Source organism: Balearica regulorum, chromosome 1 (genome assembly GCF_011004875.1).
Source record: "Balearica regulorum gibbericeps isolate bBalReg1 chromosome 1, bBalReg1.pri, whole genome shotgun sequence".
Lineage (NCBI taxonomy): Eukaryota > Metazoa > Chordata > Aves > Gruiformes > Gruidae > Balearica > Balearica regulorum.
In genome coordinates, this window is record NC_046184.1 from 199,912,751 (window position 1) to 200,034,646 (window position 121,896).

Sequence of the window (121,896 nt, forward strand, 5' to 3'; positions counted from 1 at the left end):
AAGCCCCCAAGCAGCTGCTGCACGATGCCCTGCTCACCTGCAATGCACGGGGAAAACCAGCAGACCTGCACTTCATTAGCACCCTTCTCAGAGAAAAACTGCTCTCCATTCACCCGGCAAGGTTTAATGGGCAAAGCAATGACACCCGTGTGAAAAATAGCTGCTGGGATTACAGCGAGGTAAGCATGGCTGGCTGCAGTGAGTCACTTCTCACACCTGTGTGATGTCACTGACTTTAATGGAGAGCCTTTGGATTTATAGCCATGATGGTAGAACAAGAATCAGAGTTAATACGTCTTCATATCTTCCCTTTGGTCTGCTCTGGGTGCAATCAGTGCTAGCCGCTGCAGTTGGTGCAGCTGAACCTCAGGCTGATGAACCACAGCTCGGTGCTGGTGATGACCAGCAGTATCAGTTGATGTAATTCTTTCTATGGAAACTGATTTTGCCCCCTCAACTCCCTACCCTGTTCCAAAAATACTCAAGAAAATATAAAACCTAAGGCGCTGGAATGGCAGAAAAATCTACAAGCCAAAAAAATTAATAAATACCAGCTCTTCCAAAAGCTTTGGCTCACCCACAGCTGCTACCACTGAAAGAGAGGGCTTTACACCAAACACCTTCAGCAAAACCCTCACGCAGAACTGACATAAGCAAGTGGCATAAACCCTTAAGAAATCCGTCTAAAAGAAACAAAGCTCCAGCTCTAATAACCACATAAACTTTTCATAAGCAATTTAAAAAATGTTCCCTTTCCTTGTTTTGCAAAGATGATGAGCTATAAAGCTGGCTGGTGCAGTAATTACTGAAAGATGGCCTATTATATTTTTGTCTGATATAAAATGACACATAGAAACAGGGTGGAGGTGATGAAGTCACCCACAGTTGACCACAAACACATCCCCCGTGTTGAACGAAGGAAGACTTGGGGATCCAGCAGCATCCTTTGCCTGGAGTCCACAGGGACGGGTGGCTGCCAAAACCCTAAACAGTAAAAGAGCTAATTTCTCCCATGCCATAACATAAACAGGAGTGCATGGAGCTCTAGGAGCTGAGAAATTGTCCCAGACCACACATTTTCCATGTGCTGGATGACCCATAAGCCACTTTGAGTGAAAACAAACATCAAGGTAGATGTGTTCTCACCAGAAAACAGCCAAGGAAGGAAGCACGGAATGCCAGGGAATGGCCCCATTTTGGTTATGATTTTTAGGTTTATTAAATCAAACAGGCTCCTACTACAGGCTTGCTTCATTCCCGCAGCACCTTCAGCATGTGCATGTCATTAAAACTTACCAAGCAAAGATAAAGCCTGATGCCAAGGAGCCCTTTTAGCATGTGTTTCATGTAACCACATCCCTGAGAATGCCTTTCCCTTTAGATCAAAGTCCTGCCTTGACCTGCTGAGGTGAACAATGAGGGGCAGGGAAGTATTTTTAACTCTTGTGTCAGGAGCCGTAGGCGCATCCCAGAAGGGAGATGTGGGGTAGCAGTGGCACTGGTCTATAAAAGGGATGGCTGAAACAGCTCATGGGGCTGGGGGCAGTGACCTGGCTCTGCAGGACTCAGCCCGCTCCCCAGACAGGGACACCGCTGTGGGGAATGGGAAGGGAATGTTAGTTTTTAGATGAGGGGTTGATGCAAGGTCAAAGTTGGAGGGCACTGGGGAAGTGATGTACATTGCCTGCGGTGCGTACATGCTCCCCTCTGCAGGGGTGGTGGAGCGGGGTCCCAGCTCCACCGCCGGCTGGTGATCAGCCACCCATGCAGCTGGTAGCTAGCAGTGACCCACTCCTGGCACAGCAAAAACGGGGACCTAACGTCAAACTTCCAATTTCGTATTTAAATGTCTGAATATGTGACCCAGAAAAGCTCCTTTAGAGCTGCCTGTTACTCAGCATGCCAGAAAACCAGATTTAAGTGCTGTTAGTATGAATTATGAAATTAGTGTAAATTTAGGGGTCTAATTCTTGGCACCCAAGTTATGAAAATCTAAGTTTTCTTATCTAATCCATCGTGGAGAATTCTCCTTTTCAGCCTTTGCCAGGTTTCTTTCCCAGTGTTGCTACATCTGAGCAACGTCATATATGTCATTTTAATTTGTGAGACACTTGGAGGGGTAGGGGCCTAAATGCTACTTGCTGTTAATGTGGAACTGAAATGCTAGGAGCATTTTTAAAACAAATATTATGAATGGGAAAAGAGAACACGGGGAGTGGGGGAGAGAGTGGAGACATGGCATCTTTAACAAAGCAAAAAATGGAAACAGTGGAGTATATATAGTTTGTACTGTACTTCTTATTAATTGGACAAACCAAATGAAACGCAGACCAGCTTTCCAAGGAGCCCACTGTGTGAGTCTAAGAGTGCTTACAAGTACATGCGTTTCTTATCCCCGACATCCTGGAGATTTGGGGATCGGTTGATTTATGGCCACTGACTCAAGTTAATTCTCTTTCATGGGCTTTATTTCAGTAATATGGGTAGCACTAAATTCAGTCTAGTCATAAATCCTGGGCTGGTAATTCAGTTATAAGTGACGATACTTTGTCAGCACTGTCTGCACACCCTCCTGGCAGGGCTGGCGTGGTCCCCACGCACGCCTGCACCTCCAGCCCTGGCTGCCCTCTCCACCATCGCTCCTACGCAAAAGTGAAGGTCCTGGGGAAGGACCCTGGCCCACTGGAGCAGGGAGGACACTGCTGCACTCATGACTTAGCTATGTTTTCATGGAGAAATATTTAATTATGATATCATTCTCACTTAGCATGATTAATGAAGTTCCTCAGGTGGGAACGATGTTCTTCAGGTGGGAGCGGGACACAGCAATTTTATTCCAAGGGATCTGGCTGTGGTACACATTGTAGAAGGAGATTAAGTAAATTAAAAACTGTTCTGCCTTTAGGAAAAGCTGCAACACCTTCCTTACCACACAAACACCACTCATCCACCCCCGGGTGCAATTCTTCCGGTGCCCTGTCAGAACAATCACTGTCTAAAATAATGACAAAGGAAATGACTATGGCCAAAAGAGAGATCCCAGGCAGAGAGCGTATCCTGAAGATATGTCAAGGACTCTATGAGGTCTGTTCACCTTTCATGCTTAATTTCACATGAAAGACGCTCAGCTGTGACCGTGGTGGAGGGCAGCAGGAGGCGGTGATGTATTCAAGGAACTTTGCAGGAAATGGCGATGAAAAATGGGACGAAGCAACAAGCGCTCCTTCAGATGCCCAGTTACATTCACTAAAGAAGCAGCTAACTTTTTGACAGTTCGTGTTAGATGAGACAAATCTCTCCGTTGCTGCATTTAGCTCAGATAAGGATACTGCAAGGCCTAAAGAGTTAATATTTAGAGTAAGCTGAGAATGAGCGGTTCCAAGACAACAATCACTGCAAAAGTTTTAAGCACAGTCACACAAAGGAACTGAGCCATAAATAGAGCGGCAGACTTTCCCATTTGTGGTTGGGGATAATCTTTCTTTTTGTCTTAAAAAAAAAAAGGAAAGACCAACACACAACAAATTTCTTCTCTTTGATGAGATGTGAGATTACATTCCTTTTAACTTCAAACTTTATGATACGCTGTCACGGCAAAGGGGTGATGAATCTTCTGCATACAAACTATTCCCAGCTGTCGATAAAACCGTGATCGCCGGCGGCTTGCCCTGGCCGAATGCTGTACGTAGTCTCTGCAGCCAGATTTAGAGGAAAGGAGCCGCTGCTTTTGTCCAACTCGGGAGGCCTGTTTTACTGATGGCCTTTGCTGGGACACATGGAGAATGAACTGAATTTAACCTAATCTACCAGTTTTCTGGAGCTGAGTAGGGGTTCACCTAATTTTTAAGTCTTAATGGTTCACACCTAATAGTTCACGTATTTGAACATTCTTCCTTCGCATTTTTCTTTGAAGTCGCATGAGTACAACCAAAGTTATGTTCTGCACCCCTTGCTCCTGAAGGCTGCTGTTTCTTGGGGTCACACAGGAGACGGGTTTTGTAGCCCCTTGTTTGATGCCACTGACGGAGAAGGAGGAGCGGGAATGACCTTTTTCATGACACTCTTCTGTTGCCAGGGCTTGGTGAAGGAGCTGTGGTGGGTGAGACAGAGCAGTGACACCATTTGGGGCAACGGGCAGTGCTGGCTGGGTGGTTTTCCATGATCTGCCATGGAGAGAAACAGAATATTGCTGACACCCTTCCAAAACTTGCACTTCTGTCTATTCTCAGACAGGGCAGTGCTGAGAAGCACCACAATTGCTTTGCATGGAGGAAGCTTCTCAGGCTGAAAGGGCATCCATGTCCATGGGAGACAGGACAAGAAGTCCTGCTGCCTTGAAAGGCCTTGGGGGCAATTTGGGCTAGACGGGCAGGATCATTTTCTAATGGAACAGGCAGTGAGCTGTGGAGAGGCTGCCTGGGGAGGCACTAGCTTCTCCATTGCTGGAAATTTTTAATTAAACAGGTCAGAGGAATGTATTTGGAGCAGTGGTTGCTCTCCTAGGCAGTGGGACAGAGACCATAAATGCCCAGAAAATATCTCTATAAAATGTATCATGTGGTCCAGAAAATGTTTTTAGGGTCACTAATGCATCTTTCTTCGCCACTGAGGCATTGCAGCTGTGCACAAAAAGTATGTCTACTTAAGTAAATGAGTATGTTTGATTTTATTAAGAATTGCAGAATTGGGAGGACAATGTGAGACATAAGGGGCTCTAGTGTCTTCAGTTTAACTCCTCCCTTAAATTGCACCAGAACACATTTATGCTGTTAACAAAACAAAACAAAACAAAGCCAAATTATTTATTGCTCTTTGAGTCTCTCTGCCAACAGTGACACCAGGTTTCTTTTCCATCCTTTTGGTGTGATGCTCTCTTCACTTTTATTTCTGAAACTCTACTGGTTGCAGCTATTTTTCCAGACTGTCCAGGCTTTTCACGGATGTCTATACGCAGGTCACATGCATTTCAAAGACTCGAGGCTTGCCTCCCAAGGAGTAACTGCTGGAGTTATAACCACTATTTTAAAGTCATAGAAGGCTGAAATTCTGCAAAACATACTAGAAGCTCAAGAAAGACTAATGCATAGTACTGCCATAAGCTGATTCCTCCTATCAGTGGGGAACCAAAACAGGCTGTATGTTGAAATTTGTACACTCATTTTTTTAATAGTTTTGAACAGCAATTGTATTTGCAAAACACCTTTTGCTTGCAGTTCATTAATAGAAACAAAGGTGCATGTGTTGTGAGTTAATTGTGTATCCTGACCACCCTATAGAGGACCTGATATCTCCATCGTTGGGTGCTGGAGATCTTTCACTCCTCTGTTTTGATAAATGCTTTCTGACAGGGGAAATCCGAAGTCGGTGTGTGAGAAATGTGTCCCCTGGGTCTCTTCTGAGGAACAGTGGCAGAATGGGGAGTCTGAAGTGCATCTAAGTGATTGCTGCCTGCTGGAATGTATTCAGAGCTCTCCAGTCTGGAAAAGAGGTAAGACGTGTTGTGAGAACAAGCTGTTCAGTTCTTACCGAGCTTTTGGCCAGGTCAGCATTAATATAAAAACGCTGTCATACTGTATATAACTTTATCTAGTCAACCTGCCAAGGCAAGTGTGCTGCGCTTATCACTCTGGTCTTAGAGTGCTTTGGCTCAGAAAATAATTGTGGTGGTGTCACCAGGAGAGCCTCTAAAGATGGTATTAGCTCTCCCTTCATTTGCCTCAGTGGGAAAGCCACTTCAGGCCAGAGAGTAAACCAGGGCACAGAGAGGAATGGGAAATTAAAATCACAATATACAGCAATATTCTATTCAGTGGCTTGACCTGGCACACTGTGATTTTGTCCCCTGCCTCAACTTGGAGAGCTGTTGACCTTGCAGACAGCAGCAGGCAGCTCTTTACAATCTGGCAGAGTCTGACCTCACCGGTGGGTAAATTTGGGGTGTACTGGAGCACTCAATGCAGCCCAAGCAGGGTCCCGCTGGGTTCATCAGCCCATGCTGCAGAAGCGGCTCCAGGGCGTGCACAGGTCTGGGGCAAACCCTGCCATGCACCCGCACGCTCCGGGGTCGGGGGCAGCCCCGCGTGGGCTTGGGGATGTGCCGGGTGACAGGTGCCTTCCCAGAGGGACAGGAAGGGAACAGACATCCCGTCCCACATGTCCCTGAAGGAGCTGGCTCCTGTCTGCAGGCAGCACTGACAGCTGAGTGTCTCCATGAGTCATCCCACCAAGCACCCGGATCTGTGGCAGCTCACACTGGGAGTAATAGATGGGTTTATTTCAGGCTGTGCAAATAATTCTTCTACAAATTTCTCTTCTTCTTGTCAGTTTTCAGAGTGTTTATTTTTTCTCTCTCAACTGTTCCTTAGACTTTATCTGCACAGTTTTTCTTACTGATTCAGATGTGGATGCTAGGATGAGCTATTAGGAGATCAGCGGGAACTTTCATTTTGCTACAGCTGTACTCGTGTAAACGTAATAACAAAGCTCAGCAGCGTAGTGTGGTGCAGTGCAGTTACACTGCTATGCGAAGCAGGTACCACCTAATCCCTCAGCCACAGCTAGTCTCTGCCAGCACAGCTATATAAGAAAGTCTTACGGAGCTGAGATAGTAATGACAATTCATATACAGCCTGTGCAGGCAGGGCGGTGCTTTCATAAGGATAGATTATTTTATCTGGGCAGAACAGGTAGCAAAGACAGGAGAGAGTACAGATCCATCTGTTGTAGGTCCAGCACGTATACTGCTAGCAGTGAACTACAGGGTGCTTTTTACACTGACCTGGCCAGAAAATTATCTCCTTTTGAATGAATTTGCTTACAGAACTACAAAATTACAGTTCTAGAAGTACCGTCCTGAGCTCACACACCCCAGGTGCAATGACGGAGTGATGCCTGTGGGACCGCGATAGCAACCATTGCCTGGGGAGCAGCATCTAGCCCAAAGTGTTTCAGAAGCTCCAGCATGGCACAGACATCTCTGCGAGCTTCAGAAGTTACTGGAAGGACTCCTTTTCCTATGTAAATGCACATGAAATTTCATACATGTGTGTATCTGATGGCAATACCTTTATTTATTGCAGTGGGTATTGCATGCCTCATTGGTTCCTGTTATTATTCCCTTAGAGGTCCAAGCTCTGTTCAGCAGTGTTTTAGGCCAGAAAAATGTTTGTTTTTCTATTTCTTTATCCAGTTTGTCTATTTCTTTAAGCATCTGTTTCCCAAATGTACCCCTCTTGTTCTGCACTGGGAACTGGCTCAAAACTAGGTAGGAGGTTTGATAGATAGATTACATCCAGGACTCTAATTTCAGAAAAAAATTTCAGAAGGCGTGGGCTGCCTCTAATCAAAACAGTGTTTAGAGGAGATACGGCCAAATTCTGACAGTGCCTGTATCTGGGAGAGGAAGGAAGGCTCTGGTGAAGCTGTGGGAGCTGGGCAAGATGGGTTCTCTTCCCTCTTGCACATGGGTTTTGTAACCTTAGCAAGATGCTTTGCCTCAGTTTCCCCATCTTTACATCAGACGTTGCTGGGTGGGTTTTAACATCAAACACTGATTGCCCATATACTGCAAGACTTTGCTCATCATTGCTGGCAAAGTACTTGGAGTAGAAAGTGCTCCAGGCATGCATAGACATATCTTGATGTCGGCCGATATTTTAGGCAGAGAATGTAAACTGTACCACCCTTGATACAACCCCTAGTGTACATTAAGTCCTCCTGCTTCCCCTTCCAGGCATGCCAAGATTCAGTGCAATTCTTTATGGACTGCCAAAGAAACAAATTATTATACACTACAAAATGAAACTGGCATTTTAAATCTAAAACACATGACATCAGCATTACATGTGGAACCAGATACCATCAAATCACATGCCACCTCATAAATACTCAGGCTGGTGGGGCAAAAGAAATGAGAGGTGGATTGCTGGCCAACAACGCTCCCCGGGGTCTACTGCTTCGTAAAAGGCTTTTAAGCAATACGAGGAGTGTACGTACAGTCCACACTGAATAACCCATGAGCTGACTCTACAGTGCTTGCAGGTTTGCTTGGGGGGCTGTAACAAGGGACCTTTTTGCATCAAAGCACTGGAGTAGGTGTGTGTGTCCAACACAAGGGTCATGGGAGGGGACAAAGGCCGAGAAGCCGGTAGCAGGAACGAGAGTAATATAAAGAGCAAAGTCATTGGACTTGAAATCCCCGAGGAGTGCGTTGCTGTTCAGCATTGTACTCCTAACCTGCCGGTATATGTGGGAGTGTTTGAAAGCACCTGTTTGCTACCTGTTCCCTACAGCATCCTTCAGAGCACGGAGGGGCTGCTCAGCTTGTCCCAAAAAGCAGCACCTGTGGTACCTGCTAGAGGAGAACGGGGCTTCACGTTTGCCTTGCCAAGAGCCCAGAAAACTCATGCACCAGTTGGAAGTTGTGGTTTCGTTTCCTAGAACCAGCCTCCCCTCCAAAGCAACTTCCAGGTATTTGAAAACTAACCTGAATAAACTTAGAATTTGATTAAAATAAAGTTCACCAATTTTTCTTTCTTTTTTTGGTGGCATTAGAAAAAATTTACTTTTCAGAGAAAGAACTCATCCAGACTCCAAAATCACATTAGAAATGTGATTCTCCCATTACGTCTCTGCACAACCTCTGTGAGAAACTCTATTTAAATCACATTTACATAATTCTAAGAGTAGGCTATTCTGCTTTTAGTATTCATCCATCCATCCTTAATTTATTATGGGTTCACCAAATATTTGCCCTTTCTTTCTGAATGTAAAAAGGATATGAATTCAGACAAGTCTTACAGCATAACTTGATGCTAAGCTTAAGGAAGATTTGGAAAGCATACTTATAATAAGGCACTTAAAAATTGCTCCTAAGGGTGGTGTAGGGGGCTTTTCCAGCATTTCTGTAATAACCTGTATGCTGGAAGCAATATGCTGTAGTAATAACTGTTTCCTGATTTTTTTTTTATTTTTTTTTTTGCTTTACTTGTAAAGGATTGTTCCCCAAACTCAGAGAAGACAGAAATAGCAGAGTGCTCGGGAGTCAGAGGACGAATTAGGGTTTTATTTACTCCCGCAAGATCTCTATCGATCCACTGCTGCAAGCTGTGGAAGGGAACGACTCCCCTCCACCCCCCCTAGCCACCAAAGAGAGGTACGGACAATGTGTGCGTGCCCACTGGAAGATGGCGAGAGAGGCAGCGTGCTGCAGCTGGGGGACCTCACCGCAGGCACCTGGCAGAGCTGTGCCATGGCACTCCCACACCGGTCTTGGCTCCAAGGGGGAAAGCAGGAAAGATTTGAGGGAGCTTTCCAATGAACGGAGCTGTGTAGCCTCTGCAGCCCCACATCCTCACAGTGGGTTACAGAATCACAGACTCACAGAATGGTAGGGGTTGGAAGGGACCTCTGGAGATCATCTAGTCCAACCCCCCTGCTAAAGCAGGACCACCTAGAGCATGTTGCACAGGATCACATCTAGGCAGGTTTTGATTATCTCCAGAGAAGGGGACTCCACAACCTCTCTGGGCAGCCTATTCCAGTGCTCTGTCACCCTCACAGAGTTTTTCCTCATATTGAGATGGAACTTCCTGTGTTCCAGTTTGTGCCCATTGCCCCTTGTCCTGTCACTGGGCACCACTGAAAAGAGTCTGGCCCCTTCCTCTTGACACATGCCCTTTAGATATTGATAAGCGTTGATCAGAGCCCCTCTCCACCTTCTCTTCTCCAGGCTAAACAGACCCAGCTTTCTCAGCCTTTCCTCATATGAGATGCTCCAGTCCCTTCACCATCCCCATAGCCCTCCTCCGCTGGACTCTCTCCAGTAGTCCCCTCTTTCTTGAACTGGGGAGCCCAGAACTGGACACAGAAAGGGCTGATGCTGTGTTTCTGACAGCTTGGACGTTGGATGGCAAGCGGAGCTGGGCAAAAGTATGGTTGGAGCTTAAATTTAATGCCAGAAAAAAGGTTTGATTTCACCTTGAATGACCTTGCTGGGATTTTGCAGACACTTCTGTTGTCTCTGTGTGTGGCTAGAGGACAAGGAATGGTGGTACCTGATTCTGTAGTGGTGAGCAGGGGACACCTGTATGAAGCCAGGTTCTGCTTGGGCAAGACATTTATGTGGGTTTGAGGGACATGCTTATCCGTAGAGTTAAATAAATCGTGTACACAGCTGTACTGTGAGGCTGCAGGGGAAGCCAAGGTGGGGACAATCCTCCTGGCATTGCCCACAAAACAAGTTCCTGGGGGCTAATTGCCAGAAAGGGTGTAGCACACAGCAGAAGATGCCTCAGCTGAAAACACAAAGGATGGCTGTGGTCACCCAGAAGAGACACTGCCGGCCCCAGAACAGACGCTGCCAGCCCCAGAAGGAACACTGCTGGCCCTGGGCTGGGACGTGCTGTGTGTTTTGCCATCTCCTACACAGCCACAGCCAGGAGAAGGGCGGTTTTCATTTCACTTCTTATAAACAGCAAATTTCCAACTGTAACAATTATCTGGAAAACGTGACCCATGAAGGGTCAAACACCAGAAAGTGGGAAACAAGAACCCGTTATTCATAACTTTTATGACAGCTAGAGCCAGCCCATGGCTGGGCGGCAGACCCGCAGTGTTTGGACAGCTGGGACTGGGAGCGGGGCGCGGGGCAGCTCGCACCCCCGGGGCACCCGGCCACCCCTGGCCCCCGGCAGACTTCTGCCCCGCCGCAATAACTGCCTCTCCCTTTCTAGAAGTGCATACTCACTCATAATTAATAAAAATAAGGTGATTAGGGTGCACAGCAGCAAACGACAGAAAAGCAAGCAATGACCTCACTACTAGAAATCATAGCAAAGCAAAAAATTAAGCTCTTTTAATTTACATTTTGTTATTCAATTTACATTCAGTTGGCTTACGAGTGTGGGAACGGTCTCTGTCTTCTTCCCGCCTCCTGATACCATTTTTTTAAATGAAAATGTTTTTTCCTCTGCTGCAACCGTACAACAAACCTCTGAAGAGGGAGAGTGATTGTAAATACAAAGAGGCGATAGATGGCTGCCAAGAGATAGAGGGCTGTGTGACTGCACAAACTGGGGCGGGGGGGGGGTGGGGGGAGCAAAAGCAAAGAATAACAGAGACTTTTACTTCTGCCTTGTTTTCATTTATGCTGAGCTACGGTTTTATTTGTAGCGAGGGACAGCAAGTAATTTCCAGGCAGAAATGCAGTAATTTTTAAATCGACAGTGCCCTTGCGAGTACTCAGTTGTATTTCTAATAAATACATTTAGTACAAATCAAGAGAATGGAGGTGAGTCTTTTATAAATATGGCTTTCTGCTGTTCCCACAGACCTCTGGCTTTTATCCTTTTCCCCACAGAGTGAAGGACAGAGTTAGTGTCATATTTTCCCCTCTCTGCTCATAGAACAGACAGAAAATGAAAATGAAATTTTATTTAAAGAAAAATACTAAATGGAATAATACATAGTAAATTGCCATCACCTTTAACAAGCACAGAGAGGATTACAGAGGTTAATAAGGACATATTTTAGAGTGCCTGCTTATCCTGAGCTCTACTCGCAGTCAGTTAGCCAGTGCAAACGTTGATTAATTCGAGTGGGAAGAGCGTGCCCTATTATGATTGCACATGATGAGAAGAAGCAACAGGAGAAATGTAAGAAACAACAAGACATATGCTGTGCCACAATGGTTCTGTTTACCCTACTTTTGTATTACTCCCTCTCACCAGCACTTTCCAGCGTTTATTTCTTAGGCCATATCTATAAACAAACTTGCTTCACCACAGTTTAGACCAAGGCACTCTCCTTTTTCCTGCCTGCGGGCACTTGGAGGCTCTTCACTTCAGGTAGGCTGGGAGCGTATGATTTACAGGGGCTTTCCAAGTTATTGCCTACTTGCTCAGGTACCAAAGCTGACGAGCCGCAGCTAGACAGCCCTGGCTGTGCCACTGTTAAATTGCTGTAAGCAAACATTGGGCTCATCTCAGCCCATCTCTGCCCAGGGGAAAGGAGGACATTTGGTGAGAGGACCCATGCCCCAGAAGTGGTGTTCCTACGGGGCAGCTTTGGGTGAAGGCTCCTGCAACATCTGTAACATAGCACACAGCTCGTTGAGGAAGGGAAACACGCGTGTGAGCTGGGTGATATCCACAGGTATCATGGTGCTGACAAGCCTGTTGGCAGCTCAGGCCAGGACCTGGCTAACCCTGCCCTTGGCCAGCCAAAGGGTGGGGTGAGGGACAGGGACGACGGCCTGAAAAATATTCCTACTTGCAACAAGGGCAGCGAAGCTTGCACGGCACTTGGGAAACATCTCCACATTACCGATGGTGCTAAGGGAGCCTACAACTGGAGGCTGGTGCCTGCACACTGTCACCGCAGAAGCCAATAATTCGTTATCCTGAGTATAAACATCCTTATAACGTAAAGGGAGATCATCAGTCTACCCTTCCATACTCATGCACACATACACATGGTCTCTGTTCAGCAAGGCTGTTTATTTTCAGTGACTTCTGAAACAGAGAGTGTCTCTGAAAACTTGGGTACAGGGCGAGGCTGTGGCTTCATGCAATGGCTGAACCAGTGCAACCTGCTGACGAGAGGGACAGCCTGGTCCCCTGTCCCCATCCCAGCCTGTTCCTTGCCATGGGAGAGGGCAATGAGGAGGAACGGAGGAGGAAGAACTGTTAGGCTAATAACAGCTGCCAGGTTTTCTATTTAAGCATAGCCACAGCTTGGTAACACAGCGTGGTGGGTGCTAGTAGAAATAAAGTCCACTTCTGTCTGTGGCAAAATTTACTGCAATACTTGTAATATTTCCATTTGGCAGTGGTGACATCACACATATACAGTATGGAAAACGTGCTTTTTTTCCCCAAAATTATTCCATTGCACATTGGTCCATGAAGTGCCTAACCAATTAATACTGGTGGGAAAAGACTGCAAGTTTTGCTCAGAACATCCTTATTTTTTAAGCTGCTGCTAGTTTCTTAATTAAAAAACACACAAGTTTCTAGAAGCACATCTGACATTGAATTGTCACTGCTCCAAGGGACCCACCTATCTTTATCGAAGACTTAAACCGTTCAGATCTCCTTCAAGATTTGTTTTTATTCAGAGAATCATAGAATGGTTTGGGTTGGAAGGGACCTTTAAAGGTCATCAAGTCCAACCCTCCTGCATTGAGCGGGGACATCATCAGAGGGTAGATTTAGATTAGATGTTAGAAAGAAATTCTTCCCTGTTAGAGTGGTGAGGCACTGGAACAGGTTGCCCAGAGAGGTTGTAGATGCCCCATCCCTGGAAGTGTTTAAGACCGTTTTGGATGAGGCTTTGGGCAACCTGGTCTAGTGGAGGGTGTCCCTGCCCGCAGCAGGGGGGTTGGAACTAGATGATCTTTGAGGTCCCTTCCAACCCAAACCATTCTATGATTCTATGATTCTATGAACTAGATCAGGTTGCTCAGAGCCCCATCCAGCTTGACCTTGAATGTGTCCAGGGATGGGGCATCTACCACCTCTCTGGTCTGTTTTTCACACAAGGTTTTCTTGCAGGGGATGACACAAGCACAGGGTGAGCCATTCCCTGGACATCCCTGCCTGAAGTACAGGGGACTTTTTGCCATTTTGTTGTTAGATAGAACAATTTAAACACATCTTGGTTCGAGGTAAGAGATCCTAATTAGAGCTTGATCTTGGGGATGAGTCATGCCTGTTAGCCAGCTCCAGGAACCTGCCTCTCCTGTTCCTGGAGATTAGTATACTAACAACAGGCACAATTCTTCTAAATTAAAGAATGTTTATTAGCTGCTTTTGCCTGTTTTCTTTTAATAAAAAGTGTTTTAAAAGTATAAGATATTGGTCTAGTGGTGCTTTGCTGCTGACTCCATTGGGGAAAATGGAGTACCTGGGGTTTGGCAGCTTCAACAGGTGTTTTCCAGGTGTAAAGGCTTCTCAGAAGTGATGATGGCAATCGCCTGACTTACAATTTTTTTTTTCTCTTTCTTCATCAAGTGATGAGGCTGCTTGTCACCTCCATGTCTCAGTGTACCAGACACTGTCTGGATGGAAGTTTCACATTGGGATGGGTACAAGACAAACCTCAAAATGAACTCTAGCAATGCGTGATTCATCCCAAAACATCTCATCAGTGAAATGAATGATGAGGAACTTCTAGTACAAAAGAGCTCTCTGAGTGGTGGCACATTGCCTAGAAAGAGCACAATTTCCAAAACAGTCATGGATCTTAAAACTCCGGAGTGCTGATGTTCCTCAGAGATGCTAAACTAATTACAAATATGATAGTCCTCGCTTCTTCTCTTGATTTAGCTTCAACACTGACCTCCCCTTAAGAATGGGAGACTATGTGTACTAAGGGTGAACATTTTAATTCAGAGTGCACTAGTCAGGCAAGAGCCGTGATTTTGAAATCCTGTCATTTGGTTAACATTGCAGTAAATTATGAGCTAATATCCTTTGTTAAAGAGCAATTAATCACCAAGAAAAATTCATCAAAAGGAATTTAAACTTTTATGCTAATTTTCAAATCCCAGTTGGGCTGTGCTATTAAAAAATCACCATGTTGCTTAGCTCCAGAGCTGGACAAAGACACTTGGGAAATGGCATGAGCTTTTTGGAGTTGGCTGCTGTGAGTGTTTTAAAACTTTCAGATTCAATTCTCTGTAATTTTGGTAGCCAAGAACCAGTCACGCTTCAAAGTGTGATCATTTGCTGAAAGCACAACAAGCATCCTAGATATAACCAATTCCCCAAAATTGTCACATTTTTTCTCAGAAAAGCCTTATCAGTAAGCATACCTCTTACTGAGCCACAATTCTCAGCTCCAGAAATGAGTTCAAAGCACCATTATTTAGCCCTGTTTTGATAATAATTATTCAAATTTTGGCAGTGGAACATTGTACCTTGTCAGCCCAGTCATCCAGAGATCCATGGTGGCTGAACAAGTGGCAGTCCCTGACAGATGGTTTTCCCTCCTTGCAGCTGCCAAACTTGTGTCTAATAGTTGTTTCTGCAAATTGCATCCCCTCAAATTTCCATCCTTCCCACGTTTCATCCCAGCCTACCAGAGGATTCCTCAGTTTCTGTGGCTTTTGTTTTCTTCAATAGCTTCCCAACACCTACATCAAAGTTCATGATGTAACTCTTCAAGGTTGCAGAAGAGACCTCAACAATATTCTGTGGCTGCAATATTCTTAATTATCTATGCAAAACAGGTCTTGGGCCTGAGGTCCTATGGGGACAAGTTAGACTGTTTGTTTCTAGGATTATTTCAATAAATCAATCCACAATGTTTAAATTAGGACTACCAAAGTGTCAAAGTATCTACTTCATACATTTGCTGATATGCGAAACCATCATTTCCTTAGTGAACCAGACCACATCCACAACCTCTTTGGACCTAAAATATTTTGAGGGAGACTGGTATACTTGGTCAACTGCCAGAGATATGGTGGAGCAAAAAGATCCAAGGGACTAGCCAAAATCAGTTAGCTATTTAGTAAATGCATAGACCTTTTCCCCATGATTGCATTCAGTGATTGCTTTTGGGTAAGTAAAAAGCCTCCATGCCTGGCTGCCCAGTGTGTTGGGTGGACTGGGAAGGAGGGAGGGCCCACGAGGTCAGGATGGGGCCATTGGAAGAGAGACCAATGTCTATCTCATGCCCAATTTTGGCTATCTGAAGAAGGAGTCCAGAGGCTGCCTTCGCCTTGGGCCAGCACAGTTCTGTAGGGGCTGCACAGCTACAGCTATACCAATGAAGATATAGATTTGTTATCTTGTTCTTCTTATACTGGTTTTGGCTGCTGGGTGTTTGGGACTGCTGTGGAAGATAAGTGTAATGATTCATTTTTATCCAAAATGGCTCGCAATCTCTTTGCTTAGCTTGTCAGCTGGCATGCTGCAAATCAGTTGAATATTCAGAGTTGAGTGGTCTCTGCTTGGGCCAATGGTTCCTTTACCCATCCGTGGTCAGAGGTTAACTAGGTAGGATCATTTTTCTCATGTCCTGTGACATTTATGAAATTCCTATGACATTCTTATGTCCTATGGCATTTATGACATTTTCTTATGCCCTGTGACTCTTATTCCTTTTGCTTCTGCATGAGGCTGCTTAGCCCTCTTGGTCTGTGCTTCCCTCTGAATTACCGGCATACATGCAAGTAGCCTGGCTATCAGAAAAGACAGATCACTGCAAAGTTGATGAATACGAGATGTGAGTCAGACCAGTTGATTTGATTTAGCCTGCTTATCACAGTGGCTGTTACTTTGGGGCTGACTTTAGATGTGACTCATGTTGTACGAGTACTTGCGAAAAACCTGCCTTGAAAATATTTGATAGCGTATCATCTCAAGTAACTGGTAGCATTTCTGTTAATGCTATATCCTATAAGTGCCAGCTAACCTTTGCAAACACAGTTCAGAGCAGGTAGAGAGGAAAAAGATAATTGAGACTAACTTTGCCAAAGCTGAATTACATGACACCAGCTAACACAAAACTACTGTTCTGCCGACCAGGTCCATATTGTGCTTCTCCTTGTGAGGACACCTTGCGCTACAGAAACATGGTCTTTCATGAGGTGGGCATTTTGGCAGTTAACAAATCACTGACTAACATGAGCTACGTACATAATTAATCATAAGTCTCAAATTAAATGACTTGGGAACTGATTCAGGTCAGAAGCTGTGAAGCTAAAAGAAGGTTATTGGGGTTACAGGTGCTGATGTACAGTGGAAACTGTTCAGCACAGGAGCCTGGAAATCAGCTTGGTGTGTGAGATCCGAACATAGCACTTCTCAAATCAAAATAATTTCCAGATGAACATAACTGAAATTTCAAAATGTGACGATGATGATCTGCAAGCGGTTATCACTGGTGTCCCATGAGCTGAGCTGCTGCACTGATTTCCCTGGAGCAATGCTGATTGGTGTTGCATCAAGATCTGTCGCCCTGACCTTCAGTAATCATCACCCTATTTTACAATCTGGGTTGGCATTTCACAGCTCCTTCAGCCTAATGAAACAATTGTAATCTGTGAATGGCTGATTGCGGGCAGCACACCCGAGGGGCACCGTGCCACGGGAAGGTGCAGGGCACAGCTGGCCGGCCATCCACTTGTACTCTTTCTGGGCAGGTTCCTCCTTTGCAACTGTCCAAATTTAATAAAAATAAAGAATTTAATAAAATAAAGCATGATAATAGAGTATCTGGTCTGATACTTGGTAAACCATTGGCCATTCAGAAAACGATGAGGAGTTGAAAGCAGTTCAACAAGCAGATCTTACAAGATGTTGTGTCTGCATGGCTAGAAAATGATTTTTATTTTCCATAACCATTTCCCTCAAGTGCTCCCAGCCTTCCAACATCTCAGTTGTTTAGGAATCAACATGCGAGTTGCTTGGGTAACCAAAATCTGCCTGACCCCCCTATATCCAGCTGCCGGGGAGATTCCATGTTCCAGGACATGGATCAATCCTTGAAAGGAACCTTGGCCAGATGTGGCATGGCTTCCCTGTCACAGCCTCCGGCAAGGTGCTCACAGGGAGCTGAGAGCCGTGCACACTACTCGTGCCACTATATGAGGAGGAGACTCACATTGTGGTTTCTGGCCAGGGTGAGTCTATGGGACAGCAGCATTTAACATTTGCACTCTTGCACACCACAAAAGAGCGTGCTGGCTGTTTCCAAACAGGTCACGAGCCCACACATGAAGGTCTCACTCTCCTGGGTAGCACTGTCATCTTGTCTTTTGTTTAGGCTGATGGCTGGGGAGCACCTCCCCTACAAAGAAGAATAAGCAGAACCTGCCCAGCTCTCTGAAAAGCCTCCTGGGGAGCAGCCGTATGTGTATCCCATCAGCTCAATCCGCTGTAATTTCTGCAGGGTGCTGGCTTTGGTAACAGTTTCTATTTACTCATGTTTTTTAATTCATTCAAGTTTTTGAACACGCAAACATGATTTTCAGTCTGGACTCTGGATGCTGTGCTAAGGATGCGTGCTCAGGGTTGAGCTGAACTATTGCAGCACTTGCAAATAGATTGAAGGGATTGATACTCTTGACAATGTTTGGTATCATTTCAGTGTTTAAAATTACGTAAGTCTCTGCTACAGGCATTAGGAGATGTGTCCTTGGAGACACTGAAGACTAAACCAGGTACACCAACAAGCTGTGTACAAAAGCTGTCATACTCTGGAAGGGGACAGGAGACAACCTAGCAGATTTCCTCCCACGAGGTCACTGCGCCCTCCCTCTGGAAGTTCCATTACAGCTCAGACGAACCTGCAGGAAAGGACCCTCGCTGCGCTGCTGCCTGGCCCCTCTGCTTGCGGTGGTTTCCATGGATGTGGGGTTTTACCTGTCCTCTTTGAGAGCTCTTCTGGACTCAGCCTGGACCTCCAGTTCTTTGCCCTGCCTCCATCATGGGTCCTGACCTCCATGCTGTCCTCCACATGCTTTCCTGTTTCGGTGAGGAAGCATTAGTCTCATTTGAGAGATAGGACCACAGATCCTGTATCATTTGCACAAGACACTGAAAAATCTCTCATGGGGTTGGGAACTGAGTGCAGGGAAATCCTCAAGTACGACTTAAACCATTGGACCCTTCTTCTTCTCTTAGCTTCTGGTCAGTGCTCAGAAATGAGACTTCTGCAAACTCAGTAGGAAAGACAACAACCATTGGCTTCCCTGAAGTCTCTAGAAGCTTTAAGATTTCATTGGAATCATGGGCTTATCCAGCGAGATCAGTAATAACCAGTACTTCTGCATATAATGGATCCTAAAGCATAGTTAGATGTATCATCTACAGTCATTGCATAATTTTCTTCATTTATGTTGGATTTCTAAAGCACAGCTGGATTTGTGAAAAGAAAACCCTACGCAGTCCCTACCTAGGACGGTACACACAGGTGGCACTGCTGACCCTGCAGCACATCCATGTAACCTGGTTAACCTTATATCCCCTGACACACCACACACCGTGTCAGACCCCTGTCTTATTATTCCCCCTCAAAACCATTGCTGTTTCATTACTGGTAGGTTGAATGCTCAAATAAATCTGGCAGATAGCAGATAGCTTCTCTTCCTGACAGATGCAAAACTAGTTGCACATGTCCTCTCCCCACAAAGCGTGGGCCGTCTTACAAATACCAAAGCAAGTAGATGAATTTTATCCCAGGAATATATATTTTTTTAGCCTCTGTAATCCTTCCTACCATGAACTGCTAAACTATAAGGTACAATGAATAGAAAGTTTAATTTTGGGAGCAGAAGGCATGAACTGCTCCCCTGGTGCTGGACTGGACCCCAGTGGTTTTCAGAACCCCTTTCCCGGTTGTTCTTTCATGTGTTTCCAGCTGTAAGTTCTGATTTGGTGACTGTATGCTGGAAAGTTTCAGCCTGTCCCCTGAAGATACTGCACCATAAATCTTCTCCTCTCTCTGATTTTCGGAATTGATGTCATCCTGGTACCTCTTAATTAATCTGATCGCTTGTGCTGTGCTACTGCTCTTGCAGTTATGCCTATAACTGCTATTAGAAGTGCAATGAATCATTTGTCTTTTCCTGGAAATGTACTTGAATCTTCTGCAGAATTGTCTCCAGTCCATCTTCTCCCTTCCTGTCCAAAAACCTGCATATGTCTCTGCTGTGCTCCGTGGCTGGAAAGTGTTACTGAGTTCAGGACTGAACTGTTCTGAGCATAAATTCTCAGAGTTGTTATAACAAGATGTTCTTTTGAAAAACAATCATTTCCCCCACTTCCTCCAAAAAAGACACGCAGTGATAACAGGAAAAATGTGAGCTCCTTGCTCTGGGTGTTCGTCCTGCAGGAGTATTTTGGCAGGGCATGTTAAGGTCCCCTTGCAGCAGGTATTTTATGAGCATGGCACAGATGGTCCTAATCCAAAGCACTTGCAAAGCTAATTGCCGTGTCTCTGTACTCACTAGCGTGTGGGCACTTTTCCCAGTCCGTGGTGCAGGGCTGTACGTACATCTGGCCAGCTGATCCATCTAACCAGTAGCGATGCTGGCCTCGAGCTGCCAACCTCCAGAGCTGTGTGCACACCTTCTCCATCGCCCCAGTGTCGTCTCCCGCGAAGCCGTCGCACAGATCCTCGCCATCCCTGACTTCTGCCGTGACGCTCTTCAAACGAGTCCTCCTGGGACCGGGGAGGCAGGCGGCCACGGGGATGGTCCCTGCTGCGCTTGTTCGACCCTGTTATCAACAGCGAGAGACATCTGAAAACTTACCTAACGGTGCGTAGACTCACCAGGGAAATGCTCTCTTCTGTTACTGCCCCAAAAACCACGCACATTACTGTAAGTGGTGGTAGCAGCAGACAATAAATGAGCGTGTTTTTACCTAAAAGATCAGTTCTACGCCCATTTGAGATGGAGAATAGGCTCCCAAATTCACTTTCCCTCCTTTTGTGGCTTCCTCCTGCTACAAGGGCTGCCCTGTTTATCTCTTGGTTTTTCATACTTCTAATTTACTTTCTCAGAAAAATATCTGCAAGTAGTTAAACAGTGCTAATATATATCCACCAAGGGATGCTGTAAAGTTTTTAAATGGTGATTGGGTGTTTGGCAGGCAGAAGGCAAATTGCTCTGTCTTTCCATGATCTCACACATCACATAAGGGTGAACAAGGGATTTTCTAAACTGCAAAGTCCCAGTGCTGCTGTCATTCGGCAAATGGAGCCATACATTGAACAGCTCCTATTTTTATTGGAAATATTTCACTACAGTAAAAGGGGGTTGAAAACCAGAATACCATCCAGTTTCTCAGCCCCAGAGGTGGTATTCTCCAGGTCAAGGTTGAGCGGCTCTAGAGGATGCTACGGTTGGGGAAGTTTGCACTGCTGTGCTGGGTGGATGCAATTCACCCCTAAATGCAGGATTTAGTTAGGATATGATTAGCACCAAGGTCTTATATTTTCCCTTTTTACTGAGCTGTGTTCCACCCTGCAGGGACAGAAGCTATCATTCTTCACTTCCTTCATTCTGATACTTTAAGAAAAAAAATCACATTAATAATATATAGAAATAAATAACCTCTCTGGGTTGCATAGACCAGAAAGATACTGCCACACAGATTGTCGTGCCCTTGCTGTCATCTGTGCTACTGAGTATCACACACACTCAAGCATCCCCAGGGCCAATAAACAGGAAAATGTGATACATGGTGATCTTTCACATGCTTTCTGGTTTTAGCTGCTTCCATGCAGAGTGAACTCTCTTCCGTTTCAACCTGCAGTGAAATACACTAGCAAGAAGTCAGGGCAGAGCGGCTGTATTTCAGTGGTTGTGGCTGGAACAGCTTTATGTTGATGCTGACTGTATGTTTACATTAATAATAATGACACGTAAGACTCATTCCTACAAAGAGTCACATCCAAATTAGTCCCGTGCATACAAAGCCAAGGGAATTACTCATCGTGCACAGTGTTAAACATGCACATGTCTGTGCAGAAGCAGGACCGTGGCTGGTAGACTGCAGGACGCGTTGCGGTGGCAGGCCGCACGCTGATGCTGAACCAGCGCATCCCGTCCCTCTGTGGGCCCTGCCGGAGCTCTTCCAAAGTGGTTGTGCTGCACAGAGAGCAAACGGCTCCACGAGCCTTGGGGTGGGTTTCGCATCCAGCATCATGTGAGTGACAGCCCAGCCCGGCTGATGTCCCACTGGAGAGGTCTGCATCCCAGGGAATGCAGCTCCCCCACTGCCAACACCAAAGGAGAGCTTTCTACTGCGTCTAAAAAACCTGGTCTCGGGAGCACACCCAGTAGTCAATTTGCTACAGCTTTACTATCCACACGGAGCTACACCTGCTTCATGAATTTCTGAGCTGGAGCTGTACAGACTAGCAGCTCGGGCTGGGGAAGCTTGCTGAGAAACCTTTGCTTGCTGCAGTGGGGAGAGGATGAGAAGGTGAAACATCAGATCAGACGTTAATTCCTGAGGTTTGCCTAAAAGTGATTTCTCAGAAGAAGAGGAAAAAAAGAACTTGTTTTGTCTCTTTATTTTTTTTTTTAGTGTAATCTGGTACATAACGTTCCCAGTTACCAGTGTCTCATATTGTGTGTTGCTTCATCCACTCTAAATATCATCTCTTTCTGCAGTCTGGCTTGACATATTCCTCTTAGATTATTTCATTTTTCTGTGTACAAATGCATCTGTGGCTTTACCCAAAATTGTGAAGGAAATATCATGAAAATGGGTTATTCAAGCCAGAGCAATAAGAAACTAAAGTTTTTCTTTAGTGTCTAAAGACAAATTTTCCCATAAGTACCTTTGGTACTAGAAAGCCAGTTTATTCAAGGTAAATATTAAATGTGGGTCACGATTCATCAAACGACATTCTCAGCTTTTGATGCACAGCTGTTCTATAAATGTCTAGTAAAATACATCAGGATGTGCCGAAAACCTATTGAAAACATCCAGAATTTGGGGCTTAGTGCATTTCGTGCCCTTGCTACTTAGTCTAAAATTAAGGAAACACAGATCACAGCTTTTAGCTGTGAAAATCGGTCGCTGTGTAGGTACCTTTAGCGGGCCTTGAAGGACTGGATGCACAGTTGCAGTGGACAGCAGCTATAGTAGTCCCACACTATACAATCTGTAGTGTCACCGACACATACTGCCAAACCCCACTCTGCAGTGTTTCCAAGGAGATACTACATCACGTTAGTGTCTCGTAGGAGTTTGAAACCTGCTCCATCTGACACGTTATTTAATATTTCCATTAATAGAGCTTTGTGAAACTGCTGATTTCTGGTCAAACTTCTCTCAGGTCAGAGACCTTGACTACCCTTGCACATGGATGGGAGTTTTGGTGTTTACATATTAAAGGATGCAAAAAAAAAATAGGAGAAATTGGAGAAAAGAGCTTCAAAATGCTCGGAGGTTAGAAAGGCAACTTCTAGTGAGAGTCCTGAGCCAACTCCTTGGTTTGCGAAGGGCAGGAATGAGAGCAGAGACGGTCAGAAAAATCAGGGAAACAAATTTGTTCTCCAAGAACTTGTGTCCATCAAAAACTGGTTTTTTTTGTGAAGGCAGCACTTTGCTCATTATCTGTTTTGGAGGGAAAATGGATAAAACGTTGACTTTTGCTGTATGAAATTCAGTTTTTCCTTTCTCAACAGTGACATCACATTGAATAGTGATGAGCACAGAATACACAAGGGGCCTGTCCAGGCCAGGTTGGAGAAGCACACTCCCCTCCTGAGCCCAGGGGAGAGAGACAAGTGGAGCAGCTGTGCTCACCTTCACACTCTGAGATGCTCATTTGTTCTCCTGCCTGTTCTCATCCTCCGAAAAATGTGACTGCTTCAATAACAGTTTCACTAGTAAGGCAGTAACGAAATCCTTACTTTGGCCTGGATTTTGACCCCGAACCCTGATAAAATACCAATGAACACTCAGAGCTCCTCTTACCCATCGTTACATTACCCCTCCGGGGACCAGTCTGGCACACAAGAGATAATCAGTTAAATTTGCAACCAGGGACATTTAATATTAAAACTTTCTAATTATAAGGATAATTAAAGATTTTTTTTAAGACAAGGTCAGAGAAACATGCATCAGGGACGGTCTGGATGCCTTACAGCCTGCTTTCACGCCTTCTGGTTCGGTCAGACTGCAGCTGGCTCAGCTCTGGACGCAGCGCCTGCCCCGCCAGCTGTGCTGTGGGAGGCTGTTTCTGACGAGGAAGATGGGAGACCCTCCAGGTGTGAGAACTTTAAAACCAAATATAATCTCGCATTGTAAATGACAGAGCCGGATCTCTTCTCATCCGTGCCAGCACCACTCGCCTGTCACCCCACTGACTTTAATTTTACTCTCACTTCACGCTGGAGAGCAGGGGACTGGGACTGGGTTGCGGATGATGACTGCAGAATTTGGCTGCCTTTAGTAAAGCCTTTGGGCTACCTGCTTGTGTCTTCAGCCTTGCGAGAGGCTCTCATGTGAATTACTGTCCCTTTTCAACGAGCAATGTAGGTCATACCTGATAAATTTGCTTCCTGGATTAACGGATGAGGGGGAAACAGTAGGCATGGTTCATCTGGCTGTCAGGGGTGCATTTAATACCACACTGCACGACAGATTGATTTGCAAGGTCAGAAAGCATGGCACAGAATAGGCAGAAAAATGCTGAAAGGGATTTAAAAAGGGCTTAAGGGCAGAGAAAAGGCAATATGTCATTAACAGGGAAAATTTTAAGTGAGTTATCTTTATTATTGGACCCCTTATTTTTTTTTGCTGCTAGTCCCTTTGAGGAAGGTACTGGGAAGATAGTGAAGGAGGAGAATAGTCTAGCCTGGGAGGATGACAAAGGACGCAAACGCAGAGCTGAGGTGCCTTCCGCCATGCTCCTCTCTGTCCTAAGGAAGTGGGCACCAGTTCACATCAGAGGCTGATGTGGCCCAGAAAGCAGAAGTTGACGAGCAGAGGAGTCAGTCTGCTTCTGTGGGACCCGGGGCTGAACATACCAGGGCTGTAGCCTGTGAGACCTTCTTGGCTTGAGAAAAAACACAGGCAAAAGTGTGAAAATGTAGGTTTCCCCGCAGTGCCATCTTGCCTCGTTGTTCCCTTTCCTGACACCACTTGAAGATCAACTTCTGCATGAAAGGATTAGGAGGCCTAACGTGGCTGAGGCAGCATTGCTTTTGGAAACTTAGGGCTTTTTTTTTTTTCCCTGCTTCTTCCCGGTTTTTAGATGTAACACATTTTCTTTTTTTCAGCTATATGCTAAGTAACATCACACTGTAATGAGAGAGAATAATTTAAAAAATAACTTAAGCCAGCCAAGAGTTATAAAAATAACAAATCCTGTGGGTAGCATCCAAAAGACTTTCTATCATGCTGACTGATGAGAAGGCTCATTTAATTGTCTGTATGTAAATTTTGTGTCACCAATTCCTGATGTTCAGAAATCTTGAGATTTTAAAATTAACAGGCTCACATTACTTTTATTTGCCTTTCGGCTGATTTCGGGACTTCTATTCCGCAGGCTCCATTGTTTCAATGTAAAGATTTTTTTTCTGAAAAGTTGAGGAAAAGCTTTTTTAACGCTTAAAAGCAAGCTGGGATTCACCCATGTTCACTGGGTTTCAAGAACTGTGGTCTTAAAAAATTGCAAGTGTTGGGCATGCCACAAAGGCTATAAGGAACTGCAGGAGTGATTTGTTTTCAAAATAAAGAAAATACACACATTTCAGTTTCAAAAACTCCCTTTTTCAGTATTAACACATTTCCACCAGGAACTGGACTGACTGGCTGCTGTTGGGCTCTCACTTGGCTGGTGGTGCAAAGTGGGCAGAGCGTGGTAGGAAAACCAGGCCACACAATGTGAGTTTTTAAGGGCTGCATCCTGCAGGATTTAAAATCTTGATTTCACAGTCTCCTGAAATGACTGGAAAGGGTCTCTTTGCCCTTCCCTGATTCAGGCATGCCTGTCACTGCTTGTGCTACACACCAAGAAGGTTCCCCTTTTCTTTACAATAGACTTTTAGATACTCCAAGGGCATTGCCACCTCCATCCCTGTCCATGTCTCCTGTGAGCATTTCCTGCAAGCCAGGGCTGGACTCTCAAGGCTGCCACCCAAATGGGGCCAGGAGATGGGCCCCAGGGAGAGCTGGGCTCCCTGGGGAGGATGACCCGAGATGCACGGTGCTGGCAGAGCTACAGCACGGGACCTGGACCCATCACATCCTTCCCTGATAGAGACGTGCTGGTTCCTGGGGCAGAGGACTGAAGTTTTGTGTGGCCGTTGCCTTCGGGGCAAGGGATTTCAGGAGCGCTGGTGCTGCAGCATATATTTCTGGAGAGCAGGGCTGCCCAGGGTCCTGCTAACTGCAACCAGTATCTCAAGTATTAAGCAAAACTGGGACCTGACCAGTTTACCTCCCATTTTTTCCCCCTGTAGCTGGAGACACGTGTGTTAGCCCGTGGTGAAGAGTGGTTTACAGAAGCAGTCCCGGTAGCAGCTAAATTGTCCGTAGCCAAACTTTCTTTAAAAGTTTATCATCATCCCCATTTCAGAGGGTTTACTTAAGGCAGGGTCCCACTTGACTGAACAGGCAGTGTCTGAAAGTTCGAGAGCCATGTAAAAGTGACGCAAGAGGGACAGATCTGGGTTATGAGCCCTGGTATCAAACATGGCCATAACTGAGTTTTACATATAGCGGCATTGTTTAAAAACTACGCTCAGGCCAGGCTCCCCTTGACTAAGAGCAGCCAGATGGACGCTATAAATCAGTTGGAAAACCCTGGGCCAAACTCCATGCTCGGACTGATTCAAACAGCTCCATTTAATGTCACAAATGGGACTCGTGCAAACAGAGCCCAGAGCAGAATTTGGCCTTTCATGTTTGTTTAGATTAAGAAATATGGACAGTAAAAGACCGCTTATATTCTGGCTAGCAGGCTGGGTATTACAGCACTTGAGTAGTGGGAAGCCCAGACAGATGGTTACATGAATCACAGCGAGGCAGGTCCGATTATCTTGATATTTTCCACATGATAAAGTGGAGGGACGTGGTGCCATATGGTGGAATATGGTTGAGGGACCCTCGGCAGCGAGGCAGGATGCGAGCGCTTTCCAAGGCAAGTGGCAAAATGCAACACCCACTCTGGCAATGAGGGGGACGGACGAGGAAGGGGTGGCTTTTTGGGACAGCCAGAGATGCTGAGCCACTGGAGCAGCAGCATCCTGATGGGAGGATGGAAGAATAAAACAGGACAGGTTGGTCAGGTCCCCCAGGGCAAAAGTACCTCAGGATGCAGGGAAACAGGGAGGAGGAAGGTAAATGTGTGAGGGCGAAGAAAGAAGGAGGGAAAGGGTTTTGCATGAAGGAGAAGGGAAGTGAGAGGCTTCTATGGGGCTGAGCGTCTACAGAAAGTGCAAAGGGAACAGGAGAGGAGCATTGCCAATGGGGAACACATCTGATCTCTGTTTTGAAAAGGCTGCTGTTGTTTTGCTGGACCTCACAGTTACTTCTTACAGGCTACCCTGGAATAGAAACAGCCTACGATTTGCTGCTCTCCAGCAGACGGTGCCCAGGGCCAGTGGTGCACCAGGGCAGTGGGTGCCGATTGCGTGGAGAGCATCACAAAGATGCCATCATGCAGCACGACCCATCAGAAATAGCTCTGCCTTCACATCAGCAGTGATTCCAGAGCACAGCACTAAAAACCACATTCATCACTTCAAAAAGATTTTAGCAGCAACTCCTTGGTTAACCAAGGGAGGAAGGGGCTGGTCTCCAAGACCTGGGTGCCCAAGAGGCATGGTGGGGCAGGCGGTGCAGAGATGTGCAGTACGCATTGCAGCTTGACTAGCGTTTGCCAGAGAGGATGGTTTGGGGTTTTTTTTGCAGGGGCTGGCAGGAAAATCTCACATGTTTAAATTGGGGAAGTGTTGTAGATGTTGTTTGGGTCTAGTCAGGGAAATGAGGAATGAGTTTTCTTTTGTTTGGGTTCTGCGGTTTGCTTGCTGAAATCAATGGCTGGCTGTATATTTAGCAGACGTCAAAAATAAGGTTAAATACGTCAGTGAGCAAGTGGAAAAATACCGGGAGACAGCGTGCGAGGGCTGTCTGGGAGATACCATGCGGGCCGGCTGGACCGCAGAGCGGGCGCACTGAAGCTCATGCCCCGTGGTGCTGATCTGGCCGGGGACACGAGCCCCACGGGACGGAGTGTGCGGTCCCCGGTGACGTGTCGGTGGCCCGGCCAGCGGCTGCAGGGAGCCAGCCCAGCCTGGCAGGACAAACTGGAAAGGCAGCATTGGAAACCGCTTTAAGGGGCAAAATATCAATAACCTGAGCTGTAAGGAAATAGCAGAGTAGGTAACTCTAGCTGGAAGTAACTGGCACGAACAGTTTCAAACCAGGTGTCCAACTTTACACACTCATGTGTAATCCAGCATGCAGGTAGCTGCTTTGATTTATTATTATTAACTGATGTCCAGCAGCACAATTCCAGAGTGAAGCCATAATTTCCACCTTTTTTATAACTGTAGGCCTCTCTGTAAAGGCTGCTAGGAGTACATGTGCACACAGTGCACTGACAATTTTTAGTATTTTCAGAGTAGAGTTACACATTGGTGTTTCATTGTAAGAATAGGAGAGGACTGTACCTTATTGCTATAAAGTCATTACCCCATAAAAGAGCCGATTGCCTTCTGCGTGCTGAGGAAATAGCAAATGTCTCCTTTTTTGCCGTTAGAAGATCAGATGGACAGATTGCACAACAGAGGAACTGGGCCCTTTGCACGGAGAAGTAGCTGCGTGCAGTGATGGCTTTTTGAATCAGCAGACGGCTTCATCAAGAGATATGGGGTACATTTGCAGGGATGTAAAAGTGCCAGTGCTTGGCTAACCTCTTACCAGAGGTAGTTAATAAGAGAGGCCCAAGGGAATGTAAGTGGTGAGGAGCAACCTCGTTATGCTCCTGAGGTGCAGCTCGTGTCACGGCACATGGCGTGAAAGGTAAGAATGATTAACCGTGGTTGTCAAAAAAGCAGGATTTAGAGTGAGAAAAGGGAATTGACATCAGATTTAGTGTCTGAGGCACTTCACGGAATGACTGGCAATTTGTTAGCCAGATCAACATATGATTTCTTACTTAGAGAGGAAATTTTCATCTCTGCTCGACACAGCAATGTGGGGATGGATGTTAGTGGAGACAAGAAAAAGGACCAGTTTTGCCTCATCTGGCCTCCCTTTGCAAATGTCTTCACTTTTGGTAGTTTATAGCTTCCATCTTCTCTGCATAATTCAGAAACATCTCCAGATAAACCCCAAATTCAGATGCCAAGCCACAAAATCACGTGCCAGCAGTGACCCAGCATGTGGCAGAGCCGGGAACCGGTGGCCGGTCCTTTGCTGCTGCGATCGCCAGCAGAGACACAGCAAGAGGTGGAGTTCTTCTCCCAGATCTCCTCTGAGCTCAGGGACAGGCATTCAAGGGATTTTGACACACTCCTCAAAAACGGGGTCTTCACGGAAACCGGCTGCCTGGACGGGCTGTGCAAAGCTGAGCTCTGGGCGGCAGGACTCAAATGACTTCTTGGAAAGTGATGCGGACTGGCTGCTTCGCTGGAGTTGCTGCGACTGCAGTACACCACCATGCGTGCTGTGAGTAAATGGCAATTAGCCAGTTTCAAAGCAGAGGTCACTGTCATTGCTGTCACGGATCCTCTCTGGCCACGAATGATGCAGTAAATAACAACATCCATCCAGCCTGCAGGTCCAGCCTGCAAAGTACAGCTTCCGAGGTTTGATTTTTAAGACGCTCACCCTTACCCAGGGACTGCAGTAGCCATTTCCCAGAAGGGCTGCTCTCCTGCTGTTACCGACTCGTGTGCTGGACTCATCTCAAACCTGCGAAGAGAAAGTTGTGTGGGTTTATGCAGATGACACCACTTGGATTTTACGGCTGCAGACATCTCCCGTCTCTGCGGGCTGCAGGAGGGCTGGATGCACGCTCTCCTCCCAGCTGGAAGCGGAGACCACCTGTTTGGCTCCTCTTGCAGCTGCCTGTGGTGCAGTTGAGCAGGAGGAACATGCGAGGGCTTGCTGGGAGAGCGGGCTGGGAGCTTGCACACCAGGGCCCTGCTGCCCTTGCGGGCGGCCAGAGCCCTCGGCTGAAAACCAGGAGGAAACCGGAGCAGGCGGTGGGCAGGAAAGGAATGAAACTGTCTGGGCAGGCGTCTGTGCACACGGATGTGTGTACATGAGAGGGGCCGAGGAAGGTGTAGAGCCAGAAATGCATACAAGCAAACCCTCCAGGACATGCAGAAGAGGTTATAATGCCTTTGATTTACCCTAAAGGAGATTTTCTTGTCATGTCATGGGGAAAAAAAACCCCATGTTGTTACTGTTTTATGGCGATTGAATTAAAAAATTGTTGATCTGCCACTGTAATGATCCAGAAAGCCTGAGTTGGTACAGCGTAATACTGAGTTTTGAGAGCCGAAGAGAAGCAAGATGAGAAACGCATGAACACACCGTGCTAAGGAGCAGTCACCCCTAGAAAGGACAGAGGAAGCGATCCCGTCTTTTCTCCCAGTGGGAAGTGGGAAGCTCACTACCGGCAAGCACAGGCAGAGACGTCATTTGCAATCAGCTTGTCCGTGGATGACAACAACCATAAACAACTGGAAAATATGTATTTCCTTAGTCTTGCACACAAATATTGTCTATTTTCTTTTCTGCATTTGCATATTCATCCCATGTCATTTCATTCACGATTTCAACACACGGGAAAGAAACCCCCAAAATTAGGCCCCACTGTCAAAATTCTTCATTTTTACATAAGAAGCTAGACAGTCAATAATAATCACCTTCTCCAAAGCCAGTTTAAGCAGCAGAAAGCTTGTGGAAGGGGCTTGAATTTACTTTTTTGTTTGAGACACAGTCTTGTCTAATAAAAGCAAGTTTCTAATAAAAGCATTTTACAGAGATACATTTTGGTTGTTACCTTGTGAGATTACTTCCCCCAACAGCCGTGACTGAGATGGGAGGGGGCAGACTCGCAGCATCCCGTGCCCAGGCTGTCCCTGCAGGGCTCTGGGGGTGGTGGCTGCAGCGCCGCTGGGAAGGGTGCAAAGCAGCAATTGAGAGTCCCATCTATTGCAACGCTTGTGAGATACTTCATCAGAATACTTGATGTCTTGGTTCTTTCCAAAGATTAGCCAAGGCAAGCCATCAGAAGGTGCACGGATTTTTGCAACTTCTACCTTTGTAGCTGAATTTTATGAATTAAACTGTATTTTAGCAAGTTTCTTAACTAAAGTGATCCTCAGAACCCAAAATATTTTAAAATTTGGCCTGCTTGGGCTGCTTTTTTTTGTTTTTAATAATGGGCTTAGTGAGTTAGATTTCTCTCAGACTTGAGCCTGATTTTCCCCAATTACTTCCCCTCCCCTTCATTTTCAGCTGGGTCCCGCTGTTCCCCATTCTGCCACTTCTGACTATACCACTGTGAGCTGAACTTATTTACCTGAGTGTTGTGATTTCAGAACAGAAACCAGCTTTGAGATAATTTAGTGACTCAGCAGCATTCCCCAGGCTAACTTAATTTAGAGACAGGATCTGAATTCCCCATTCCCAAGGTACTGAAAGGTCGCAACCCTCTCACAGGCGACTCGTTTCACATCTCGGTGAAGCCCAAAGTCTGCCCAGCCACGCACGTGGGATGGCGGCTCGTGTGAAATTCAGTCTCTCTGCAAGTGCAGCAAACTCAGTTGAAAATATTTCTGGGCCAAACTTGCAAAAGTGCTGAATTGCAGACAGCTGCTGTCCTTGCCTGCAGGATGACTGACGTAAAATATTGGTTTAGCATGAACTTGCCTGTAATGAAGATCCCACAATGAGGAAAAGAAACAAACTGTTTCTGTCCCAAAGTTCGGTGTGATTATTGCTGCGGTGTGGCTCTCGCCTCTCCTTGTCAAGTGGATGCCACAAACTCTAAATCAAGTAACATTATCTCTGACATCTTGGCTATTATTGTACCAGATCAAAAGATTTATATGTTGCTCAACGTAAAGTAGTTACAGCTTGTCTCTGCTGAGGAAAATGTCACAAGTGGAATTTAATGTCATTAAAAAAATTTCTTTCTCCTTAAATCAAACCCTGTTCATTATGGTGATTTAATTCAACCTATCTCCTGTCCTTACCACCAGCTGCTCAGAGATGCCTACTCAGCTTTCAGCTAGTAAAATAAATCTCTCTGGCAAGTCCCACCAGTGTTTTCATGTTATCAAGGCAAAAATAGAGACTCTATTTGAAGAAATTCAACTTCAGACATATCAGAAATACGAGCCACCCCCTTCCAAACAACCAGTTCATTTTTACATTATATACTGAATACATCTTTCATCTCCTCAATCAAACATGTTTCTAAGATTTCCAAGAACAAAACGTGTATACATATATACACCCCTCCAGGCTCATAGATGTATGAAACTATAATGTATTTACTTGTCCCTGTCAGTTCTCTATTATATATGAGTTTATTTCCAAGTCTGCTCTCCTTGCAGTCAGTAGTAAACTATGCAGAAGTAGTTGACTACTCCCAAAATGATCAAAAACTCTGCAGAGGGAAAATTCTTCAGTGGGGATAATATATTTAACCTCAGAAATCTCCAAGCTTATGCACTTTTCATTTTCAGAAATGCATATATACCTAAAAAAGGCCCAGAGCGGTATAAAGGTTAAGGTTGAAAATATAATTGACAGATTTGGACTACTCTTTGATTTGTCAACATCCAAATGTTTCCTGACTGTCATCCTTTTTCTCCTTGGTGGGAATCTATGATAAGAATTTATAAAACTGGAAGTAAAAAGGAAAGCTGAAAGAAACCAGTGCAGCAAATCTCTCCCAAATCCTCCTCCCCCAAAGCACTATGTTTTCAAATTGGCCAAGACTTGGTTTACTGATTAAAAGCTACGTCTGTCTGCTAAATTGTGGTAAGCTGTGGCATGGTGCTAAACCACATCTCTGTGTATAGAAAGCTCTTGAAACCATTACTGCGTTGGCATTGCTCGTGCATTTTACGAGTATTAGATCTGCGATGCAAGTTATGAGAGAAATCTTTTTTGGTTTGTGAAAGTAATAAACATCTGGGGGAAAAGATGACCTTCTCACTGAGAATTAATGATAAAATAAACAAACAGCCTAAACCACATGGAAAAATAACATAGCTCTCTTGCATATGTGCTCTGTATTATAGGACATGTGTAAATGCATAAAAAATGATTGGTCAGGTATGAAACAAATGTGTGCGTGTCCCTTCCCTCCACATTAATATAACATTAAGATTGAAAATATAATCATGAAAAATCAAGAGGGCAGCGGAATTATGTGCAATAAGTCACATGTGTTTCTAAATAAAAGATTTTGCCAGACAATCTTGATTACATTTTATGATGGAGTTTTACCATTACTGGACAAAGGCAATGACGTAAAGGAAATATTCTGGGATTTTAGTAAAGCAAATGACAGAGTATCTCACACCAAAGAATAATAATCAAAACTGGCCTGGAAATGAACATTGTCATGTGGACTGAATACTGGCAGGAGAGCTACAAACAAAGAGCTATGAAGGATAACGAAACATCTAGTAGAGAAGCCCCACGAAGGACCAGAGAGACCGGCCTTTGATTCATTCCTACAGAAAAACTGAGTCTAACAGCCAAGACCGGGGGTAGCCAACCTGCAGATCGGGGCAATATATTGCCCAGAATGAAGTACCTGGCCCAGAGCCTGCTTTCTGCTGCCAGCTGTCCCCAAAGTCCCCCAGGCACAGGCAGGACGTGAGCACCACTGGGAACAAATGACTAATGCTAGCAGCTATTCAGAAAGATGAACAAACAAGAAATTGGGGTGAAACAAGGGAAAATACATTTTTTTATGCCTGGGAAAATATTTCTGGCTGTAGGTAACTGTACAAAGCAAAGAGGAAGAAGTGATTATGTGGAAAGAAAACTTTGAAATCAAGCAAAAGCAAAGTTCTCGGAGGTTTTTGGATACCACCACCCCTGTCATACCTCATGCAGGACAGCTATGACACCAGTGACTTTATATCAGCCACAATCATTCTGCTGACCTGCACTTCATTTTTTGTTTTATAGTTATCACCATCCTGTGAAATTTTCTAGAGTATTGTGAGAATATGAGCTTTTACTCCAGTAACTCTTTGGTACCACTCAAAAACGAACATTGCAACTTTACTGGTCAATATGAAAAATGTGCACTGCAACTGATATAATGTCTGGCACCTGTAAATTTACAATGCTTTATGCAGGGAGCTGAGTGGCATTTGAGCCAAGAAAGCTCCTGGTTGGGATCATTACCACTTGACAACAGCAACAACTACTAGACAAAATGATACCCACTCCGCATCGATCAATATATAGGCCAGAAAGAAAATCAGTTTTACAATGGAAATCCTTCCATGATATCATTTAGGTATTAATCTAGCAGCAGGATACTATTCCCTAACATGGTATTTATTTTACCACCATACTTCGAAGTATTCAAAGCCCTGAGTAGAAGAAGGAGCTTTCAGTAATCAGCGCGCTCTGACTGCTAGCCTTTTCGTGCAACTCTCTGGAAGAGTAAATCATTGTTATCCCCATTGCCATGCACATAATTCATTAGCTAATGCTCATATGCCAATTACACACCAATCCATATACGCCAATTAAGCAATAAAGCCATCAAAGCCACAGGTTGGCAAGTCAAGCTCACCTTTGTTCCCACAGTCTCTAAGACACAGAGGTTAAAGAAATTCTTTTTTGGCTTGGTTTAGGCAGCAGATAAAGACATAGCTGAAAATACTTGTCCCCCTCACAGAGCGCTGTTTGGTCTATAGTGAGCAGTGACTGCTTCGAAATGCAGGGTGGCCACCCCAAATTAGAGGGGATGGACACAAAGGGAGATGGGGATTGGGCGTGTTGGTATCGTGGGGTGGCCAGAGGTGGCCGGGGGTGAGACACCACCAGCAGCTCTCTGTTTTCAGAGGGTTTGAAAGGGTGGGGAGACAGGCGGGGGCTGCAGTATTCCAGCATATCTTGGTTATTCAACAGGTTAACGAGTCTGCAAGTGACCCTGATCTGCTGGACGGTGTGAGGAGCTGGGGTTTAAGAGATGGGCTTTTATGTTACAACATAAAGATCTGGCATTAATCCTTCAGATCAAGAGCTACGAGACACAGGAGCAGCTCCTATGCCCTGCAAACCACCACATCACCTAGCGAAGCACCCACCAAATTTCTCCACAAAGGCCTGCAAGGCTGCAGCACAGCTTTGCATCTGCACTCCAGCCTCTTCCCACTCACCCAGCGCTGGAAAGGGATCTTAAATGAAAGGCATCCTTCATGTGAGATGAGGAGCCTTTCATGCTGCTGGAGTGGTGTGAAGGACCTGGCAGCAGATGGGAAGCAGCACGGCTGCTGTGTTTTGGGACCCGTGCGGTGGAGCAGCCAAGGCTCTGGAATTTGCAGTGTAAACTATTCACGAGATGCGATGGGGGATTTTTATTATCCTGCCAATAGAAACTTTTGAACTAAAGCGAACGGGAAAGCTCTTGCACTGATGTAAATCAGAGGGTTTCCACTGATAACGCTGGAGGAATGCAACCATACATCAACCTCCTTTCTGGCGCCGGTTCCTTCTGAAACACGGTGTTACCCCAGAGCCTTCGTTAACATCAGATTATAAACCCCTGCTAAAGAAATACGATTTATGAGCATCTTGCATGTGAATGCAGAGGTGGAGGTTTCCTGGACCATTTTTAATGGGTTTGCATTCAGGTAGAGAAGAAGGAAAGGTAAGCTAGGAAAGGACTGGGCTGCCGATGACTTTGTGTGTGAAATAATCTTCCTCTGGCAGCTTTTTACTTCTCCTCATCGATCCAGTGAGGTAACTGTAAAATTATGGTATCTAAATAACATTGCAAAGCATTAAATAAAGCGCAAGGCCAGAATATATTGTAGAATAAATGGATAATGTGACATCAGTGTCAGCTCAACCTTTTGAAACCAGCAGAATTGTTCTGAGGACATAAAAATATGTGCCATTATGTCATACCGCAAAGCATTAAAAATTCTGCAAAACCTAGACTGTACATTTATATGCATTTTAATTTCAGTTCCTTTAAATGGATTTTTTGCTGCCTTGGTTACCGAAATTGGCCTGGTAAGCGCATGACTTGGCCAAAACCTGTAATTCACTCGTTTTTTCTTGACAAGCCTCTCAGGATCAACAGTTTCCACTGACCTGTAAGTCTCTGAGCCAACAGCAAACCTCTTTAGTGCAGAATTAAGCTATGAACCTTGAACGGCAGCAGAATCGACATGATAGTCCTATGATTACTATTTCAGGTTTCTTCTTAATCAATGCACAGTGCTCTTCCTGACACTAATTTTAGCCTGTTTTTTTTTTTATTTTTGTGACCAAGTACACATCCCCACAGCCAACTATGTTTTGACAACTGCAAATACATAAGATGTGAAGCTGGTAGGCTTGCGTGTTGTCCCGAGAAACTGATCCCAGGGCATCTAAGAGTGATTATCTATGCTACGTGTTTTATTTCTCCTCAGGCCTGCCATTAGCTTATATCCCAATCACATTAAAATAATTGTAAGGTGTTCTTGTAGGGTTGTGTGCAAAATATCGTGATGTGTGGTAATGCTATATTGCTGATGCTATGCATGCCCACCTTTACTTCATGGTGACCAGCTATCTGACCCCATGCCTGAGGGTCCTCCGGAGAGAATGCCCCCCTGAGAACTAGATCGTCTGAGTACAATATTAAAAAGCATCTGAGGAAAAGAAGTCACGTTCCTTGAAGAACAAAGCATGGCTTTTGAACATGCCTCATATTAATTAGGGTTTTTTTCCACACTCTACCCTTGTAACAGTTATAATTAATGCATACGCAATATTTATGTCACTATTTTTAGGTTGAGGGAAGATCCAGTTGTTCCTTTGCTCCCTGCTCGCCGGGGGGGGGCCAGGCAAGGCGGTCTGGAGCTATCCCGTCCTGCCCGTCCACCTCACCGACCCGCTCTGTGCCCGTAACCATCTCGTGACAGCAACCCAGCAAAGCCCGTGCTGCTGATGAGCAGACGCTCAGAGCTGTGCCTGCAGCCGCCCTGCCGCCTCCTTGTCCCCTCTTGCTGCATGTGGCGTCTCGTGAGTTGGCAGCTCCACGGCTGCCAGCTCCGCGTCTCCTCGGCCTCCCACCTCCTTCCTACCCCATCAGGTCCTCGCCTGCTGCTCCTCTGCTCAAAATGCTGAGCATTCACAGCAATGAACTTCTTCACTCTGAAAGAGTGATAAAGGGATATTTTTCTAAGATAAGTTAACCATTTTTTTTAAAATTGTTTTTTCCTACTTTGTGATCTAAAAAAGTTTAATTTTTAACAAAGTTTTAAAAACAGTTTTTGTTTGAAGGGTCTGGGAGTTATTACAATTACAAGCCCTTTTTTTCTTCTCAAGCTTGAATCCTAAAATAATTCAAGTCCGAAGTTATCCTACGGCTTAGGTTTCCATCCAAACGTATGCACTTCAGTAGCGATCACCTTTCGGTTAATTTAAAAGCGACAACCATTTAGCTTTGCTTGGTAACCAGGGCCCATATCCTGCTGATTCAGGAGAAATGCTGGGTCACAGCTTTCATATTGAGAAATAAGTGATAGGAATATCTGCTGGAATCTTATCTAAACTTATACTGTCCAAATATTTTAATAGTTTTTTATATATTTTCTTGCTTCAACAGTTATAACAACACTTAGGCAATGTGAGACTAATACATTTTTCCTTGCTAAATGGCCTTCCACATCATGGAGAATAACATATTTTTTGTAAAATATTAAGGATGGACGGCCAACCTCCCTGTACCCCTACCCATGGCTACACCTTCCTTCACTGAGTAAAAAAGCAGAGAAACATTTGTTTTGGAGATGAGGTGTTAAAGGAAGAGAAACACGTGTGCATCATCCTTACAAACAAACCATATCCCCCTTTGGAAATGATGATTTAGAAAGGAAATGTAGCAAATGGAAAGAATTCAGAGAACAAGATTGAGCAGAGGACGAGGAATCATCAACTACAAGGAAAAGCTGAAGGATTTGGAATTGTTTAGTCTAGAAAAGAGGATTGTGGGGACATACTGTCCAAATATGTAGAAGGTAGCTCTAAAGAGGAAAGAATAAACTCTCTTCATATCCCCTGGGCTTAGGCTGAGTTGTCATAGGCTTAACTGAGGAGGCGGCAGTTTCAGTCAGGCATCAGGGAAAATAGTTCCCAGTTGTGGGGACAATGCAGACAGGCTCACAAGGGAGGCTGCACATCCCCATCACCACTCCCTTCTAAGAACAATATCCAGGAGGCCTTCAGGAAAGACCTAGGTAGAGCTGCCTGATGACGAGGGTAGGTGATCTTCTTAGGTGATCTTCTGAGGTCCTTCCTAAATCTGCTTCTTATGACTACTGTGTTGGAGTCAGGAACAGCTTGGATACACTCCCAAACCATCACTTTTTCCCTTAAAACATTAGGATGCTGGAAGTAGCATCTGAGAGGTGGAGGGGCAGCGGCGGGAGCCTGGCAGGGACCGTGGGCACTGCTCTGCCCCACTCCGGCTGGCTGCCCCTTTCCAGCGATTAAACCCTCTTGCAAAAAGCCAAACTCCATTCGGAGGTCGACAGTCCACATTGTCCACATCAACTAGAAGATCCAGGAATTTCAGCCCTCGTATCACGAACCATTTAATCTGTAAAACGCTAGCGGTTGTGGATAGAGGTTGAGACACACAGGACAGCCAAGTCCTCGGTTGATGGACTGCAGTGAAGTTTGGCCTCCCACCTTGGTTTACAGAAGCTGAAGATATGTACATCAGGTTATATTGAGTAATTCAACACTGTGTACAAGAAAAATAGAGACGTTTCCTCTTGGAGCCCCAGTCAGCGGGAGGATGTCTAGCTCATTTTTTATTCATCTGAGTCAGTTTTGAAAGCATCCCACTCTTGCAGTGAAAAATTTTGCAGCGTGTTAGAAAGGACAAATAAAAATCCCGCCCATGATTTTTTTAATGTCTGTCAGTCACAGCTTGACAGTCCCGCAGGTTGTAAGGAAAAAACAGTTCTCTATGGTGAACGGAAAATAGTAAATCCAAGGAGGGATCAGAAGTGCAATACAATCCATCAGTGTGTTAAAAACACAAACTGACAAAAAATATGGCCCTCCAGGTTCTTAAACACACTCGCAGTAAAAACTGTCTAGGTCGTGAATTAGAGAGAGAGAGAAAGTGATGCCTGAAATGAATCCGGAGCGAGGATGATAATGTGATAACTTTTATGGACGAGTGCATGTTACACTCGAAAGGGTCCCCCGTTCATGGGAGCTTCCTTCGTGTTTCCTAAAGAGCCAATGTCAACAGTCCACTTTCTACTTGCAATAAATTTAAGTCCCATCAGCCATGAAACAAAGATTCTCTATTCTTAATGCAACCCCAGTAACTTCCCATTCTAGTTACCATAAACATTCCTGTTATGAACGTATAATTCTCACTGTGCACATATATGCCAACCTGACTCGTGTTACCTAATTTATCACTCTGTGCCTCAACCCACTGAAATGGGAATTCAGCTGTCTACGTGGCCAATGCTTTGTGGAGCTCCAGGGAGTCCGTCAGCAACACCTGGCTATGACACAAAAAATAGTACATATTATTTATGATCTGTATGCTGATAACCATGCTTTTCACTCGTAAGTTTGGGACAAGCATCTGAAAACACCCCCTCATCAAATTTTAGGTGATAGGATGTCTTTTCTCAAGAATATGTTGATAAATAGAAACCAACCCCGGTGCTGAGCATCACTGTGAGTGCTGCAGACTGTGGGTTTTCCAGGATTCGAGTAGTGCGATAGGTACAGTGAGATCCAAGAAAGTTCAAGCTTATACTGAAGAGATATGTGTCCTGCACATACCTGAACACTTAGGAGGTGTCTCCTAAAGTCAACCTCCCTTCTCTTAACGGCACCTGCATTTTGTACTCAGGATTACAATAGAGATTCCGTTCTTTGTGTTTCCACCACTACCCACCTAGCTGAGAGCAAAGTTAAACAGCTCCAGGAGCAAGTGCTCAGATTTAGTTCAGAAATGTTGCTCACAAAGGGAAGAGATTAGGCCTTATCTTAAATGAAATGCTATCCTTTCATGTCTAACACTTAGCTCCTGTGCAAGGTCTCTCATGGATGAACATCCAGTTACTGACTTAACTTTGCCTCGCAATTGGCAATTGAAAGGTTGAAGTCCAGACAATGACCATAAGAAAATCTTCAGCGCAGAGAAACCAAAAATAAACAATGGATGTACTAATATGAACAAAGGAAATAATGCATAAAAATCAGAAGTAAGATGTAGGAAAAACAGGGAAAACATGAATGGTAGGAAAATCCAAATGTCACTTGCTTACGGGCGGCATGTGCACATCAAGGTGCTTAAGCCAGCTGTATTTGCTCACAAGCATCGTACTGGTTTAACTACACTGATTATAAAATCAAGCTTAATTAAATCAGAGCAATGTTTGCATGCAGGAAGCATGCAGCCCTTCAAAGGCAAACTTCCCTTTGATGCGCTGGACTGAATTTCACACGGCATATGTAATAAGGCTGAAAGAGATATTAAGAATTGGTAGGATCATTGTAGGTTCCTCTGTACGGCTGGGTCATGACAGTCTTTCCTCATATTTGGGCAGCAGGTGTGGCCATGGGAGGACAGCTCTAGCTGGCCATAGCAGTGATACCATGTTGTATGGATGGAGAGAGCAGGTAGAACTTTGCTTATTTGACAAGCTTTGGCAGAACTACCCAAGTGAGGTGTTTCTCAGCGCTTACGGAGTCTCTGAGGCAGAGGATCTGGTAAAAAAGGCCCTGTAAACTTGGGAAGGGACAGAATGGTGTATTTCCTGTTAATGTGAACCTATCTGCACAAAGCATTAATAACTGCTGAATCCCAGGACGTTCCTGAATTCCACTTAGCAACTACTCACACAGCATTTAACAATTTTATTAGCAAGCTGCAATCAAAACAGAATGTCAGGGCTTGGCACCTGGGCTTTCTTCTGCCCAGACCCTCTGGGACCACAGAGCACGGAGAACGTTCTCAGCTTATCACAACCTTTTTAACGAGGAGCAGCAGCAACGCTGTGAAGATGAGCAATGCAGGATTCACACTGTAGGGTAAATACCTGCTGCTAGAGCTCCTGTGCTGAGTTCCAGCATCCATTCCATCCATCCTGTTCTCCTTCTCCAACCTTTCCTTTTAGCTCGGCTTTTCTCCATCTGCGTAGCTCCAATCTGTCCAGGATATAGCCCTATTTTTAGCTGCTCACAATGCATGAGCAGCACGAGATTCTAGGTATTGGGATATGAAACCAGAAAGTCGTTCCATCAGATCTCATTGAAATACAACTGCCTCTGGAGTTTCCAGTTCGGATCTACTACATGGCTGCAATTGCATGAGGCACTTGTGAGGTTCATAAAATTAGTGTTCAGGCAAATGTGCCCTTTTGAGGCAGATTTGGTAGAATCACATTCATTCAGTGCAAGTTAAGTACAGCTCACTCATTTCTAGCCTTGCATAGTTCCTTGGATATCATTATTTTCTTGGAAGAGAATGCCTGCTAGTGCTAACGTGTTTGGAAAGCTCATAAAACCTGGAGGTAGCTGCAGCCTGTGTATCTAGCATTTGCTAACAGTTCACTGTGGGTTTCCCTAATGTGGCAGATTTACAGAGGCCATATTTCCAACTGGATGGGTTTGCCCATGAATAATTCTCCTCTGTCTTGTGCGCAAACGTGATTTTCTTACTACCTCCATATATTTCTCTGTCCCAATCCCCCCTCTGTCTCCCCAGTATTTTTCTTCACACAACACTGTGGCCAAGGCAACAGAAAGAAAACCTTCCTATGAGCATGCATGTTATTTTCTGAGCCTTCTACGTCATTTTTTAGGGCAGGGCTCAAGCAGGATTTTAGCTGGTGGTGATGATAGCTGGTGCAGTTTAGGGATGGTTTGGTGCAGTTACATACCTCAGTTTTTCATTTTTCAGCCCAACACAGGTCAGAAATACCCAGGCTGACGTCAAAACTTGGATAGCGTTGGTGGTGTCAGAGGAAGTGAAGAGCCCCTGGCCGATGTCGGAGCAAGCGCTGCGGAGTGACAGGAATCGGGGTAGTCTGGGCAGCCGCACCCCATCCCTGTGGCCGGCTCTGCCCCAGCCCACACAGGAGTTTCTGCATCCAGTGTTTTTCCCATGGGGAATCTCCACATAGAGAAGGGTAACGGTCGGGCAGAGGCAGCACTGGGGATGCGGCACAGGCTGCGGTCGCATCCTGTCCCCAGCCTCCGTCACGACACCAATTTTCAAGGGTCTCTCAAAATCCAAACTAAAATCAATAAACAAAGTCCTGATCTGCCAGAAAGAAAATGTCGGTTAAGCTCTGAACAGTCCTTTGGGAAAACCTATTTTTCCTGTTTCCCGTTTTTGGCAGTTCTTAGCGAGTTTGTTTATTTACTTTTTCCCTTTGAGATTAATCACCGTAATGCGTGGGACTCGCTTGCTGCCAGCTCCACCCCAGAGGTCTTTTTACAGGCAGGGTGCTGCAGGCTGCCTGCCCATCGCTGTTGTACCCTGCGTGCTCCCGCCGTGCCTCCGTCGTTCGTGGCGCAGCGAGGGGAAGCGAGGCTTGTGAAGCCCTGCTCCCTCCGAGTCACTCCTGCCAGCCCAGGTCTCCAGCACTAAACTTCCCAAACTTCCCATCCGCTTTTTCTACGCTCATGAAAGGTACGGGAAAGTTAGCACCAGGGAAGTACTGCAGCTAACGAAAACTTGACGGCTATATGTTCACGTACGCACACAAATGTATTTGTGTGTGCAGAGAAGAAACCTTCTTCTCCGATCCTGCTCACCAAATGGCAAGATTTTAATCTATTTATCTCAGTGAGTAGGTGAAAAAGTCAGTATTCAATTAAGATTGTAGGAAATGTCTTCATGGTAGTAGATAAAAGAACACCTCTAAGCATGTGTGAGCATTTTGGAAAGCTTATGTAACATTTCCTTTGCAAAATAAACATATACTTACAGCCCCGTTTCCAAAATGTCACCAAGAATATCGTCACTTGCAAATGTTTCTGGGGAGGAGGCTGCCAAATTGCTAAATATACTCCGGGCTTTGAATAGACATTTTGTACCGTTTCCTTTCTACCCTGATAAATCTTTTCTTAGCCCTCTCACAGAAGCTCGGAGACCTGCCTGGGGATGGCATCCCACCGGGTTGGGTGCTGTGCTGTAGTAATCGGAGACTTGCCTCCTGATTTTATAGGCGTGGGTGGCGTGCCAGGCGAAGCCTACGACTCTGATTTTTCCCCACTTGCCGTTAACCCCCCGCAGGACCGGCACCGTGGTGGAAGGAGGGGAAACAGGGACACGGCCAAGGGGACGGGAGCAGAGGGGTGGGAGAACCTGCGAGAGCACCAAAGGTCTGCACGCATGACACGTGGCTTGCGCCAAGGCCCCCGGGTGCAAAAAATCAGCTGACATCATGGTTTTGGAGAGTCATGCTTTAAAAATTCAGAAGGTTTTTTATACGCTGGTTTGCTTCAGTGATGCATGGCCATCTGTCAGTAAATTAGCGCAGATACCAAGAATGCACCATTTCAAGGTTTTTACACTTCAGCTGAAAGACCGTACAAATTCAATGAAGAGGAAATGGTGCAACTCATGACACATTAACATACATAGTGCATACAAACCTCTGCCCTAACCATCCATTTCTCTTTCTGAAGGTATCAGGGGGAGCCTGGTGGGCTTTCTGCGATCGGACACACAGGCACGGTGTTATCCAAGAGCTATCTCCTTGTGGCCTAATGGTCATAGGTGAAAAGTTAAGAGGAAAAGAGGAAAAGTTAACAATTGCATCCAGGAAAACCCAGTGCTTCTGCATGAGGAGGCAGAAGCACTCGTACTGCATGCCAGGCTTTAATATTTCATCATTCCCTTACTTACACTTCCCCAATTGCACTGACTTGCAGAAATGAGAGTGCAAGGAGAGGGCAAGTGCCCACATCAATCTCAACCAAGAGGTCACTGATGCACTATCACAGACATGCTGGGCCTAAATAACCTATCCAGGTGCCCACTTAGCGTGGAACCAAATATCATCGTTTACTGCTATTTCAGTCACACATGGCCAGAGCAGCTGCCACCAAGTCATGGAAACAGCACAGACACTCCTGCATCCAGGAGGAGAACCAGCCTGGGTTCTCCAGATGAAAAGTAACCTTATAAAAGCTGGATCAATTCCCAATCCAGTTCATCACAGGGATGGAGAAACTCTTCTTCTGGTAGAAGAAAAGTGGTAGATTGAAAAAGCTGCACCTGAGATGGCAGAATCTCTCTTTTTCTGCTTTTTTTGTGATCGACACGGGAGAAAATGCATGTAGAGCCTGTGACAGCTGGAAAGGCTGGAGATAAAAATATCCCTCGCAAAGTGTAGAAAGACAGGATTAGAAAGAACCTCCTGGGCGATCAGTAGCCCCTTGCTGTTGAAGACACCGTATTTAATGAGGGTATACGATAATGTACAAACACAGCAGCTGTACCAAACCGCTGTCGGAGCTATGCCTTTTGCTCCCGGCTGGCAGGGCTCCTCCACAACCTCCTCTTCTTACCATCAGTACGATCAGTACGCTTTCTTCCAGGAGAGATTTATTTATAGCCTATTTATACCCATTTGTTCCGGAGCCAACGCCATCCATTAGCTTAACTAGTGGTTCCTCCTCCTTATTGTTCCTGACCGTCTGGAGCACAACGGCATCCCCTCAGCCTCCCCTGGGCTGCCCCAGCGGACTCGGAGCCTGCGCCGCCATGGCCACCTCTCACGCCAGGGACCCCCACACCTGCAACTGCACCCACACCCACACCCAACCTGCTGCTTGCTCCTCAGATGGGAACCATCGCTCAGGAGGGCTCTGGAGGGGACCATGTCTTGCTCTGACCTGCCTTCTGCAGGGACGTGGTGTGGGGGGGATAATTCTGGGGCAGTGCAACACCCCCCGCAGTCCTGGGGCCACGCAACCGCGCCCCAGTGCTGCGACCCCCCAACACCCCCCGCAGTCCTGGGGCCACGCAACCGCTCCCCAGTGCTGCGACCCCCCAACACCCCCCGCAGTCCTGGGGCCACGCAACCGCTCCCCAGTGCTGCGACCCCCCCAACATCCCCCGCAGTCCTGGGGCCACGCAACCGCTCCCCAGTGCTGCGACCCCCCAACATCCCCCGCAGTCCTGGGGCCACGCAACCGCTCCCCAGTGCTGCGACCCCCCAACACCCCCCCGCCCCCCCGCGGGTCGCGCCCCCCGCTGCCCCCCGCTGCCCCCCGCCCCTGCAGCTCGCGCAGGCGCAAGGCGAGGGCGCGCGCCCCCTCCTCGGCACGACCGCACTCCCCCACCCCCCCGACTCCCGGCGGCTGCGCATGCGCGTCACCTTCCTCCCCCCGCCCCTCTGAGCCCCACAGAGCGGGGTGCGAACCTGTTGGGGGCGTGGTCTATGAGGGGGCGTGTCCCGGAGGGGCGTGTCCCGCGGGCGGGGGCGTGGCCGCGGGGGGCGTGGCGCGGCGCGGCGCGCCCTGTCCATGGTGCGGGCGGCGGCGGCTGCGGCGCGGGTGTCCCCGCGGCGGGAGGGCGGCGGCGCGGGGCTGCATGGACGTGATGTCCCCGCAACAGGAGCACCTCGGGCCGGGCCGCTCGTCCTCGGTGAGCGGCGAGAGCAGGGGCTTCGCCGCCGCCGACAGCAAGAAGGTGAGGCCGCCCCCCGGAGACCCCGCGGGAAAGCCCCCTCCCGGCCCTCGCCCCGGTCCCGGAGGCCCCCCGCGGGTCAGCGCGTCCCCACCGGGCAATCCACGGCCGCATCGCCCCGGGTCCTGCGCCGCCGCCGCCAGGGCAGAGGGCTGGGCGGCACACCGCCGTCGGGACCGGGACCGGGGGGGAACCGTCGGGGGAGCTGGGGATGTCCGCGGGAAGGGCTGGCCGCACGGGTGCCCCGGGGAGCTGGGGGTGCGGCGGTGCCGGTGGAGCTCGGGGGGCTCTGCCGGGTGGATAACCCCGGGGACCTAAGGGGGGTTCCTGCGCGGATGTCCCGGGAGCAAAGGGAGGCTGCAGCCTGGATGTCGGGGGTAGGCGAGGAGCGCTGCTGCAGAGGTGTCCTGGGAGCTAGGGAAGGGTGTGCGGGGTGCTGTTCGGTGGAGCCAGCGGGCTTTGCTGCATGGATTTCCCGGTGAGCTGGGCGGGGGGGGTGCTGCATGGATGTGCTGGGGAGACCTAAGGGGAGGCTTTGCTCCGTGGATATCCGGAGGTTTTTCTGGGTGATATCGGAGAGAGCTGCGGGAACGTTTGTGGAATGATTATCCAGGGGAGCTAAGAGGGATCTGCTGCGTGCGTGTCTGAGGGAAGGGTTTGCTAGAGCTGAGGGGGGTCTGCTGGCTGCTCTCACACGTGCTTTGTACAAGAGAAATATAGGAGCAGCTTCCCCAAGAAGTGCCTGGCGCTCTCTGAGTATATCACAATTGATAGCAGAAGAGCGTCATTCCATCTTCAAAACTGGTTGTAAAATCTGTTTGATGTTTCGAATTGCTTTTCAGCACCTGACATTATCAAGTGCAAAATGCTCACTTCTGCGTACAGACAAGTACTTGTTTCTGCCTTCTACTTTGCTGTAACGAGCGAGCTGTAATAACCACATTCTTCCCACTGTGTAAAACAGGAACTCCTTTTTTCTCCTTGGTTTAGCAAGTGCCGTAGTGTTTTTCTACCCAAAGTAGAGCTGGTACCTTCCTGCCTTACCAATTTTGCCTCACAATGACATTTCACTGGATGCACTGCCTTGTCTTTAGAGGTGCACAATACTACTGACTGCCAAATAGGCTGGCAGGAGTAGAATGACTAGCCAGGTTGCAGCATCTTTTACTAAATCTGTCCACCTGGTGACACGATAGTAGAGGCTGACCTTGTGTCCAGTCCTGCCGCTGAGCGGTGCTTGGGGCTTTGCTGGCCATGGCACAGTGGTGCGGAGAGGAGTCCTGGTCCCTCTCCTCCTGCCAAAGCGTCTCTTCAGGCTGGGGAGCAATGCTCTTCATTTCCATGGGATGTGTCCGTGTGTGCTGTCCCCCACCAAGGCACGTAATGCTCCAGCCTGACTGTAGCCCTGGGGACCTCTTCTCATGGCAGCTGCTGCCAGTGGTGAAATGGTTACCTGGAGAGTGTTCGGCCAAGATTTCTAGCACACACTGCTGCAGTTAATACCTGATCGGTTTCTGAAGAGGGAGTGTGATACACCTACACAAAGTGGTGGAGTACCTTCTGCTGCCTAGCCGGACAAAGTCTTGGAACGGATAGCCTCTCCAAGTACTGCAATCTAATTGGAGATGGCTAAATGTGCAGCTTTGCTTTTTCTTCTATCATTTCTTTCATTTTTGATGAAGACAGAGTACCACATACCTTCCAACCTGGCAGAGCCCTGATGCCAGGCACCTGCCTGAAACGAGAAGGGATGCTCAAGTACTGTGAAGATGAACATTTTTTTCTTAGAAGTTCTACTTCATGGCTCAGCATTCCGAGGACAAATATTAATGGTAGCACTCGTGTTTCCTATTCCTGCTCCCAAAAGCCAACAGTCGAAGGAAAGCAGACCTTGTTTTTGCCAGCGCTGACAAGGGAGCGGGGATATTACTTTTTACGGATCTTGGCAGCCCTTTTGGAATTCCTCAGCGTGGAGGCACATGCAGCGGGGGTACAGATGGAAATCCTCCTGCAGAGAAGCAGCTTGAGACCCTGGCTGGGCCGTGCAGCATATGGCAGCTTCGCACACCGCACACAGCCAAGACAGACAGCCACCAACATCCAGCCAACCGCTCAGCTGCTTGTCCACGGTCGTGGTGCTCCCTTGAGACTACTAGCACCCCATCTCTTTGTGCCTGTCTGGGGAAGAAGATTCCTACTTTTATGCAAGTGCAGCACTGGGCTAGTCCTGATTTTGCCTGAAGCTGAATCTCAGTGACACTTCAAATGTTTTTTTTTTACTACTTGGGTCCTATGGACTCTATTTATACCTCTGTTTTGTCTTCCACTCAATGCCAAAGCATCATTTTTTTTATAATAAAGAAAGTCTTTCTTACTACCGGGGAGATAACATTGCTTGTATTGGTTAAATGGAAGAAAGCGTTGGCAAGCAATCAGTTTCGATACTGGTGACAGAGCATGTCAAGTTGAACAATTTTGCTGCAAATATTTATTTAACATCAACTATTTTACTTTCTGGCACAAATGCCCCAAAATATGGGATGCTAAGTGACCACTGAACTTTTTATTATCGTGACTATACCATTCTCGAATGAAGTTTATTTAGCTGAGATTTGCAACATTGTTCTGTGGTTGTCTGAATCCTACTTCATCTTCCGCTTGGCTGAAGGATCACATGCTTGATCACATCATAGGATCAAGAGACAGAAATTGTCTAGGACTTTTTTCCATGTATTTTGTGTGACCATTTAAACTATTTTCCTGGAAATGTTTGCCTTCATTTTCTTGACATGCGAAGTGGTTTGAACTGCTAACCTACCTCACAGGCACTGGGAGGTTCTCTCTCTTAAATGCTTACAAGGCATTCCAGACACCCTGCTAAAAGGTGACATTGAAGTGCAGTGTTTTAGTTAATGCTTTTGGAAAATTCTGGACCAGATTCCCTCCTTTGCTGGACTTACTGGAGTCACTGGACTATGTGTGGCTGACCTACAGAGGAGTTTTGTACTGACTGTTTAGTTTAGTAACCAATACCAGTAAACTGATGCAACTCTGAAGTGGATTGAAGTAACATGAGTAAGAGTGATTATACTGATAGAGCTTATTTCTACAAATTTATCAAAACAAACTATGCAGCAGAGACATCTTTTATGCTAGTGTAACTGTGTCAGCAGTAGCAGCTGCGGTCATTTAACCATATGTCTAAGTTCCTGGTGTTTCACTTTTCTCTTCTTGGAGGGGTTAGATTCCAACCAACCCTGAATATTTTACACGAGACAATATTTGGTAACACAAAGAGCCACTCGTAGGATTTTTTGCTGCCTCCTTGAAGATTTCAAGTGACTACTTATAATGTTTTGGAGGCTCAGCAATTTTTAATATTTACTCATACAATCTGTGCAAAAGATTAACTGTTTTGCACACTAAGCAAAATAGTATTTATGGTTTGAGACTTGAAACATGGTATCCCATCACCATAAAGATGTGTGTGTGTGTTTGTGATTCTGATCACAAATACAGCAACAGTTTACTGGCAGGGAAAGGAGAATTTTAGTGTTTCCCAACAGTGTACTAAATGGATAAAATTCAAGCAAATACTGGAAGAGTAAAGTAGTCATACATAATCTTCCTCTCTTTACTTGTCTTACTCTGCAAAGGTGAATCAAGTATGTATTTGCCATTATAGCTGAGGATACCTTGATCTCATGCCCTTATATATATGTTTTTAAACATAAAGCTCCTTAAGCACAGATTTCTTCTTCCTGCAGGTCTCTGTCCTGTTTGCTATGATCCTGGCTGCAGTTCTGGTGGGTTGCTTCCAAAATCACATCTGGCAGCGCTGGGAATCTCAGCTCTCCAGGAGCACTTCTCGCACTGTTTAGTTGGACAATTCCTGTCATCCTGCAGACATATCCTGTAGCAATTTTATCTCTGATGAGGACTGAAAAGGCCCTTATTTTAATGAAGTCATCCACATAGTTGGTTCTTGAAATCACCTTGACAGGCTGTGCTGGTTTACGATAACTTAGAGTTGTGATGTGCCTCCTGATGCTGCTTTAATTACGAACTAGCATTAGCAATCTTTCCTCTGTTTGTCTGTGAGAGAAATTTAAAAATATACATAAACCACTGTGTTCTAGTTCTTGAGTTTCCTAGTCTTGGTGTTGGGTTTTTTTTTGTCCCTCATGGTGGCAGTAGGAAAGAGAGGGACTTGGCAGGTCATGTGGGATCTAATACCCAAGAACTGCATATGTCAAATTATTGCCTGTTTACTTAATGCTGCTTGAAGTATCCATGCGGAGTGGGGGGGGAATCTCCTCCCTCTGTCATCTGTAAACTGCTCCTGAGAAAGCCTTGCTGTACAGAAACCGGGACAGAATCGTGTCCGTGAGTTAACCTTCCTGCTTTGTGTCAGGCTTGAAAGGAAACTTTGGGCTTCATCAAAACCACCACAACCATGGTCGCTGCTCTGAGCACTGTGGGTTGCGGTGCAGCGGACAGTAGGACCCATAGGCTGAATATTCGACACTCCTCTTCCTCCACATTTTTAGTAATTTTCCACACCTCCAGCTTTTGATAGATGGGTGAGATCTTTTGAACACAGACGTATCAGTGCTTCCAAAGATTCATACTTTGCGAGGTAGTTGATAGAACATCTTTTGCTGCTAGTTTCTTTCATCTGTTGTTCTTTCTACTCTGAGATGGCCTTTAGTCTCCATCTTTGCTGTGCTCCCTAGCAGCTGCTGTTCCGTAATGATGTGCTTTTGCTTCCACCGTGATGATAGCTCTTTCCTCTTGTGCCCCTGCAATTGTTTCCTCCTCGGTTATCCATCCAAAAATGGCTTTCTTTTTAGGAAAGTCCTTGTAAGTAAAAGTATTCTGCCAGCATAAACAAAAGCACATAGTTTTGTCACCTGCTCTGCCTTTATGGTAAATGGGCTCTCCGTGGGACCTAGACATCTCTGCTGCCTGAGCCAGCAGTTCAAACACAGTCATCTTCTCACCCTGTTTATACGGGTTCAGGAATGTTATAGGTCAGTATAGGGCCATTTCTTGCTTTACCAAAGTATAAGAGATTCTTGTTGTTTCTGGTATTTTTAGACAACCATACACCATAAGTCTAACAAGTACTGGGTTATAACATCTAGGAAAAAATGATTTATTGCCTCTCCTAAGTAGCGCAGTTGATACAGGGGAAAGAGTGATGCCCAGTGGTCATGGAAAATTAACTGCTCGGTGCTGAGGATTGTTTTGATTTTTTGATTGTTGGGCAGTTAGTTGAACTTTGCCTTACAGGTTTTGGTAAAGGTTTGTGTTCTGTGCTTTGGTTCATGTCTGGCTAAACCAGAAATGTGTGCCACAGATAGGTTTTGTTGCTCAGACAAGAAGAACAGAGTTTGCATGAGTGAAATCCCTCATGGTTATTAACTTAGATACTTTTAAAAAACAGGCTTTATTAAAATCTGACTTCCTTTTATGAGAAAAACAAAGCAGCGAGAGGGAGAGCTTAGCCACTCGAGTGCAATCTGCAGCTCAAGGTACTGGCACATCTGAGTGTTGTCCCTGTCACCCAGTTAAATGACCCAGGCAGATGTCCCAGCCTTGACCCACTTCTGGAGCCAGCCTGTAGATCAGGAGCCTGAAATCCTTTCATCTCTGGGGAGGCTTTTACAAGGGTGTCTGCACATTGCTGAGGAGGCATTTCTGCTGCGTTCACCTGTCAGTCAGGAACTGAATACATTTTCCCCCTACTTCATATATGAATCTCTTAAATAGACCTCAGGTAATACCATTTTCTCATCCTAAGCTGAGACCACTCTCTGAGAAGACAGTTGTTCCCAATGTTACTGAAGTCACAAATTTGTCTGTTCCCTATCCTGTTCCCTTTGCTATCGGATAGCAAGGAGAGGACTGAGCTGATTAACTCAATTTTCTTGGTCACCTTAGTTTTCTTTTACAGTCAGTGGAGGAAAACAGCATTTCTAGGACAAGATGAACTGTGCGCTAAATGTGTCCTTTTCTCTTTTTGACTATAAAAGGAGCACAGAGAGAATAGCTCAGGTGTGCAAGCCTGAGGTTGGGTGAGAGGAATCCTCTGGCACGTCTCCGACCATCGTATCGGTCAGGCACCGTAACCTGGCAGCATGGGCAGGATACTACTTTGCAGTAGCTGCAGTGGGGTATCTGCTTATTGCACAGATTTTCACTTCTCTAGATACTTGTAAAATATTATAAACACTGTCTATCTGTTACTTAAGTTATTTGCGACCACAAAAGAAATAGTAAGTACCACGAATTTTTTCACGCATTCTTTAATTTGTGCTCTGCCATTCTCTTTCTAAACTTGATATAGTTAGGTGATACACACGAAGTACAAGAGAGTGCTTTGTCTTCAGTTCCCACTTTTTTGAGGACATCATGCAGATGCTGCTGTATGTTACCTTTTTCACAGAATGGGGATTAATATTGTAACTCGGCAATCTATTAATTTGCATAAATTCCATATAATATTAGTATCCACTTGAACTGTGAGGCAAAATTAGTTGAATACTGGCAGTCAGGAATAGACTTTTCCTCCAGCCAATGACTTGTGAGATACTTGTGAAAGTTTTACGGTAATCTTGTAATCTATAGGGGTTCTGATTCCTGAGGAGAGACAATGTATTTTCAGCGATGGTTTGCAAGGTTACTGTCCTCATACGGTGGGCTGATCCGCTCATAAACCACCTACCATCACAGTTTACAAAATAGTGTTTCAGAGTGTAGGTCTGATCATTATCTGGTGTAAATTCATTCTTTTGATATCTATAGCCCTACGTCTATTTATACCAGATGAGAACCTAGCCAAATACTAAAGCTTACCACCAGTCCAACAACAGAAAAAGCAAAACTTTTTGTTTCTGTTAAAAAAGCATTCAAGACAACCACCACCAGAAATGCAGAAAGTATGAAGTTAAACCTGAATCGGAGGGGAGGGGGGTTGGGAACTCAGGCTTTTGAACGTGAGGAAGGCAAAAAATAACTCCACTTGGTCCTGACTGACACAAGATTATCATCTTTGCATCTGGCACACTGTAAACATTCATTATGGATACTGATTTTATGATACGTTTCACAGGGGTGTGACTCAGCCAGCAAGTATGAGGATTTCTCTCTGTGTTGACCTTTCTAATATTTACATGAAAAATGGGAGGTTATGATGCGGGGCACATGTTGAGAAACGCTTCTCTCTGTCCCACGCTTAGATAATTGGTCATTGCATCTCCTTTTGCTCCCAAACATCTGCTCTCACTACAGCTGTCCAGGATGTATCTCCTCTTCTCCACATTGCCAGGGTGACATCTTTGCACGTGTAAACGCGGTGAAACGGAGGAGAGCAGGCATCTCGGTCCAGCTTAGCCAAAAAGTAATTTGTTCTCTTCTTTCTCAAAGTAAATCAATTCCAGTTATCATGATGGTCAGTTATTTTCTCTTCCCAAACTCTGTACATAGCAAAATAAAAACAAAAAACCCCTTTCTGTTTGTAGTCAATGTCTCTGTGTAATGTTTTTATTTGCATACAGCTGACTGACTCATTTCACTTTTGCTGTGAAAAATTTCCTTTTCCAAATCTCATCAGTGATCTTTTTATGTTTTAAGGCTCTTTTTTGTAAGCTTTGCTTAATAGCTTAGGTCTGTATTAAGAGGCTGTCTGGAGAGGCTGTGGAATCTCATCCTCAGAGATTACACAGACCTGGAGCGGGGGTGGCCCCGGAGCAGCCTGCTCGAACGGGTCCTGCTCTGAGCAGGTCCAGAGACCTCCTGGGACCCCCCTCCAAGCTGAATTATTCTGTGACTCTCTGCCAGTCATTTGAGCTCTTATTAAGCTTGCTGTAGTCCTAATGTTTACCTTGGTCCTCAGATATTTAAGGCAAAACTGGAATCTCACTGCTACAGGCACTATTCATGCTAAACCAAGCATGAGAAGAAATTGCCGTAATTGAGAGAGATTTTAATATGCTGCATTTTTTCAGTGGCTTCCTTTTCAGACCTGAGAAGCCAAAGGATTTAAGATCTCTTTGAAAATATAACCAAACCTCCACTGCATTTGCGGGAGCGGAGATGCTCTAGTTTTAACCACCCCCTGAAAGCCACCTGCCCAATAATCAGAGTTGCAGTAAATTTCCAGTTGAGAGGTGGTGCTTTATATAAACTCCTACAAAAAATGCTGGTTGGGGGGGAATCTGTGGCTTGTCTTCTGTAGGATGTTGGACTGCATTGTTACACTGATCTCTTTTTGCCTTCATATTTGTAGATACGCTACTTTTTCAGATGCTAACAGCTTCTTAGATTTGCTAGCAGTAAGACAAACTGATTTCATTCACTAGAAAAATCTAGCAAAGCGTTTTCTTTCTTTTTTGCTCAAAACTAGCAAAAATGGGCATCTAAGTTGTTAGTAATCTATTATCCAGTTATTTTCTGATCCGATAGAAGACAGCTAAACGTTCCCAGGCTTAATTTATCAGTCTTGAGAAGGTTGATTTTTGATGAAAGAAAGAGGGAGGAGGGGATAATTTTTAAAGGTGAATTGAAATTACACAGTTGAATTTATAACAATTGCACAATAGCTGTAACTGAGTATCTGGCAAAACAAACAAGCATGTTCTACATAAACAAAGGGGGAACCAAAAAAAAAATGACACAATGACAAATGCACTGCAATGAGTCAAAGAAATGTGCTTGTCAAAAGCAAGTAAAGCATGTAGTACTGTAGATTTTCGTTCCTCCGAGGGGAGCATGCTGTGCACCTGCCCAAACAAAACGTGCGCCACATCCAGCACTTACGCTGGCAGAAGAATCAGTTGTTCGCTAACATATCCATTCCTGGTAGTCAGTGGTTATTTTTAGTACAAAGGAAGAAAGCCTTGCTTTGCGATCAGCTGAGAACAGAGACTTCATGACTGTCAAAGGTTCACCTGTTGGTGTGCTCTCAGCGGTTACCGGGCTGGTGTAAGGGACCGCTCTAGCATTGGCTGCTGTCCTCTCGGGGTCTCGGGAGGAGCTCAACCCAGGTCCTTTTGTTCACCAGTTTATTCTGAAAAAATATTTGAGCTAAATAAGGTAACAACCACCCTTCTGGTGGAGGGTCAGTGAGAGGAGAGGTCACGGACCCTGGCAGCAGGCTGCACAACCGGTTCTAGAGAGCAGTTCCAAAGTTAGGGCTAGGACTCCTTAGTCCTGCTTCTGGCTGCAGGAGGGAGAGGATACAGCGGTGAATACATTTGTGTTCAGGGAAATGGGTGGTTTTGAAAATGTGGGTGCTTTTGAAAATTTCTACCTCTGGGGAAAACAGTGTTTATTCGCTTAGTACTTTTATTGAAGTATTCCACTGAATGGGAATCCATGCTCCCTTGATAGCTACTGACATTGTCATCTCTTCCCTATGCTTTGTCTTTATTTTTCCTGCTGTGTTCTCCGTCTTTGAGTGTCTCCTTTTTCCCATTCCCTTCCGAGTTCTGTGCTAAGAACTCCCTGCCTCTCACTTTCCTATTTTAACCCATACATAATCAGGAATGAAAAAAATGTCATTATTGTCTGCTGAGAGACAACACATAAAGCTGCAGCTACATTAGTAGGGAAGGAAAATGCCCTCATCTCTAAAGATTTGGAAAAAAAAATGTAGCCCGATGCGGCACGTAAGGTTAGGTGGGTAGAATCCGAACCTTAATTTATGGTAAATGTCAGACCTGACAGAGAAATGTATGAAGCATTTGAAGTTTGAACCATCATCTAGATATTTGATAAATTTAAAGTACAATAGATTATTAAGGGACAAAAAGCGGTTGAGGACAAGCTCTAGGTGTTTATTGCATGTCTATACAATCTGTGTATAGACACAAATTATCAACTTTTCCCTATCACTGGCTTTCTGGTCGTGCTCTCGTTTTTCTCAATATGTGGTATTTTACAACCATTATCCTCTTCCACGGTGGCTGATGGCAGTAACTCAGCCTTTTTCCCATGGTCTGAAATTGGAATCTGGCTGCGACAAGTCTGTATGCATGCAGTTATTGTTCCGAATCTCACCTATGATTTCATTTTGTTTCTCTTTCCAATCAGAAAATGAAGAGTTTGGCCCAAAGACGCCAGTCTGCACCATCTTTGATCTTTGTCAAAGCACTTAACAGATCTAGATCGGTCTCAAGGTGAGTCAGTGAGTTTTGGAGTTTTGCTGGCTGTGCTGTTTGGCAGTTTCTCAGCCCAAAACTTGAAATGTTTTTTGAGTTATTGTCCACACCAGGTTGTCAAACACAATTCAGGCTGCTCGGTAGCTGCACAACTATAAAGCCTGCTGAAAGATGTGATAGACCCAGCTCAGACTCTGGCTGATCTCCTAGAGGGGATTTCCCCCGTGCTGCCACACTAAGCTGTTTATGCCCAATTGGGCAAACAGAGCTGCTCCACAGTTTCCAACTGGGCATGCAACATTTGGGCTGCTCAGCTCTAATTAATTTGTGGCTGGCTACGATTGCCTGCTGCGGAGATGGCATGGGCAGAAGATGAATGTTTCCTACTTTTTGCCTTCTACACTTATGCAGTGCCAGGCATAACTCAGGAGCGCTTATTGTGGGATTGTACAATTTAATTTAAGCTAAGTTTCTGTCGTGGACTGCTGCGTGCTACGGTTTCTCCAGGACTCTGGAAGCACCTGCGGGTTTAAGACAAAGCTGTGGGCCAGGATCTGGTGGTCACAGCCATTTCCTGCCCAGCATCAGGACTTGTGGGTCTGAGTATGTGTGTGCGTGTGGGTGTGAAGCGTTCGGCACTTTTTGTCTTCATCTTCTGCCAGGATCAGTCGTTCCTCCTCCCTCCCCACCCCAACATAAAGCTACCATAGAAATGGGTGTTTCTATGGAGCTAGTCCCCTGTCCACCCCCAGCCCTGACCTGCCATTTGAACCGCTCTGCATACATAACTTTTGTCTTCCTGCACTACAGTTCATTAGACTTTAAACTTGCAAAACATAAGTGTTTATCGAGAAGTGAACCATCTGGTAGGCTGTTAATGCTTCCAGCTGTGTAGAGCTCTTTACGAAGAAACATTATTGAGGGAAATTAAAGAACGGCTTTGTAAGGAATATTTTTTCCTACTCTGTGGTGTGTTAAGTAATCAGTATGTGAGCTTTGGAAAGTTTTTTGTGTTTGATCTAACTAATACCTGGTTTCATATTTGTCATCATGCAGAATTCCACAGTATTTAGAAACCTGTGAAAGTATTCTGTGAAAACATCAGAGTTGCAAAATAGGAAAGGAAAATGAGTTGAAACTACTTGCAGGTCTTTTTGCTGGCTATGACATAAAAGAGGAAACTTAGAAATGAATTCCTACAGGCGTTTGCACCTTTTTGTGTAGTCTAGTGGCCTGAGCCTAGGACTGAGAGCCAGCAACATGTGTTCTGGTTCTGTCTGTAAAATTTCTTCTGTAGCCTCTCTCTGACATTGTTTCCAGGTCTTTAAAATAAGATGAATGGGTATTTTCTAATACCTTCGTGAGAATGCTGAAATTGTTTAGATTGTCTGTACTGCCATATTTATTCTTCATTTACTATTATTTCTTCATTGTAATTGTAGTGGTGTTCATACTTGCGATACCACCTTTTGGGCATAGATGACACATTTGTAACTGAGGTTGTGCAATTAGAGATGGACTATTGCTGTGGGGAGTAGCAATAACTGGAGAGTACAGGGGACAAGAAATGGGATCTCTCAGCCCTTGGACTCTAGGGTTTCCTGCAGTTATACACCTATGTCTCCATAATGTCTTCCCTTCAAGCTGTGTTAAGACTTGCTCCTCGATATTAAGAGATTGAACTATATTCGATGTTTATATTTCACTCTTCTGTCATTCGCCTGCTGGGGTGCAGACATGAACATTTTTCTTCAGTTCCACTTTTTTGTTTGTTTGTTTATTGCCTGCTCCATAAGGATCAGAAATCGGGCATAGATGGAGAGCCACTGAGCGGGATACACACTCAGTATGTACATTTTCACCTAAGAATTTTATGCTTTCTTAAGTGTAAGTATGTCTTGCTTGTATAGCCCAGATCAGAATTATTTCCAGATTTAGTGTGTGGAAGGATTTTTTGGTAAGGCTAGTTAGCAGAAACTTTGTGATAGAGAGGACTGCAGAGGGGAAAACGTTGCCTTGTTCTGCCGTAAGGGCAACGCTATGCCTACCCGATGGACCCTGCCGCTTTCTCAGCTGATGGATGCTGCCTCAGTCATGTCTGTCCTCTGCCTGCGGTGTGCAACAATTTAGCTGCTCCTGTTGTTTTGAACTGAAGTCTGTGGCCTTAGAGAGATGTATTGGGTGAAGTCTGAGTTCCCTGGAGCCAGACCAGGTGATTTTGTAGCTTCAAAGTCTATCAGTTAGAGGGTAACACTTTGGATGGTGTTTATTATTGTTCACAGGAGTAGTAATTCTCACCTGTGCCTGACTTCCTTGTTCGGCTGTGCAAAACACATTCCTCTTCATCACCAAACTGATGGATGAGTTTGAACTTTCCACTTGGTTTGTTGTGTAAATGCTTAACTCTTGTGAAGTGTTTTCTCTTAAGGCGAGCTGAAGAGCAACAAAACGACTTCTCATGTTTTCTAATCTCCTCCAAATGTTTCATCTCAGACCTGTCTCAGTTCTTAGTTCCCCTTCTTGTAGACAGAGCCAGCCTGCAAAATCCATTATTCTCCTCTGGCAGTGTACCTTAATACTGGGACTCCATAACACTTACTTCTTAATGGTTGATTAATGATTTGTAGATAATAAAGCTCCTATCTGAAGTTAGCAAACATCTGTGAGGGATTTATATGAATCCTCTCACCTCAGCAGCTGGCTCACCTCAATATTTGTTGAAATTAATGAACAAGTGCAAAGTTTAAAAGGGCAGGAAATACTTAGAACCACAAGTCAGTTTGTATTTTTATACCACTTTATATGTCAGGTGTCCTTGGTTTATATACAGGGCACTTTCATAAAATGTGGTGGCACCCATTTTGGACAGACTTACTTTGGGGGCATTTAAAAGTTTATTGATGGTATTTATTCAAAGAAACCATTGTGATATTTGGAGACGGCTATTTAGCATTTAGAGGATTAAGGTTTTTTAATGGTAGTGTTGTTGTAGCTGCGATGGCACGAGGATGTAAGTGAGGCGAGATGATCTAGCTGGAAAAGGCAGACGCTTGTTTGTACCGTTGTCCTCTTCTTCAGTCCTGAAAGAGAAGCAAATCTGAAAGTCTTGCGTGCTTAAAAACTTGTCTTCTTTTTCCCCACCTATATAATTTCGCTATTTCATTACCTATAGATTCCTTACGAATCTTGCCTTGCCATGTCAGTCATATCAAAAGAGTCACGAGATACTTGGCCTACAGAAGAATTCTAGGATGGCTGGAAAGCATGGTGTTGTACAGATGTGCAACCACACTGTAATCTGTGCCTCGCTCGACTGTCACTGCAGGCAGCAGAGGAACGCAGTAGATAGTACAGGTACTATAGAGGAATTTGGGCCCTTAGTTCCAGGAGATGAAAATATGCAGACTATTCTTTGCCTCCTGGTTTTGCTTCTCTTCCTTTTTTCTGTACAGTTTCTCTTTCCTCACAAAATAGTGATGAACAGGCATGTAAGGACTGTTTCACATCATCAGGTGTCCTTTTTGGAAGCACTTTGAGCAAAGTTATTTGAAAAATACATTGGAAAAGTAAGCTTTTGATGTTTTTCTTGGCTGATACTCAGATGCAGGAAAAATAAGTTTGATTGTTAACTCCATTGACGTGTATGAAATCAGCAAAGGATTCAGGTTAGTTATATTGTTATAACAGCCCTGGACCTGTTCCACAGTTGTAATTTTCCTCTTACTTGGTGTCCTTTAATGAAAACTGCACCGCTTACTTAATGATATACTTCAGTGCAACACAAATTGTGAGTTTGAAACAGAAATGTCTGAGACGTGGATTTATGCATCAGGTCTTGTCGTCTCAAAATAACCGACATAGAGTAATAAAGACTTGTTTCAAGTCAAATTTTCAGCCTTTGTTCTGCTGTCCCACAAAACAATTTTCGCATGTGGCAAAGCCCAAACTACCAGGTTTCTGCTCTGCGTTGGTGGACTTCTGCTTGCATCTCGGCTACTTTACAGGGACAGCCAAATTCTGCGTTGCAGTTGCTGGCAGCTTCTCCTTTTCTAATGCATGCCTCACCAGGTGATATTTTTACATGCTGAAACTTTTTCATATAATTTCAGAATTTCTGACTTTTCAGACCATTTATAGATATGTCTCTTTACACACTAAAGGTGTTAAAATATCAGTAATGCAACTACTCTTTATTACAGCGTGAAGCATGCTTATGATGTTATTTTGGTGTAAACTAGAAGCAGAGGTTGTTTTTTAAAAAATTAAGCATCATTTTTAAAAGGTTTTATGAACAAATCTTCTAAGAACCTGAAAAGGAAGTACCTAAAAAGTCACCCCCACCTGATTTTATTATTTGGATTTTATGGTCAAAGAAGTTAAAGGTAAAAACTGAGGATTTCAGAAATTTCCAAGGTGTTTATTCCCCTTCTGTATGTGGAATCAGTGCGGTGCCATTCGCGGAGAAGCTGCTCTTCTTTCTCCCAATGCACAGTAAGTGATTCTGGCACGTTATCTTCCAGGGCTCCCGTGCCAAATGCTAAATATCCCAGATAACGAAGATCATATGTGTAATCTAGTAATGCATTCCACTTGGCGCTAGTCAAATACAGAGTGTTCCCAAAGTCTTGGACATTGTGTTTTCAGGGTTTTAGTCAGAAGATGTGTGCATGATCCAAGCTATGCGACTAGATGAAGGCAAAAATAGAGTCTTTTAATAAATGTAAATTGCCAGAAGGCCTTAACTGTCTCTTTTTCACAGGGAAGATGAGTATTTATTTGGTGTTTCACGAAAATCCAGTTGCAGGGAGGAAGGGAGTAAGAGTTCATCGCAAGTAACTAACTTGTTAAGTAGGTATTTCGGTTGTAATAATTTTGCTCATTCTTCACTTGTTTCCATGGTAACGAATAATTTCGCCTAGCAAAACAATCTCCGCGAGGCGTGTTTGGTTGGCGAGGCTCAGCACCTCGGTATGGTACGGAGGCATGGAGACAGAGCTCCTGCCACCCTGTCCGCCCCACGGCCACTTCATTTACCAGCTGTTGCAGGATGATGCCCTAAGCAGCTGCTGTCCCCTCGGCCATCGTGGTGGAGGTGGGTGTTGCTCTCATGCAGCACCCGGGCACCATGACAGCATTTGTTGGGGTGCAGAGTGGGGATGGCACCCACCCTGCTGAGGGCACCCTTCTGCCAGGGTGACTGTCCCCATCGGTCACCACATCAAAACCTGTCAGGCGGAGGAGCAGGACCCTTGGCTGTGGCCACCATGGTTTGGCCAATCGATGGTGGTGTTGCTGGCAGCACATGGGGCGTGGTGCCTGGTGGCTAAACTGGAGAGGCTTTGCGAGACAAAAGCCACCATATTGCATGTGTACACATTTCTGTGTGTGCCTATGTGTGTTACACGTATGATCAGTGTGGGGTTTTGCCTCTGAAGCTGTTGCACACCACCAGCGGTTGGTGGTGTGGGGAGAGATGGGCCCAAACCCAGGGTGGGAGGGAGGTGGCATGGCCAGGTACTGTCCCAGCCTCCATTTCAAATGCAGGCATGAGAGTTGGGGGGGTTGTCCCTTGAAGGCTGCAAAATGGAGGTAAGGTGAGGGAATAAAGGGGTCACAAGTCACTTTAAAACTGGTGCTGTGGGCAGTGGGGGAAGATTTACAGTGTCTGAGGCAGAAGTGGCTGTCAGGCAAGCCCAGTCCCTGCCTGAGGATTGCTCCCTGATATATCCCTCACCCCATGGCTTGTGAGAGGCTGACTGAGGTGGCGGGGACCAGGGTAGCTAACACTGGGCATGCACATACACAACTGAAACAGCATCTCTAAAGCCTCTCCCTGCACCCTCAGCCACCCAAATGGTGTGGGATGAGGGCTCTTAAATGCCTTCATTCACCCTTAGGAAGAGGGATGCTGTGGAAGGGAGCCCTTGCAGGCAGTTGTTCTGAAGCCGCAGGGCTCGTGGTTTTTTTGGGAAGCTCAGGGGCTGTCACTGTTGTCAGAGCGGTGAAAATCAAAGTGGCAGCACCCCACGGGCAGCCCTGTGTCTTCCACTCCTCCTTTTACAGTCCTTTCTCTGAGAGACTCCAGGACACTCAAGAATATATATATATAAAAGAGCCATTTTAGAAAAGAAAGGAAGAAAAAAGGCAAACTTCCCACCAAACAGTGTTTCCCAGTGTGAAGGATTAAGTACAGGCAGCGCTCATTTGATCTTGACTTGTGATATTTCGTAGCTTTTTCCATAAAGCTCCAGCTCCAGGAGTCATGGGGATATAAAAATTACAGTTTCATTAGAAATCAGGTTTCTAGTCATGAAGATGGAGGGAAACCTCTGTTCCTAAAAACTCAGACAACAAAACAAACAAAAAGTTCTTTGCTTCTGGGTTTAATTCTTAGATCTAATTCAGCCTCGACACTTCTGATCAGGATTTTTTCTGAGATTTTCCATTTTATGAAAAGTTTTGATGTTTTAACATTTTATGCTTCATCTGAATGGGCAGAAACCTCTGTATGAGTATTTCCCCAGATTTCTCCCCTCAGCATGTCGTGTTTCCCTATGTAAGGTAAGGAAACATGAATTTGTAGAAAAATAGTGGGTTTGATTTGGTTTGGTTTTTTTAAACCCATTATTTTGTATTAAATCACTCTTCTGTTTTAATGGAATTGCACATAATTAAAAAAACCCTTGTGATGATATTGTACAAGTTGTCATTTTTATAGAATTTTAATTCATGCTTGATTTAAGCTAATTGTGACACTGGAGTATTGTTTCCTTAAACCATGTGCTTGAACGCAGAAGTTATTTTTACGTAGTAATAGCTGGGGATAAAATTTTATTAACTGTTAACAAGGAACAAAGTGAACTTTCTGAGGCCTCAAATGGCCTTTTAATTCAAAGATTGGCATTCCTGTCCCCCTGCTGTGTTTTTTCTGTTTTGTTTTGTGTGTGAGCATGTGTGTGTATGTGTGCATATGTTTGTTTTTGATAAACCCCATCGGTTCTTCATTTATGACATACAAACTGGCTTATAGCGATGTTTGTACATCTGGAGATCGAAATGAGCTGCGGATCTCAGAGATATGCTGCCTTTTTTATTAAAGGACTAGAGGTAACAAGAAGGAAGGCTTGGAAGCAGAGTTTTGGAGGGATTGGAGTTGAAACGAGAGATTAATTTTACAGTAAATGACTAATAGTTTAACACTAGCACTTTAAGCTGATTCCCCTTTGGATAGAGTTGTGACAGTTTTAAGACAAGACAGCGAGGGGCACTGCTCATCGGGATGAGCGCAGGGTTCTGCTTGTCCAGATGTCTCACTGTCCACACATGCTTTTGGCTGCAGCCCATTTTGGGGGCTTTTTGGATTAGGCCTTGAGGTCTGGCAAAACGCAGCTGTTGTCCAGCCATTGTGTATCCCTGAGTTTAAACAATAATATCTCTGCCAAATGACAGTCTGGCCAAGCAGTTTGGGCAGCAGCATACCTGAGGAACTCACAGACCGACTCGGTCAGACTGCTTTCCGATCATCTGTCTTGTGCAAACAAGCAGAAAGCCTCTAATGATGTGCAGGTTGATGTGCAGCCTCTGGTGCTCTTGCCTCTGACAAGGGCCGGCGTTAAATACACATTGAACTCTCCTCCTGGCTGATAGGGCATCAGTTCTCCTGGTCCGGTTCCTTCCTCACAGTGCACAAAACTGCTGGTGAGGAGTTTTTAATCACACCACAGGAGTAACAATCTGTCTTTAGATTTCTTCTGTGCCCGTGTCTTAAGTGTTTGAGTACCAGGGGCCAGATCCAGTAAAGGATAATAAGCCTCAAGGGCAAGACATGGGAACAATTTATGTACGAGTCTAAAATCATGACTTAAAAAACACCTCAGTGGCTGCTGACCTCCCAAGTGCCTCTGTTCTTTAGGCACTCTCCTACTGAACAAAGAGCTCCCTAAACACCTGGAGCTGTGCTTTTGCGCATCCCAGTACAGCATGGCTGTTGGCAGCACTGGGCAGGTCTGTGTGAAAGAGCTAAACACTGCTTTGTGAGAGGCTCCTGAGAAGCTCCATCCACTAGTCCACAGACCCTATTTCACCTGCCCGGGCAAGAGCAAGGCCCTCACAAAAGCAGTTGCAAATGTTGTTATCTTTTAAACCTCTGGCCGAGTCCACTTTTCTGCAGCGTTTTTTAATAATTGCTTAGGGCAGTGTTTTCCGAACATGCAATATCAGGGCTGAAGTAGGAAGAAGTCTGGCTCATCGGGTATTTTGGCAGGGAGAGACCACGGTCTATGTTGCAACCAAGGTTTGTGCCATTTAGCAAGCTTAGTGTAAGCTATGCTGGGTATTTCTAACCCTCTCCTTAGGCGGGTCCCCACACCCCCACCACTGCTCTTTGTGAAGCTGTTGGCCTGGAAGTCGGTGTGCTTTCCACGGATCGCTCAGGTTCGGCTCTCTGCCTCCTTGGGCAATTCATGTTCCGCTTCCCAGAAGAGTGATGTAGCTTCTAAAGCTGAGGGTGTTTGGAGTGAGTGGAGACTTTCCTTCTCCCTCCTGCAGTTCAAGGTGAGCCACTATGCAGAAGGACACGCAATGTTCCTAGGACCAAAAACCTTATGTTTACAGGAGCAAGCTTGGCTCCGTAGGGGAATGGTAAAAGCATTTACTTGGGAGGGGAAAGGCCTACATCTGTTCCCAGGATTATTTTTTCATATTACTGGCACATCCATGTCCAGCCTGTCCTGTCCCCTAGCTGAAAGTGGTTGTAAGTACTGAGATGAGTGTGCTGGTTTGGATCCACATGCACTCTATAGGGAGCCTGTGCACTGAACACTGACTGCATTCAGTGGGAGTAGGTATCTAAGTACATCTAGCTGCATCCCAGGTCCTCATGGCACGATTATTTCAGAAAATGCAGAACAGAATGGTAAAGACCTTCACCTGAACGAATAAGCAGATCTGAGGTGTTTTCATCCACCTTCCTTCCCTCTCTTCCCTCTGCATTTTGTTCTGGTAGTGAAACTGTATCAAATATTTTGCCAGGCATCTCATTTGTCAGAGCTCCTCTGGAAACACGTTTGTTGGCTGAGTCCCTCTGGCTAAGCAACTTCACTCACACTCGTTCCCCTCCGTTTTGCTGTGCAAGAGCAGGACAGGTTTCCCACTGGGTGGCATGTCATGGGTGACATCCATTTCTACGATTTCAGATGTGGCCAAGCTCTTCTGGTATATCAAAGGCTCAAATAAACATGGGGAAAAAAGTCATCATGTGAAAGGCTCTTGTGGTTCCCTCTCCATCAGGCTGCCTTTCTTTGCAGGTAACTGGGCTGTGCCCACTTCTCCCTTTTGTAAAGTAATTATCATCAGGTGCAGGGATGTGGGCAATAGTCTAACAGCTTTTTTCTACAGCTCAGATCACTGGTAGAACAGAAACCTCTGACTAACCTGCCTGAGTAGCTATGCGAAAAACTCGTTGAATATGTCAGCAGTTATAGGAGAGCAAACAGGTGTGTGTGGCTCTAACTAATTTGTCTGATGGCTGTTCATAAGGAATCTGGGTCATTACACTTGCAATAGCTGGCAGCGGCAGGCATATCAAGTAATCTCTTCACTGTAATAGGATAATTCCTGTGCTGTAGTACTAGTATTAAAATATGGTTTAAAGCCCTTGAGGCAAACAAAAGTCAGATTTGTTCCTGTTACAACTGGGACAGGTGCAGTGAAGTGACAATCCTGTCTTCCACGCGGCACACATATTGGTTGTCCCTCACAGGGAAGTGGTCCTTAAAAACTTAAGCCAATATGAGGGCTGGGCAGATCCTCCCTTCACATCTTCCATGGAGCTTTGTGGAGTTCACCCCATGGTGTCCCACAGTTGTGGGTATACAGGCAAAGCCAGGCAGCAGCGGCTTCAATGAGAGCTGCAGCTTGTGGGAGACGATAAAGCGTGATGCAAAGGCTTATCTTTTAAAGGCAGTACTTGCAGCTTTGTCACTTTGTATGTGATTATTCTGTTTATAATCAGCAAGTTTTCTCCTGAAAAAGGGCAGTCAGAGAACAGCAGCTGGTGGATTCCAGGTTTGCTTTACCTGGCCACATATTTGAAGCCTTACACTGTTTTGAATGCATTTGTTTTTCTTAGAACTTGTTGCCTAACTCCAGACTCTACCCAGGTGGCATGAGCCGAGGAGGGGAAGAGCCTAGCTGAATTACTTCTTGAAGAATGGGAAAATCAGAAGCTGAAGGTGAATGACTGCTGAGCAATGAGACTTTGAGAGATCGTGAGCGGCCCCCCTGGTATTACTCAATAATTGATGAGGTGACTGGCAGGCAATAAACCTAGGCGGTCACCCAGAAAATGCTGTTTCCCTGTTAAAAGGATATGGTTATACAAGTGCCTTATTCTTGCCCATCTCCAGCCTGTGTAACGTGTAGCTGCAGACAATGGGGTAGGTAGATACAGTCTTACTAACAGCCATACATGATGGTCCAGAGGCAATTTCTAAAGATGCCCACACCAATCTTTTCACCTCATGTGCACCTCAGCTTGAAATGACCTGTTTCTGCAGAGGTCTACAGCATGTCCTGGCTATTTTTGGTAACTCAGAATTCCTGCGCTGAACTCTGGTAATAGTTTGCAAGAAGATCTTTGAAACCTCCTTTTGAAGGAAGGGTTAGTTTCTTCCAGGAGGTAAATCAAAATCAACAGAGTTGAGCTTGGTTTTTAAATGTTACAGTTGTGATTAAGTGGGATTAAATGTCCTACTGCTGGGACATTGCTGCTTCCCCAAAAAATTAAGGTAGGACAGAAACCCTATCCCTTCAGGCCACTAAAAGAATACTGCATCCTCCTGGGGAACATGGGTGAAACAGAGATCCCAGAGTGCTCCCCTGTATGCCTCCTTGCAATGGGTAGGAAGGAGCCGGGGTGGAAGTGGCAAAGGTGGCCCATGCCTCCAGAATTCTTGTAGGCCATGAGAACCTCCAAGAAGCCAAGACAACTGTGGTGCAGAACTGCAGTGCTGGGCTGTTAAGTTCTGGCCTTTTCTTTACCGTCTGTTCATCCTGGTTTTTTCCTTTTTTTCCTTTTTTTTTCTCTTTTTTCCCCTCCAAAGGTCACTTTTTTCCTGACTTTTTTTCATCTGAACAACAAAATCTTTGTCTGCATAGACAATGCCTGGAATGGCATTTCCCCAGTGCAACTGGAATGGGAGAGTAACTCAAGGTGGTGCTGCTATGTCACTCAGTAGAAAAGAGTGGGAATTGCAGTGGGGAACAGAGGATCGATTCTTCCAAAGGCCAGAAAAGGTTTTATTGACTTCTGCATGTGAGTATGTCCTCCCTCAAACTTCTCCCCTTCTCAGGGGGACTTGGACCAAAACCCCTTGGACTTGTTGAGAACTGGAGGACACCCACACTGCAAGAGTTTTTCAATAGGATTTAAATAACTCGCACTAAATTCTTTTCTGGTGAAAATAGGCAAAATATGACCGAAATGTGTGGTGCTAATTTATACCAATAGGGAATTTTGCCCTTGTGCTAAATTTTCAGAGTAAACACCTTGCAGCTGTTTGTTAAAGTAAAACAAAAAACCTTGGAAGCAAACCAAACCACAAGCGCGTTTCCTGTCTCCAGCCACCACACTGTAGTACATATTTGCTCTGCAGAGAATATTGTCCTTTTGGCTATGTAGAAATTACTTAAGTGCAGCTTGTTTTCAGTTAAGTTGCCAAGCTTCCATCCTGAAATGTGTGAGGATTTTTTTTTTTAATGATGCATTTTACCCTACAGCTATGTGATATTTTACTGCAAGTCTTAATCATTTACTGATTTTTTGGAAGACTACCGAAACATAATACAGTTACATGCCTCAACACCTTGAACATTTAGTGTAGATTGTGTTGATTCATCATAATAATTTTTATTACCTTTAATAAGATTTTGTAATCATGCAAAGATGATTTCTGATACTTACAAAACAACCTTTAGAATCTTTGAATAATTTAAGTTGGACCATTTTCTCAATGTATTGTGAATTAAAATGTGTACATTGAGTTTTAGAAGCAAGGAAGTGGTACCTAATTTCCTAAATATGAGATAGCCCTGATTTCTGCCCTCAAATGTAAATTTATCTATTTATCTGAGCAAAACTTGCTGCTAACCTCTATTAATATTTATCTTCCTTCTGTGCTTGCCCTGCCTGTGCTGGAGAGGAGGGTGTGATGCATTTTGATCCAAAGGCTTTGTCAATTTGTTGGGACTCGCTGCTTTATCTTGGGTGCCGTGTTTTCTGCTGCAGGTTGCTGAGGTCCAGCCATTTGCATGGGTAGAGCGAGGATAGCCCTGTGCTGGAGACCGGGAACTGGGGCCAACACGTGCCTGTGGCAGAGGGCTTTCTTTGAGATCCACAAGTGCAGTCCATAAGGGAAAACACAGGGTTGTGAGAGGTGACTGCCTCGGATTTGTTTCAATACATGACTCGTAAAAAAGAAGTTGCAACCAGTGAAGCACACTTACCAAGTAGGAGCAGGCATTATAATACTTAGAAAGTAATTAATGCTCTTTGAAAAACTGAGCAGATCTCACTTGTTTCATTGTACACAAGCTACTGTACGTGATGGTGATGGCCTAGGGGACTTGAACAGAGTGCTGCAGAAAATAGACTTGCTATTTCTGGAATGCTGTGCTGTTTTCACAAAGTGCTGCTAGAACTGTATAAGATTTACCATAGATAACAGCAAGCAAACATGCCCAGCATCCTCAGAAAGAAGCTCCCTTAGCATAGCAGGGATCAAGTTGACAGCAGATTTTCAGAAATGGGTTGGCAGCCCATGTGATTAAGAGAGTTTTATGCTTGTCTTTCCAAGTCCCTTCTATAAATAGTCAGTGTAAGATTAGAACAGCATGCTAACTTTGTGTCGGCCCATATCTTACCTACCACCTTCCTGGAAAACACTTCTACCCTCCAGACTGATTCTTTTTGTGCTTGCTTTCACCCTCCAGGTATAATTATTATTTATTAGAATAATGTGCCACATAAATTTAGATGAAAAGCATATTCCGAATCAGGAGGAGTCAAAGTGGGAAGAAGCACCAAAGATCCTGAGCACATGGGTGACTCCCCAAGGGCACTGGTCGTGGCTGGAAGGCAGTGACAGTAGTGAATGGTTACCACCTTTAAAAATGCAGAGGATTTATTTTTTAATATAATCTGCCTGTCTAAATAGGGCTTGGAGCCTGCAGATTGCTCTGTGTGGTAGAGCCTTGTCTGCATGGAGCTTCGTTCATGGTGAGAGGAGCTGCGAGTGCTCGGCCCTGAAGGCAGCAGGTCTTTGCATGGCCATGCCAAACAGGTAGTGGGGATGGGGCTGGCTGGGCCACGCAGCTCTTTTCAAACCATGCGCTTTAATGAGCTGTCAGTATGATAGAGGCTAAGTTCATCAGGAGCATGAGCAGGACCATTTCCATTGTCTTCCTTTCAGTCCCAAGCATGGGAATTTGGTTTCAGTGTACAAAAAAGTTCTTCTTTCACTTTGTTTTTCACTCTTTTCTTTTCTCGTGCAGAACGTAATGATCTGTTATCATGATTTTGTCAGGTTTGCCAGGGCACGGTACAAGTCATGTGAAAGCTATCATTTATGATGAAATTAGATATATGTTGAAGTCCTGAAATGTTAATATTGCTCTTAAGTGCACGATGAGTAGCCAGGCGAGGCAGATCAGTACTCGCTGCTGTGTTACAGGTTTGGGCTTTTTGTTCCCACCTTATCTCAGGGGAGACAGGGCTGCACACCAAGTTGGAGCTCTTTTCTTTTGGTTGGTTAAAGAACCTTATTAAGTTAATTATCTTGAATGCAAAATACCCTCTACCCACATGGTTTGGGTAATATGTCTTATGTGTTAAAAATTTCCAGTAGTAGGAACATCTTGGCTTCCAAGCTCCAGTTAGCAGGGCCTGCCTCGTTAGCAAAAATATGAAGAGAGCATCTATTAAGCTGCTATTGAAGTTGCTTCTTGCAGGAAGTTTTAGGAGCTTAAGAGTCTGAGTAGGAGGCACAGAAAAAAAAGTGCAGATATTGTTACCTGATTTCCAATACAAGCTTTATTAAGAAAATGAAGGAACTTGACTTCTAGACTAGGCTTGCTTTTGGGGGTATCTCTGCTGGTCACAAAACACATGTTGTCCCTGACTGATAAATCCATTTTGGCAAAAATCCGTCCTGTGGGCTGGGCTGTAGACATTTCTTACTGTGCAGATAGCTGCTGTTTTCACTAGCCTTGAAAGGGTGTGAATAGCTCCTGCTTCTCTCAGTGGGTTGCTCTAGCCCAATGCTGTGACTCAATAATGATAAAGTAAATGCTTTACTGAGAGAGACTGAAGTTGAGTTTTATTTTTTTTTATTTGGCTTTATTTTTCCTAAAAGATAAATTGCTGGTTCCTTAGAGCCATCCAAAACTGGCCTTTGAGATACACAAAGTAAGTCTGCGATCTCTGAACACCACGAGGAGGGTTGGCAGGCGCTCTGCTTGGTGGCCCCTCTAGCCTGTAGCCAAAACAAAGTTAGGTTTATGCCACAAGCTGCAAGCTCTATGGGTGTAGGCACAAAACTGGAAAGAGCTTCTGGTCCTTAGCTGGCCTTCAGCACTGGCACAAGCAAGCAGTATTTTTGCTTATGGTACCTATGTGTGAAATGAGTATAGGCTAAATTGTTTACTGTGAGAGGAATTTGGAAAGGTATTATGTATGCATTGGACAGACCCTGTGCAGCCTCTCACGTGGCTGGGCTGACTCAGATTTCAGCCATTTTACTGCTCTGCTAATGAAAAGGTGCATTTCTCGCCTACCTCTTGTGAAGGACTTGAGAGATTAAAGAGCAAAGTGACGTTTTGTTTCAATACGTATCAGTTGTGCAGAGAGTATCGGTGCTGTATCATAAGAGGAAATCGACTTCTGCAGCTGCAAGATATCATCGGCAAAGAGAAGTTCTAGCAGAGAACAATAACCAAAACAACGGAGTGGGATTTAGGATGGAGCATGAGCAGTCTGTGAGAAGAATGTCATATAGCTGAGATACCTGCAATAGCTCATTCCAGCTTAGGTACCTTGGGACAGATCGTTTTCCTGAGGCATCTTATAGCTTAATCTAAATCATAGATAAGTCATCATCGACTGAAATCAAGGGAAAGCTTCCTATTAGCATAAATGACATTTGAATCATGGATTTAGTAACCACTTACCATGGGCTATTAAACTCTCCTTTGGAAAGAATAATTTCTTTCACTGTTTTCACTACAAATAGAGGGTAAAGCTGACATCTCTGTAACACCAAGAATAAATGTTTTTGGGGTCATGCCATTCAGGTATCAGTTTTACTGAGAAACCCCAAGGAAGCTCCACAGGGAGAAGTAGTATTTTTTGTGCTTTTGTGGTTTCTGGTAAATACAGGATTGACAAAGTGAGCACTGACGTGTTTGCTTTCACACTGAATGCGACAGGGCTGTGTTTTTCAGTGTTTGGCTGACTATGCTGGATTTCAACTTCATCTATTACACCTACAAAATTGAAGAGTTCTTTTAATTCACTGTGTCTTTTGAACAGGCACAAAATGCCTATTGTGATTAATTTGAAAAATAATAGGTGTAAAAATTTAAGTTCTTGAAATGTCAGGCGAAAAATCTTCAATTATCTTTCTACTAATTTCAGCCAGTGCAGTGATTTTAGTCTTTTCCTGAATAACTGAAGAATATCTCAAATTGCAGAATTTACTCCTTGGTTAAAACCACACATGGAAATTTCAAACCCCCAAAATAGTACTTTTAGGAAGAAATATCCACTTGAGACTAGAGACTTACGATGGTGATGCCATCTAAATGTCAATATCAGCCTTGCTTCTACACAAGTGGAACATGGCTGATTGCTGACTCTGCAGGATATCCCCATCTTTCAGAAATCAGTTCACAGTTCCTTCTTAACAAACCTGGATGATGGCATTTTTTTTTCTGCCAAACTGGAAAGATGTTACTTTGTGGGATTTTTACATGTGTTAATCATAGAATTACTTTTAGGGAAACTCAGAGAAGGCCCTATATCACTTTTACTTTTTAAATTATATGAGAAATCACAGTGACTTAAGTAGTGATTTTTGCATAATTCTATTAAAAGGAATTTTCAAACAGTCAATATTTGATTGCTTAGTACTTTTTCAAAATTAGACCCATTTAATGGCCAGAAAAATCAGTGAGCCATTAAAAACTGAACTCAAAAAAAGAACTCTTTTATATAAATACCTATGCCTGAAGGTATAGCTGATCTGCATTTTCTTCAATGTAACAAAACTTGGATTTCATTCATGTCTTGTAACAATGGAACATTAACCAAGAGGATCAAAAGCATGCTTTCCAAAAGGCCTTTTTGTCACTGATGGTGAATTTCCTCCATGTTCCTTTTTGGCTTTCATTTTTCCCTGCTTTGTTTCAAAGGAAGAAAATATTTTCACCTTTTTTTGGATCAGGTTTATCAGTTATACTCTGTTAAAGTATGCGAGAGTGCTTGTTAGAGTTCAGATGACAGCAAAGCTTGAAAGACATTGGGTCAAAAGTTAGATTTTGTTAAAATAACTGATTTAGGTTATTACATTTTCCTGTTCTAAAATCAAGTTCAATTTGCTTGACTCCTGCTGGCATTAATAAACCTACTGCACCTTCCTTTGCTTGACAAATATTTTGCTTAGTTTAATTTAGGAGGTTCCCAGGCTTACAAATCAGGATGTAAAAAATGTACAAATGGGAATAATCAAATAGAATTGCCTATATGGAGACATAAGGGCCTGCCCCTACAGGAACATCAGTAAGGGCAGGCACTTCATATGATTCTATCAATGTTTCTGTTGATTTGGTTACAGCAGTGTAACATGAAAGGGTTTTTTTCTAACTATTGTTGTTACTGAGTTCAAATATAAGTATTTCCCTGACTTAACCTTTGAGGTAAAGGCCATGCATGGCTTTTATGCAGGTGGACTGGCCATCGTTCCTGATTTCTGCTTGAGTTTCTATGCCAAGTGCTGCTAAGGAGTTTATGAAATTGAATCCCACTGGTGAACTGGTGAATTGGTGAATTCCCAGTCCCACAGAAGTGGCAGAGTAGGAGAGATAGTGCTGTTCCCCTGACTCCTGTTGCTGGCCACACAGCATGTCTCACTGTGTAGTGGACCAGAACTCCTCTTTCTGCTTTAACCTCCATGCTCCTGGACACCCCTTCTGCTTAGGAATGATCAAATAACTTCAGGTTTGCATTATTCATTCTGAAAGTCATTCCTCTTCTTTCTGTCTTCCCTGAAGAGGTAGGGAACGAAAGACAAGACTAAGACACAGTTTAAGACAAATTAAGTTGAGGAATTCTTTCAAAGACTCAGGCTCCCCACCAGAAAGGGGAAACCAAGGCCAACCAGGGCTGTCCCCTGCAGGTAGAGATCCTCACCAGCTCCTCACAGATCAGTGAAAGCGTGTCCTGCTAATGTAGGCCAATCTCTGAGCTTATCCTTTCTCTCCCAGCTGTCAGCATTTCCTAAATAATTTCCTGAGTAATCCAGCCATAGGCGTCAAGGAGAGGAGGTTTGGGAATCAGCCAGGCTCCAAGAGAGGTACAAGAAGGTTTATGACCTTTTGTGAAGGTTTTCTCTGCTCACTCTTGTTTTTGTTTATATCTCTCCCATTTGCTTTGTGACTTTCACTGTATAAGGCCCGTTTCTTCTCCCAGCAAAGTCATTAGGTGTTTGTCATCCATTCCAGTGGGACCAGGAATAAACTATAATTGCAAAGCTGCTCACTTCAGCCTTTCCTTGCCAAGCTGATCTTGCCAACTATTAGCTTAATTTTTCTTTTTTATTAACAAGAAAAAATAAGTAAATATATTTGAATAAAAATTGAACTAATTAATTCAACCAAAGGGAAATGGTTCATTTGGAGGCACCTCTAGGGAAAGCAAATAATTGAAAAGTTGCATTTTGAAAATAGTGAGTAAAGATGCTGATGGGTCCTGGTTTTAATCCAGAAATTCATTATTTAAGGTACACCAGGGTGTAGGAGACTCAGGTTCAGTTCTCTCACCTGCTTGGAGGAATTCAAAGTCATATTTCTGGCTTTCTAAGGGAGAGCCTGACCAGCAACCAGCTTCTAGAGAGCCCTAGAGGAGGAGTGTCCTCCCCTCAGACCCTCACATTCATTCAGTTCGGCTCCACATAAGTAGGCATTTGTTAGGACAAGGCTCAGAAACTAGGGGTATCCTGTCTGGGTGAGTGAGCTGACCGTCGTGCTAGAGAAATTCTCATTTGTGCTTCATTACTTATTCAACTACTTTATGTAGCACAGTTAGATCAGGAGGGGTTGAGGGAATCATGTCTCGACCATCAGTAACCTTGGACTGCAACCTACTCGATCTCTCCTTAGAAAAGATCAGTGTCTTCCAGGAGGGAGCCTAATCTGTTCCCCATAGACCTGGGTTTGGATTGTCCAGCAGCCCCTACACACCACAGACCAGCATAGCCATGCTCCAGTCACCCAACCAAACCATCCAACAGGAGCTTACTTCGATGTGGGTCGTGTCCTGGGAGAGAGGGAGGCTGAGCAGCTGCTTCTCATGTTGCATCTAGTACATGTCTGTCTCTAGCAAGGTGCAGTCACACTTTGTGCTTCTCCTTGGTTCTCAATAATTTCTATAAATTGCTTTTTACTCTGAATATGAGTCCTCTTCTGGTAAAGGTGGGCGTGCATGCAGTTATCCATTCATCATGCATATGTCTCTACCCTTTTTATGGAGAGAGTACAGAAGGTGCTGTATTTTCTCTAAAACTTCAGTGCCAAGGGAGACAAATATAAATAGACAAAATGGAGATGTCTATATTTAAATTATTATCCTTTGCTAAATGCTATCCATGTGCTTGGGCTGTAAAAGACTCAGCGAGGACAGTTGCTAACAGATTTCACGTCAGAATCAGACTGCTGAATTATCTTTATTGTCCCTCTCACCATTCACTGAAATGTGGTCAAATAAATTGCCTTTTGGCAGTGGGTATGGGACCAGTCGCTGCTGGTTCTCACTCACAGGCAATCAGCTGATTTGCTTTCCTTTATCGCCTTTATTTCCTTTCGCAGGGAAGGCTGCTTCTCCCCCATCAGCCCAGAGGCATGCCCCCTTGTGCAGTCCTTCATGTGCCACAACCGAACGTTCATCCTGGATGGCCACGTGCAGCTGAAGACGGGTCTGCAAACCCAGGAGCGACACCTTTTCCTGTTCACAGACCTTCTGGTTGTTGCCAAGTCCAAGTGAGTATGACACCTCGGGCGCTGCTCTTACAGAGCAGCCCTTTTTCTCAACGGAGCATAGCATGGATTTCCATAATGCTTTTTTAGTCACAAATCTTTCCCTAAATCATAAGGAAGCTTTTAATTTGGTCAATAGAAGTTAGGTGCCTGACCTCTCCAGGCACCTTTGAAACCCCCATAGCAATAGAGGAATTCCAGGATACAACATTTTAGAGAAGTATCAGATGTTCTTGAATATATTGCTTGTATTGTATCATCTTCCCTGCTTTGAGAGCGCAGTGTCATAGAAAAGACTCATCCGTGCTGGACTGTATCCGTTGCACTGCCTTCAACTCACTGTTGTGTTTTGGCTAGATCATCTTCAGTCCTGTGGGGTGTGCGTAACGCCAGTGGCTGTGTCACAGAGGAGTTAGAGGTCTTAATGCTTACCTGGAAGCTGCTTTGATACACGCCAGTGATGAGCAGCTGTATAAAAATAGAGATTGCAGGTGGCATCGCAGTGTCCATCTCTGTAGGTTGTGCTGTGCCAGGAGGAAGGTGGGGAAGGGGAAGCGATGCTGAGCAGTCTGGGTAATGTTCATGTGTAATCAGGCTTGCTGCTGAGCTCTGATTATTCACTGTACCATTCACAATTAATTCAGATTTACAAGCTGTGTCTAGCATGCCAGCTTCATGCAGCATTTATGGTTTAAGGCAATTTTAGAGGCTGCTTTCACTTGTTGTTATGGGTTATGGGCAAATAATACTAAAAAATCCTGAAGCAGCTTCATTCTCTGTTAGGCGCTGTGTTTGTGGTTTCACAGGGTGGGTAATCTCAATGTGAATTCTGGGCTTTTGCAATGTGTCTTTTCGCTTAAGCAATTGTTTCAGAGGCTTCTGGGAAAAGCCAGAATAAATCTGTGTTTTCTGTAGAAATCTGAGCTGTGTCCATTTGAGTCACACATAGTAAATGTAACCCCCCCCAGCGGAACTCCTTCACTTGATGTGGTGTGACAACACAGGATATTTTACCTAAACCACGTTCCACTACGAGTGGGTGGTGAACATAAGGATATATAGGGGAAATCTTGCTATTCTACCATCAGTAGTAGTAATAGCATTGTTACTGTATTTGTGTATGTTTGTGGCACCTAATTTAAGCTTTCAAATGTTAAATATTTGCAACTGACCTAGGCTTCTAGGCTCCTTTTATAGTCACTGAGGGAAAACCAGCCCCTTCCTGTGGCACCCTGAAAGAGTGCTGATGATGGGTGAGGGGAGTCACGCTTGTGGGGGTCTCTCACTCTGTCCACTGGCTATTTGGAAGGGATAGTCTCACTAGCTTAGGTCTAAGGTCCTAAATAAGGTAGAAGAAGAAAGTCAGGTGAGATGAATTCCTTCCGCCCTGGTCAGTGTGCTGAGCAGAAGCAATGTTACAGCCCCAGGCTGAGCTGCACATCACTGCAGGTTTGGCTGGGTCCCAGTGGGACTATTTGCATAGGAAAACACTATTCCATGTAACCACTCCAAAATCTGGTCCCCAGGGAGTAATAATGACTCTTACAGCATTTGATTTAATGTAGTGAATAATCTGCAACGTTTGAAGAAGGTGGAAGTTGAAGAAGGTGGAAGAGAACAAATTGTTCTTCTGCATGTGAAAAGGGGGGGGGGTGCAAGTCTTTGCTAGAAATGGTAAAAATAGTATTTTGAGTGCTATTACTTCATGTATTTTAAAGAACTAATTGGGATGTTCTCTCTGCAGCTGCCCTGTCAGCAATTAAAGCATCAGAGCTGTCACTAATGAATACTACTTCAAAATCAGCATTTTTAAAGATATCTCACACTGAAATACTATTGCTGATTCCTAGAGGGAAAACCTGAGTGGTGTGTATTGCTTTGCAGCCGTGACTAGTGATTGGTATTGACTTTTTAATAGGTGATGCAGAGTCAAGACAGCAGGTCACTAGGACAGAATTAATGGTACAGTTGAATCTGACTTAACTTCAGAATTATTCCTTGTGAAGGTGCTAAAAATTTGTAAACCTCTTTTGTGTTAAGTATTTTTTCAGCTTGGGGCATATGAATACCTAAGATATCGTCAGTACAGCTCAGCGCTGTACCGGTGTCAGCTCAGCTGCAGGTAGCCAGTCACTGCACAAAGGGAGCTCATGTATATTTAGACTTTGTATGATCAGCAAGAGGGTACAAGTTTTTTTCTAAAGAGAGCAACAAGTATCTAGTGTCCTCTGAGCTTACTGAGGAAACTCCTGTACGGAACTGAGCTGCTGCAACAAACTGGCATTGCTTCCATGGAAATTTGTGGGGGGGGTAAGTCCTCTCCACAACTAATCTGGGAATGACTGTGGACAAGGTGCCTGTAGGATCGTTTTCTGCTAGTTTCTAACCATTTTTGAAATGTAGACTGTTATCTTTTCAGATCATGCATTAGCCCAGCTTATAAAAAATAAGAATAAAACTCGCATGCTGTGCTTCACTCTACTGCCCTGTCCTTTACTACCTTCATGTGAGGATTAAGTCATAAATTGATTGAAAGAGTTTTTCTCACTAAACCAATGTTAAGTGTGTAAAATGTTATACTGTTTTCTAGATCTTGATTAGATTTCTTGCAGAGAGTGTGTGTTTTAATTTGGCAGAGTAAATATTTCAAGGATCTGTCAGTTCAACGATCAGGGTTTCTCACATAAGTTTTTGTGTGGAAGACAGATAAATGGCTTCCGCTTTCTCCTTTGTAATACGTACGTGCATACATACAGATGAATTTTAAAGTTATTTTCAATGTGGCTGGACATAGAAATTAATGGTTGAGTACATACATGGAATTACGGTAGCAATCTCACAGTAGATCCATTAATGCTTTTGTCAGAGGGCCCTATTAAGGAGATTAGCAAATCTAGTGAGAAGTTAATCTTCCATCTGTTAACAGCCGCAAGGTATCCAATTGCCACTTACAGAAAGCAAAAGGAGCTGAATTTACTCAGCAGAGGTGGCACAATTTGGGGTGCATCAATACCTACGCCATTGATTTTCATGATTTTTCTGTTAATTTCAGTGGACTCTGATATTTACAGCATAACACTTGCAAAGGAACTTACTTCCTTAAAAACTGAATAAAATCTTCTTTAGATTGTCACTCTTCCATTTTTCACATGTTCAGTCATACTGCTTCCTTAGTCAGCAATGATATATTCATTTCTAGAGGTAGTGCTTTGGCACTTGAATAGAAGACCCGCATTTCACAAACACTGAGAACCCATGGATTGCATAAAGGACATGGCAGATAGAGATAAAATTACACTTCAGGCTCTTTAGATGTTAATGGAGGCTACTGTTTCAGCGCCTGTGGAAACCAGGCCACTTGAATACTGATAATAGCTGAGAGCTGTGAGTGGGCATGGCAAACGGGGCAAGAATATACATCAAGCGTGACTGGAGAACATCTTTGTGCTTCTGCCAACACTCTGCCGACACCTGCTACTGGCACTGTAGGGGTCTGGCTTTATGAACTGTAAATGTTAAAAAAGTGAAACAGCATGTAGAGAGTTCACTGTCCTTGGTAATGGGAAAAAGAAATTGAGGAGAAAGGGAGGGTGAACAGATTGATTCAGTGGGGTCAGACTAGGCATCAATTTATTAACATCTACATTAGAATTCACAGCTGTATTTTTTTTGTAAATCTACATTTTCACAGTTCATTCTGTTGTCAGTCAGTTATTACAGTTATTTTTGTATTCTTGACAGATTTTACTTGTTGCATCACAAGCTGCTTTGTTGACGAGCGTGTTGAAATGTTCTCCTGTACTTTAAGTTTCTCTTTGATGGGGTAACAAAATCTCATAGAGTAAAGAGAGGTGAAATGTACAGCTGACCAGGAAACACTATTGTATAGTTTAAAAAATACATGAACTTGACATGGTATTTTGCAGTATTTTATGGTGATCTAATTGAAGTGCACCTTTTTCCCAGGTGTGATGTGCACAGATAGTCCTTTCTTGCCCACCACTGTAAACGCTGCTGGGTTATTAGTGTTGCCGTACCCCACTACACCAGTTAGCTCAATGTCAGCTGGAAACCTTAGACTAGTCAGGGTACTGCAAGTTCATCTATGTCCTCTTTAAAGCTGCAACGTTCAAGTACTTTCATGTTTCAGACTGTATTAGTTTAGTCTGTCCTAAATCAAATACCTTGTAAATGAGACTAATCTCACAGAAGGTAGTCCATGTGTATCAAAGCTCTAAGAAACTGCTTACCTAGCATACTTATTTATAGAGCACTAATCACCGTGCTGCCTGGCACTGTCCCCATCCACATTTGCAAGACAGTGATGAGCTAACATGCTCTTGCTTGCAGTCCTTGGATTAGAAGGGCAAAATGTTTACAGGGAAGGGACACTTTTCCTCCAGCCAAATGGCAGTTTTCTGCTTGTTCTTTCTTCAGGATTGCTTCATTGGCCTAGTTGTCACAACTTAAACTCATGAAAGTTGTTGGCCCTGGGACTAAGCAATCCACCTATACTGTAAACTCCTCAATGGCATTAAAGTCACTGAAAGGAGAGTCCAACACAAATGGCAGCCTTTGCCTCACGGCGAGATTTGGAGGGGAGCTTTAGACATGGGCAGAAGTTTTCCTGCAAGAAGAGGAATGTCCAGGGATGCCACAAGCAACCTATTTATCCCACATATATCTGTTGATCCCATTTAGATCAGAAAATGATTTATTTTTATACACAACCCAGATAAAACATTGTTTAACTGAAGCAGAAGTGCTTCTTCCATCAGTTCCAACACCAGTTTCACATATGCCTGAAGGGAAAAGAAACTCTGAGTTGTTTAACTTGCCTTGCTGTGTTTTCACATGTGTGACATACCTGTGAATTTCTGCCAGCAGGTCACACTCTCATTTCAAACTAAAGTGCCAAGCACGTCTCTGTGAGATGTGGACAGCATTTTGTACAGAAGAAGTCTGTGAAGGCAGCACGGATCCAGAGAGATCCTTTGTTTTGGGCTGGCCCACCACAAACTGTGTGGCAAATTTCAGGTAAGAATTGAGATATGTCTTATTTACCAAGTTAACTTAAATGTTTTTAGACTGACGAGACTACCACAGATTCATTTCAGCACCAGCGAAGGTGGGAAGCAGGAACTTACTGATTCTTAAACCAATTCCTTCTATTGGTGTGAGGAAGTCACTTACCCTCCATGCCTCATTTTCTGTCTCTCTGGAAATGTGGCGGTGATACTCCCTTATCACTTAAAAATCTGAGAAAATATGTGATTTGGCAAAGCACTCTCTGTGGTGCAAAGTTGCTTAGTGGAAATTATCTTTTTTTGGCGTATAATTTGACAAACACCTTGGCTAATTAATAAGATGAACTACAAACGGTAAGCTGCCAAGCTAATGAAAGCATCAAAGAGATCCTTGTAGAACACTTTTAAACAGAAGAGCTTGTATTGGAAGTAGCAGGAAGCATACAGTGAAATACTGACCTTGTCCTATTTCTCTTTTTAATTTAACTGTGGCAGAGAAAATGTCAAAATTCCTCTTAAAGCAGAATCTCTGAATTTTAATAGAGAGAAAGATTTTTGCTCTGTCTTTGTAGCGTTGACTGTAGGACACATAAGGGCCGTAGAGGTAATTTCAGTGATTAGGCTAATTTTATTCTCAGCAGGAGGGCTCTGTCGTCACTTTGGATAAGGGAGGGCACCGTGCCCCTGAAATCCCAGCTGCTTAGCCACAGTAATTTGGCTGGATTTTGGAAAATGCATTTTCCTCTTTACCAACAGAGAGCAAAAGCTGACGCATGCAGCTTAATTTGTATGTCACATTGTCCGTATCCAAAGAGAATGCTGTGTGCAAAGTGCTCTCTATTGAGCTGGTTGTACTGTTTATGTTTTTTTCACTTAATAGTCCTGAAACAAAGCTGAAATTTTCTATTGATTTTCAATTGAACTCTTGCCAATAAACATGAGTTTTGATCTAGAGACGGTACATGATCCTTTATAGCTATCAGAAAGTAGTTGGATAGGAGAGCAATAGCTTCACCCAAAACAGAGTCAGAGATTTTATAGAAGTGAAATTATTAGATGTCTGAAGGTACACAGAAAAATCTAAAATGCCATGCATGAGTCCATGGATGCATATCTGACAGAATTGAAGCAGCCAAAGCAGAATCACATTTTTAATGTTTGTAAAATGCATTCCCCTCACAGCATCGCTCAATAGGTTTGTAGTTTCCTAAATGCCTGCTCTGAAAATTTGAAGAACTTGATTTGCAGAAGCAGCAGTGGGAATAGCAGTTACTCCATCTGGGGCACGATTTAAATCAAGAAAGTCGAAGCAAAATTAGGTTAGATTCCTTGCACTATCCTATTATTAGCTACATTTAACTGGACAGTTTTGTATCCTTGAAAGTGTATCAATGAGATAAAGATAAATGAGATAGGCCTTAAAATGTCCAAAGTTAAACCCTACCAAGTACAATGGGACCTTTTCTCATTGTTGCTTATATGTACTTTGTAACATGTTGATAAACCAAGTTTAAATAAGAAGAGAATTAGGATAGTGAAAGTGGAAAGAAGTCTATATGCCTGAGGAAATACCTTTCAACTTTTGAATTAAGCTCTTATTATAAAGTCCCTTCCTCTTCTATTTGGGCATTAGTGTAAGAACTCAACCCATTTCCCACTGAATTCACTGATGAAGTTTAATTCTGTGACAAAAACTGGTAACTGGGGCTTTTGATCTCTCTGGCAGGCTTTTCAGTTGATTCTGCAGGGAGACAGATTTTTCATTCAAATCTGGAAAAACCTTTTAGTTTTTGTAGGTATTTATGGAAATTGCAACCAAGAAGCAGTCCATTCCACTGTAGTTTGTACAAGGGCTTTTTTGGTATTAGAATGATGGCTGATTTGTCTCTGTTTTTCTGTAATTCTTGCAGGTCTGCAGAACAAAAGGAAACATGGCTGTCTTTTTTACAAAGGTACTTTATTATACCGTCTTTGAAGGGACTGAAAAGAGTCCCAGTCATCTAGACTAGTGATTCCCAAGCTGTGGTACCTACGCCATCATGATAGATAGGCTCTTTCAAAGTGATATTAAAGAAAAAAAAGAAAACTCTCATGTCTTCTCCCTGCAGAAGATGGCATGTGCCTTTCATGCAATGATCACCACACAAGGAGGAAAATGCTTCCCTGTGCCTGAACATGGCTCAGCACAAAACTGGAGCGATTCCTATCACACATGGTCCCTTCCCTACACAATTGTAGGATTCTCTGCCACCATCGCTCTAGTTGAGCCTGGGGCTCTTTCCATGGTGATGGCATCTAAGCAAGCCCAGCTGAGGAACCTCTACTCTAACATATCTGCTGCTCATGGCTGGCTGTGTTTTGGTCTAACAAAATGGACCCCAAGCTGGAGGGTATGGTGGGAGGGTTTGCATAAATAGAGCTGTCTTATTTCAGCCAGTGTTTGGACAGAAAACTACTAGGGGTAGTTTTGTTTTCTGGTCACCTAGTGCTGCTGGTTGAAGTTTGTGTCTTTATCTGGTTCCTCAGAGTTCCTGGGGTTGTTTAAATCATCCTTGCCGGGGATGATTTCTAACTCCCCCTTCTCCTGATCAGTCCTTTGAACTGGTCAGTACAATGGGATGTAACTGATTCTAGTAGGAACCTGTAGTATGGACTGAGGCATCACAATGATGCTTGATTCTTTAAATCCACGTCCTCTGCTGCTTACACTGATTTCTACAATGAACTTTAATACAACAGGGCATTACTGGGGGCCGTGGTCAGCATCCCTTCCAGATACTGCTGGATGCTTTCTTGTCCTCAGAGATCTTTCTACTGCAGTATATATGCAAACTATCTGCTTCTTATCCAGTTACTGCTTGATTACTATTTAAATCTCCATCTTGCTATTTATGTTTACAGTATTAAAAATTTACTTGTTTTGTACTTGTTTTGTCAGTCGAATAAGAGAAGAGAAGGAAAAAGACTATCCTAAAAGCATTCCTCTGAAGATAATTGCAAAGGATGTGGGAACTTGTGCATATGTAAGTGCTATTGAGCTAAATGGGGGGGAGGGTGTCTAAATCCACATCACCTATGAGTGCTACTCACCTGTAAAACCTTTGGATATTGGGAGGATTCCTTTGGGTTGCAACCTCCTTTAAGGATCCAGTCCCTTTAAAAGACTCAGTGCATGCAAGCCTGAAATGTTTGGTTCCTGTGTTTAATACAAGAGTTCCTTTTTAAAGACAGTGTGCTTGGAAAAGAAATACTGGTTCTGGCACACAAACTAAAGGCCGTACAGTGTGAAGTCCCCAGAAACACCTCTAGCGGAACTTATGCATAAGCATCTTCAGAAATGCCAGTACAATGTACCCTTTTTTCACTTGTAAAACTGATCTAAACCCACAGCTGCCTTCATTCAATTCTGCAAAGTTGCAATGTGTTTTATTATTTGTAATGATCATAAGTCAGTAAAACTGTGTATATGAACACCCTGAAATTGCCCTAAGCATGGTTTTCATCAACTAACTGATGTTGGTAAATTTATAAGCACAAGGTAAATTGGCAAAGAAAGGTCATCCACAGGGTGATTTGCACCTTTTTTACTAAGTAATTTTGAACCAATTTAAATGAATTCTTGTGTGTAGCCAGTTCCCTAGAGATACTCTAACATTCAGTGATAATCCATCCATTCTTCCTCTGCTTCTTATACAGTTGTCCTTTCTTTCTAACTGTGCTTTTAAGATCTGTATTTCATGCTCAGAAGCCTAAAGAGCATTTGCAAGGACATGAGAAATTTTTACAGAAGTTAGACTTCATTGGAGGTCTTTGCCCAACAGTGGATCTCTACTTAGAATTTTGTATTTGCATAGATGTAAGCATAAAGGAGTCTTCCTTTTTTCAGAAAATTGTTATTAAGATAAACAATAGTAATTAGAATTGCTAGGTTGCTAAGACAAATGTTAATAAACAACAACAATAATTGTGATGATAGTTCAAATGTAGGACTGCAGATGAGGTGTGAATATCTATAAATCATACATGCATTCAGGTGTTGCACTCTTGCACCAGGGCTTGTTTGGGTTTTTTTAAATGTCTTTTCTCCTTAGCTGTAATTAGCTTATGTGCCAAATATGGTTTCCTGATCCTAACAGTCCTAGAAAAGACACTCCGTAGTCTAGCTATTAACAGTAATAAAACAGTGGAGGAGCAGATGGAAACTTTTTGATGCAAATAGTTCTCATGGCACTGTGGTCCCTGTAATACAGTAGCTGGAGATGCCCAAGAATTATTTGATTTTTGGAGTGTAGGGAAGGCTGAACACAAGGCACAAACCATTTTATTATATTCTAGCTAAGAGCAAAACTTATGCAAATGTGCTGACCTACTCCTGAGAGCCAGATGTCATTGCTTCAGGCAAATGTTAAATTTTTTATGGTATGAACGTTCAGATATGTCCTGAAGCAAGATATACAGTATTCTCACTACTTTCCTTTAATTGCCATGGCAGCTTGTTACCATCAGGGACTTATACAAATGTACAGCTCAGATCTTTCTTAAATGCAATATGTCGGGGGGTTGTTTCACCTGAACATCCTATAGCCACTATAAAATTGATATGCTCCACGGGGTAGCAGGGTCTTGGGACTGGCGGTGAACATGTACATCCTGGCTCTGCCACCTTCCCTTCTTTGGGCCATTGGATACGCCTTTGTTGCAGTGGGCATGTGTTTTATTCTGCCGGGGCTTTAGGTTGGCCATGAACCAGCTGTAGTCCAAAAGCTGTGTAGTCTTGTCAGTGGAGCCAAACTAGCATGTTTCTAAAGAGAGCTTGGTAACTTGTGCTTGATGTGTGGGAGCTGCTGTTGGCTTGGAAGTGAGGCCAGGGTAGGTGTGATAGTGCAAGCAAAAACCTCTGTGGACACGCTCTCCCCACTTGTTTTTGCCTCTGCAAGGTGATGGCAGAGATGCTGCCACATCCCAGAGGGGCTGAGGATGGAGTCATTAATCCTGGTGTGTTTGAAATGTGCTGCTCTGCATAAGAGCAACCCATGGTGTGGAGGCACCGAGCATTGCCCGGCTGCATGGGAATAATAGTGGTGCCAGGCAGCAGGTGCTGAAATCCTGCTCTGGAAAGATTGCCTTGTGGAAAGCGGTACTTCCTCCAACACAAAGCTTGGCACGTCGTGCTGGTCACCATAGCTATTTAGCAAGCGGTGTTTCTGCTGATCCATGCTTTTCCGTACTGCCAATCAGCAGATTCTGGAGGATGCCGGAGAGGTAGCGTTTTAACTGGATGAAAGATTACCAAGAGGAAGTGCTTCTGGTGCTCGGCCAAATCTAGCTTTGAGAAATCTACGTAGAATGTGACAAAGGATATAGAGATGAACAGCCTGTGTACAGTATTTTCTTACCAGGGAGATCTTCAGTAGAAAAGGACAGAAATTATTATCAATTTATGTAAGAACCTCTTATTTCACTGAGAAAACTCACCAAAATGTTTTCAAAGGAAACTTGCATGCTTTTAGATTACTTGAACCATTACATTTCCCTCATGCAGTGTCCAAAGTGCAGTTAGTGGCTGTGTCTTTTTGCATATTTTAATGTGGAAGTCTTGTCCCCAGTAATCATGGCACTCTCCCTTCTGATGGAGCTGTTGGGGAAGCAGGGAGCAAACACAGAAAATATGTGACAAAGCAGAGGAATCAAACCTCGGCCTCAGACAACCGGATCTTTATCTATGTAGTATAACTTATTTATCAAGTAAAATTTTAACAAGATACTCTCAATTTTTCCAACAATGAATTATGCAGAGCTGTACTCTGATACTCTGTACTTCAGATACTCTTTGCAAATCCAAATTTTTAATGCCGCTTTCCCCTTCTCTTTGTTCACAGTCAAAAACCCTAAGTGTAACCAATGTTGATACAGCAAATGATGTAATTCTCATGGCCCTGCAGCAGCTGGGAATTAACGTAAGTCCTTACACCAGTTTTAATGAGTCTTTTTGTAGTCACTTTTAATAATAAAATCTTCTCTTGTTTCCAAGTTTTAGGCTATGAACATTAATTAAATCCTTTATCACAGCAATTCAGTGTTGTTGAAATGACACAAAAGTGCCTAATATATAGACCTCCAGAGATCATCAAGTGCCTTAAAAGTTTTGAATAAGTCTCTTGTCCCTGTAAGGGTTCCGTCATGTTTGAAGTTCCTTTTAAATCTATTTTGCTGATGCCTAAGAGGAGATATCTTGACACAAGAAGGGAGAGTTTGATACAGCTCCTTTTGCATACTTCAGCGTGAACAGGAAACCTACTGACCTGCTTGTTAGTTGGTTTCAAAATGTGCAAACACGCGTGATCAGCTGTGTCCCCAGATTACAAGTACAAGCACTGCTCTCAAGTGTCCAAATCAGACACTGTAAATATCCATGGACCTTCACTGTTATGTGAGATATGAATGTAACTGAGTGATTGCACAGTATCTGAATGCACCCAATTTAAGCAATGTCCTGAAACTGTTTTGGAAGAAGGCTTTTTCAGGACTTAGTATTGCCTCAGCTGGCTCCCTTTGCTCTAAACTAGACAAGGTAGTGCCTCAGATGTAGTAATAAATCAGGGACAAGAATTCTGGCTCCCTTATTCTGTTTCTCTCACTGTTTCACAATGTGGCTCCAACCAACACTGATGTTCATAGAAGCTCCTGGATGACAGCTTTTTGACTGGCCTGTCAGTCTGCTGTTGGGTAACAAAATTTATTTAAATCTTTTTTTACTCGATACATATATTTATCTCATTGCATGGAATTGGACAAGTCTTTCCTTACCACAGCCCTGAGTGTGAAGAGTCAAATATGACCAAATTGCCACTTCTGTGCTTCACTGGGGCTTCTGGAAACCCCCAGCAAAAGTTGGAGTAACCTCAGAATTTGCCTTCCCTAGCATTCATTATCCCTAATTTATACAGGCTTTTAATGCCTCCAGGGGCCTATTCTGCTAGGTTGGTATTTCCCAGGCGCAGCAATTTCTGTCTCACCACCTTGTTATGGCTTAGACGTCCCGTTTACACCAGGGCTGGGGCTTTTGCCTGGGCTCAGGGTGTAGGAGTCTGTCTAATTAAGGCAGCTCTGGAGTTGATGGAGAGACTGCAAGGTGAAAAGGGTAAGATGTGAGTTAAAATTAGGATTTTAATTGCAGGTTGTCTCCCCCAGTCTGCACCAAAAATTAAGAGACTATGCTATATTACCACTGCAAGTCTTTATTATTTTAAGCTTCATTTTTACCCATTTTATGGGTGTCATTTGCACTTTCTCATTTTATGTACAGAAAAAAACAGGAAAATGGTAGTATTGAAAGAGAATATTTTGTTTGAGATGAGCAGGAGGAGGAGCTGGTTAGGTTTCAGCTTTGTATTCTTTTGTATGTATCACAATCAATGCTTTCCTCCTCTTTACATTTTTATTTCAAGTGGGAAAAAAATGAAAGCCATCCAAAAGATGTAAAATCTTGCCTGCAGAATTATTTGCCTAAGTAATATACTACATTTTTTCAGTGCATCTTCATAGTATAAAGCCTTTTTCATTAGGGGTGTATCATAAGATTAGCAATAAAATCAAACAAGCTAAATAAATCAAGCTATAGCCTGTGTATCCATCAAACACCCAACCCCCTCGCAGGATTGTTCCGACTGTGAGGAAGCTTTTCCTTACGCGCCGTCGTGAGGTTTTTTATTTATGTCCAGAGAGAACCACTTGAAAGGAGTTCTATGACTTCGCAATGGCAATTATAAAAACTACATTTCACATGTTGTGTGATTAATGGGGCTATTACTTTGGCTGAGTTCACTCTGGTTTAACGCATCAGGGTTTTTTTCCTCTGTGGTTTCTCTGGTAAAATGACAACTAGTTTGTGCAAAATGGCATTGATCATCTGTTCCAAATTACCAAGTGAGGCAGAAAGAAGGGCCTTGCGTTTCCCAGCTCTGTAAGTACACTTGCTGATTTTTCTGGGACAGTCACATTTATACTGACAAATGGCCTCATAAAACCCATAAAGGACATTTGCAATCGAGAGATGAGCAGTCTGCCTCCTGAAACTGCGCTTACTAGCCCTTCCCCTTCCTCTGCTTCCCCTTCACAGCAACGAACCCTTTCATATATATATTTAAAAGGAAAAGTAAATACCCTTTCTTGTCCTCCTCAGCTGTATTTATTTGCTCCTGGCTGCTTGCCCTGAGGCATCAGAGATGTCTCCAAAGCCTATTTATTTTCCTTCTGCCCCCTGCTAGCTAACTTAACAGCAGCACTAATATGGGCCAGAAAGCTCTGTCAGTCAGAGCGCAAACTGCGAAGGCTTTATTGAGTGTATCAGCATTACACCGGGTGTGTGCAGCAAATAGAAAGAGTCTCAAGAGCTTTGGGGACACTGGGTGAAGGTCCAGACAATGCAGGATAGTAGGTAAGACTGTTTAAAAGGAGGTAGGGTTTAATTTTAGAGCTAAATAAATACTGTCATGAGGTATTTATAACCTTTTGCAGCCAGAAAACTTTTAGATTTTAATTATCCAGATTTAGCAGTGTCATTGAAAAGGGATTTAAGGTATAATAAATCACTTTTTGTACAGTGTATTTATCCACTTGCTGGTACCTTTTGTCCTGAGAGTGGCTTATATTAAATGTCATTCTTTTTATTTCTACTGTCTCACTGCCAGATCTGAAATAATGTACTATTCGCCTTCTTCAATTAAACTGCAACATTGACTTATATACTTATGCTAAAGGCAATATTTAGAATTTGCTTTCAAATCAGCAGTTTTACACAGCTTTTCCCAAAGATGTTCACGTTCTCCAATCCTCTGGAAATTGTCTCCTTTGATGTAAATTTATCCTTTCCACTGTAAATTTTCAAAGAGGGTTCAGCAGTCTTAAAGCACCATCCAGTGCTCCCAAGCCCTTCCACACAGAAGGGCTGCACAAAAGGGCCAACAGCAGCCCTATAAGGAGATTTTGGGGCAGCGTTGAGTGCCAGACCCCCTTGGGTGCCATCCTTGCCCTGGTATCATCAGTGCGGGTTCAGGTCTCAGGCAAAGATGTTCCTGCCCTGCTCGCCAGCACAGGGGACGGGATGCTGTGGGCTGGTGAGCCTGAGCTCCGTAGAAGAGCTGGGGAGATGGTGGAGCAGAGGTCTCAGGTGTGATGCTGGGGATGCCTGTGTGCCAGAACACGTCCCAGAGGGTGCGATTACCCTGGTGCTCAGGATGGAGCTGAAGGGTCACCTTAGCTCACACGATCTGCCTGCTGTCTGCCACATGCTCCACGGCCTCCACTTCATGCTGCTTATCTGTAATCCCTCTGGGGGATCAGACCTGTCTCTCTTCCGAGCTGGGTGCTGCTCAGTGCCAGTGGGGAGAAGTGAGGCACAGAGGTGTTGGGGGCCAAGAGCAGCACCCATGGGCAAGGGTCCCCTCTGTGCTGGTGCCTGCTTCATTTCCAGCCCCCTGGGAGCAGGGATGCACACCAGTCAGGTACCGACTCAGCCATGTGGCATGGGGGGCTGTCGTGGCTAAGATCTTGGTCTGGTCTCAGAAGCAATCCTGAGTTTCAGTAGGCTGTGACCTCCATCTCTCTTCTTGCGGGAGTAGTGAAGAACTGGAGCAAATTCCCTCCTTTTCCCTCAGAAATTATGGGCTCCAGCCCCTCTCACTGCTCAGAGCTGGACCGTGGTCACACAAACCACATTGCACATGGCAGACTCAATTCAGAAGTTTTGCTGGTAGCCAGTTTGAGCACTGCAAAAGTAAAGGGGCTTCCTTTGATCCTGCTGGCAAGGTGCAGGTTATCCTTATATTGTGAGAAACCTAATGCAAACCTGTTCTTAATGGCTGGCAAACTTATTCTTAATTTTGATTTTAAAGGGCTCTGAAAAAGACTACAAGCTGTGGGTGATTTCAGGAAGAGAAGATGCTCCTTACCCTCTTATTGGTAAGTTCTTGGTGTGTTTTCGTTTTTCAACATTCACTCAGTTTTTAGTGCTGAAGGAAGCAAGAAATGCAGAGAAGACTGAAATGGAGTTTCCTCTTTTGTTTTGTTTTTCCCATTTTTTCTCTTACTTCCCTATCATGCAAGTTTGCCATTTGGGGCAGCTAGTCAGATGCTGATCCTTTGTTTTGAATAGAAATTGTGTCTGCTCGTGTCACTAAGAGGTTGAAAAAGTTCATTTATTTCTGCCCCAATTTTGCTGCACCTGCCTTAGTCTTTCTACAGTCAGCCTCTCTGCTCACTTGCCCCCTCTCCTGGAGCTGGTCCAGCTTTACCATATTTCTTCCTACATTTCCATAGGAAGTGTATTATTATTCCCCTCTCCTCCTCAGAAAAAGTCAGCAGTTTTGAGAAATGTTCTGTTCTTCCACAACTCAAGATGACTGATTCAAGAGGTCCTTTCCAATCCTGTAGTTCTCTTACTAGCTGACAGCTCCCCCATGATTAGGAGCAAATTATTGCTTATTCGCTTTCTAAAACGCTTTTAGAAACATATCCTCCCCAGGAATCAACCCAAGGCTCAGAAGTGATTGGATGGAGTGATTTGATTTTGGCCCATGATTCACTGAGAACAAATCCCTTCCTGTTATTAAGAACCTTTCCCCATGGAAGCCTGGCATTACTTGTGCTATATCAGTTCACAGATGATTAGAACAAGAAAAATGGGTGGATTTTCTGTTTTCCTCCCACAAATCTAACCCCAGTAAATCTTAGCATTCCTTCTTAAAGCAGCATTAGCTACAAATGCTTTGCAGGCATCAGACAACATTAATATTTGTAAAATGACTAACTTGTGCACCTTATAGACAGTGCAAACTGTTTTGTGTTTGAAACATAACAGACTTTGTCTTTCTGACTCTTATGTGTAGCTTCTTCAGATAAAATCACAGCCATGGTTTTAAACATAGAACCGGAGAATTCAGAAATGGGAAAGACCTTTCTAATTGACTGACTCTCACGGCAAATTCAAGTTACAATCCCTGGCAAAGAAGAATCTGATGTAAAACTGATGCTGTTCTTGATATTTATGTAAAGGTTTATCAGATAAGGCCAGCTTGTGTCATAGGTAAACATCAGAAGCAGAGTTCAACTGTGCTTTGGCTTCACACTACCTATTATCTCAAATAATGTGTCTTCCACTATCAATGTTCAAGTCTAAGTGCAAGTTAACTAAAACCTCTTAACATTACACCCATATTTAATGTTTCAACTGTCAGGTCTTTAGACAAGTCCAAAAAATATCTTTCTGGTGGCATTTTTGAAAGCTTCCTCAGAAATGAATTGCCTCTGTGTGGTCCCCAAAGATGCTGGTTAATGCCGAGCGTTGCTCATTTGCATTAGCCCTGTGATTAACGTTTCCTTCCTGCTTCAGCCTCAGACAGGAACCATAATTGTATCTCATTTGACTGAGTTGATGGCTGTTGCACTTACTGTGGAGAGGGAGGGAAGATCACTTTCACACTGGATTTTTTTGGTTTTGCATGCTCAGCAAAAATTTGACAGATATCTGTTCCCAGAATCTCATTTCTCACCAGAACGATACAAACAACCAGTACCTACACTTTCAGTGCCACAAGTAAAGCAGTAGAAAGAATAAACACTGAATTCGGAAACAGTCACTCGTATTTTTTCTGGTGGGCTTTTACGTGATACAGCTGAAATAGGTCTGATTTTACTTTTATATCTGTTTAACTACACCAAACACAGTAACTCCGTATCTGCCAGTGTATGATTTATGCTCATGTAAATATGCAGAAAAGCATCAATTCCGAGATTACTGAGAGAGAAAGTGCTGCAGGCCAGCATGCAAAATCTGCTTTTCCTCCAAGGCAGATGGAGTTTTGCAAGTCTGCAGTCAATCCAACACAGATTATTATGATTTCTCTTTGAACAGGACACGAATATCCCTTTGGAATTAAAATGAGCCACATTCGCGACGCAATGCCCCATGGATCAAAGCACTGTGCCTGCCCCAGGCAGCTTCAGGGGTCCTTCTTGACGGAGCAGCTGCCCCAGGAGCTGCAGTGCCAGTTTGTGCTGAAGCCAAGCCGCCTGGCCGTCTGCCAGCAGCTGAACGGTACGTCGCCCCGCTCGCCCCGGCATCGTTCACCCGCAGCCCGGCTACCTCTCTGGCTCTGCTATAGAAAGCAAACGTGCCGGCATGGAGGGGGGGTGGTGGAGAGAGAAGAGGAGCACGCAGATGTACCTTCCAGCTGCACAGGGGATTTTGCAGTGTAGTTCTCCCTGATTTGGGTGTGCTGTTGTGTATGTGTCATCTTTGTGAGTTACGTTTTGACAAGCTGACTGTCAAATGATTGTTCTAAAACCAGCAAGAGAAAGACAAGATCTCTCCCCTGAATTTTTTGTAAGTCTATTAGGCCTTGCTGTGCTCTGTAGCAAGGCAGAGTGATTTTATGGTTCGGGAGTCAAGGCTTGACTTCAGCACAGAATTCCCATGCTATGTTCGGCAGCATCCTTTCTCTGAACAGGTACTTAGGACTACACGCCTGCCTCACTGGGACCCTCACATGGCAAAGCCTAGGCATGTACCTGAGTATCTAGATGAAGTGAGCAAATATACAACTTATTTATTTCAGTTCTCTTTGAGTAAAATGAAAACAGTAATATTTTCTTCTGTCTTTGGCCTTGATGCTGCAAAAATATGAGCACCTGCTCTCTATTTTGTCCTCTGCTGTCAGTGACACAATGACTGCTCACTGCTCATGAGTAAAATAAATGAGGACATCTTTACAGGGTTGGGGCATTAGACTGAAAATTCTGTAGGGCAAGGATGCACCCCATGGTGTGTATTTATTGTCCTTAACATGCTGGCTTACTCAGCTCAATTAGAAACTCTGCCTTACTTCACTGTTAATGACCATATAATAATAAAAATAACATATGCGCACTGTTATCCTGTGCACTCCCCAATAGCTGAGATCTCCTACAACATATTAATATAATCCATTTGTAATGTTTTTAGAAATTAAACATAGTGAGGCTGTACCAGTGTCTATTACAAATTATTCCAGAAATTGATTGCATTTTATATAAATTAATTTCCTTTCCACAGTCCTTCATCCCCCCCTTCCCCAGTAATTTGTATCACATATTACTTCATGGCATATTTTAAGAATGAGGCAATCTAGCAAAGGGGTGTAATTAGGTTTACAGGCCCCGCTTGGCAGCTGACGTTGACTGGCAAGAGAAAATAGAAATGCAAATCAGGTCTGTAAAGTTCTAATGCAGATGTGTTGTCAGGGGTGCTGTGCAAGCCGCAGGAGGGGAGGCGAGGCTGGCTTTGGGGCAGCAGAAGCCTGGGACAGCCTGCGAGTCATGCACAGGGAGAGAGAGGCTTTTCGGCCATTCACCTTTTCTGTTTTCATCAGACAAAACCTTTTAAAGTGATCTATAGGTCCGGCTGCTTGCAAACCAGATTATCTTGCATACAGTGCTGCTCGTTGTGCTCTTCCTTACTCTTTCTCACCTATTTTGGTTTTGGAAAATGGCGAAGGGTACCTGTGTGCAAGCCAAGGCGACGATCTGGCTTTGGGCTCGTCTTCAGATCAGCAAGCCAAAATCTGTGTTGTTGTTAGGTAACTACCACCACATGCAAGACAAATTTACAGGGAGCGGAGTCTGTAGCCCCACATTTCACTGCCACACATGCTGTATTATCCTGCACTGATACTGCTGTGCTGGACACGCTGTCCCTTCTGGAGGCAGCGAGGGGTACCTGCCCAGTTGTACCAGCATGCACCATGGTTAGGCAACCTTGTAGGTGTTGACAGGCAGGCATGACTGACAACTGGCCATCTTGTCAAATAAGTAGCTGTGTGGACACCAACTGTGGTGGTGGAATTGCATCAGCTGTTCTGGCAGGATGGCTAAAAAAAGTACAGAAGAATTTACAGTGGGAGAACTGGAGTGTTTCTGTTGCCTCTCCTGCAGCCTTTCAGCATGTAACAGGAATGGTCACCTACCAGTTAAACATAGCCATTAAGTAATGCTCATGAGCACATGTCTAAAAAGTATTGTAAATACTGATTTGCTTAAAGTTTAACTTGAAAGAACTGACAGCTGTCAGTGGCTGGTCTGTAATCCAAATTATTATTTAGTTGTCTGTTGAAAGCAAAATTTTAACAAATTGGTCTCAATACAGAAAGGAGGTCTTTGAAAACTATTTGACAGTTGCAGGGTTGATCAGAAAGGATGCTATGTTGTTAAATAGATCTGAAGTTTTATTTAGAAGTTTCTGATTAGTTTGCAAGAAGAGGAAATGCCACTTGCATGGCTGGGACACTACCTATGAATTGAAATTCCCTGCATGTAAAATATGTGCAGAATAGATGGCTGCTGTGAACTCTGAGCAAGATCTGCAACCAAAGAAGTATGGGTTTTTTTCTGATTCTGGCCTAGAATAATCCACCAGAGCAAGACCCTGATGTTTTTTGTGTCGTTGTTTAACCCCAGCTGGCAACTAAGCCCCGTGCACCCACTCGCTCATTACCCCCAGTTGGGATGGGGGAGAGAATCGGAAGACTAAAGTGAGAAAACTGGTGGGTTGAGATAAAGACAGATTAATAGGCAAAGCAAAAGCCATACACACAAGCAAAGCAAAACAAGGAATTCATTCACCATTTCCCATGAGCAGGCAGGTGTTCAGCCATCCCCAGGAAAGCAGGGCTCCGTCACGCGTAACGGTTACTTGGGAAGACAAACGCCATCATTCCGAACATCGCCCCCCTTTCCTTCTTCTTCCTTCAGCTTTACATGCTGAGCATGACATCATATGGTATGGAATATCCCTTTGGTCAATTGGGGTCAGCTGTCCTGGCTGTGTCCCCTCCCAACTCCTTGTGCACCCCCAGCCTACTCGCTGGTGGGGTGGTGTGAGAAGCAGAAAAGGCCTTGGCTCTGTGTAAGCACTGCTCAGCAGTAATGAAAACATCTCAGTGTTATCAACACTGTTTTCAGCACAAATCCAAAACACAGCCTCGTACTAGCTACTATGAAGAACATTAACTCTATCCCAACCAAAACCAGCACATTTTGTATGGAAGTACTTCTGCAGAGCACTAATTGGCATCTGTCTTGGCTGAGAGGAGGCTGGGCTTATCCTAGTGTTATAACTGTGCACAAGTTCAAGAAAAGAAAGTGTATATCCTCCCCTTCTTATCTGCTCTTTAATTTAAGACTTCTCAGCTCCCTTAGAAAAGGGGATATGAAAAGGATGAGTTTTCCTGTTGTTCAGTGAATGTTAATTTTTTGTAAGTAAGTGACATGGCATTTCTTTGCTGTACATCAGTTGTTGGTTTCTGCCCTGGTGTGTTGAAGAACACTCCTTCCTGTCCCAGGAGAGAACTGCAGTTAATCACAATTACCCTGTGCTCACATTGTCAGTTTGGGCCATGGCTTTCAAGAGTGAAGCAAACAGTGAGAGACTAAGAAAAAAGTTCCTAATTTTAAGACCCATTTTTTCCACTTCTGCTATTCCTTGTTCTCCAAAATAGCATGTCTTCTTAATTTTTACTTCCACCGAGATCTACAAGGTTGCCAGAATAAAACACCAATATGTCATTGCCATTGTGTGAATAGAACTCCAAGTGAAGCAAACCATATTCACATGGTAATATCCAGCTCATCTGAAAGAAAAATTGCCATTTTGAAATTTATAGGTTAGTTATGTTCTCCCAAAACATGATGTGTCAAGTAAAGCCTTAGACACTGCCAAGCTTATATTTTATGAAGCTTTGGACTGCTTAAAATGTATCTCCTCCTTATTATTTTTTATTAAAAGAATTTTTCATCAGGGTCTCACATTCGTATGTTCACATTTTGAGTTAGACTGTAACTTTTCATCCTGTAAGCCTCTAATGGAAAGACTTCCACCCATTCCCTAAGGGAGCATGATCTAGAATGGAATGATGTATAACGAAAATCACTATTTGGGCTAAAAAACAAGTGTAGTAAAGTATAGGAGAAAAAAATCTGGTTTTATACCACAACCCTTACTTCTGCAAACCTTGCTTCTACCCTCTGCCCTCCACAACGGCAGAAAGCAAAATGTTTGGCCAGGTGGAAGAACCAGCACAGGGTAGGTAAGCTACTAAATCAAAGCTGACTGTCTTTGAAAAAATCTAGAAAAGGCAAAGTACACAAGAATAAGTTTTTTCCAGTTAGCACTTTCTGTATAAACAATCTCAACCCACCCTTAACAGTAGCCTGTGCTGTTAAGAAGAATTTACACTGGCTGATGTTGAGAAAGGTCATATGAAAAAACCCTTTTTGTATCCTAATACCAGTTTTTCCTTCTCTGTGCACTGCAAATAAGAGCTTCCATTAGTGATACTCATTAGATATCTCATGAAATACATTAAAATAAATGAAGACAAACGGAGCCCATCAGTGTGTTAGCAGCATGCTGAAATGCCATCTGGAAGACGTTGATTAAAGGGTAGGCAGCATCCCTGGGCCATGGTCAGCAAATGCTTGGAGCGAGGGCACTAATGATACGCTTGCTTTGCAGAAAAGAGAGCAAAGGTGGCCAATTTTCCACTGTTTCACCCCAGTAGTTGATTGTGGGGAAAATGGGTACTCTCCCGCATTGCCAGGGGAATTAGGGTGCCTCTGAACAGCAAGCCAAGGCCAGGGCAGTGGTGTTTATGTTTAATTTTTTTCTAAAGAAGGTCTGTGGTTTTGCACCTGTGGATGAGAAATGAGTTATTTAGCACAGTCCAACTCCGTGTGAAGTCAGTGGCCTGAGGTTTGCCATCCTGCACTTAGTGGTAAGGGCTGACGCTGTGGTCCAGCAGTGCAGTGCAGATCCTGGAGATCCTCTTAAGAGCGTGGGTAAGGCAGCACATTCTCCACACGCACACACAAGCACAGGTATGCGCATGGTGGATTAGGCTGAGCCCGATGCCAAGGAGTTGGTTGAGTTCATGACATTTTTTCCTTTGAAACCATAGCAACCACCACAAAACAAATACTGGAATTAGGATTGAAATGCATTTCTTCTAATAAACACCTTTCTCTTTTCCCAGACTTAAGCCAAAAGTCATTTAAAAGGAAAAGATCTATCATAAATTGGGCTTTTTGGCGTGGCCCAGGCACTCACTTGGACAATGCACCCCTCTCCTCAACATCTGCTGCTCCTGGGAAGCTCTTTGGCCTCTTGCTAACAGCCATCTGTGAGGATGACAACCTGCCCAAACCCCTCTTGGTGAGTCCTAGGCTCAGGGCTGGCTCTTACAGCGGTGGAATTTCTTGTGTAGTAAATGAGAACATGGGGACACTTTGTAACGGGACACTGAAATTAGCCAAGCAGAGAAATCGGAAGGAAACCTCATTTGTGATGCTGAGCGAGAACTTTGGTTTTTAACATGTGCTGTGGTCAGGCCTGGTTAATACCAAACAGCTTGAGAAATGCATGTGATTGTTCTGCTGCTCTGGGCTATTTCTTCTTTATAGCCCACGCTATAGGGCCTGTTCCCTAATCCTCATTTACAGAGTGTAAATATATACCACATTCACACATACTTTTTAAACCACTCCCATCTGTATAATATCCCCATTTCCACAAATGTAGCATCTACTGTCTCATATAGCCAGCCCATGCTTGCATACAAATGCTACCTGCCCTTAAGAAGACAGTTTCAGAGCATGTCTCAGAGGCGTCCCAGGGCAGGGAAGCACTCAGGGTCCTTGTTCTTGACCTGCCCACACCACTGCAAAAGTGGGTGGGAAGGCAGAGGCTGCAGGAGCACCTCAGCATCTTTTCATCCTGCCTCGAGGGAGTGCTAGTGCTGTGAGTGCTCTCAAAACCATTCCAGGAACGTGAAAAAGGTTGTCCTAGAGCCCATTCCTAGGCATAATTAAGGCAGATGTGTGGTGGTTGTGGTCAGAACTGAGGACTACCCTGTTGTCGATGCAGCAATTGAAATGTTTACAGAGTGGGAGTGAACCCTGCAGGATCGGGCCCCTCATCTTAACAGCCTGACTTTGGGCTGGAACAACTGAACTCAGTGGGATTACACCAGTTTACAGGAAGAAATGGTTTGTCTCCTAAGCTTGTGCTTGATGTGCTGCTTTATCACTGCCTGAATCATACCAGGACTTTTCAGGTCTTTTAATAGTGTGGGATTGTTATTTTCTTTTGAGGGAGAAGTGTGCATTTTTATCATTTTGGTTATTTAAATAAGCCCTCTAGAGATGAACTCTGTAAGAACCTCATCCCTCGTTCTCTCTGTTTTAGAGATGAGCCAATGCTGCATTTCAGAAATTTCTCCAAAACATAAATATTAGTACCTTTTTATCTGACAAAAACCCAAAGTTACTCAGCATAGAATCACAGCTTGCTAGACTTTGTGCTTTGAATCTTAAACACTGCGTTTATACCACAAAATATAACTTAGTTTTGGTTTCATGCAGCATCTCTGGAGAATGGAATACTGCATCTGAGGGACTCTGTGGGATTTACCTGCAAGAGAAGGAAAATATCAGGGATGAATGCTGCAGGCATGTTTGATATCTCTGCTTCAGAGCTTCAAACTTGCTTTCACAGCTGAAGGGCTCTCTTTTAGCCATTGCCACACTGAATTGTCTTACACCATTAGCTTAATTCGTGTCATTTTGTCTGGGTTTTCTACTTTAAGAGGGGCTTCCTGGTTTTACCTTGTGGGTATTTTATTCAAAATATAGTTCCAAAACGTTTGTTCATGTGCTAAGATCCTGTGCTGTGGGACTCAGCCTGATTTGACAGCAGAGCTCTAAATCCCTGCAAAGAAAATGGAAATGCTAACATGAAGGTCTTCCTCCAAAGTGTCTGCACTTACACGAATGCTTGGCTTTCAACTTCTGCAAGAGTGAGAAAGAAACATTAAAGAAAAAAAGTAAAAATAATGGTTTTCATTAGAGTTATTCACATTGCTGTGTGTCAGGAAGACACACACAGAGCTTTACAGCCCAGACTAGGAAAGTCACCAAAGCCCACTGGTTAGCTATTACTGTTACAGTAACTTGGTTTAATGATGACAGAATCTCCTCCAGTGTCCCTTTTCTTGCCATCTCTTTTGGTAGCTTGGTCCTCAGACCACTGTGTGCATGCACATAATCCCAGAGACTGTCTGCATGCATTTCCCCTTTGGAAGAGACAAACATGACAAATTCCACATCACTTGGAGCAGGCCTGGGGAGAGGTAACCAGCATGTCTGAGAGATGACCCACAGGAGACTGCAGAGAATTAAGCAGCTGGAAAAGAGCATGTACATATTACCTCAGGAGAGGGCTCTGATTTCAGCATATCCTTTTCTGCTCGTTTTCCTCTCTTATTTAGCAGAAGAAATCAGGCCCTCCTGTTATTTTAAAAGCTAGGCAAGAATCTGCTTTTTTTTCCCTTTCCTTTTAAATACGTCATGTAGTGAGCTGCCTGCCTCTTCACTCCTTTGCAGCCTCATGGGCTTTGAAGGAGCCCTAAGCCAAGCTTTAGCCCCCTGGGTGACCTCCCAGGTGGGAGCACCTTGTCCCAGAGGTGGTCCTGCTAACAGCCTGGAGCTGCTTTTGGAGTGCCACTCACAAGAAGTATAAGGGGTAAAAATCTGACTGATCTGCTGTAGAAGTGCAGATAGATATTAACAAAGCACTTTCCAGCTTAAACAAAATATCATTTTTTTTAGACATCAGGCATGGAACAGAAGTCTTTGTCTCTGGTCAGTGATAATATTGAACACACTGATGAGTAGTGAGGGTTTCATATCTTCCTGCAAAGTGATGTCTGGCTGAGGCCACTGTCAGATGCAGAGCTTTGGATTAGGTAGACCACTCTCCTGTTCCCACACCACAACGTCTATATATTTAAATGACTTGGCTAAAACTTGCACAGCTCCTGGAAGATCATGCAGGAGGTTAGTGCTCAGCAGTGGCAGAACAGTATTTCTGAGGGAGTGTTTTCCAAAATCAGTGTCCTAGACCACAGCTTTGCTGTGCAGTTTGGCGTGCCTTGGAGGGTGAGCCTTAACTTGTGTTTGATTTGTGAGCCCTTTTAGGATTCAAAGGTTTTCACCCTTGAAAAAAGCATCAAAGCTACATTTTGATGGCACTAGACAATAAAATATATTTCTAAGAAAGCCTCTCTGCTTTTTAATTTTGTTTAGGATATGCTTTCCCTCCTTTACCAAGAGGGCCCTTCCACTGAGGGTATTTTCAGACGCTCTGGAAGTGCAAAAACCTGCAAAGAGCTCAAGGAGAAGCTTGATTCAGGAGCTGAAGTGGACCTAGCTTGTGAATCCATATTTGTGACAGCTTCTTTGTTTAAGGTATGTGAAGAACATTCCTTTCCCTCTTTTTGGGTGAGAGCTGCACAGATCTCGGGCACAAACAAGTAGGACTTTTCCCAAAGAACAGGCCCAAAGAGGACTTGGTGAGCTGGATTAAGAAGAATGGGCTGGCACATGAACATTGTGAGGATCTCCAAAGGAGGCTACCACTGAATCAGGATGGGGAAGAGGACTAGCCAGCTTGTTTTGCTGCTGACTTTCCTGAAGTCTCAGCTGCAACCTGGTCCTGTTACTCTCTCTATCTCTGCTTAAAGTCAGTGAAATACTAGAAAGACAGGTTTGCAGACCTGTTTCCTTACTTGTCAGTAATACCCTACACTACAGACCCTAGCAAGTGTTGCCCAAAATACTTGAGTTAATTTTCCCATGCATTACCTTATCTTACAGACTTGTACATTAAAAACAACGTTCCTTGTGCAAAAAGCATCCCAAACCTTCAGTAGAATTTCAGCTACAAGGAGGATCAGCATATTTCTTTTCACATTTTAGTACAGTGCATCTGTTTATGTGTAGTTTTTTGCTTACAAGAAATAGTAATCTCCATTCTCAAGCAAGCACTGCTTGGTGGAATATTTTTATTGCGGGAAGCCGTTCCTCTTGCTACCATGTGAGAGGTTTTCATGGGTGAGACTTACTTTTACACAATTACTTTCCTACTGGTGGATTTAGGATGTGCATTTAGGGCAGGAGAGCTGCACCATGTGAAGTGCTGGTGTGCAATACTTATCCCATGGTAACAGTTGAGCTGAGGGGCAATGGTTTAGTATTTATAACAGTGAAGAGTTACCACGTGAGAGCATAAAAGCAAATGTGTTATTCTTGGGCATCATAGCTTCCCTTACCCTAGCTTGTCTGGGAAGCTAAGATTTGGGCTTCTTCCCCAGTTGCAACAGTTTGTCTGTCCGCCAGTACTTGAAGTATTAGGAAACAGGAGCAGCAAGACTATCCATGACTAGTGTAAGCGCTCCATTGCTAAAAGGGATTGATTAGGGGAAGGAAGGCAGGGCTGTCTTGGAGTGCTTATGGTCTGGTGATATTGGAGCTTGTCAGCTAAGGAGAAGAAATGGGGACTACGGATGAAGTTAAGTGATAAGTAAAGACAGATGTTATGCAGCATCAAAATAACTGGTCCCACTGCAGATTTTTTAGTTCAGCAATAGCAAATGAAGCATCCAAATACTTCTATTTTGACAGGAAAGGGTGAGGAAAGGGGAGGAAAATATTCACTTTAAGCATAATCCAAAGTACTTCTTTATCTCAGATGATTTTCTGCTGGTTTTGGTTGCTGTGTGGAACAAGATGCTTGTCAGCTAGTGCTGTCCCACTGATACATCCATCCTCTTGTATCTGCATATCTTACTCCTACTCCCTCCCACACTTCAGAACAGCTGTTCACGTGTTTTGTTCTTCTGTTCTCTTGATCAGGATTTTCTTCGCAACATCCCAGGCAGCATTTTGTCCTCCCAGCTCTGTGATAAGTGGGTCTCTGTGATGGATCAAGGAAATAATGAAGAGAAGATAAAAAGCATCCAAAGGTAGAGTTACTTATATTCTCTGTATTCTTTTCCTATAAATTTATATGCAAGAATGCAGAATCCCAAATATTCAATGTACAACTTGCAATTACTATTTTTTAAAATAGATGCTAAAAATATCTTTGTATATGACAGAGCATTCAAACTTACATATATACTTAAACGATTGCCTGTGGGGGACAATTTTCTGACTCTCTTTTGTCCTGCTTTTTTGCCTTTTGTGGATACCAGTAAATAAATTAAATAGCCTTTCATGAAAAAAAAATGTATTTGTAGTATTTATATATGTGTATAAATATGCTGTCCAAGACCTGGATTTCTGCCTGATACCAACCCCAAAATCATCTGCAGGGAACTTCGGAGTCCTGGGTGAAAGGGTAGCTGAAATCAGTTCCTCATATATTCCCCCTCATTCATCTCAAATTTTAGTGACCATTTTGAAGCCAAGATGGAATTGTGAATGAAATACTGGAGCACAGTGACAAGGGAAGCCTCCACCCTTGCAGGTGATATAAAACAGAAAATGGGCAAAGTTTATGTCATGGGAAACAGAGCTTTGTACACTAGTTGACCTCGTGCATACTTACATACATATATACTTATGGCAACTTGATGGCACGGAGAGACAACTGAATTATTTGGTTAAGTGAATAGTGAATTATCAGGCAACTTAGGTGAAATACAGTTTCATGTCATACATTGTACTTGGTTCATTAGTTTGACAGAGTGTAATTTTAATTATCTGTTAGGGTGTTTTCTTGTCCTCCCAGAAAACTGTTCAGAGATGTGTCACAGTGAGGGAAAGCAGCTGAGCAAGAACACCTCTTTGACACACTCTGTGGTTTAATTAGTGGACCATATTACCCTGTTTTGTTATCTTGACTTGTGTGTATCTATGGAAAATGGTTTTATTTTGTCCAGTCACTAATTTGAAGAATTACATTTGTATATGTTTTCAGGTTAATAGAGCAGCTCCCCAGAGCTAATGTTGTTCTCTTACGTTACATCTTTGGAGTACTGCATGGTATAGAAATGCGATCTGAAGAGAACCAGATGAATGCATTTAATCTGGCTATCTGCATTGCACCTAGCCTGCTCTGGCCTCCTGTTTCCTCCACTCCTGATATAGAAAGTGAATTTACAAAAAAGGTAAGAGACACTGAAATGTAGTAAAAAAACCAAACCAACCTTCATCCTGTTCAACCAGGCTGTTGGTTACAAACATGAAAACAGTGAATACCTCTTCAGATCAGGACTTGTCCTCTTATCAGGGCTCCAGAAATGTTCATTGACTCATTCTCATAATCTGCCTGGAAGAAGGGGAGGGGGATCATGAAGCAATACCCAATGTATTAGCAAAGTGCTTCTCTCATCTTGGAACAGGGCAGAGTAGAAATGGAAAATATGTATACAAGGATGTATACTGGGACATTTGAGCTGGATCTGACTGTTTTCCTCAGGCCCAGGAGATCAGGAGAGGAGTTCCTGGCTGTTGGGGGCACATCATGGATGGGCAGTTTGCTCCTGTTCTTCATCTGTGTGGGGAGCTTGCCCTGAGTGGAACAATGGAAGATCTGACAAGACATCTCTCTCCCATTGCTTTCTTGCAGATTTCTAGTCTGGTACAGTTTCTCACAGAGAATTGCTGCAGGATTTTTGGAGAGGAAATTACCTCCCTCTTTGGAGAAATACTGATGACATGCAAGAGAGAGAATGGCTCAGGTAATACAGAAGATGTTTTGATCCTGTTAGACAGCTAAACTCAGCCAGGCAAAATACCAGTATATTCCATGGAAGAATGCTGTTCTCCTCATGTGGTGTCCCCAGATACTGCTGTTCTCTTTCCTTTGCCCAAAGTGTTGGTGATAATCACTGATTCAACTTGTCATAGACCTGGATCATGTCACAAAATGCTCTGCCAAAGAATCTCTTGCTCCTATTCTGGTCATCTGAGCCACTATCTTAAAAAAAGGCAGGGAGGGAACACAAAGAAAAGAAAGAAAAAAATCTGGAGAAAGTTTCATCTCAAGTCTAGAATTTTTGCCCCAACCTATGTTTTCCCAGAATATCGTGAAGTCAGTGTTCAACAATGGTTACAATACAGCTGTCACACTATTATATTAGGGTTGAAAGCATATATTCTTCATTATCAAAAGAGAAAGATCTCCAGCGTTTCAAAGGGACGTGCAGATTTTGCTCCTAGCACAGAAAAATCATGGAACTGGGGGCTGAACATGTCTGACTAGTTGGCAGAGCATTCCAGAATATCATTAATGCTCTTTTTCTCTACAGCCCTGTGATAGTGTTGATTTTGACTGGAGTTTTAGGTCTCTCCTTAAAATATTTCTAAAGCAGCATTTCTGTAAGATAAATTTTGGCCTGTACTAACAGTGGTAATGGCACTTGCTCCAGCATGCCAGACTGACTCAGTGTGGCCCTCCCAAACTCCTCATGCTCTGCCTCCAGTGAAATTTGGCCTGCCCCCTCCCCAAGAGTGGAAGCACGTGGGATCTGCTCCACTGGGATGTGCTGGGACTGAGAGCTCAGACCCACGATAGGTGATGGCAGCTGAGCAAGTTTTCAGCCCATGCTGAGGCAATGTGACTGCCCATGCGTGAACTCTGTCTGCTGCAAATGTGAGATAAGCCAGCTTAGCGTAGCCCAGAGCAAAAGAGATTTAATGTAATTCCAATTATCGCATATATGGAACAAAGCCCAGGTGTGGACTGCTCAGTGGAAATGAGGTGACTGTTAAAACTGAGACGAGAACTTTCTTCATAGTGTTGCTCTTAAAAACGTTGCAATTTCTGGAAGACCATAAAAGTACAAAGTATGCCCTGTTTTCTTCACTTGTCCAAAAGAAGGCAAGAAAGGTTAAATGTTGCTTTCAATATTCAATAACAAAAAGAAAAATTCAATAAATTATTGATTTAATATACTGTGTGTAAATTATTGTCTATGGCTCGATTACCCACTTAAAAAAAACCCAACACAAAAAACACAAACCCCCCTTCCTCTTATTTGTGCTGTTATCCTATGCTTCCTGACTAAACTGCAACTTAGCATTCATTTCAGTTTTTTCATTTCAAAATTAGACAGTAATTTTTTCTGAAATTATTGGTATTTATGCTTGAAGAATCTTTAAAGGGAGAACGCTCTTTAAAGTAAAGGATACTTGCAAAAAAAAAAAACCTGCAGCTGTTTGTCAGCAGGGTGGTCCAGTCACTGATGTGTTAACACTTGGTTTGTCCTTGTAGATGCTGCCTCCCTCCATCTGAATGACTCTTCCTACGACAGCCTGGAAAACGAGGCAAATGATGAAGCTGACTCCTCTTCCAGTGACTGGATTAAGAACCGAGATCAGGATAACAGGAGCAGGGAGTCTGTCTTCACTCTGAGCGATGGTGATTCAGAGCAGACAGAGGTGGATGAAACCCAAAGTAAAACCAAATCGAAACAGTTGACAATTTCTGTTGATGTACACCATAAGTTTTCATCACAAGAAAACTCGGAGAACGAGTCTCTCTGCTCCAATGCACTGGACTTCTCTTCAGCAGCTACCTCAGGTGCTCTCAAAACCTTGAGGAGACACAGGCGCTCCTCAGAGCCGGCAATTGGCCTCCTTGCCCCCAGCTTCGCCCACATTGGCGATGGTCATGAGAAGGCAACGCGCAAAGCCAGCTGTGACGTTGTCCTGTCTCATGAAGATGAAGACTATCTCCGTCAGCTTCGGTCATTGCAGATGGAGGGGCAAAAGCTTATCAATCAGAGCTTGATTATAGGGATTAATGTTGGTAAAAGTGACAACACAAACCAAAACGTTGAAAAGAAAGACTTGTCCCGTTGCCTCCTGCCTCCAACGCCAGAGGGATTAAATATTTGCTCAGAATTTAGCTCTTCTAGCCTGTCTTCTCCTGGGACGTCTCCATCTGTGTCATCGATGAGCTCTCTGGACAGCGCTTTCTCTCAGTTTTCAGACCAATCAGTTTTTACCCCAACTGAAACCTCCTCCCCTTTCGATAGCACTTTTCAGTCGCTAAAGAAACAGGAAGACACTGCTGCTGAAGCAGCTGATGACTATTTGGTTACACCCATGAAGGTGCCACCATTTCCACAACCTACCGATGCTCTGGCTGAAGGGGGCTTGGTGGAGCCCAACAGCAGGCCAGTGCCCCTGAAACCTACTGACGGAGTTGACAGCTATTTGATTAGGCCTGACATTCAGCAATTACCTCTGAAAGTCACAGGAAGAGATAGACTTCATGATCCAAGATCAAAGAGAAGGTCTAGAAGAGCATTACAGCAATCCAAAGTTTGAAGAGACTGACCAAAGCTTTTTTGCAGAGGAATCTTAACACTTAAAATAAACACCATAAAGAAAATGCCTTTGGTGTTAATGTGTGTTCATTTTAAGTTTAATATCCGGGTTGTTCAAATTTAATTGAGCAGTCCCCAGATTCACAGGTTTTCTTTTTTTAGGAAACTGTCTGAGTAATGTTCCCATGTAAAGCTTTGCAAGAACATTGTAAGAATGATAAAAATTGCTAAAAAGCAAGCAGACAGAAATCTCCCGAAAATCTGGAAGGGTCCCAGGAGGTAACTAGGAGAAGTGCCCTGTTCTCTGAGCCTGCCAGGGCAGCTGGGTGCCTGCTGGCCCTCTCCCTCTGACCACTCGTGTGTTGAGCCTTGCGGATGTGAGTCCCAGTGCTTTGTGGTTTTGGTGTAGCGTGCAAAGTCAGTGTAGATTCCATAACTGTGGTACTATACTACTGTTCTGAAATTGATAGTTATTACCTTCATTGTCCTCCAAGGAATAAGTGTATTGTTTTCTGTGTGTTTATAAGGTATGTTCGATAGGTGTAGTTATTTCTTTCACACTGCAAAAGAAAGAAAAAAAAAAAGCTCAAAAATATGTAAAGAGAAACGCTGAAGCTTGTAACTAACACCTTGCAACTCTCTGTGTTTCATTTATTGTGCTTCGTTGGCTGTTCTGTTCGTGTTTAAAAGTTGTGAATAGTTTCTTAACATTGCTGTAAATGGCATTATGTATTATTGCAAGCAGAACACATGTAATTTTATTATGCAGCATCTAAAACATCGTATAATATATTAAAAGTAATGCATTATCTAAATGCTTTGAGTTTGTATAATATATCCTGATAAATTTTGCTATTATATATGTTCTGAAAAAAATGTGTATTTTTGTACTTGCAAAAAACTGCTGCTAATTTTACGAGTTCTGTTTTGTTGTTACAGCACTGGTACTGATGTGTATGCATTCAATGCTATATATTAAATATTATTTGTTACATCAGAAATTCAATTTATATTCTGTGTATTTTTTTTAGGTGTGTGTTCTACCAGCTATTGCTGAAGGAGAGTCCCAAAGGATTGTGGCATTTTTCCTCCTTTTTGGGTGGCATCATTCATACTGTATGTCATCATCCTGTTAACTTTTGTAAATTTTAGTAATATTCAGACAAGAATTCCTACCCTTTTGCTCTTCATCTTGTGAGATGATGGTGTTTTCAGCTAATGGGATGCAGATAATATGGAGCTGCAGAGAGATCTTTTTGGGTAATAGATGTTAGGGTTGGGAGCAAGGAAAGGAGAGGAGCAAGATTTATTCTTTAATATTAGCAGGGTTATAGAGAAAGCAAGAAGGAATGTCAGAGCTAAACTAAACATCTGGTCATGTGTGCATGCATACAGTGCTTCTGTAATTGCACTGATTCATTCATTAGCTTTCCATTTTCAAAAGCCCTCCCCCACTCCAGTTAATTCTGGTCGGTACTGGGGTTTCAGATCCTATTCTGCTTAACTATGCTCCTAAGTCACTATACATTTCTGAAAAATGTAAACGCTGTCTAGTGCACTAAGCCGTTTCTAAGTATTATCAGCATAAAAGGTTTTTAGCTCTGTATCAGACAGAATGGATATTTCCAACAGATTTGGAGGGGGAGGGTTAGAAATATCCTTACTTGAAAATACAGAATCAGAGGGTTATTATTTTGGGCTCTAATCCTGCAAATGTTCTGTCTGTAAGCAGAGCTGCATTTTTGGAGACCCACGTACCATTGTGCACTTAGAACTATACCAGTATGTATAATTGTGTGCAGGCGCAAAGACTTCACTGCAGTTTGTTCTTACTCATATTTTTCATACTCAGCTATTTTAACAAAAGTGGTAATATGCAGAATCTGGTCTGCAATAGTCACCTTCCAAAGGTAAAATCCTTTGTGTGTATTTTGGGACCTGTCATCTAACAGCCCTGCATACGCACCACCTTTACACCAACAAAAAAAGATGCTATTTTGAAATAGAACAGCTATTCTGCATTTCTTTTTGAAATGATAAAAAGCATATTGCCCTGCTGCCAAGATTACATCAAGTAGCAAATGCTGATTCATTGCAACAATAATAAAGCTTTAGAAAAATCTCTAGTCTCTGCAGTATAAATGTTCTGTCCTACAAATGATACCTTCCAGCAAGTCATTTATCTCTTCTAGTCCGAAGTAAAAGTATATCCAAGAGCACTTCGATGTGAAACAAATTATGTGTCTGCTTTTGAGCTGTAGCTAATGCTAGAGTGCTTTTGGCCTTAAACACACGGTGAACGAGCTGGATGCAGACCCAGTACAATTCAACATGCACTCCTGTCTTACGAGACGCACACCCCGCTGCTGCAGGAGGCATGTTCCGTGGCAATCAGGAATAAGGGCACTAATGGAGGAGATCACTGTCTGCAACGCCTAACTAAAGAAATTAAATGCTGTTAAGATCCAAAATGAATTATACTGAACCTTTGCAGAGTGTCAGGTGCGACTCCGAAGACTGCAGTAAGCAGCAGTGTTAGATGTGCTGTTGTTGGGAAGCCAACTTTTAATGTACTGGGGGCCCCTGCTGCTGTCTTCCCCGCGGGCTGGGGTGGCATCTCGGGTCCAGGGAATATTAAAAAGAAAGTCTTGTAACTTTTTTATGGCTCTGCTGATGGCTTGTGAGAAGGTGTTGGGCTAAAGGTGGCTGAGCTCCCCCTCTTCTGCTCTGGCTCCAGCGGGGTGCCCCAAACCATGGGGTCCCTGGTGAGGTCCTGCCCAGGTCCCAGGCACCACGGGGCACCACGTCTTCCCCAGCCGCCTGCCTCCCTTGGCTGGCAGTGGAGGGCAGCTGCTTTGGAGAAGGTGCCTGAGTTTTAGGGACGAATGGTAGGTGAGATGTTTCCAAGATGTTTTCTTCTTTCCTGGAGTAGCAAAGCTTCACAGAAAAATAATATAGTAAAAATGACCGACTGAGGGAAGAAACAGTGGCAATGACTCCTTGTTCACTGCTGTCAAGCACACAAAATGAAGCAAATTGACAAATTACCTCTCTCACTTGGACTTTGTGTCCCACAGAGGTTCATGATCTCATCATAAATGAGCATCCTGCCTCTGTTTCACAAGTAGTAACCATCATTCCTTTCAGGTAATTTCAAAGATTAATATAATGTACGTTTAGAGCGATTTGTTCTCAACCTGCATTGAAAGTTTTTGCCTTTTTTATTTTAGCCCTGGTAAAGGGTTTATGTGCCTGAAATGTCATGGTTTGGATGTTGGGGTTTTTTTGTTTAGGGTTGGGGTTTTTTTGTGAGCTTTTCCATTTCCCTCCATCGGTCTCATAAATGCTATTGCTTCATCCCTGCAAGCTTTATCTCTCTGGCACAGCCCAATCCAGGAAGGGGGGAGACATGTCCCATCTATTTTCTGCTAAAATTAGTTTGTTGAATTCAGGCAAAATAGATTATAGGTCCTGGGGCTGAAGCGTGACCTTTAAACTGACAGTGTCCCTCTATCCATGCCTCCAAACTACCAGATTTCTGTTAACACCTGCTGAGCCAGCTCCTTTCTTGTTCTGGGGACATATGTGGCTCCAGGACCTGGTGGTCGACATCTCATTTCCAGCTCTGCTCCTGATCTGCTGTATGACATTTGACAAACTTACTTGCCTCTTCCACTCCCTGTTTTGCACCACTAGACTTTTCTCTAAATATCCTGGTTTGCTGGGACAGGCTGGTGGTTGCTGGTGTTTGCACAGCGCCCAGCACAGGGTGCGGTGCTGCACGTGTGGGACCTGGACAACAGTGCTGCTGCACAGACAGCGGGGTGAAACCCACTGACAGCCCTGAGTTTCTTATGGCTATGGTGACCCCTGTGTTAGATGGGGACCTTGCTAACCAAGTTGCTTGGTAGCATGGAGCTGTTGTTTAACTTTCTACCACATCCACAGCCATGCCTGTGCCCATTCGACTGACCTTATTCACAGATGAAAAGTCCGGGAAGGTGTTGGTGAGAAGTTCTTTCTAGCAAAGAAAGAGAACTGCAGTTTTTGACTTTTTCACTTTCATCCATGCATAACCAGACGTGACAGAGACTGGGAGATCAGGAGGTGGCCAGTGCTTTTGGGAACCACAGACACATGTGCGTTCACACATACGTGCACACGGTGGGGCTGCCATGACCCAGGCGCACAGACCTGCTTCACGTGCCTTCCAGGCTGACCTGCGCATCTACAGCATTTCCAAGACAACCTCCTCTTATTTTCATCCATAAAAACAAAGGGACGTGAGATAATTAATTCTGCAAGACACCATGGGAGGTCTCCAGTCCAGCCTCCTGACACATCCATGCAGCTCATGTCTGGAGGAGGAATAGCAAGACTCCAGCAATTCAATGCCACTCATCATGGCTGGAGAAATTTAGCAAAAGGTAGCTGGCTCAGACAGCTAAATAAAATCTTTTGGAACAGACGACAATGATGATTTATTAAATAACCTTTTATATTAGGAGCAGAGACGATGACACACGTTTTCCCTCAGTATTTAACATCTCCCTATATCCTGGATCCAAAGGACCTGAATACGCGTAAGGAGATAGGCTGGGTGACACCACTGGACAACCTCATCCACTCACAGCATTTTGAGGAATCATCTAGAGGAGGACCCAAGGCATTGGCCCCATGGGGGGCTTTTCCCTCGCCAGGGGCTGATGCGAGGAGAGGCTGAGCGAGCAGCCGTGTTAAGCCTCGTCTTTGGCATTTGTGCAAGGCCACTTCCCCTCGGAGGAGCCCTTCGCTCCTGCCAAGTGTAAGAGGCAGTGGAGCATGATGTCTGCCGGCTAAGTGGAGTCCTACATAAACATCAAGGGAAGCAAGCCAGCTCTCTCATTCACAGAAACGTTTGCGTGATTTCACTTACTTACTGTCAAGAGACATTACCAACGTCTCTGTATTGAGGCCACCATCAAGCTAAACTAATTGACCTGCTACTGTCCAAAGGGGAAGACTCTTTGGTTAAAGGTGTTGAATAGTTCTCTTAGGATGTGGTTGCCACACAGGGCCTAAAGGTTTTGGGCATCACTTGTGTTTTATGAATATGTACAATGCATTCTGTAATGATTTTTACTCGATACTAGGTTTGCTCCAGGCCTTATTTTGTCTGGGTTTCGTAGTGGCTTCACTGCAAATGTCAACAGTTCCTCGAGGACAAGTACTCCGGTAGCTGCTGCCAGTTGCATTAAGTTAAATATTTCAGAATTTAGCCATTCAGTGACCCTACATAGGAGAGGTGTTTTCAATACAGAAATTATTTCTCTGCGCTTGATTCTCTTGTCACAAACTATTTCCATCAACCTGCTACAAAACTGCTCTCAGATGCAGCTGTAATTCTGATGTGACTATTGAAGGCAAAGCTGTTCTCCTTCTCCTTCTTCTCCTCCTCCTCCTGGGAATGGAGAGCTTCTGCAGGGTTTCCTGCTGCCCCAGGGGCTGGGATGGACAGGGGGTGGCGGGTGGTCTGCCAGCCAGGGAGGGAAGGGACAGGACCACGCTGCTGACACGCACAGCTGGGGCTACGCAATCCCAGCAGAGGGTTTAGACAATGAGCCCCCATGGTAAGGGCTGATGAAGCAAGAGCAACCTGTGGAGGGCACCCACTGGTGATTAAAGCCTGTCCGTGGGAACATGAGGACCCCCCCCAGGGATCAGAGGGCAATGCCGGGTGCAGGATCCCAGGCACCCCACATGCACCAGGGCAGCTCCAACCTGCTCCCTGTGACCGTCAGCTCATGGTCCTTGGGTGAAGCCCACTGAGGAGCCACTGGGGCCACCCCTTCCCCAGGCCGATGGGGGTGAGCACCTGTGCGGGTGTGGGGCTCATGGGGGGCTCCAGGGGACAAGCATTTGGGGATGGTGTACAACTTCTCACGAGGGTTGTGGGAATGTGCAAGGCTCATTACGGATGTTTAGGGGAAGGATCAAAGGCAGGGACAGGGAGGGATCAAGGTGGACGGGGAGGAACCAGCGTGAGAAAATAGAGGAAAAAGGGGATAAAAGGTTCTGGGTAACCACTGGCTGGTCAGTACGCTTGTCTGACCGAGCCCTGCACCACATCACCACTGCCTATCCTGCAGTCTTACTAAATATTCTTATGTAATGATGTAAATAATTATTTACTACTACTGCTCCTTACTCTTACATCCTTTCCACCCACCTTCTGTGTGGGCACACCCTCTGTTCTGACCCCGTGTGAGAGACCACCAGCGACCTTCAAGCCAGAGGAGTGGGCAGCAGCACGAGAGCCGAGCGCCGGCAGCTGGAGCGCGACCACGAACCTCAGAGGCTGGAGGGTGCCGGTGCCAGCACCTGGGGAAACCGGGACCTGAGGCCAGCTCTGGGGCAGACTGAGTAGCTAATGCCAGCTACGGGAGAGACCCATTTTCCATGGGTGGGTATGCATTTGATTAGCAGACGTTAACTGTGATCAGCCAGAGAGGAACAGTACCTCCGCGCTGCTCACACGTGTGTAAGGGCTGTGTGTGCGTGCAGCTACCTTACAACATAGTCAGCAAGCAGTTTTGAACAAGAAGGATTTTTAAATGTCAATTGCCCCATGGACAGCTTGCACAAAAGCTGTGGTGTACAATATATTGAAAGGACTTAGGGCAGGAGACAGGTGATCCCCCCCACATCCAGCTGGAGCCACCAAGGGGTCAGTTGCCATTTGCTACAGGGAGCAGCTCGTGTGGACACCTGACCTCACAACAGGCAATAGCAGCTTTGTTAATCCAAGCACCCTACTTAAAACGTTTTACCTGAACAAACTGTTTTTGTCTGAAACGCCACTGAAAGCACCGAGATCCTCTAGCAGAGCTGGGGGGCTGGCTTGGTGTTGATGGTAGGAAGGAGGCAGAGCTGTGCTCAGGTGCTGTATTGGCACATCTGCTTGGGAAAAGGGACGTCTGACACCACCGTCCCGTGTCCACAGGCGGCTTTGACTCAAGGAACCTGAGGTTACCAAGCAGCCGAGGAAGTCCATGCCCCAAAGTCACCTTTTTGAGCAGGACTTGGTCTCCAGGGATGGTTGGCATTGAAAAATGCTCTTCATTGCTCAGGCCCATCTGAATACTTCCATGGCATTGCTATCCCTCTACTAAATATCCAAATACTTGCAGAAATCTGCAGCATCTGAATGATGTCGTACTTTTCATGCAGAGATAGCATGAGAAGTCTGGAAGGTCAACTTCAGCAAAATACCTGGGCTTGAGCTTAGCTTAAATGCATAAATAGCCCCAGAGAAGTCCAATAAGATTGTTTATGTGCTTAAATTCCTTACTGGGCTGGAGCCCATGTGCCTATTTTCTAAATAAATTGGAAACCATACCAGATGTTCCCACATTGCTGGAAAAATTGCTCCCTATCAAATTTCCATTTACAAATTTGACTTCTACTGCAGAGATCTATTATTTTATAAAGTAAATACTTCAAAAATATTTTTTCATTGTGTAAGAACTAAGAAAAAGTATTCAGTGCTTATGCATCCTACCTAGATTTAAAAAAAAAAAAAAAAAAAAAAAAAAAGAAGAATTTGTCTAATAAAATGTTTGGCAAAGCCAAAGTCTGAATTTTTTGCATTTTTTTACCTTGGGATATGAGTTTACAGTATACTTGTCTGAGGTGTGTAAATTCAACAGCACATTAATTGGTTTATTACATGGAAACTGGTGGCTCCAACTTTGCCAAGAATTTTTACTGTGTAAATTCTTCACTTTTCTCACCTTCAAAAAGGCCATAAAAGCCACAACTCTGCAAATGGGTCTCTGTGAACAAAGTCCCAGCCCTGCCTTGGGGTCAGGAGACCCACGCGACGCGGGTGCAGAACAGGTCCTGTTGTAAAATGGGTTGTTAGTCCCAGCCCACCACTCCAAGGTATTCATAGCCTTAATGCAGTCCCTGTATGAATTCAGTTAGCTTTCTGTTAGGAATGCATAGGCTCTCCTCTCATAAAGGAATGGATGCTCTCAAATCTGATTTTCTCCCACAGCTGGTGCAGAATCAGGCCCTGAAACCTATTTATTTTTAAATAAATTTATTTTATTGGTGGGAGGTGGGATCAGCTGCTGAGCTCCCAAACATAGGGGATGGCACCTCTCTGCTCTGCGGGCCTGGGTCCCCAGCTGGGATGTGAGATACGTCCTGAGGAGGGGCAGGGAAAGGACAACCCTCCAGAGCAGGACAGGGACACCTGAAGACTGGATCCACATCCAGAATAAGCACTGATCTGCTTCTCCATCCTTGAAGCTTCCCAGGAGAACGTTCACTGCTTGTTTGCCATAGAGAAACAGTTCAAAAGCACCTTCTTCTGAATTGTTTTCTAAGAAAAAGGAAATAATCTCACTGCAGGTGACAATTCCTTCAGGACAGAGGTTCAGACTGGGAGCCAGCACACACGTGAGCTGCATCCATGGCTCTGCCTGACCCTGCTGCAGAGGTCAGACATCTATCCCCTTCCCTGGGGCCGTTTCCTGGCCCTACTTTAGATATACAGTCCGTGTAGGATCTAAGGGGAAACCAGTCTATCCAGGACATAAGGGGGAAATGGTCTACCCTACCCTGCTCTATCCTCTCCACCTATATTTTAGACACCTAAATTCAGCAGATACAGCCTCCCTCCAAGGAGCTTTAAGGCCACTTTCTTCTCGCCATGCCTATAGAGGGAACGCAGGCCCTAGCTGTGGGAGGAATGATTCATTAGTGTCTCAAAATCATGAATAAAGAATATGCCTCATCCATGGGAGGGACTAGATCACACCCTTGGTGTCATGGTGTGTGGATCATCTACCTTGTAGAAGAGAACATCCATCATACCTGGAGTCATCAGTCAAGAGCGGTGTAAACCACCAACCCCTGATGCTTCTTGTATTCCCAGTGACAAAGTGGCTCCAGTATCACACTTGTCACCTTCACTGGAAGAGCTCACCATCCTTTTGTTGTTCCAAGCACTCTGCTGGTTTTGTTTCTGCTGGTCCCTCGTCCTTTCATCTCCTACCCAGGTGACACTGGAAAAACTCAGCTCCACAACGTGGCTGCATGTGCCTGACCCACCGGGTCGGGGTTTGGTTCCAGCAGGCGAGTCCATGGGGAGAAGCACAGCCATTTTACCATGGATTTCCATACATCTGCAAGGCAAAAAGAAAAAGAAAATGTCCCTCATCCTACACAGGTGTGCAGAGAAGGGACTTCAGGAATGGAGCACATTTCTGGGATGGAGAAACCCATCTCTTGCCATCTCCCGAGCTCCACATTCCTGCTGGACCCCAGACAGGTGTCCAAGAGCTTTCCTTGGCGCTTGGAGGTCATTTGGGGGAACACCCAACCAACCCAAGATAATGCATCAGGTTTAAGGCAGGAGGCTGGATTACTTTGATTTATTTTCCTCTCACCAAATGTGATTACAAAATAGGTCAGCCCAAATGTTATGGATTCAGCCTGTTCCCTTGCCGATGCTTGATTTCAGCTTATTTTTTTGCGTGGGTGTTATTGATTACAAGCAACTGACAAACACATGCACCTAAGATTTCTTTTTCTGTCAGCACAGCTATTTCCAAAGGAAAAAAAAATTACATAGAATGATCTTTATAATCAGAAAAACAAGTCCTTCTTACAAAGGTGACCTTATTCTTTAAAAGAAATAGACTGTGAAAAGCAGCAAGCAAAAGTTTTGTGTTAAAAGCTTGGAAAAGTCATTATTTTCAGTCGTGTTCATTTACCATGAGACTTAAACTAGAGATGTAGTGACATATTGCCATGTGCCCAGCATTTCATTGTTGGCGGGGGAATTTCTGTGTCCAGCCCAGCTCTAACATCCCCTGTGGGGAGCTGCCCTTGAGAGGATCCCCGGTGGCCACCGCATTTGGGTGGTTCACTGCTTGTGAACACAAAGAAATACATCAAATATTGACAAAATTGATACTTTTGATAAAATTGCCCAGAGCAGTAACTATTTCTGGAGGTGGGAACATAAAGACGGGGCTGTCCTATGAAAACGCTCAGTGATGGGACTGTCCATGGAGAAAGCCTCGGGGCTGGAGCTGGCACCAGCAATGCTTCCCTTCTCCCTCCTCAGGGGCAGCCGGTGGGGACATGGGAGAAGGGGACCAGCTGCGGTGGCCTTTGTCTCCTTGCACAGGTGACGCCTGCACATTTCCGTGAAGATGAATTAGGCATAAAGCTTTTTTGGGTCCATGTCAGCTTTTGGCATCTCGAACCTGCTGGTGGCAGTGAGCTCACCGCTGAGCTCTGCCTGCATGAGAAAGGCATCCTGGGGCTTTGCTTTGAACAAAGTGCTGATGAAGGGCTGGCTGACATCACAACCAAAGTGTCTCCAGGCCCAGGGCATCTGAAAAGCCCTTGGATCCAGTCGTGGAGATGTCTGAACCTACGTACTGCAGGACCTTGTCCTCCTCAAGAGGTCAGGTCACATCACAGCCTGCTGCTTTTCCTGAAGCAATGGGGTTCACGCTCACTTTGAGCAATTAAATCTCTCTGCTTTTCAATACGGAGTTTCTTACTGGTTAATGGTGTGGGAATGAGGTTTTTATTTGCCTGAATATCAGGAAATGGATGTGATTTGTAGGTAACATTGAGCCTTATATCAAAACCAGTCCAAAAGGCTGCCATTTGAATCCCTCATTTGTAGACTTACCATGTGCCATTGGTCTTAATTGGAGTCTGGACACTCTGTGAACACCAGTGTGTGTATGAAAAGCTACATATACGTATGCATGTGTGTGTGTTCATCTATGTGCACAGATGAGGAACGTGCCCAGCATTGTTTATCACATTCTCTCCCGTTGAAAGGTTTGCTTATCCCATTAGCAAGACCTGGAGGCTTCCACCCTCCTCCCTCCCGCCGCCCCCGACACGTGCACACACACTCTCACAATTAGCAAACCGCACAACAAGCTGTGCGCTGTGGGTCGGTTGTCCAAATCGTTGCAGAAACACTGCTGGCTATGGAAAAGAGCATCAAAGAAAGCAGGCTGGGCTCGCGAACAGAAAAAAAAAAAAAAAAAGGCTGTATTCTTCAGATAATTTATTTGCAATGAATAATTCAGCTAGCTTTTGTTGTGAAGCTGAATTAAATACAGAGCATTAAGCACACTGAGATCCCCAAATAAAGGGCCCTATACACTCCTAGCACAAAGGAATATTATTTACTATCACTAATTAACTTCCATGCAGAGACACAGCCATTTCTTTAGGTTCTGAGGAGAAAGTGAGCACAGAGCTGCTATAATTTCCCTTTGCTTTTCTCTCTCCCTGCAGACACACACTGGCAGTGCCCAGGCCTCCCAGTACTGATGCAAAAACTGGTAGATGGTATGAACTTCCATTCCCTGAGATACGCAGCTTAAAGGATTCAGATTGCTCTGGATAAAGCCTAAGGAGGCAGAGATGCCTTTGCCTTTGGGAAATGGGTTAAGGGCCTGGATGCTCCATCTACCTAGGCAGCAAGAAAATTTTTTAGCATTTAATGAGCCTATGTGCTAATTAGTTCTCTGAAGTCTCTAAGTTGAAATACCAAGCTTTAGGATAACCAGAAATGCAAATTATTGTCGATATCGGCAATTATTATTACTGCTGCAGTAGTGACTAGAGAGCAGCTCTTTGCAAGCAAAAAGGGAGATACGAGGCTCGTGTTGGGTGGTTACAGGGCTTGTCTTCAGCAGTTACGCCATGCTCTTTGCAGGTGATGTCGTAGATCACAAACAAAGCTGGGTGGAGATTTTTGGCCAAAACATTTTTCTGTTGGAAGACAAGGGTTGAAGTTAAGTTGCAATATTTCATAAATACATACCAATTTTGCTTATTTGTTTCAGTTTAAAAAGTGCTGAAGCCCTGTTCCCTTTATCCGTAAAAGTCCATGTTTTCTTCTGACATTTTAGAAGAAAAACCAAAATTAAATTCTACATCAGATCTTGCTTCAGTTTCTGACATACTTTTAGAAAACTGAAGAGAAAAAAGTCAGAAACGAAATATTTCAGGTTGAATTCAATGTTCCATTTGATTCCAGTTGATTTCCTTCAGCTTTTGTTTGTTGAGAAACCTCCAAGGCTTTGCAGCCTGAGTGATCTGCTGGGAGGAGGACGTGGGGTGTCTGAGCGGGGAACAGAGCCGTCAGCCATCTCACAGTGCCGCACCAGCCAGCCCAGCCTGAACCTGGACATGCATCCCTGACAACGGGCAGGACAGGGAGATGTAAAATGCTGGTTTTAATTGAAGAGATATCTGGCCATGATAGTTAGAGAAAAGGGCCTAACCCTCTGCCCTGAGTCCAAGATGGTCAGCTAGTCCTCCACTGTGATCCAGTCCTGGATGTCCTACAGCCTCTAATGGCTGAATGTCATCTTCCTGATGGCTTGTTATTACTCCAGTGTCATCAGGTCATTTTGAATTTAGATTTTCCTGTTGGGATTCACTTCAAGATTTAGACCCCTAGTTTCAGGTGTCTACACATGCGCCAGGCCCCACTGCAGTTGGTACAGTCAGTAGAGTGTAAAATGCAACTTGGTTGATGACTAATGGCACGGAGAGCTGTTTGGTGGGTGAGATACGTTGCCCAAACATGGACACTTGCTGCTATTTGAAATGTCCTAGGACAGAGGATGCGGCTGTGCAGGGCCACAGAGGAGGTGCAGGGTCCCTCAACCTCTGGGACAGCACCTGGAGACCAAGCAGTGTCTGCTGTCTCCAAGGTAGCACTAGACACCTATGCTTTGGCAGTCAGATCCTCCCCTGGTGCTTGCTTTGGGGGACCTGAGTCACTCTCTGGACTTCGCTGACCATGTTGACTGGATCCCCAGTAGATACAGTGGGAGGTTAGAACTTAGGTCACATGAGGACACCTGTGTTACAACCCCTAAATGTTGGTGGGCACCCAAAGAGCCCGCATGCAGCCCACATCCCAGCCTGCCATCCCTTTCACCTTAGCATTGTCTGCAAAAGCATCTTCTCAGCTCCAGCCTCCAAAGGTGCAGAGGCAAGTGGGGAAGCACAGACCCCTGTGGAGCCCCTTCCAGTGCAGACAGCCATGGGGCCTCTCATCTGCTGGTGACTGCTTTCCAAATGCAGCTGTTTGTCCATGCCATATTTCCCCTGTTTGCAGTAGGCATGCCATGCTGCTTGGCATCAGAAGTCAAGATAAAGAGTATCATCTAATGCCTCCTCCACCTCCTTTTATCCAGATGACTGTCAGAGTGAGAAATTAAGGAGAAGAGGTAGACGAGAAGCATTTTTTACAATAGAATCATAGAATCATAGAATGGTTTGGGTTGGAAGGGACCTCAAAGATTGTCTAGTTCCAATCCCCCCTGCTACAGGCAGGGACACCCTCCACTAGACCACATTGCCCAAGGCCTCATCCAACACGGTCTTAAACACTTCCAGGGATGGGGCATCCACAGCCTCTCTGGGCAACCTGTTCCAGTGCCTCACCACCCTCACAGTCAAGAATTTCTTTCTAACATCTAATCTAAATCGACCCTCCTTCAGCTTAAACCTATTACCCCTTGTCCTGTCACTACACTCCCTGATAAACAGTCCCTCACCATCTTTCCTGTAGGCCCCTTCAGGTACTGGTAAGCCGCAATTAGATCTCCCCAGAGCCGCCTTTTCTCCAGGCTGAACAGCCCCAACTCTCTCAGCCTGTCCTCATAGGAGAGGTGCTCCAATCCTCTGATCAGCTTCGTGGCCCTCCTCTGGACTCACTCCAACAGCTCCATGTCTCTCCTGTACTGGGGCCCCCAGAGCTGGACACGGTACTCCAGGTGGGGTCTCACAAGAGCAGAGTAGAGAGGCAGGATCACCTCCCTCGACCTGCTGGTCACACTTCTTTTGATGCAGCCCAGGACACGGTTGGCTTTCTGGGCTGCGAGCGCACACTGCTGGCTCATGTTGAGCTTCTCATCAATCAATACCCCCAAGTCCTTCTCCTCGGGGCTGCTCTCAATCCATTCCTCGCCCAGCCTATAGTCATGCTTGGGATTGCACTGATCCACATGCAGGACCTTGCACTTGGCCTTGTTGAACTTCATGCAGGTCGCACAGGCCCACCTCTCCAGCCTGTCAAGGTCCCTCTGGATGGCATCCCTTCCCTCCAGCGTGTCGACCACACCACACAGCTTGGTGTTGTTGGCAAACTTGCTGAGGGTGCACTCGATCCCACTGTCCATGTCACCGACAAAGATGTTAAACAGTGCCGGTCCCAGTACCGACCCCTGAGGAACACCACTCGTCACTAATCTCCACTTGGACATTGAGCCGTTGACCACAACTCTTTGAGTGTGACCATCCAGCCAATTCCCTATCCACCGAGTGGTTCATCCATCGAGCCCATGTCTCTCCAGTTTAGACACAAGGATGTCGTGCGGGACAGTGTCAAATGCCTTGCACAAGTCCAGGTAGATGACGTCAGTTGCCCTTCCCCTATCCACAGATGCTGTAATGCCATCATAGAAGGTCACCAAGTTTGTCAGGCACGATTTGCCCCTAGTAAATAGATTTTTCTGAATCAAATAATATTGTTCTTCAAATTTCTGTCTATGATGAATTGGGCAAAGGTTGAGCAGGAGAGGGGAAGGCTCCTGGCCAGCACGTGTGCACCTGTGGGGCAGGAGAGCTCAGCTGGGCTCAGTCAAGGAGAGCTGCTCTGCTCCCCAAACCATCATTACTCTCTCTCTCATGGATGTCACGGAGAACTTTTTATCACAACAGTGGCTCAGGCTTTATTAATTATTTCCATCTACTCAAATGAACTCTCCCTCCTTACTTAGGCCATTGAGGAAATGTTTCAATGACAACCATTAGTCTGTGCACTCAGCAGCCAGTGACGCACTGAACAGCATCTCACAGGGCAAGAAGAGCAAGCCACTCTCTGCACCAGAGAAATTAGCTCGGATGAGGAGTGTGAAGCAAGCTGATCTTGCAGTGCTCTGAAACAGAGAGGTCAGAGCTCTCCATTCAGCAGCTTGCTTTAGGAATGACTATTGGAGGAGTTGTTCTCATTAGCTGTGAGGGACGGATAACCACAGCCCAGCTTGAGAGCTCTTCTCACACTGAGCACACCCGTACGCTGCTCTCACGGTTATCTCCTGAGGGGTCTTCAAGCCCCTCCATTGTTCCTGCGACCCCGCGGGCCCCCAGCAGGTTCCTGCTCCAGAACAAGCGGCGTGCTGAACACCAGGTCCCATCTCGACCTGGTGTCCTGGGGTGGGGGCACAGGGCACCTGTCCCAGCCACCCCACACGTCCCACAGAGCCACAGCACCCCTCAGGAGTGATGCCCATGGCCCAGATTCATGAGCTGGCTCAAGGGTAAGCTAACTTGCAGGTGAAGGAGCTGAATGACTGGATCCAGCCTGCCTTTTTCTCTAAAGCTGTATTTACTCTAAAGCAGTTTGTTACACCGCTTTGGACTCCAGCATGGCATGACAAAAGAGAACACTTCACTGTGCTGCGAGGGCTGTGCTCAGCCATCAGTGAAGGGGGAACTGATGCTAACGTGTGGCAGAAATAGGGACGTTGCCTCTTAATACTCCTGCTTGAGATGATGAACTATTCTTCTTTCTATTTCAGAGCTCCTTTGCTTAGAAGTTGTTGAAGGGTGTCAGGAAAGACATTTCCACTGCAAGCTTTACTCAACAGCTCCCCACCCAGGATTATGTGCTGTTTGGGGAAGGGGAAGGGGAAGGGGAGGAAGAGCTGGCACTGTAGCTGACATGGTATGGCTGTGCCAGAGGAAGCAGCCAGC

The 121,896-nt window shown here is 44.5% G+C and overlaps 1 protein-coding gene across 3 annotated transcripts; it reads left to right on the forward strand.

Moving 5' to 3' along the window:
• The first annotated feature begins 45,181 nt into the window (after positions 1-45,181).
• Positions 45,182-107,093, forward strand: ARHGAP20 (Rho GTPase activating protein 20). 3 transcript variants are annotated; one of them, XM_075742241.1, is made up of 15 exons: positions 45,182-45,390; positions 55,486-55,571; positions 74,691-74,861; positions 79,743-79,895; positions 81,796-81,837; positions 82,824-82,908; positions 85,765-85,842; positions 89,779-89,845; positions 91,797-91,979; positions 96,949-97,127; positions 100,058-100,219; positions 101,666-101,775; positions 102,735-102,924; positions 103,386-103,497; positions 105,033-107,093. In XM_075742241.1, exons 1-15 carry the CDS (start codon positions 45,292-45,294, stop codon positions 106,091-106,093), a joined length of 2,778 nt encoding a protein of 925 aa, XP_075598356.1. In that variant the 5' UTR covers positions 45,182-45,291; the 3' UTR covers positions 106,094-107,093. The 3 variants fall into 3 exon arrangements, with proteins under 3 accessions (XP_075598356.1, XP_075598357.1, XP_075598358.1); XM_075742242.1 differs by having other exon boundaries at positions 79,746-79,895; XM_075742243.1 differs by lacking the exon at positions 45,182-45,390 and adding an exon at positions 65,714-65,785 and having other exon boundaries at positions 55,505-55,571.
• The last annotated feature ends 14,803 nt before the right edge of the window (positions 107,094-121,896 follow it).

What these genes read in the sequence shown, in the direction of transcription:
- ARHGAP20 (XM_075742241.1), top strand. Translation starts at nt 45,292, where the DNA reads ATGGACGTGATGTCCCCGCAACAGGAGCACCTCGGGCCGGGCCGCTCG. An exon ending in AGATCTAGATCGGTCTCAAG is followed by an intron (nt 55,572 to 74,690) that starts GTGAGTCAGTGA and finishes TTCCTTTCGCAG; the next exon opens with GGAAGGCTGCTTCTCCCCCA. An exon ending in TGCTCCTTACCCTCTTATTG is followed by an intron (nt 89,846 to 91,796) that starts GTAAGTTCTTGG and finishes CTCTTTGAACAG; the next exon opens with GACACGAATATCCCTTTGGA.